Source organism: Candoia aspera, chromosome 2 (genome assembly GCF_035149785.1).
Source record: "Candoia aspera isolate rCanAsp1 chromosome 2, rCanAsp1.hap2, whole genome shotgun sequence".
NCBI lineage: Eukaryota > Metazoa > Chordata > Lepidosauria > Squamata > Boidae > Candoia > Candoia aspera.
Window position 1 is genome coordinate 166863699 of NC_086154.1, and position 142283 is coordinate 167005981.

A 142283-nucleotide genomic window follows, 5' to 3' on the forward strand; every position below is an offset into this window, starting at 1 on the left:
CTTAGCAGGGGCTGGGGAGAATTTCCCTTGTTTATCCCAATGTGGGGGTCCAGGGTCCGAAAGTAGTGACAGAGATTGGGGGAGGCATACAAGAGGGCTGGGGCAGCCTCTCATTCAAAGCCACCTCCCCTCTGGCTTCCACGTGGGGACTACAGCAAAGTAAGACATCTCTGAGCAAGCGGAGACGGCGTTCCAGCACAGACCGGTGGCCCAGCGACAAGTCCAGGTCAGCAGAGCCTCTCTGTATATGGAGTGACCGAACGATTGCCCACCTGCATTCTGTATGGCTGCTCCACATGAGGAGACCACAGGAATTGGTGATCCTTGTGGTCGACTCAGGAGTGAAGCGGCTGGGAGTCCAGGAAGAGAAATCTACCTCACAGCCACAGTAGAGCCTTTGAGGGCACTGGGTTCGACGAAAACCTCACTTTCAAAACACATTTGGGTATAATAATTTTAAAGAGAGATCTTCAGACAAGCAGGAGAAAAAAAAAACCACTCAGTGAGTCACCCTTCATTCCAGATTCATCAGCCTGTGCAGGCCCCAAACCCTTTGAACCCTTCCTCTTGGGGAAGCTGCCACAACATCTTCACCCTCCGAGGTGCTGCCTACCTCGATGGATTAGGACGCCTTTCCCACTTCACGTCCCCCAGGCTGCTGGTCTTCCTTGAGGGCAGCGATTCTTCTGATGAATCCTAAAATGACAACCCAAATCTTCTTCAACTGAATACAGGGCTAAAGGGGGTTAGTCCCCACTTGGGAAAATAAGAGAGGATTTGGGGTTCTCAGTTTCAGTTTGTCGAACGAGGGCTGGCCTGTTGACTAAGGGAGGCAACTCAAGGTCAGGGGCATCTGGCAACCATATTGGAAAAAATATTGTACCAATTGGAAGAAGCAACATGTCCTCGGTTTACCCGTGTGAAGTTTTCGGTAGAAAAAGGAGCACCAAGGACACTTTGCCCTTTCTTTGCTGACCCCTTTTCCAAACCCCTCCGTGAGCTAAATCGCAGCCTTGCAGAGTTCCCCCTCTGTCTTGACTGGTTGGAACCTCCAGGTATCTGGCAGCACTGGGCGATGCAAAGCAGCAGAGGGAGGTTGAAGGAGAAAAAGAGGGAGCAGGAGCACGCTTCTGATGGGTAGCCTGTCCTTGCCAGAGCGTGTCCATAAATAGCACCTCGGCCTCCAGCACCGTTCCATCTGCTGACCTATCTTCAAACCCGCAGAGACAGGGCTTCTGCCGTTGCAAGGGTGGGGAGCTGGTCACAACTTACTAATGCAATGGAGACCTCCTCTATCATGTAGAGCCCCTACCTCTTCTGCTCTGGTTCGTCATCACTGGGGAGAGATTGAAGGGCCCAAAGGTCAACACCAGCCCTGGGCCATCTTTCAAGACTGGCCACACGGGTGCTCTAAAAGCCTGTCAGCTGACCTGCCAAGGGGGTTGAGCTGGTAACTCTCCCTTTTATCAGAAGCAGGGGTAGAGAAAGAAAGGAAGTGAACCTCCGTGAGGAAGCAGCAAAAACAGGCTTTGGTCTGGCCCCAGTCGGCCAAGCCATAGCCCTAGCAACCGGATGGGCTAGAGAGTAGGATGGGTTCTTTTTTCCTTTTCCTTTTGCACTGTGTCATTTTACGTTATGCTTCAGATAATCAGAAGTTTACTTTTTACTTTACTTTTTACTTTACATTACTTTACTTTACTTGCTTTAAGCATGCACTCCCTGCCCAGGTGCCTTCATTGTCTGCTGCTCCATTGGCCCCATATGGCCCCTCATCTCATATTTTAAGGAGAGAAGGGCTTCCTGTCCAGGCGGTTGAGCGTGCATCCCATAGAAATCTATCCCTCCCCTCAGCAGACATTTCTCATAGCCTTTTTTCTGTGGGACGGCACTGCTGTTGTAGAAATGAAGACTAGGACGCTCGGGTCTTCATTCAGGAAAAGAGTTTAATATGCGCATAGGTTCAGACAAGCTCATGCTAAAAATTCTGAACCCCGAAGGTTCGGGGTCCTACTTCTTTTATACCCCCCCATTGGGTGATTATACAGCATAGACTAAGTGTCAACTTAGAGATATATGATATAACTACAAAAGCAAGCCGTGTGAAACAAGCCTGGAGGAGCTGGTGAGCTTCCTCCCCGTTCCTTATCTTTTCTCACCTAGTTGCTACAGAATACACATACATTCTTGTTTCTTATCTGCCCGTTCAGCTCTTCCCCACATACCACACTTGCAACAGATAGCTTACTTGCAATAGACAATTGCCTGATGAAAGGGCTTTAGTTCTTTGTTGTTTCCTTGACCCTAATTCCAATTCCACCTCATTCCCCCCTTTGAAAGTATTCAGCCTTTTCAGGGCAGATTACTTTCACTAAGGTTATCATTGGGGATAGACTGATATTCCCACATGGCCAGGACTTGTGAGGTAGCCTCCTTTTTGCCAATAGTGAGATACTGTTGGTGATCGCACAGGGCAGTATCACACACCCCACAGCGATCAATCCAATTAGGGCTACGATAGCCTGGAGTCCTGGTAGCTTTGGGAACCATTCCCCAAAAACGTCTCCCAAATGCAGTCCCTTCCAGGTCTGTACAGGTACGTGGGCTAGTTTCACCATCCTATCTGTGATTTCTTATACCACTTTTCCACTTTCATCTATTTCAATGCAACAATTTGACAGATTAGATTTTCCACACACTCCCATCTACCAAAATTTGAAATGCAAAAAGTGTTCCCCTTAATTCCCCTCATTCCCCCCACCAGAGTCACCAGGGTGACGATTATCCACAGCTTCTCCAGTGCGTAGAGGGTCAGCTTCCGGGGGTGACCCAGCAGTGGGATGCAGTAAAACTTCCCCGTTTCCTGGTGGTGAATTCTTAAAGAGTTCAATCTGAAGAGGATCAGCTGTTGGGCATGCGTGCCACTTCCCCTGGTCCTTTGCTATAAGCTAATATTAGTATTTACACCTTAAAATCTCCCCCAACCAAGATCTATATGATATTGCTTTATATGGATATATATATATATAGATCTTCCTTATTTACAAATTGTATTTTTCTATACCTTACAATTCCCCCCTTTTAATCTTTATCAGTTTGTTCAATTTGTAACTCGAATTGTTGTAAAATGTTTCTTGCCTCTAGATATCCTTGAGTATCAACTCCCCAGACAGTGCAGCCAGACCCTGCAAGGCCCGAGCAACAGTTCCATCGGGGGCTGTGCTGCCCGGAATAAAGGCACAACAGCTCCCCCCCAGCACCATACAGACTCCCCCTTTCTCCGCCAACAGCACATCCAATGCCATTCCACTCTCCCAGGCCACCCCACTAGTGGCATCCAACCATTCTGCAATACCCTTCACAACATCTCCGGTACAGTTCATGAATCCCTGTTGGCCACAATAGATGTAGTTGATCCAATCCACATCCCCGTGGACCGTCACCCACCAAAACAGAAAGGATTCAAATCCCACCAAAATTTAGCCTCTAGCCCTGACCTCATCCGGCACTCCCCTAGGCACTTCCACCCCGTCTACACATACTTCACTGTCAAATGATCCTCCCGGTGCATCTCTCTCATTCCTTCTGGGTTTTAAAGTACCCCTTTTAAATGCAAGAGTAAATGGAATGGCCACTTAGCTGCTGCTCACAAGCAAGCTGGCCAGCCTTGTGCTTCAGCTGCTTAGAGAAGTTTGCCACAGGCCGTTTTCAATTTCCCAATTTCTGAGTTAGTACCCCATTTGCAACCCCTTTGTTTTCGGAAGCAAACAAAACAAAACAAAACAAAACAAAAGGCTTCTTGAGGTTGGCAAACCTAAAGCTGGAGCTTTCTCTTCCCCCGTAAGACTTTATATTATCTCAAAAGGGGAGAGCCCCAGTCTTTCGGATGTCTGAATACTTATTCTCAGGAGAGCAATTGGCAAGGCCTGGGGCCACCTCAATTTCGCCTCCTGAGCCAATTTTGCCACTGCCCTCTTTAAGAGCCCATCAGCCTTTTCTAAATCCATGTCCACCATGAAGAGTTGTCAACCCACACAACCAGCAATTAAGATATTTAGCCTGACAAGCTATTTTCTGAGTTAAAGCTATTAAGGTGTTAAATTTTTCACCCTCCTTCAATAGTTGTTCATCAGTCCACTCGTGACTCAGGCGCCAGCCTATAAGGCTAACAAATCCAAACCAGTGGATTAACCATAGTTCCATACTACAGGTAGGCTGGATTTCAGAATTGTATCTTAATACCTTTTCATATGAAAATATAAATTCCCTATTGTTCTAAATTGAGTGCATCTTCAAAGCTTCCCTTGAACCCTGTGACTCTCTTTTCCAGGTTCAGGGACCCGTATGGTCATCAAAACTACAAGGTATTAGACAAAAAAGTTCAGGGGCATTTTTTTTTTCTTTTTCTGCACAGTCCAGTGTCCAGCAGTATTTGGCAACACCAGTGTCTTCTTTAGGGTTTCTCCCAACTCAGTTGCCGACTCCCCTCCGTCTGGTTTAACTCGATTTCCAGACTTAAAAGGATGCGTCTGCTGTTCCAACAGTTGGACTCTGTGTTCCTGTAGATAGGGAGACAAGGACAAGACTTGCGCAGATAACTGTTTCAAATGCTTGCAGACAAATTTCTTCCCCATGGCATGCATGTCTCCTACTTCTCCACTAAGAATTCCAAGATAGAGTCACCCATCTCAAATGGACTGACGGCTAGTCTGTTCTTAGGAGCAATCCAGAGACTTAGTATTGTCACTAAAAAGGCCTGTGTCCATGTTAATCCTGCCTTTGGTCCTAGCCCCTCCAAGTGTCTTTTTAGCCTATAAAGAAAGCCTTTCACCCATTCTAAGAAACAGTTCACCCCAGGGCCACCCCCCTTTGGAGGTTCCCCTGGAGTTGAACCTGGTTGGTCTTTGGGTTGTCCTTTTGGCATACCACACATCTCTCACACACACCTGTTTGGCTTTCAAAAAGATTCCAGGATAAATAAATATTCTAGACACACAATCCCCTAAAGTGTTTGTCCCATGTGACTAGATTGGTAGGTGTAGTTTTGGATATATCTAAGCACTGCTTTGGATAAAACTAATTTTCTTGCCCTAGCAAAATGCCACCCTAAGTAAGTAGGCTGACCCAATTGCTTAAACAACAAGTCTCTTTCAAAACCCCCAAAATTGGGTCAAGACTTTTACAGCCAAACCTCTAATTTTAATATATATATAATGACTTAAAGTCATTTTTTTTTTCAATGATAACAATATTATACTTCAGTTGCCAATATTTAACTCCCCAATAACTTCCCTAAAATCAAAACTTGTAAAACTAGAAAAACAAGAAAGCATTGACATAAGAGTTTATCTAGTGTTTGGACTGTTTCCATAGTCAAAATTGTTAAAACAAAAAACAAAAACAAAACTCAGATAGATCATACCAGTCCATGGAAGCTCTACTAAAACCATATGTTGTCCAAAAAAAAATTTTTTTTTTTCCTCCCTCTCCTGTTTTTATCATCATGTGCCATGTTGAGGAGGGATTAAAATTTAATCCATATAAAATTTATAAAAACACACACACTTTTCTAAAACTGGAATGCCAGGGGCAGAGCAGAGTGGAGCTGTAAGAGCAAAGGGGTGCCCCCCCCTTCTCTGAGTCATTGCTTCTCTGAAACTGCCCACATTCCCCCCCTTTTCACAAGAAGAGTAATCATTTCCTTCTACAGCAGAAAGAGAAATCTCTGAAACTTAAAAGATTGTCCCCGGTGTGTGTAAAGGTATTGTAAAAGGAAGAATCCTAAAAGATGGGGGAGTAAAGGATCTTCTGTAAAAGCATTGCCCCTCCCCTCTGTCACCCCTCTGTCCCCTCATCTGGGTCCTCAAGCCTGTAACAAGCAGGTAAGAGGCAGACTGAAGGGGGGAGTTTGGGTGAGACTGGGCAAATAATGAAACACACATACTCCTCAAACAATTAAAAAAGTGGGAAAGGATCGACAAAAACCTTTCAACTTTCCCATAATATGCATTCAAATTACACAAATCACAATACACACACACAAAACCAGAATAAATGCCAGAACCTGCAGCCTCCTAAGGAATAGACTCACACAGTCTCCCAACTCTCTTTTCACAACTCAAAACAGTTTCTCAACCTTACATGTACGCGCACATTCAGACAAACAAATGCTCTCAAAAAGAAAACCGCACACCAATGCCTCAACAGGCTGTTGCCACATGCAATCCATCACAGCCCTGCAAGAACACAGAAGCTCTTCCTCCCTGCCTCTCAGCCAGGAGAAAGGAATGCTTTATTAAAAGGGCGATGGCTCCCATCAAGATGAATCTAGCCGCTCCCATGCCTATTGGAGACAATCCACACTCAACTGCCCTATTGTGATTCAACTCAACTCCCTTCCCAGAAAGCCTGCGTCTCTCCAGGTCCTTTTCGTGCCTGTCTGTTTCCCGAGCTCTCCATCCCATGGAATACCTCCTCGACCAATCTTCCGAGAATTCCCCTGCCTCCCCCTCTTTGGGGCCGCAAACCTTGAGTTAAAAACAAGGCATTTCATCTTTCTTTTTCTCTCTTCCTCCTGGGGTTGCCCTGCAAACACCCTGTTCATTTATGGGCTCTGCCAGAATATCCTCCCAACCTTTCCCTTTTCTGTCCTATTTCAATAACCATCCTCTGTTCCTCCAGTGTCGGGAAGACTGATAACAAAGTCTGAATATCTTGTCACCTTGGATTGTGGGTTTGCATCAATCCAATCCACAGACTCTCAACTAAATCACTGACACTTCATCCATCCAACCTTCCATCCACATACAGTTGCCAATCCTCAGCTCTCGTTTCCAAATTCGAATTAAGCAAACAACACAAAACACAAGGCTTGTGTTCCTCAGTGTGACCTTTGGTATACCCTTTGCATAATTGGTTTAGTTACTATTTCTATCCCTTCTGGCAACATTAGTTTATTGTTACTGCCCCATGGGTAATCCAGCTTGCTTCTTCCTCTGGGGTTAGGATAACTTTACTTAAGCTCCTGTAAGTGTGGTGTTATTACAGGGAAAAACTTCTTTCCCTTTAGTCCCCTCTCTAACCATATTTTTCCAAAATTGTGTACCACCCCATAGGCATTCTTTCTCTCAAGTCATCTCAACATCACAAGTTCATTCTTATTTCTCCTTCACTTTATTTAATTCACTTTTACCCAATTCCCTTCCACACAAATTAAAGTGGTCACCTACTCACAGCACTGAACACATGGCACAATCAAATCCCATGTCCCTCCATTCACAGCAAATAACAGACGGGATTGCATAGCCAAAAATTTGGAAGACCCGCAGCCTGGCCAGAGCTATGGATTTCCAAAAACTTGACGCATTCCCCTTTTACTGCGGAGGAATTCAGTTCTATAAAGGGACAGACTCACATTTAACTCCTTAAGGGACAAGCTCACATAGCTTTTCTCTCCTCAGCTCAGGACAGATGCCCATGCCACATACACATACATGAGCACACACACAGACTCTCTGCACCATTTCCCTCAACAAATAAAATAAAATAAAAACTATTAACTTTTCAATTCTAATTACTAGGTCTCCCCACAGGTCTCACCCCTTTTTTTTTTTTCCAATTGCCATTGTTTACCATTTTCTTATAAGGTTCCTTTTCCCAATTTCTCAACAAGAGTCCAAGCGGACTCTCCTTAGGTATGTTTCTAGGTAATTCTGGAAGGGACACCTTCCTTTTGGAACTTTTATTGTTGCCCATATTGATTACTGCCTTCCCTCACCCTGATCCCTGATCAGTACAGCCCTCTCTTGACCTTCTTATTGTTTTTACCCCCCCCAAGGTAGAGCACTCCAGCCTCGCTGGATTTGCTTTTCAGCAATTTTAAGCCTCTGACTGTCGAGGGGGTAAAACCGGGCCGGCCTCCCAGCAGGCGCTGGCTAATTTTAAAGTCCGACCTCAACCTAACACATTGAACCAGCCACGCGGGTCTCCGCTTTACAGCGAATTGCCACTGATCTATGCACTGAAACTGATCCCAATGTCCATCTTTGGTCACCTTCTGATGGACTTTACTAATAACATTAGAATTGAATGTCCCCTCTTCTGGCCAGCCGACCCCGAAGGTGGGCCACTCACTTCTACAAAAACATCTTCAGTGTCTGGGTCAGCCAGGGGATCTCCATAATCTCCACCAAAAGCATCAGAAAAGTTTCTCACTATACACTTCAGTGGGGTGTCGGAGGTGCCACTTCCTCCCCCATTTTCTTCTATTTTCTTCTACAACCTTAGGTTCGGGGCAATCTAGTCACCCCCCTTTTCTCCGCAAACTTCACTGCCCTTTGGAACTGGTCTCCCAGCAGACGCTGGCTCTCTTTAAAGACCACTAACTTCCCGTCCAGTCTCCCAGCAATCGCTGGCTGTCTTTAAAGACTAGGGATGACGGTATTTGCGTGAAAAAGGGTTTCTCGGACCTATGTTTTTCTCCTAGGGTTCCCTCCCTGGGTTCCTTACACACTACAGCCGACCTGTGGCACCGGACTCTCAACGGCTACCACCAGGAACTGCGACTGTTTAACCACCCACACAACCTACACAGACTTGGGCACGCCGGCCCTATCTGTTTCTATTAGTGTGCCCTCCCTGGGTTCGGCACACACTACAGCCGACCTGTGGCACCGGACTCTCAACGGCTACCACCAGGAACTGCGACTGTTTAACCACCCACACAACCTACATGGACTTCATTAGGCACGCCGGCCCGGGTCCAGGGGGGTGTACGGGCCCCCTCTTCTATCCTCAAGCAGGATAGGCACCTCTTCTATCCTCAAGCAGGATAGGTACCCCTTTTTTTTAAGTATATACTTGCCTCAGTTATCTTGGTTCCACGTTCATTCAGCCTGTCATTTGCACCACGCCGGCCGGCTCTCCATTCAGACCTCTCTTTTCCTTGTCATGAAGGGTTCTTGGAATCGGGAGGAGGTATCCCCAGGACCGAACCATCGACTCGGTCGAGACCTTCAGGAGAACTCTCCTGCGGCGCCTAGGCATCGACTCCAGGCGGCGGCTCCATGCCTTGGGGTTCCTCCCACTCCAGCGAAAAATCGCCCTCGAGCAGTCCCATCTGGGGTGCCAAAATTGTTGTAGAAATGAAGACTAGGACGCTCAGGTCTTCATTCAGGAAAAGAGTTTAATATGCGCATAGGTTCAGACAAGCTCATGCTAAAAATTCTGAACCCCGAAGGTTCGGGGTCCTACTTCTTTTATACCCCCCCATTGGGTGATTATAAAGCATAGACTAAGTGTCAACTTAGAGATATATGATATAACTACAAAAGCAAGCCGTGTGAAACAAGCCTGGAGGAGCTGGTGAGCTTCCTCCCCGTTCCTTATCTTTTCTCACCTAGTTGCTACAGAATACACATACATTCTTGTTTCTTATCTGCCCGTTCAGCTCTTCCCCACATACCACACTTGCAACAGATAGCTTACTTGCAATAGACAATTGCCTGATGAAAGGGCTTTCTTTGTTGTTTCCTTGACCCTAATTCCAATTCCACCTCACTGCAGCCGCCTTCTTGGGGGCTTCAGAATCAGCTGAGAGCCAGTACCTTGCCAAATCGGATACGGAGTCCAGATCTTCCAGGCTCTGGGTCCTGGAGACCCCCTGGACTTCCATCGAATCCTGAAAATGACATTTGTTCATGTTAAGCCATCAATCCAAAGCTCTCTGCATCCCAATAGGATGGCTATCTTGGAAGTTCTGGCAAATCCAGCACGCCTCAGTTGCATGTGAATTAATATGTAAATTAAGTTGTCCCACAATGCAACTCTGAGGAAGCTCTTTCTTGCCACTCCCGCTTCCTCTTTCTCTCTTCCTTCCTCTCCACCAGAAGCAAGCACACGGATGTGTGCTGCTCTCCTCCATTCTGGGCACCGTGTGGTGGGCCTGGAATTCCCCTTTCTTCCACACAGCTCTTGGCAGTTGTAGGGCTGAGAGTTTAGGGCAAAACTCAGTCTTTTTGAAAGAAAAGAAGAACAAAGGAACTTCATCTTTTCCACCAAGATGGATGTAACACAAGCAACAATAAAGTCAGTTAGATTCTTTTTACTTCTTAACCCAATATGTCTGAGCGTGTGATTCTTTATGCTTGGGAGGGCTGAGTGTGTAAGATCAATAACCTGTGTCTCTCTGATGTGCTCGTTGAAGCTATCTAAGATAACTTTTCTTTTTCTGTGCCAGCTTCTCAGCTGTCTTATAAGCTCTGCTCCATTTCAGTGGTTCTAGCAGGCCACTAAATTGGCTTCAGGCTAAAGCCTAGGGTGCAAGGTTCAGCCCCCTGGAAGAGGCCTTTGGAAGCCTTAGGTTAAGGGGATGCTGCTTCCAGAATAAGCACCAGCCATTCTCCAAACAGGCTACGCTCATGGCTGGGCGCTTGGCAACTTTTCACAAAGACTGCACTATTTGGAAGTCGCATCCCTCCCCCTTTTCGCCTTGGAGGGGGTCAGGAAAAGAAGGATGCTTAGGCACTCAGCCCCTTCCTCAATCACCATTTTGTCAATGGATGTCCCTCCACCAGCTGTGACCTAACATCTGGCAGCTATTTTACCAACCACCCATCTGGAATCTTGCACTAGAGGCAGGGGAGAAGCCAGGCACAGAGGCCAGAGTAGAGGCAGATGGGTCCACTGCCAGTCCCTACACTAGAATGCCCTTTCCAGATGGCGGGGAAAATGGAGGAGGAAGAAGCAGGACCGTTGAAGAAGAGGCTCCTCAACCCAGGAAGGGGGGTCAGTATCAGGAGACGGTTCAGAGCAGCTGTGCCTTCATTGCATCAGGGAGAATTACGTGAGTGGGGTGGGAGGATTGCTTGGAAAGGCCCTCCAAAGGTTGTTCCCTTGCCCTCCAAGCCGTAAAGCTCTTTCCAGGAATCCAAGGGTCTCTTGTCCTGCAGTTTGCCAGCCTGGCTGGGCCTCACAGGAGAGAATTCCTCCCCGCCCCCCAAGACTTGAGGCATGAACTCCCACCAGCCACGTTGCCAATCCCTCCTTACCCCTGAGGTAGAAGCAGTGACCCCATCGTGAGAGCTTTCCTGTTCCTTGACCATTCTCTGTGTCTCTTGGGACCTGACCGGAGGAAGAAAATGAGACATGGAAGGACATCCAGCTAGCTCAACCTCCCCTTTCCAAGACCGGCCAGCCAGCCTGTCGGTGGTTTTTTCCCCTGCAAGTCCCTTGTGGGCAGGCAGCGGTCTTGGTGGACTGGGGGCTCCTGCAGACTCTTGTGGCTCATCAATGGTGCCCCGCCGATTCCGGGGTTTGGGAGAAGGACTTGGTACCTGGCAGGCAGCACAGGAAGGTCTTCTACACTGTTGCTCTCAAAACAGGAAAATGGACACCTTTTCAAAATGTTCTGTGAGGACAAGGGAGCAGAGAAAGAGACCTGAGCCAGGGAGAGAGACTCGGGGCCTTGACTTTCTCCCCCTTCCCGGTTTCTAGGCAGCCGAGGGGGCCTCGCTTACTCTGAACAGCCGTCCTAGCGCCATAGCAGAGGCTGGATGGCTCTGCAGGGAACGAGATTGGTGGTGCAAGGATTGGCAACCCGCAAGAGAGGCCCAGAGGAGTGTCTGCCAGCTGGCAGGCCAATCCACAATGGGAGTGAGCAGCCTGGGGGCTGGCCTGTGGCTTCAGAGGTGAGCTGAGTCTCGTTTCCTCGGCAACTGGGGAAACATCCCCATCGGCCACCTTTTGTACCTGCCCAAGAATGGCTGCTGTCTCCTGGCCAGGAGTGGCCGGCAGCGCTCCCAACAGAAAGGGTTTGCCCTTCTTTACCCATGGGTTGGAAAAGATGTGGGCCTCCAATGCCTCCTCTGCAGCCTGTCCCTGTGTCTTTTCGGTCCTAGGAGAAATGACCCAAAAGAGGGCAGAATGGGAGGACAGATCTGGTTCTTCCAAATCATCAGCCTGTGCGTGCCCCAAAGCCTTTGAACCCTTCCCCTTGGGGAAGCTGCCACAACATCTTCACCCACCGAGGTGCCGCCTACCTCGATGGATTGGGACTCGTTTCCCACTTCACGTCCCCCAGGTTGCTGGTCTTGTCCGAGGGCAGGGGTTCTTCTGATGAATCCTAAAATTACAACCCAAACGTTCTTCAGCTGAATACAGGGCTAAGGAGGGTTAGTCTCTGTTCGGGAAAATAAGAGAGGATTTCAGGGGCTCACTTTCAGTTTGTTGAATGAGAGCTGGATAAGGGGGGCAACTCAAGGTCCGGGGCATCTGGCAACCGGATAGGAAAGAAGATTGCACCCAGTGGCAGGTGCAACTGTCCTCGGTTTACCCACATGGAGCTTTCACTGGAAAGAGGAGTGGAGAGGACACTTTGCTCTCTCTTTGCCATCCCCTTTTCAAAACCCATCCATGAGCTAAATCCCAGCCTTGCAGAAGTAGCTTGCCGAATCGGGAATGGACTCCACATCTTCCAGGCTGTGGGTTCTGGACCCCCCTGGACGTCCATCGAATCTTGCAAATGAGATTTGTTCGTATTAAATATGAACATAAATCGAAAGCACTCTGCATACCAATAAGTTGGCTAAAGCCCAGGGTGCAACTCCCACTGGCCACATAGCCAAACCCTCCTCACCCCTGAGGTAGAAGCGGTGACCCCATCGTGGGAGTTTTCCTGCTCCTTGATCCATCCCTGTGCCTCTTCGGTCCTGGCCGGAGGAAGAAGGTGAGACATGGAAGAACATCCAGCTAGCTCTGCCTCCCCTTTCCAAACCGGCCAGCCAGCCTGTCAGTGGTTTTTTCCCCTGCAAGCCCCTTATGGACAGGAAGTGGTCTTGGGGAGACTGGGGGCTCCTGCAGATTCTTGTGGCTCGTCAATGGTGCCCCGCCGAGTCTGGGGTTTGGGAGAAGGACTTGGTACTTGGTACCCTGTTGCTCTCAAAACAGGAAAATGGACACCTTTTCAAAACGTTCTGTGAGGAGAGGGGAGCAGAGAAAGAGGCCTGAGCCAGGGAGAGAGAGTCGGGGCCTTGACTTTCTCCCCCTTCCCGGTTTCTAGGCAGCCGAGGAGTGTCTGCCAGCTGGCAGGCCAATCCACAATGGGAGTGAGCAGCCTGGGGGCTGGCCTGTGGCTTCAGAGGCGAGCTGAGTCTCGTTCCCTCGGCAACCGGGGAAGCATCCCCATCGGCCACCTTTTGTACCTGCCCAAGAATGGCTGCTGTCTCCTGGCCAGGAATGGCCGGCAGCCCTGTGGTCGACTCTCTTGGTGGCCTTTGGCCTCTGCTTTTCGTGTGGGAAGCTGCCTGTTCGTGAGCAGCACATAAGCGCAGTCACGCGTGGCACAAAGCACCGAGAGGGGCAGAGAGGCCGACTTGCTTCTCCGCTGGGCCTCTTGGGCAATCTGACCTTCCTTTCTCAGTCCTTCCTCTGTGTTACCAGCTTTGTCCTCCTGACTCTACCACTTGCACATTGGTGGTCATGTAGGAAGCCCACAAAGGCCACCGTTGCTCATCAGAGATGCAGAGTAATGGCAGGAGTGGGGGCTGCCACGACAAAACCTGCTGTCCTCCCAACAGGCAAACGAGAAGGCACTTCTTGAATCCTGCTTGGGAAGGAAGGAAGGCCCTCTGGGTAGTGAGTCTTGTCAGAGAGAGGGATGCTACCAAGAGGCAGGGTGGGCTGCGTTCGGCAACTTTCCTTAGGAGCTCTGTGGGTGAGGCAGACTCTCCTTCTCTCCTCAGGCCAGAGCAACAAGGCTCATAGGGAGGATTGTCTGGGCTGAGGAGTGCCCCGTGGTGCTAGAGGCATGGTTCCCCGAAATTCTGCTCTGCCTGCTAGATGTCATCATGAAAGGCGCCAGGCTGCAGAATATATCATCTGAAGGAGAGGACCATCTGCCTCTGGAGTAAGCAGCGGCACTGGGAAGGAGAAACCTCCTTCTCCTTCTTGGGCTTCTGAGTTCCTCCCCCTTTTCCCTTCACAGATCCAAGCAGCAGTTCTGGTTTAGCAATGCCCTTGTGGCCCAGCAAGTCCTCTTCTGAGATAGCCCGGGTGTTGCATAGACCCCTGGAAAAAATGCTCTCAAGCACATAGTGCTCCCAGCTTGAGTGCCTTGCTTCTCCCATGAGGCCTGTCCTGAAGCTTTAAAGAAAAGAAAGGAAATGGAATCTGGCCTTTGTGTTTTTCCAGAACACCCTTAGGGTGGGGTAGAGGGACAAACTCACACAGATGCAGCAACTCCCACTTGGTAGCCAATGGCTGCAAGGAAGAAGAAAGGTCCCTCTGCAGCTCCCTCCCCTCTGTGCGCTTCTGGTGGCATTCCAGGGAAAGGAGGGAGAGACCCTGAGGAGGGAAGCTTCCCTGTGGGCATCACGCAAAGGATTTCTTTTGCCCCTCAGACTACAGGATCGTTCCTTGGTGACTCTGGCCTTCTTTCCTCTGCAGGGAGACAGTTGACATCATCCAGGTGCTGCTGGCCAGGGGGGCACACCTGTCCCTGAAGGAGACCTGCAGGGAGATGTTGTGCCGCCCCAGATGCTGCCTCCATGGCGTGGCCATGTTGGTGACGTATGTCAGAGGGCAAAGGGCAGCTTTTCTCCCCACAGAGAACCTTTCTTCTCCCCTTCCAGCCCAGCCTGGCCTGTCCGTCTGATGGCTTTTTCTCAAAAGAGCTTTGGTGTGTTGCAGGGCCCTCGTGGAGACCTCCCGTCCTGCCATGTGCAGCCTCCAGAGACATCTGAGCTCTGTCCTGGAGAAGGAAGAGGCAAAGGAGCATTCAGCTGCAGCAGTGGCCTTCTTTGTTGAGGTGGGAAAATCCCCACCTTAGTCCGTAGGATTCTGAGCCAGGGAGGCAGTGGGAGTTGGCTGACAAGGGTGATGTGGAGGAGAAAATGGGAATCGACCCAGGCCACTGTGAGGTCCCGTTGAGAGGCATAAAGTTCCCAAAGCAATCTCTCTTGCTTTCCCTGCCACTAAAGGAGAGCCTAGAGGCATGTTCCTGCTTCCCCAAAGAGCAAGGGTGAAGCATCTTCCCTGGGGTCCTTTTGGGCACCTTCTCCCCAGTGAAGCTAGCTCTCTCCTTCTCTTTCCTCCTCCGGCCACTGACGGGCCTTCGACTGCTCTGCTCTCTTTCAGCTGCTGACTAACTACAAGAGCCAAGCCCCCATGGAGAGGACCTGGAAGCTGCTCATGGCTAGGCTGGAACACCCCAGCCTGACCGTTCGCCAACTGAGCAGGAAGGGTCTTCTCCATCTCTGCGAGAACTACAAAGTGGTAAGTGGCCCTCGCACACAGGGGATAGACAAACGCGGAGCTTCTCCTCTTTGGTCACAATCGTAGAGGAGGTTTCCCGGAAGCCCCTTCCAGCAAGTACCTTCTCTTTCGAAGTACTGTACAGCAATAAAGTTGCTGGCCTGGACAGATTTAGCCCGTGGGCTTTCTTAGGGTTAGGTTTCTCTTCTCTCTTTCATTGGAGGAGAGTTTTCGAATGTCCCATTTTCTCTGCAGATGATGACCCCTGAGGAGCTCTGTCATGCCATCCTCAGTGGGCTCTGCAGTTCCAGCCAAATCATCATCTTGCAGTTCTTGGGCTTGGCGGAGCAGCTCGGCCTCCAGACACAGGAGGATGTTTGGACGCCACTGAATGCCTCCTTGGCTGCCCAGTACCGCTTGCTCTTCGACCACGTGAGTCCTCAGCTCCTCCTTCCTTGGAAGAGGAGGAAAAAGTCAATGGAAACCTAAACTGGGAGGCTCCATGGGACCCATTCCTTGCAGGGCAAGGAAAAACAGCCTTTTCCTTGGTCTGTCCTAGGAGGCGGCAACCATTCGATGGGCAGCCTTGAAATACGTCTGGCCTCTTCTGCAGCACCGGAAAGATCTTGAGGGGACAACAGCCATCCACACCCTCATTGCGGTGCTGATGCACGTGGAAGATCTTGAGAAGGAGGTGGCAAAGGTGAGGGCCCAGCTTGCCTGGGAAAAGAGGGTTGCAGCTTGGCTAGCTGACTCGAGGAAAGCAGTAGAGGAATGGCACCAGCTTCTTTCTCTCCTCTTGTTTTGAAAGCAGCAAAGGATACGCTGCAGCACCTGGCAGAGGCTCTCTGCTGGGACCTTGGGGGCACCCTCCAGGCGGTGGGGACTTACAGCCTGCAGGAGCTTCTTCATCAAATCGCCAAGCGCCTGGTAAGAGCCCTTCCCTGTCTCCTGTACTCCTCTAGAGGTGAGATCACTCGATGAAAGCAGTAGAGGAATGGCACCAGCTTTTTTCTCTCCTCTTGTTTCAAAGGCATATCCCATCTCTGCCTTTTCTGCCTCTTCTCCTAGATTCGGTTCCCCTTCTTGGAGGGGCAGTTGGAGATGGAGGTGTTCACCTGCCTTTCATACTGTAAGAGCAAGCAGGCTTCAGTGAGGAGAACAGCTATGTTCATTGGTAATGGAAAGAGAAGGCTCTTTGTGGGCAATCAGGCGGGAGGTCTCATCCCCCAGGTTCAGGGTTTCTCCTGTCCAGGGATAGCCATGTTCCAGCCAAAAAGCACGGCCCCCTGCAGTCTTTCATAGAGTCACTGGCCTGTTTGGGCCATGGACCTTCCTTTAGGCCAGGCAAGGCATGAGCCTGGAGTCCTCTTGCTAAGCTTCTTGTTTTCCCATCATCAAAGGCGTGGGGAATTCTGGCGTTCCGGCTGCATTCAGTGGAGAAGCGGGCTTTGAAAGAGACAGTGGTGTGTTTTGCTCCCTCCTTTCTTCTATAGGTCACCTGCTTCATCTGAATGGCAGCCTCCTCACTGGAGGGACAGTTCCCATTCCATCTACCTTGCTTGTAAGCAATTCCTGTGCAAAGGGATAAGAGAAACATCTTTGGGTTCACAGCTTGCAGAAGGGAGGGAGGGAGGGAGGGAGGGAGGGAGGGAGGGAGGGAGGGAGGGAAAGAGGTATTAGGCAGGATGCATTTTGACACTCTGGTCTAACTGTTGTCTTTGCAGATCTGGAAAAGCTTCTGGGTGACCAGGACCCTGCAGTCAGGCGAGTCGCCCTGAGAACAAAAGGTTTGGTGGAAAAGGCCTTCTCCCTCCACTCTCAAGATGGGCTGGTGGCTGCCCTCCAGCGCTTGGTGGCAGGCTGTAGGCGGCCACGATACCCCCCTGAATATGACGGCCTTTCCGCCTGATGGACCGGTGAGGGAAACTGGGTAACAGCTTCCCCAGGTGTAGCATAGAGGCCAATGGAGGGAGAGCAGGGGAAGAGGGCCACGGCTTTCCTCTGATGGGAGGGGACTTGCTGTGGCCTGAGTCAGCTTTGTGAGGGTGGGGGCCAAAAGCAGAGGACCTTCCCATGAAGGGAGGAATGTCCACTGATGGGCTTCCTCCCAGTGAAGTTGAGGCAAGGCCTGCGAGCAGAGAAACCGACTGCCGGATCTCTCTGTCATTTCAGGAATGGGAGCCCTTCCTCCCACACCAGGGAACATCTTGCGTCACCAGAAAGAAGGACCGCTAGGGCGCCATACCATCCCCTCGCAATGGACAAAGTCAGTTCCCTGTTGACAGGACTGGGAAGGAATTTTGCCCAGAGCCAGTTTGGTCTAGTGGTTAAGGGAATGGGCTAGACACCAGGGGGTGGCGAGTTCTAATCTCTCCTTAGGCATGAAAGCCATCTGGGTGACACTGGGCCAGTCACTCTCTATCAGCCCAACTCACCTCACAGGGTTGCTGTTGTGGGGAAAATAAAAGGAGGATGGAGTATTATGTATGTTCCCCACCTTGAGTTATTTACAAAAATCATAAAGGTGGGATAAAAGAAAATCTTTAAAAAAAACTGCTGCTGGACTTGGCCGGTGGGGTCTTTGCGTTCCCCATAGTAACGTTTACCCTAACGTGGCTGTTGACGGGTTAAAGTTATTCAAGAAATAGTGAAATGCTACTTCTGACCGTGTCGCTTAGGTTATTTCGCGCACTTGCTCCATTCTGTTTCTTCATCAGTGAACAAAGAGTAAAAATGTAAAACTCAGCCAGCTGGTGTTGAAATACTGCTAAGTGTAGAGAAGGAAGCAAAATCAGTGCTGCTCTCTATGTCAGTCCGTTGGGAGGCAGGTCTGGAGCCGAGGAACAAATCCATCCACCTTGGGACAGTGAGTGCCCTTACCCCCTTCCCAGTGGGCAGGAGAGATCACGCAGGTTCATGTGAGAAGACCCAGGGACCATTTCCTCTCTCCCTGCTCACATGGAGCCCTTTCTCCCTCACATATTTAGAGCACCTTTCATTCATATCGCTGGTTGGGATGGTTTTGAATGGAGAAGGACCCAGGCCAGAGCAGGCAAAGGCCCGGAGACCAGATGCAGCAAGCTGTGAGCCATGGAGAAGAGAGGACGGCAGCTTTGGTCACCTGCCCAGAAGAAGCTGCGCACTTCTGATTTTCCTGTTTTGTATAAAAGAGGTAACCGGCATGTCGAATAGTCAACGGGAATCATTATGGGCAAATGAGAAATCTCATCTGCTTCCCACTCAGGATCCCTCATGTTGTAAAATTGAATTGAGCAGGAACACTTGTAAGAGGATATCCTCCTGACTGTAAAGAGAGTGTAAAAGAATACTGAGTAATTAAGTAGCAGAACAACCCATTAAAAATTTAAATAATATATGTCCTAACAGTCAGGAACCACGCTGAGACAAGGATTAGGTCTCTAGTGTTTTATTACTGCTACATTAGACAGAAAATCCTAACAAACTGAAGAAGCTTGGGATTAACCCAGACGGATAAACCCCAAAAGTTAAGGCGGGTCTGATCTGTGTCTCTTTGAATGGCTGCTTAACTCCTCAGTACTACGCATGTGTTTTTCCCCCTGGATAAGGGCCCCCTCCTGCTCACCATCAGTACTCATGACAATATAGCTGTATAGAATGTAGATAGCTTGCTTAGTCCCACTATCAATGAACACTAACTGGTACTCTTTGTACTTGAAATAAAAGTTAGATTTTATTTTAAAAAAACACAAAGGTAAAAAAGTTTCTATATAAACTGAATCTCGAAGAGAGGGAAGCACGAGAGAGAGAGAGTCATTTAACGAACAATTGGCCCAGTGAGAAACAGACACAGGGACCGCCTGTGAAGGCCCTTCCCCTCACTTGTCTCTTGCCATCTTTCTAGTGATCAGAGCAGCTGATATGTGCGAGCTTCTGGGTGAAGAACGGCGAGTTAAGTGATCTCCAAAAGAGCAGAGACGACGACGGCGACTAAGACTGAAGTGTCACGACCAGCTCAGATTCCTTGGAAGATGACCTCCCAGTCACCTCGGGAGAGTAATTAACTACCGGCCAAGTGGCAATGGAAATCAGCGTGGATCAACTTGCCGCCAAAAATGCCCAGAGATTGACTGCTCCATTGACCTGGTTCCTGGTGCCAAGATTCCAGTAGCCTGAATTTACCCACTTTCAGAGCCAGTTAGCAACGTTTCAGGACTTCATTGAGAAAAATCTGAAGAGGAGGTTTACAAGGCCTTCTTCCTCACCTGCAGCTGCTCCGGTCTTGTTTGTCAAGAAAAATTCAGGGGAGCTTTGGATGTGTAATGACTACTGGCTGCCAAACCAGATCACCATCAGGAATCGCTACCCCCTGCCTCTCATTTTGGAGCTCTTAGGTTGCTTGGTGCCAATGTTTTTACCAAACTCGACCTCTGTGGACCTCTGTTCCTTCTGCCTGACAAAGGGTTCCCCTCACCCCCCGCCTGCCCGGCATGTAGGGGAAATCCTTTGTGGGACTGCAGGAATGAAGTTCAAATCTTGTGGATTTGAGCACTGTTCGTACAGTCTGCCAAAGGCTTTCCTCTCCTTCCTGTGCACAGAAGGGAATATGGGGCTGCAGGAGCAAAGCACAAATCTTCAGGATTTGAGCCCCATTCCCACAGCCTGTTGAAGGGTTTCCCCTTCCCTCTGTGCACAGAAGGGAACTCCTTTGTGGGGCTGCAGGAACAAAGCTGCAATCTTCAGGATTTGAGCTCTGTTCCTGCAACCTGTAGAAGGGTTTCTCCTCCCCTCCATTCACAGAGGGGAAATCCTTTGTGGGACTGCAGGAACAAAGCTTAAATCTTCAGGATTTGAGCTACATTCCCACAGCCTGTTGAAGGGTTTCCCCTCCCTTCCATGCACAGAAGAAAAATCCTTTGTGGGGCTGCAGGAACAAAGCTCAAATCTTCAGGATTTGAGCCCCATTCCTGCAGCCTGTAGAAGGGTTTCCCTTCCCCAACATGCACAGAGGGGAAATCCTTCGTGGGACTGCAGGAGCGAAGCTCAAATTTTGAGGATTTGAGCTCTGTTCCTGTAGCCCGCCAAAGGGTTTCCCCTCTGTTCCGTCCTCTATTTTTCTCAGGCAATCTCAGTCTTATATGATCTGCACTCTGCACATGTAGAGACACTCAGTGAAATCTTGGTGCAAACTCAAAAGCTTGTATTTGATGTGTGTGAAAGTGTTGCAAAAAAAAAAAAATCCTGAAAAGAGGGGGGAGAAAGGGTTTTCTGTGGAAGCACCGTATTCCCCCTCTGTCCTCCTCTTCCTCCTCCCCCCTCTTCATTCTGACCCTCAAGCTTGTAACAAGCAGGCAAGAGGCAGACTGAAGGAGGGGGGCTTGGGGGAGACTAAGGCAAATAGGGAAACACACATGCACACACACTTCAAACAATGAAGAATAAAGTTTATTTATTTTTATCCCGCCTTTATTATTTTTTATTTTGTAAATAACTCAAGGCAGCAAACATACCGAATACTCCTCCCTCCTCCTGCTTTCCCCACAACCACCACCCTGTGAGGTGAGTGGGGCTGAGAGAGAGGGACTGGCCCAAGGTCACCCAGCCGGCTCTCATGCCTAAGGCGGGACTAGACAGTTGAGTTCAGCAACCCCATGAGGAACAAAAAACAGTTAATCGAAAACCCATTGCCAAGTCTTCTGATATTTGAGCAGGTAGGACAGTAGCAGCCAAAGCTATTCCTGGTTTCTAGCCCAGCACCTTAACCACTAGACCAAACTGGCAAAGACTTAACAGAAACCTCTCAACTTTCTTGCAATATGCACCCAAGTTACACAATCACAATGCACAAAATACACACAAAACACACCAGCATGAATGGTGGATGCAGGCACGGCCAGAACCTGCATCCATTCCCCAAACATTCCTTTACCACCATAGAGAGATTCAGTTTTTAAAGGGGCAGGCTCACATAATTTTTAAACTGCCTCCTCACAACTCAAAACACTTTCTCAACCTTACATGCACACACCAATCCAGACAGACAAAATGCTCACAAGCAGAAAATACACACTGGTGCCTTAACATCGACAAAACACCTCCCTGTCTGCTCCCGCATGCAATCCATCACAGCCCGGCAAGAACACAGCAATTCTTCCTCCCCACCTCTCAGCTGGGAGAAAGAAACACCTGGTCCTGGTGCACAGGTGGGGAGGTTCGTGTGGAATTCAAGCAAACCATTCAACAGGGAGACAGGCAAACAGAAAGAAATATATTGTTCTATTAGTTACATATTCTTAACTAAAAGAAAGGCTGATTATTCTGATCGTAATGGCCTGGTAGTAGTATTTGCTGGGTACCAATCTTCTCTTAGCTTTGGTGGTTTCAGATTACAGCCTTGCAATAATCACTTGATTATTTCCAATTCACTTATTACTTTACTTGGAGCAATATTTATAAGGGAAAAAAATACAAAGGTCAGTGGCAAATTATTCACAAACACACGTACACACACACAACTACTATAGCTTAAAGACCTTTTTCATTTTTAACATTAAGCTGCACATGCTTAAAAGGTCTTTCAGTGTTTGGCGCAAAATGCATCATGAGTTTCATCAGATCTCTGAACAATCAATTTCCTGGTATTTCTTTGAGTACTCTTAATAGGGTTAATTTTGATTTGTAGCCGAATTACAAGGAGAAGATCTCGAGACAGTGTTACAATCGGCTTCTGGATTGCAGGGACAAATGTCATCCGAAAGTTGTACCCAACAATACCAGTATTTCATTTTTATTTCCTCCTCCTCCTCCTCCTCCTCCTCTTTTTCTCCCCCCCCACAAAAAAAAGTTGCAAAAGTTTCAGTTGACAACAATTAAAAGGTCCCCATTCTGACTAATTTTGTTTACCATAATTTTTCCAAAAATCTCAGCCAGTGTCTGTTTAGGAAAAAGAAAAAGCTTGTTTCTTACCCATTCCAAGTTGAACCAAGAGCTTTCCAGCATCCCAAGCCTGTAGGAATTTTTCTTTAATAAGCTTGACGTACAATCATGAGAGGGAACAGTCCAGCTGCCCCTGTGGGTGTATTGGCCTCTTTCAGTTGTGCTAGCTTTTCATGTTGTTTTGTGATTCCTTTGACTGCAGTCTGGTTGATTTTCTCACAAGGTGGGGAGACCCTGAGGTTTCCGCCCCTATGCCCGAGCACCTCTTCTCAAATACCTGAAATAATCGGTCAGAGCTGGTAATAGCTCCTTCTCCTCTGGGCGATGGTTCCACAGGTGAGGACAGACAGCCTTCCCTGGTCCCGCAACTGGACCCCGAGCCCCAATGGACCCCCCAGGGGTGCGCTCTTCCCCTGTACCATTTCCTTACCTCCTGGCCCTTACCCCCTCTTGGCTCCTCGGCCTTCTGCCTCCTCCGAAGACGCACGGGTGAACTCACCCAGTGCCGGCAGGTGTGTTCAGTGACTGAGGCAGGCCGATCCGAGCCCTGAGGGTGCCACACTGAGATCCCGGACGAGCCCCCAAATTGCTGCCTGTAAACTCAGGCACCCCGAGTTGGGTGCGCAGCTGAAGACCTATTGCCTGAATGTGGGAGAGAAAGAACGTAACCTTTGGAAAGGTAGCTTTCTGCCTACCCGAGAACACGAAGCACAAATGTGTTTCAGGCAAAAGCGAAAGCCCTGATTCAAATCCTTTTATAGGGTGCAGAAACAAATGATACGTACATTCAGTATACGTGATACGTCATAAAGCAAGTAATCAAACAATAAGAGGCATTGATTACATGTGAGACTTGAACAATAGAAAACGTTGATTCTAGATCACATTCCACAAATGGAAAATTAACGAGTTACATCACTCCCTTTCCCAGCAGGGTTTGTATCTTTTGAAACTTGCAGGTGTATTCAAGGACTTCCAGAATACGCTCCCTATTGTTTAGTTGCTGAAAAGGCAAGTTCTCACGTACCAGAAGAAATGGCCTTGGCCCAGAAGAAAAAACATGTTTTCCTACAGTTAGAAAAGAGGCCTAGACTGCCATGTTAGAAATGTCAATATCACCTTTCCTGAAAAACTAATAACAAAGCCTAAAAATTCCAGGTAACACAATAGGGAGCATATTCTAAAAGTCCTTGAACACACTTGCAAGTTTTAAAGACACAAACCTGGCTGGGAAAGGGAGTGATGTGACTTGTAACTTTGCCACTTGTGGGATGTTATCTCGAATCAATGTTTCCTATTGCTCAAGTCTCACACGTAATCAATGTCTTTCACTGTTGGATTACTTGCTTTATGACATATCACCTATACTGAACGTAGGTATCATTTGTTTCCGTGCCCTATAAAAGGGTTTGATCCCCCTTAATAAGGGCTTTTTGCTTTTGCCTGAAATACATTTCTGATTCGTGTTTTCGGGTAGGAAGAAAGCCACCTTTCCAAAGGTTAAATAGTTTCTCTCCCAAATTCAGGGACTAGGTCTTCAGCTCCACGGCGCTCAGGGTGCCTGACTTTGAAGGGAACGCTTTCAAGTGCCAGGTGAGAGCCTTACTTGGAACTCAAGGGTTCTGTTTGCCTTGGATACCAGGGTTTGACAGACTCACTACGTCCCCCCCTTTTTTTTTTTGCCAGTTATGGAATGTTACCTAGAATCAGTGTTTCCTATTGTTCAATTCTCACATGTAATCAATGTTTTTATTGTTTGGTTACTTGCTTTCTGACGTATCACATATACCAAATGTATGTATCATTTGTTTCTGTGCCCTAGAAAAGGACTTGAAAGGAATTACTGTGTGATTCGTGTTTTCGGGTAGGCAAAAAGCCACTTTGCAAAGTTAGTCTCTCTCCCAAATTCAGGGACCAAGTTTTTATCAGCTCCACGCCACACTCGGGGTGCCTGAGTTTCTAGGCAAGAGCGCGAGGAGAGGCCCCCAGCGAGAGAGGCTCAGGGGAGTGCCTGCCGGCCAGCGGGAGAATCCAGAGAGGGAGCGAGCAGCCTGGGCCCCAGCTGGCGGCTGTGTAGGCAGGCTCGGAACCTCGTTCCCTTGGCAACCGGGGAAACCGCCTCAACGGCCACTTTTGAACCTCCACAAGGATGGGGGCTCTCTTGGCGCCAGGAGTGGCCGGGCAGCCCTGTGGCCGACTCTCTTGGTGGCCTTTGCCCTCCGCCTTTCACATGGGAAGCTGCCTCTTCGTGAGCAACGCGTTTGGGGGGCATACAAGAGGGGCAGGGCGGCCTCTCCGATGTCACTCAAAGCCACCTTCCTCTGTACCAGCCAGCCTGGAGGTGCTGGTGGTCATGTAGGAAGCCCGAGAAGGCCACCAGTCGCTCATCAGAGATGCGGGGCACTGGCTGGTGGGGGCTGCAGCGGAGGTGGGAGATCGGGGGAAGTGAGAACCGTGAGATGGGGAAATGCCCTTCAGCCCTACCAATCTTCCAATGACTGTACCGGAGCTGAAGCTCCTCCCAACCCTTTTTACCTATCTGCAAACATCAAAGATGCGCATGGGTTTCTTGAAGCAGAAAAACACAGCCCATTTCCACACTGAAGCCGTGACCTGGAAGGATCTGAGGGAGCATCAAGCCCCTTTCCAAACCTCATACAGCACCACGAATGAGGGAGCCACCTCCGACAGACGACTTTCCCCTCTCCTCCTACAGGCCTGGATAAGCTGCTTCTAGTTCTCTGACCATCTGGGCTGCCTGCCTTTCTGTTGCAGCCTTTGCAGCCCAGCTAATTTGATATTCGAGGTGAGGTCCGATCCACACAGGATCAGGTGGGACAGTGCCTTGATTCAACTGCATCTGGGAGGCCCACCAAGTCTGTCTGACAGGAATCCTGCAATGCGAAGCAGAAAACCAAGACGGTGCTGCTATCTTTTAAAGAAATACTTTATTTTTGCAATAATAGTGGGACAGAGGAGAGGAAAACAGAAGAAGGGAGGGAGGGAGGGTCAGCCCAGTGTTTGCAAGGAGGTTGGTGGAAGACAGCAGAATTGCTCAGCTAAAAAGCTAATTTGCAAGACGCAGGAAAAGGGATCTTTGGGGGCCATAGGTTGCCATAGATGGCAGGAGGAATAGAAAGCTCTTTCTATCCCTCCTGCCCTCTGGGGTTCCAGTGGAAGTAGTCCTTTTTTTGTATAATTTTATTAAAGGTTTTTTTAAAAGAAGATAAAAACTAATACGAACTAAGAAAAAGTAAGAAAAAGAAAAGAAGAAATCAAAGAGAAAGCTAAAAGGGCAAGAAAGGAAAAAAAGTAGAAGAAAAATAGAAAAGAAAGAAAAAAGATACAAAGGAGCTTCTGATCTTCTTTACAGCAGTTATCAATACAATTATAGATTTACCTCTTACTTTATGGTTACAACATAGCTCTCTTCTTTCTATATTCTATTCTGTTGAATCATCAAAACCATAAACCATAAGTTCCTTTTTTTCTGTTTCAGGCAAACAGTTTATAAGGCGTTTCCCATCAGCAATAAACGTAGATATTGTCTTTTTTCTGATCAAAGACGTCAATTTAGCCATCTCAGCAAGTTCCATCATCTTTAGCAGGCAAGTTCCATCAACTTCACCAACCATTCTTCCGTTGTGGGTAGTGCCAAATCTTTCCATTTTTGTGCATACAATAATCTTGCTGCAGTTATCATGATAAAAACAAAGTTCCATGACTTTTTTCAACTCTTTGTCCATCAATCTCAAAAGACAAACCTCTGGTTTCAATTGTAGATTAATCTTTAAAATCCTCTGAATTGGTGTATAAATCGTTCTTACCCATTTGGTAAAGTTCACTCCAGAATTCGTATCTTCCAAAACCTTGAACAAGAAAGCTCAATTCAAATTGTTAAATGGCAATTTTCTTCATCTAAGAAAATCAGTGCGGCTTCTTTTTCATTATGTTGCTTTGAATTTTCCAAAATGTCCAAGACATTTCTAACATTGTCCTTTAACTGCTTTTAGGTAAAAGCCCACATAGATCCTCGTGAATAAATTCTTGCAAATTTATTTTCAGCCTGTCAGCTAAAATGGTTGTGAACAACTTGTAGTCATTATTCAATAATGATATTGGCCTATAGTTTCTTGTTAAAGTCAAATCTTGTCCCTCTTTAGGCAATCGTGGCCAGGAGGGCCTTTGCACAACTTCGGGTTGTGCGCCAGTTACGCCCGTTCCTGGAACGAGAAGCCCTCCAAACAGTCACTCACGCCCTGGTCATCTCCCATATAGACTACTGCAATGCGCTCTACGTGGGGCTACCCTTGAAGAGTATCCGGAAGCTTCAGCTGTTCCAGAATGCAGCTGTGCGGGCTATTTTTGGTGCCCCTAGGTCGGCGCATATAACACCTTTGCTGCGCGAGCTGCACTGGGTGCCAGTTTGCTTCCAGGTCCAATTCAAGGTGTTGGTTATCACCTTTAAAGTTCAGTCTCCATCTGAAAGAATTAGATTTTCTTTTATAAACCAAACTCACAGGATTATGATCCAAAAAAGTCTCTGGTAATATCTCTACTTTAGAAACCTTAGGAGCCAAGTTCTTTGAAATCCAAATCATGTCTATTCTTGAAAAGGATCTATGTCTTTCAGAAAAGTAGGTATACTCTCTTGAATTACCATTTTTCTGTCTCCATATATCAACCGGCCCTAAATTGTCCATCAGATCAAAGAAAACTTCTGGTAATTTGCCTTGAGGGGTTTTAATGTTTTCCTCAGAAGCTTGGTCTAGTTCTGGGAAGATCATGCCATTGCAATCTCCCATCAAACACCAATTTTCTTAAGGAAAACCTATTAATCTCTCCATAGGTCATTTGGAAAACAATCCTTGGTCTTCATTTGGGGCACAAATTCCTAGTATTGAAGTCTTAGTCCCATGCAAAGTAACTTCCATCCTACCACCTACCATAGTCATCAGTCAGTAGAAGCTCTGCTTTTAGTTGGGGATTCATATATAAAGCAACTCCATTTCTTTTCTCTTTTTTTGTTCCTGCTGAAATAGTTTCTTCACCCAAATTTTTATGAATCAAATATTTTATTACCCTTTATTCTACTATGTGTCTCTTGTGGGGAGAAGAAAGAGCTCACACGGGAATGCTGATAGGATTGGATGCCGAGTTTGGAGGTGGCAAGGCAGAGGGGGCAGAGAAAGAAGAAAGGAAGAGCGTCTGGACAGGTGGGGTGGAGAGGCCCCCTGCGCAGGCAGAAAGGCTGCTCGTGAGCCGGGGGTCAAAGAGGGCAGGCCGGAGGTTTGGGGAGGAGAATCCAAGGAAAGCCCTTGGCCCTTTGGCCACGGTGGAGTGTGAGCAGCTGCCGGTTTCCCTAGCGAGGAGGCTGCCCAGTGGACCGCTCTCAAAAGTCCACGGTTTCCTTTTGGATGCTGCAGACGGAGGGAATTGGCTCTTAGAGCTGCTCTGTGTGAGGTTCTTGATCTGTATGCCCCAAATCCAGCAACTCACAGCACAAGCCACTAGAGATATGCGTAGTTCTTTATTGGGACAGTATCAAACCCTGTTAAAATCACGAGTGGGGCCTACTTCCTCCCGCCTTCTCTTTTAAGCCTCCCGCCTTCTGCTTCTGACCCGCCCCTTCCTCTCTTCTTCTTCGATGGCTCTCCTCTGTGGTGACAGCTTGTTCTGTTCGTTCTGACAGTTGATGGCTGCTCAGGCCTCCGGCTCCAAATGCATTCGCTTGTTCCCCGTCAGTCTTCTTCTTCAGCTCTGCGTAAGGCTGGAGCACCCAGTCGCAAGTAGCCATTGCGGCTGGGCATTCCGTCCTTACCCTCTGCTGGTGGAAGGCTTGGCAGTAGGCTTGAACGGACTAAAACCTGTCAGAGCAGAAAAAGGGCCTGCCTGGGAGCTCCTTCGGAGAGCTCAGCTCTCCAACTCAGGATCGGTGTCTGTTTCAACACAGGAGCTAGAAACCTTCTGTAACCCCTCCCCGACCCAGCTCAGTCAGAAGCCCAGCATTAAAGTATGTGGGGGAGAAAGGGCTCCGGGTGAGCAGGGCTAGAGGAAACGGCCCCTGGGCCTTCTGATAGGAACCTGCGTCATCCCTCCTGCCCACTGGGAGCGGGGAATAGCACTTGCTGTCCCAAGGCGGGTGAATTTGCTCCTTGGAGCAAACACGTGAAAGAACCTAAGCGACATGGTCAGAAATAGCCTTTCACTATTTCTTGAACAACTTTAACCCGTCAACAGCCAACCTAGGGTGAATGTTACTAGAGGGAAGAAGGCAAAGACCCCACAGTCTTTGGGGTCCAGCAGCAGATTATTATTTTTTAAAGATTTTTTTTATCCTACCTTTATTATTTTTATAAATAACTCACGGAGGGGGACATACCTAATACCCCATCCTTCTCCTATCTTCCCCACAACAATCCTGTCAGGTGAGTTGGGCTGAGACAGAGTGACTGGCCCAAAGTCACCCAGCCGGCTTTCACGCCTAAGACAGGAGTAGAACTCACCACCTCCTGGTTTCTAGCCTGTTGCCTTAACCACTAGACCAAGCTGGCTCTGGGTAAAATTCCTTCCCAGCCCCGTCAAGCGGCGACTGACTTTGTCCATTGCGAGGGGATGGTACGGCACCCTAGCGGTCTTTCTCTCTGGTGCTGCAAGATGTTCCCTGGTGTGGGAGGAAGGGCTCCAATTCCTGAGAAGACACAGAGGCAGTCGGTTTCTCTGCTCGCAAGCCTTGCCTCAACTTCACTGGAGGAAGCCCATCAGGGGACATTCCTCCCTTCGTGGGAAGGTCCTCTGCTTTTGGCCCCCACCCTAACAAAGCCGACTCAGGCCACAGCAAGTCCCGTCCCATCAGAGGAAAACCGTGGCTCTCTTCCCCTGCTTTCCCTCCATTAGCCTCCATCCTACACCTGGAGCAGCTGTTATCCAGTTTCCCCCACTGGTCCATCCAACGGAAAGGCCGTCATATTCGGCCAGGGGTGGTGGTGGTATCGTTGCCGCCTACAGCCTGCTACCAAGCGCCAGAGGGCAGCCACCAGCCCATCTTGAGAGCGGAGAGAGAAGGTCCTTTCCACCAAACCTTTCGTTCTCTGGGTGACTCACCTGACTGCAGGGTCCTGGTCACCCAGAAGCATTTCCAGATCTGCAAAGACAACAGTTAGACCAGAGCGTCAAAATGCATCCTGCACAACCCCTCCCTCCCTTCCTCTCCCACACTCCTAACCCAATGCTGTTCCTCTTGTCACTTTGCACAGGCATTGCTTACAAGCAAGGTAGACAGAAAGCGTCCCTCCAGTGAGGAGGCTGCCATTAAGATGAAGCGGATGACCTATAGTGGAAAGGAGGGAGCAAAACACACCACTGTCTCTTTCAAAGCCTGCTTCTCCACTGAATGCAGCCAGAACTCCAGAATTCCCTGTGCCTTTGATCCCGGGGGAAACAAGAAGCTCAGCAAGAGGACTCCAGGCTCATGCCTCGCCTGGCCTAAAGGAAGGTCCATGGCCCAAACAGCCCAGTGACTCTATGAAAGACTGCAGTGGGCCATGCTTTTTGGCTGGAACATGGCTATCCCTGGGCAGGAGAAACCCTGAACCTGGGGGATGAGACCTCCCGCCTGATTGCCTACAAAGAGCCTTCTCTTTCCATTACCAATGAACATAGCAGCCGTTCTCCTCACTGAAGCCTGCTTGCTCTTACAGTATAAAAGGCAGGTGAACACTTCTGTTTCCAACTGCCCCTCTGAGATGGGGAACTGAAGGGTGCGCCTCACTGAAGCCTGCTTGCTCTTAAAGAAAGAAAGGCAGGTGAACATCTCCATCTCCAACTGCCCCTCCGAGATGGGGAACAGAATCTAGGAGAAGAGGTAGAAAAGTCATAGGTGGGAGACCACCAAGTGCTGCATGCATCACCCATGACTCACCTCTAGAGGGGAACAGGAGCCAGAGAAGGGCTTTTACCAGGTGCTTGGCTATTTGATGAGGAAGCTCCTGCAGACTGTAACTACCCACTACCAGGAGGATGCCCCGAAGGTCCCAGTGGTGAACCTCTGCTAGGTGCTGCGGGTAACCTTTGCTGCCTTCAAAAGAAGAGGAGAGAAAAAAGCTGGTGCCATTCCTCTACTGCTTTCCTCGAGTGAGTCAGCTAGTCAAGTTGCAACCCTCTTTTCCCAGGCAAGCTGGGCCTTCACCTTTGCCACCTCCTCCCCAACATCTTCCACATGCATCAGCACCGCAATAAGGGTGTGGATGGCTGCTGTCCCCTCAAGATCTTTCCGGTGCTGTAGAAGAGGCCAGATGTATTTCAAGGCTGCCCATCGAATGGTTGCTGCTTCGTATGACAGACCAAGGAAAAGGCTGTTTTTCCTTGCCCTGCAAGGAATGGGTCCCATGGAGCCTCCCAGTTAAGATTTCCATTGACTTTTCCTCCTCTTCCAAAGAAGGAGGAGCTGAGGACTCATGTGGTGGAAGAGCGAGTGGTACTGGGCAGCCAAGGAGGCATTCAGCGGCATCCAAACATCCTCCTGTGTCTGGAGGCTGAGCTGTTCCACCAAGCCCAAGAACTGCAAGGTGATAATTTGGCTGGAACTGCAGAGCCCACTGAGGATGGCATGACAAGAGTTCCTCGGGGCTCATCATCTGCAGAGAAAATGGGAGATTTGGGTATCTTAGCTATCAATCTCTTAACTCTGAGAGAAATGAAAGTGAAGATGGAATGTGAGAGCAGCAAGCCATCCTCATCCCAGGACCGAGTAAAAGTGCCACATCCCACATGCTCGATCTTGCGTGAACTAGAGAGGTTAGATCTCATTGTGGGGTAAGAAAGCCCACTGGCTAAATCTGTCCAGGCCAGCAACATTATTGCTGTAATTCTAAAGAGAAGGTGCTTGCAAGAAGGAAGCGTCCTGTATGATTGTCCCCAAAGAGGAGAAGCTCCGCGTTTGTCTGTCCCCTGTGGGCGAGGGCCACTTACCACCTTGTAGTTCTCACAGAGATGGAGAAGGCCCTTCCTGCTCAGTTTTCTCCTCCGCATCACCCTTGTTAGCCAACTCCCATTGCCTCCCTGGCTCAGAATCCTACAGACTAAGGTGGGGATTTTCCCACCTCAACAAAGAAGACCACTGCTGCAGCCAAATGCTCCTTTTCCTCTTCCTTCTCCAAGATCAAACTTAGATGTCTCTGGAAGCCGCATGTGGCAGGTCTCCACGAGGGCCCTGCAACACACCAAAGCCCTTTTGAGAAAAAGCCAACAGACGGACAGGCCAGGCTGGTCTTGAGGAGGAGAAGAAACATTCTCTTTGGAGAGAAAACTGCCCTTTGCCCTCACCAAAATAGCCACACCCTGGAGGCAGCAGCTTGGGCGGCACAACATCTCCCTGCAGGTCTCCTTCAGGGACAGGTGTGCCCCCCTGGCCAGCAGCACCTGGATGATGTCAACTGTCTCCCTGCAGAGGAAAGAAGGCCAGAGTCACCAAGGAACGATCCTGTAGTCTGAGGGGCAAAAGAAATCCTTTGCGTGATGCCCACAGGGAAGCTTCCCTCCTCAGGGTCTCTCCCTCCTTTCCCTGGAATGCCACCAGAATTGCACAGAGGGGAGGGAGCTGCAGGGGGACCTTTCTTCTTCCTTGCAGCCATTGGCCACCAAATGGGAGTTGCTGCATCTGTGTGAGTTTGTCCCTCTACCCCACCCCAAGGGTGTTCTGGAAAAACACAAAGGCCAGATTCCATTTCCTTTCTTTTCTTTAAAGCTTCAGGACAGGCCTCATGGGAGAAGCAAGGCACCCAAGCTGGGAGCACTATGTGCTTGAGAGCATTTTTTCCAGGGGTCTATGCAACACCCGGGCTATCTCAGAAGAGGACTTGCTGGGCCACAAGGGCATTGCTAAACCAGAACTGCTGCTTGGATCTGTGAAGGGAAAAGGGGGAGGAACTCAGAAGCCCAAGAAGGAGAAGGAGGTTTCTCCTTCCCAGTGCCGCTGCTTACTCCAGAGGCAGATGGTCCTCTCCTTCAGATGATATATTCTGCAGCCTGGCACCTTTCATGATGACATCTAGCAGGCAGAGCAGAATTTTGGGGAACCATGCCTCTAGCACCACAGGGCACTCCTCAGCCCGGACAATCCTCCCTATGAGCCTCGTTGCTCTGGCCTGAGGAGAGAAGGAGAGTCTGCCTCACCCACAGAGTTCCTAAGGAAAGTTGCCGAACGCAGCCCACCCTGCCTCTTGGTAGCATCCCTCTCTTTGCCAAGACTCACTACCCAGAGGGCCTTCCTTCCTTCCCAAGCAGGATTCAAGAAGTGCCTTCTCGTTTGCCTGTTGGGAGCCCACAGACACAGGTGACACAATGGCATCTCCAAGAGGGAGACGTTGAAGTCTGTGAGTACAAGAGACCACCTTCTTCCGAGCTTTACCCCTTACCGTAGCTGAGGGAAGCGGATGGCTGGAGCGTTCCTCTCCTCCTTGAGGCAGCCAAGGGACCTCCTTCACCTTTGCCAGGAGCAGGGACAGGACCTCATCCCTGCTGCGGTATGACGAGGTGACGATGGCCCAGAGCAGCTCGCTGCAGGTGCTGGAAAGAAAATCAGGCGGCAACCATGTCAGACCCTTCTGCCCATCCCAGGTCCACAGGGAGAAGTACAGAAGTCGGCCTGATGTTGGACTTCCCTGCAACTCAAGGAAGGAAGAACCTGGATCCCTGCCTACCTCCATGGCAGCTCTAAGAGGCGGTGCGTGGCCAGTTTCATGTTCTTCCGGGCCACGGCATGTAGGGAGGGCACGACCTGGCTCAGTCCAAGGGAGGAAGTGGAGGCCAGGTGGCAGATCTTATCCAGCACCTTCTGCATACGAAAGGGAGAAAGAAAGAGGAAACGGAAGTGATGGTGAAAGGCCAATTCCTCCAGGTGAGGGCTGAATTGCAGGTTGCAGGAATAGCTCCTTCTCTGGGGAAGCCCTCAGTTTCACCCTGAGTGACAAGCCTTACTCGACATGCCCGCGAGGTAGTTGACTGGGTCCGAGTCTTGCACCAGCTCTTGGTCCAGGTCAGGTTGAAGTGTACCTTTCTTCCCCTGACCTGTTGTTGAGAGGAGAGATACCAGATGATTAGACCTAGATTAGGGGTCAGTTTATGGAACGGGAGTCATCTGAAACTCAGGTTCTGGAGGAGAACAGAGAAGTAGAGCTGAGATAGAACAGTGCAGGATCCCACCAAGGGACCCCCTGCTCCCTGGACAGGTCCCTCCGCCATCAACTGGTCAGGTGACACTTTGTCTCAGTACGCCAGCTTCCCTGTAGTTCCTGTTCTCCACTGTGAGAAGGGAGGAGAGAAACATTTCTACCCGCAATAGCCACCATCTTGCAAGGCTTCCACCAAACACTGTTTTAAACAATCGAGCAGAAAAGACCTAATGTTTTCCAGCTGACTGTTCTGGGGAAGGGGGGGCAGTCCCTCAGCAGGTGTACAGCCAAAATAGGGCACCTGTTTGAAATGAGACTGAGGTCCCAGGCCTCCTCCTGCAGGCTGCTGATGTCATCCAATGTGTCTTGCCCTTCTTCAGGGGAATCCTATGAATGACAATGACTCCTCTATGGCCACAAAGGGAAAAGTGCCTCAGAACTGCTATTTCCATGGGACTTGGGGGCTTCAGAACAAAGACAAGGCCTATCGAGTGCAGGACGCCTGACCAGAACGGTGCTTCTCTTGCATGACGCATCTCCCAGGTTGGAGGAATCCCCCGCCCCACACCACCCATCCCCCGGAAAAGGAGGCTTTCTACTGTTAAAGCCCTGCCTGGAAGCAGCGGGGCGCTTGAGAGGATGAGGCAGAAAGAGGAAAGGCATGGATAGGGGGTCGCACCCATTTAGGCCACCAGTCAGCTGCAAAGGGCCCTTCCCTGCTGCTTTGCAGCGAATGAGCCAATTGCACGAGAGCTTGGGTACCAGTTTCCAGCCTGTGTAAATTGCCCCAAGGGTCAGGCGTTCTCTCACCCCAGGTCCCCACAGCAGCCCTGCATGGTACCCGCAGGGTAGGAGAACTGAATTGAGGCCCCCCTCCCCAGGGCCCTCCCAACAGAAAGGGTTTGCCCTTCTTTACCCATGGGTTGGAAAAGATGTGGGCCTCCAATGCCTCCTCTGCAGCCTGTCCCTGTGTCTTTTCGGTCCTAGGAGAAATGACCCAAAAGAGGGCAGAATGGGAGGACGGATCTGGTTCTTCCAAATCATCAGCCTGTGCGTGCCCCAAAGCCTTTGAACCCTTCCCCTTGGGGAAGCTGCCACAACATCTTCACCCACCGAGGTGCCGCCTACCTCGATGGATTGGGACTCGTTTCCCACTTCACGTCCCCCAGGTTGCTGGTCTTGTCCGAGGGCAGGGGTTCTTCTGATGAATCCTAAAATTACAACCCAAACGTTCTTCAGCTGAATACAGGGCTAAGGAGGGTTAGTCTCTGTTCGGGAAAATAAGAGAGGATTTCAGGGGCTCACTTTCAGTTTGTTGAATGAGAGCTGGATAAGGGGGGCAACTCAAGGTCCGGGGCATCTGGCAACCGGATAGGAAAGAAGATTGCACCCAGTGGCAGGTGCAACTGTCCTCGGTTTACCCACATGGAGCTTTCACTGGAAAGAGGAGTGGAGAGGACACTTTGCTCTCTCTTTGCCATCCCCTTTTCAAAACCCATCCATGAGCTAAATCCCAGCCTTGCAGAAGTAGCTTGCCGAATCGGGAATGGACTCCACATCTTCCAGGCTGTGGGTTCTGGACCCCCCTGGACGTCCATCGAATCTTGCAAATGAGATTTGTTCGTATTAAATATGAACATAAATCGAAAGCACTCTGCATACCAATAAGTTGGCTAAAGCCTAGGGTGCAACTCCCACTGGCCACATAGCCAAACCCTCCTCACCCCTGAGGTAGAAGCGGTGACCCCATCGTGGGAGTTTTCCTGCTCCTTGATCCATCCCTGTGCCTCTTCGGTCCTGGCCGGAGGAAGAAGGTGAGACATGGAAGAACATCCAGCTAGCTCTGCCTCCCCTTTCCAAACCGGCCAGCCAGCCTGTCGGTGGTTTTTTCCCCTGCAAGCCCCTTATGGACAGGAAGTGGTCTTGGGGAGACTGGGGGCTCCTGCAGATTCTTGTGGCTCGTCAATGGTGCCCCGCCGAGTCTGGGGTTTGGGAGAAGGACTTGGTACTTGGTACCCTGTTGCTCTCAAAACAGGAAAATGGACACCTTTTCAAAACGTTCTGTGAGGAGAGGGGAGCAGAGAAAGAGGCCTGAGCCAGGGAGAGAGAGTCGGGGCCTTGACTTTCTCCCCCTTCCCGGTTTCTAGGCGGCCGAGGGGGCCTCGCTTACTCTGAACAGCCGTCCTAGCGCCATAGCAGAGGCTGGATGGCTCTGCAGGGAACGAGATTGGTGGTGCAAGGATTGGCAACCCGCAAGAGAGGCCCAGAGGAGTGTCTGCCAGCTGGCAGGCCAATCCACAATGGGAGTGAGCAGCCTGGGGGCTGGCCTGTGGCTTCAGAGGCGAGCTGAGTCTCGTTCCCTCAGCAACCGGGGAAGCATCCCCATTAGCCACCTTTTGTACCTGCCCAAGAATGGCTGCCGTCTCCTGGCCAGGAGTGGCCAGCAGCCCTGTGGCCGACTCTCTTGGTAGCCTTTGGCCTCTGCCTTTTCTGTGGGAAGCTGCCTGTTCGTGAGCAGCACGTAAGCACAGTCACGCGTGGCACAAAGCACCGAGAGGGGCAGAGAGGCCGACTTGCTTCTCCGCTGGGCCTCTTGGGCAATCTGACCTTCCTTTCTGTTTCAAACTCTCTTCTAATAATAATGAGTCGGAGGTTCATTTACCCGAAACATCTTTATTAGGTCACAACTCCCACATACAGCCTCCTGTTCTAACTAATTTGTTGGATAAAAACGAACTACTTCTGGGGCCAAAGGCTGTACTTCCAGCAGAGGGTGTGCTTGCTCAGTCTCAGTCCTTCCTCTGTGTTACCAGCTTTGTCCTCCTGACTCTACCACTTAGTTCCACTATTGATACACCTTTCCCTTCGGGCCCGCACAGCCTGGTATCTCTTGCCCGCCACTTAGCAGGGTCCGAGTCCTGTCCGCTCAGGGGAGAACTCCCTTCTTTTTCCCAGCGTGGGGGCCTGGGGTCCGAAAGAGGCGACAGAGCTTGGGGGGCATAAAAGAGGGGCAGGGCGGCCTCTCCAATGTCATTCAAAGCCACCTCCCCACTCGGCTGGCCAGCCTGCACATTGGTGGTCATGTAGGAAGCCCACAAAGGCCACCGTTGCTCATCAGAGATGCAGAGTAATGGCAGGAGTGGGGGCTGCCACGACAAAACCTGCCGTCCTCTCGCCTCTGTGACTCAAAGCCTGCTGCATCTGGTCCTTTGCCTGCTCTGGCCTGGTGCCTCTCCTTTCAAAAGAAGCCTAACAGGAAAGAAAAATTAAACACCAGGAGGTTTCCCCATTTGGGATGAAAGACTTACAGTATGCGTTTGAAACTAATCAATCCTTGGCCAGCAGGGTTGGGCTTGTTCTGGTCCTACCAGAGGTCTTTCACAAGTTCAGTCAATGCTGCCTCAGCACTACAGCTGGGCCTGAAAGCTAGCCGAAAAGGGCCCAGATCATCCAATTCTTCCGGGGCCTTCTGGAGTGCAGTCCCACCACCTTCTCCACCATCTTATCCAAACGGAAAGGTTGGAGATAGATTGGATTAGTCTAGCTATGGCCTCCTGAGGACAGGACACAAGACACTGGGACCACCCAGTCAATCAAGGATGAATTCACCACAGCTGTCATGAGTGAGGATGGCGAGCAGGGGGCTCCCATCCAGGCTGTAAAGCGCATGCGTAGCACTGAGGAATTAGGTAGCCATTCCAAGAGACACAGATCGGGCCCGCCTTAACCTTTGGGGTTTATATGTCTGGGTTTTTCCCACGCTTCTTCAGTTTGTTAGGATTTTCCTGTTATGTAGCAGCAATAAAACACTAGAGACCTGTTCTTTGTCTCAGCGTGGTTCCTGACTGTTAGGACAGACCACCTCCTTCCGAGCTCTACCCCTTACCATAGCTGCGGGAAGAGGATGGCTGGAGTGTTCCTCTCCTCCTCGAGGCACCCAAGGGCCCTCCTCTCCTTGGTCTGGAGCAGTGACAGGACCGCATCCCTGCTGCAGCACGGAGAGGTGACGATGGCCCAGAATAGCTTGCCACAGGTGCTGGAAAGAAAATTGGAAGGAGACCAGGTCAGACCCTTCTGCCTGTCCCAGGTCCAAAGGGAGAAATATGGAAGGGTCAGCCTGATGGTGGACTTCCCTGCAACTCAAGGAGGAAGAACCCACACCACTGCCTACCTCCACGGCAGCTCTAATAGGTGGTAGGTGACCAGCTCCATGTTCTTCCGGGCCAGGACTTCTAGGGAGTGCAAGACCTGGCTCTGTCTGAGGTAGGGAGGAGAGTTCAGGCAGCAGATCTTATCCAGCACTTTCTACATACACAGGAGATGGAAGGGGATGGTGAAAGGCCGATTCCTCCAGGTGAAGGCTGAACTGGAGGTTGCAGGAATAGGACCTTCTCTAGGGAACCCTCAGTTTAACCCGGAGTGTCAAGCCTTACTTGACATTCCTGCAAGGAGGTTGACTGGGTCCGGGTCCCTGTTGTATTCGAGGTCTCTTGTTCTGTGGTGTGCTGTTGAGAGGAGAAATACAGGATGATTAGATCTAGATTAGGGGTCAGTTTATGGAACGGGAGTCATCTGAAACTCAGGTTCTGGAGGAGAACAGAGAAGTAGAGCTGAGATAGAACAGTGCAGGATCCGACGAAGGGCCCCTCTGTTCCCTGGACAGGTCCCTCCACCATCAACTGGTCAGGTGACACTTTGTCTCACATCTGCAGTACGCCAGCTTCCCCGTAGGTCCTGTGCTCCACTGTGAGAAGGGAGGAGAGAAACATTTCTATCCGCAATAGCCACCATCTTGCAAGGCTTCCACCAAACACTGTTTTAAACAATCGAGCAGAAAAGACCTAATGTTTTCCAGCTGACTGTTCTGGGGAAGGGGTGGCAGTCCCTCAGCAGTTGTACAGGCCAAAATAGGGCACCTGTGTGAAATGAGACTGAGGTCCCAGGCTTCCTCCCGCATGCTGCTGATGTCATCCAATGTGTCTTGCCCTTCTTCAGGGGAATCCTATGAATGACAATGACTCCTCTATGGCCACAAAGGGAAAAGTGCCTCAGAACTGCTATTTCCATGGGACTTGGGGGCTTCAGAACAAAGACAAGGCCTATCAAGTGCAGGATGCATGACCAGAATGGTGCTTCTCTTGTATGATGCATCTTCCGGTTTGGAGGAATCCCTCGCCCCACACCACCCATCCCCCAGGAAAGGAGGCTTTCTACTGTTAAAGCCCTGCCTGGAAGCAGCGGGGCATTGGAGAGGATAAAGCAGAAAGAGGAAAGGCGTGGACAGGGGGTCACATCCATTTAGGCCACCAGTCAGCTGCAAAGGGCCCTTCCCTGCTGCTTTGCAGCGAATGAGCCAATTGCATGAGATCTTGGGTACCAATTTCAAGCCTGTGTAAATTGCCCCAAGGGTCAGGCGTTCTCTTACCCCAGGTCCCCACAGCAGCCCTGCATGGTACCCACAGGGTAGGAGAACTGAATTGAGGCCCCCCTCCCCAGGGCCCTCACCAGCAGAAAACTGCTCGCCCTTCTTTACCCATGGGTTGGAAAAGATGTGGGCCTCCAATGCCTCCTCTGCAGCCTGTCCCTGTGTCTTTTCGGTCCTAGGAGAAATGACCCAAAAGAGGGCAGAATGGGAGGACGGATCTGGTTCTTCCAAATCATCAGCCTGTGCGTGCCCCAAAGCCTTTGAACCCTTCCCCTTGGGGAAGCTGCCACAACATCTTCACCCACCGAGGTGCCGCCTACCTCGATGGATTGGGACTCGTTTCCCACTTCACGTCCCCCAGGTTGCTGGTCTTGTCTGAGGGCAGGGGTTCTTCTGATGAATCCTAAAATTACAACCCAAACGTTCTTCAGCTGAATACAGGGCTAAGGAGGGTTAGTCTCTGTTCGGGAAAATAAGAGAGGATTTCAGGGGCTCACTTTCAGTTTGTTGAATGATAGCTGGCTAAGGGGGGCAACTCAAGGTTCGGGGCATCTGGCAACCGGATAGGAAAGAAGATTGCACCCAGTGGCAGGTGCAACTGTCCTCGGTTTACCCACATGGAGTTTTCACTGGAAAGAGGAGTGGAGAGGACACTTTGCTCTCTCTTTGCCATCCCCTTTTGCAAACCCATCGGTGAGCTAAATCCCAGCCTTGCAGAGTTCCCCATCTATCTCGGCTGGCTGAAACCACCAGGCCTCTGGCAGCACTGGGCGATGCAAAGCAGCAGAGGGAGGATGAAGGAGAAACAGAGGGAGCAGGAGCACGCTTCCAGAGCGTGTCCGTGAATATCACCCCGGCCTCCGCCACCGTTCCATCTGCTGACCTATCTTCAAAGCTGCAGAGACAGGGCTTCTGCCATTGCAAGAGTAGGAGCTGGTCACAACTTACTGATGGGGTGGAGACCTCCTCTATCGTGTAGAGCCCCTGCCTCGTCAGCTCTGGTTCGTCATCACTGGGGAGAGATTGAAGGGCCCAAAGATCAAGGCCAGCCCTGGGCCATTTTTCAAGAGTGGCCACGCGGGTGCTCTAAAAGCCTGTCAGCTGGCCTGCCAAGGGGGTTGAGCTGGTAACTCTCCCTTTTATCAGAAGCAGGGGTAGAGAAAGAAAGGAGGTGAATCTCCCTGAGGTGGCTGCTGAGACAGTCTTTGATCCCTCCTCAGTCAGCCAAGCAGCAGCCCTTGCAACTGGGTGGGCCAGAGGGTAGGATAGGAGGGTTCTGGTTTTCCTTTTCCCAGCCCTCCCTTTTCCTTTTCTGCTGGGTCATTTTCAGTTAGGATTTGGACATTCAGAAGCTTGCTTACTTTACTCTGCTTTAAGCATGTGCTCCCTGCCCAGGTGCCTTCATCGTCTGTCCCACCTTGGGCCCATATATGGCCCCTCATCCCATTGATTAAGGAGAGAAGAGAAAGGCTTCCTGTCCTGGGGTTGAGCATGCATCCCAGAGAAATCTATCCCTCCCCTCAGCAGACATTTCCCATAGCCTTTTTTCCCTGGGGTGGTACTGGAGCCATCTTCTTGGGGGCTTCAGAATCCCTCAGCTGAGAGCAGGGACCTTGCCAATTCAGGACTGGACTCCACATCTTCCAGGCTGGGGGTCCTGGACCCCCCTGGACGTCCATCGAATCCTGCAAATGAGATTTGTTTGTATTAAGACATAAATGCAAAGCCCTCCGCATACCAATAGGTTGGCTAAAGCCTAGGGCGCAACTCCCACCGGCCGCGTAGCCAAACCCTCCTTACCGCTGAGGTAGGAGTGGTGACCCCTTAGTGGGATCTTTCCTGCTCCTTGATTCGTCCCTGTGCCTCTTGGGTCCTGGCCGGAGGAAGAAGGTGAGACGTGGAAGAACATCCAGGTTGCTCAGCCTCCCCTTTCCAAAACCAACCAGCCAGCCTGTCGGTCTTTTTTCTCGTGCAAGCCCCTGGTGAATGGGAAGCGGTCTGGGGAGGCTCGGGGTTCCTGCAGACTCTCACGGCCTGTCAATGGAGCCCCACCCAGCCTGGGGTTTGGGAGAAGACCTTGGTACCTGGCAGGTGGCACAGGAAAGTCTTCCACCCTGGTGCCCACGTAGCAGGAAAATGGACAACTTTTCATGACCTTCTGCCAGGAGAGCGGAGCACAGAAAGAGACCTGAGCCAGGGAGAGGGAGTCTTTCTCCCCCCCTCCCGGTTTCTGGTTTCCTGGCGGCCGAGAGCAAAAAAGGTGGGTGGCGCTCTTGTTGCCTAGAATTTTAGGGCTCATTATTAGCCTTTTAATGAAGGTGATATTAGCATTTTAGCATGACATCCATGCCTTCTTTTGAGGCCCACTGTCACAGGCAGTTTATACGCGGGCTCAGAACCTCGCTCCCTCGGCAACTGGGGAAATATCCCCAAGGGCCACTTTTTGAACCTGCCCAAGGATGGCGGCTCTCTTGGGGCCAGGAGTGGCCGGGCAGCCCAGTGAGAACCCCGAGATGGGGAAAGGCCCTTCAGTATTCTGGGCGGGGGAACGATTGGGTCCATGTGCCCATAGAAGGAGCAACTCTCCGGTGGATCCGAGGCTCTTTCGAACCCAAATTGCCTCCTTTTCAGAAAGGTATCTGTAATCAAATCATAGGAATCTGGCCTGCTAGCAATCCAAGTACCAACCGCGGGCGGCCTATCAATTTCCCATAGTGCCTGTGCGCTCTTCAAAGTTCCCACAGCAATCCCGGTGTTACCTGGAATTTTAGGCTTCATTATTAGCATTTGAAAAAGGTGATTTTAGCATGACAGTCTAGGCCTCTTTTCCGACTTTAGGAAGCATATTTTTCTTCTGAGCCAAGGCCCTTTCTTTTGGTATGTGAGAACGTCCCTTTTCAGCAACCAAACAATAGAGAGCATATTCTAAAAGTGCTTGAATACACTTGCATGTTTTAAAGATACAACCCCTGCTGGGAAAGGGAGTGATTTAACCTGTAAATTTTCCATTTGTGGAATGTTATTTGTAATCAATGTTTTTTATTGTTCAATTCTCATATGTAATCAATGTGTTTATTGTTTACTTGCTTTATGACATATCATTTGATGCTAAATGCATCAAATACTGAATTGACACCCCACCCCCCCACCCCCGCTAGCAATAAATGTTTTTGCTTTGCCTGAATTACTTTGGGATTCGTCTTTTTGGGTAGGCAAAAAGCCACCTTTGCAAAGGTAAAACTACTTTCTCCCCCAAATTCAGGGAATAGGTCTTCAGCTCCACCCCCCTGGGGGTGCCTGAGTTTTTAAGGCAACACCGGGAGTCATGAGCGGGTTGTTCATCTACTGGCAAGTGGGCTTGGGGGATTCCTACGCTGCACTGTGTGAATCGCCAATTTCCCATGGCCGTCGCTTTGGGAATGCACCCTTCGGCTCCCACCACCCAATGGCAGACCTTCGGAGGGTGGCAGCCTGCTCAGTCTCTGGATGGGCTGTAGCATGAATAGCCCAGGGTCACTGACTACGTGGGCAGTCCTAGAAATATGCATTAGCAATAAACAATCAAGTTACAATCTATGTTACATCTGCATTGACACTGGAACCGAAAGACAAACACAAATATAAAACACTCTTTCATTGAGTTCATACAATGAAATCAACCCAATGAATACAATGAACGCATGGTTTCCTTAACAATAGTTTATTGAACAAATCACAGTTCCTTGATTACATATTATGTGAAGCCATAAACTATGGCTAATAAATCACAAGCGATTGTATTCACGCGATGTGCAAAATGAAAAATCCCAGCAGTCCCAATATTACGTATATTTTGAATCAATGTGCTACTTGAAGAAAATCCCCAAAATATGAAAATTGGTTTGTAGTTATGATGCTTGCCATAATTATGAAGGAATAATTACTTTCATTTTGTTATGGGAAGTAATAACTCAGAAAGAAAAACATGCAGCTTGCTGAACACAAGAACCTTCTAAAAATATGGTTAAAGCTTATTCAGGAATAAATCTAATTGCTTAATAGGTTCAGCCTTAGGAAATACATATAGAATTGCAGAAGGCTACTTCGAAGTGGTACAAACCCTTCCATTATTTTTCCTAACAGGAAATGTATTTATTTGACAAGATTAAAGTGATGTAGACCTTCCCCGGAGGTAAATTAGCAGCACAGATTTTACATTATTATTATCATTATTATCCATTTTTATGGTCACCCAGTTGAATGACCTCATTTCTAATATTAGTTGTAACAGTGGAATTTGTTTGCCAACCAATAAACAACTGAGTTAGATTTAAAAGGCACTGTTTATATGTCTTGTACCATCAGTCTCTTCTGATTTATCTCCCTTTCTATCTTTAGCAAAAGATATCAGTTCTTTTAGTGCTGAAGGCAGCTATACAAATGAAGGGATTATTCAGCACAGACTGATGTAGAGAAGGAAATAAACTAGGTATCTAGAGTTTTGGGGCAGGCATAAAAAGGAATGAGCCGGCATTTAGCTGGGGACATGCTGACTTTAGCTTTAGCTAAAAAGAGGAGCTAATTTTTCATTACATACATTTTAATACCATATTTATACAGTATGTAGCTTTGGCTGTTTGATAGGTCTCTGTTAGATCATACCAGCCCATCACACAGTGGCACGAATGCAGTCCCTGGACACCTTTTACGTATGTCTATGTAGACATTTTGAAGAGGTAATCCCAACAGATAACTGAAGGTGCTTAGTTCCACTATTGATGTTGTGTGAGTGCTGTAGTAGGCTGACCATATTTCCTTGAGATGAAAACGGGACATTGGGATGGCAAAACGGGGCAGGGCTGGGCGAAAGGCTGGACTGGCAGGCAGGAACTTGCCGGTTTTCTTGGGCTGGGAATCATTGGATTCCTTCGTTTGCGAGAGGCAAGGCTGGGCTGGAGAGCCTAGTGACCGGTTGTCCCCGACAAGCCGTTCCTCCTCCGGCTGTGCTTTTACGTTCTTTTCTTCCAGCCGTTTCAAGGCAGGAGCCAATCGGCTCACCCTTTGATCACCGCCTATCTGCTGATCTTGTTTTTTCTTTTTAGGTTTTCCAACGGGTTGAGCTCTGCGGCTTTTTCCCCACCGTTTCGGCTGAGCTCCCCCTCCTTCCACTCAAAGTCAGACTGCATTCTGACAGGTTCGTGGGAACTTTCAAATTTTTAAGTAAGGTTTTTAAGAAAACGGGACAAAATGGACATTTATATTAAAATGACGGGACGGTCTGGAAATGTTAAAAAAACAGGACTGTCCCGTTCAAAACGGGACGTATGTTCAGCCTAAGCTGTAGGCACTCCTGCACAGACACCACCTTCCAAACATACAGTCAAAGCCTTGTACTGTATATTAGATATCCAGGAGCCAGAAGCATAAATTAGGGGCAGAGTCTTCTCAAAACACCTTAGTAACATAATTATTCAAGTGATAGGTGGTCTTTGTAAACAAAAGTGTTGCAATCTATGCCAACCGTTTAGGATTGCTATTGTTCAGGATTCCACTCAGAGCAGGAAACTAGGAACTTGGGGACTTGGGGGGTACAATTACACTTTTTTCCTTTCTGTTGAAGGGCCGCAATCACGGCTTAGGACCGGAGTCCCTTAAACCTGGTATGGGTCCCAATAAACACACCAAGCGAGAAATAGGATAACCCTTTTATTTGAGCGCTCAAGTAACAAGGGGGTCTCTCCTCTGAAAAGGAGAGCCCTTTGTGTTAGTAGACAGCATCTTTTATACCACTGTCTACAAGATACAGTTACAAGCATAAAATGATTATTGGACAATTTCTGTCACAAGGTACATAGGCATGCATACATTGGTGTTATCTGTGTTAACTATACACTACATCTACACCCATGTCATGAGTAAGGACAACCCATCACCATTTTGGGAGTCCTCCCCTCCTTTGGGTGTAAAATTCCACCTTGGGCCCTCCCTAAGGTGGGGAATTATCTCATGGTGGGAGGGAACTTTAACTGTATAATTACCTGCCCGGTTACTTTTGGACAAGATATCCCTCATGTGCGCATGCTTGCATTCTACCGGCTTCTGCGGGTTCTGGTTTGTAGTTCCTTCCCTTATCTTCCATTCATACCATCTTCCAACTTATACCTGTCATGTACTTGTCAGCCCCCCACATTCCAACTTATTCTTAGGCATCCGTATCCCCCAGGAGAGCCTTGGAGCTCTTGAGGCAAGGAAGCCATTATCTTCTGTGATATTTACAGCTTACACAGTTAGCTGAACACGTACATTCCTTATAAGAAGGATGCTGGTAAAATTCTGTCTCCACACTGTCTTTAAGCCTAGATCTTGCTGAACGACAACTCCAGCAAACCTCGCTAACCTGGTCGATTGTTAGGGATGCGCAAAGGTAGTTCTGCAAGGAATGGAGAGGGACACATGTCCATCCCTGCCCTAGGCCTTTCCCTGCCGCACTACATCTTACTATAAGCAGGTTTAAGATTGGCTGGCAGTCTGAAGCCTAAATATAGTCCTGAACCTATATATTGCTATATAGTGATGTAGGAGCGGTTCAGAAAAATGGGCAAATGGATAGCTTCTTTTTGCTTTCTTTTGAAAAGATCCCCACGTAGCAGAGGGAAAGGGGATTTTTTTTAAGCTCAGGCAAACATCTTCTAACCTTCATCCCTACCACTGCTACCAGGGCTCCAGCAGACCGGTTCCTTTGTTCCTCTGCAGTTTCTTCTAGCTTCCTGCTCTCCACTTCTTTAAAAAAAGAATTGCTACTTTCCATTCCAGCTTTGAAACTCTATCATCACATCCCTGTCCTCCCCTTTCTTCGATGAGGCTCTAACATTCTGTGTTCCAGCATTAAACTCATACTTAGATAAATCTTATTCAGGTCTTCAGATTATCTGTGTATACTGAACACGTGGAAAAGGCCAGCAGGAATGCATATGACAAGCCCTGAGAGGGGGCAAATGTTGGAAGTCTTGGCGAATCCAGAATGCCTCATTAGCATGTGAATTAGCACGTAAATTGAGTTGTTGCCACTCCCTGTCTCTCTCTTTCCCCTTCTTCCACTGATCAAGCAGGCAGCATGGATGTTGCTCTCTTCATCAGGGCCATGTGCTTGGGCCTTGATGAGGGATTCTGCCCCTTTCTTTCACTCACCTCTTGGCAGCTGTAGGGCTGAGAGTTTAGGGCAAACTATGTATTTAGAAAGAGAAGAAGAACAAAGGAACTTCATCTTTTCCACCAAGATGGATGCAACACAAGCAACAATAAAGTCAGGAAGACATTCTTTTACTTATCTTAACCTAATCTGTCTAAGCGTGTACTTCTTTATGCTTGGGAGGGCTGAGTGTGTAAGATAATAACCTGTGTTTCTCTGGCATGCTCACTGAAGCTATCTAAGATAATTTTCTTTTTTCTGTGCCAGCTTCTCAGCTGTGTTATAAGCTCTGCTCCATTTCAGTGGTTCTAGCAGGCCACTACATTGGCTTCATCAGGTAATGGGCCCAGGCTTTTTCAGAAAGAGAAATTTTATTTTGGGGCTTCTTTTGTTTTTGCATGAACAGTGTTGTTTTTGAGAGAATACTCAGTCTAGCTACTGAGGAGTTAACTTACACAAAAAGAAAAGAAAAAGTCAAGTTTTTTTTCTTTTTGAAGCGATTTTTAAATTCTTTTGCTGAGACAGAGATGGCCAGTGTGCTGCCTTACAATCCAGTGAGTTTTAAACTCAAACCAGGAGAGTTTTATCCCTGGAGAATTTGGGTGGAGAGGCAGGCAAAGATTCTGAATCTGTATAATATTTTAAAGGAAGATCCTCCCAATCTAGATTCAGAAAACTATGCAAACTGGGCAGCTGGTAACCTGAAACTGCAAGGACTAATTATGAGTTCCTTGGATGGATCAATCTTGATGCAGATCAGCACAGAGAAACTGCAAAAGGAATGATGGAGGAATTGTTCAAACTCTTTGGGGAAGGAGGAGACTCCCAAGTTGTTAATTTGGTGAGATAGTTATCCAACGCAAAGCTGCAACCAGATGGAGATATTGATGAGCATATTTCCAAAGTTCAGTCATCATTGTATGCACATAATTAATGATCCTTCTTTCTTTATTGAACTGCACCCAAGTTCAAAGGAAGAAATCGGTTTGGCTGATGGAAGGACAATCCCAGTAGAAGGGGAGGGGCACGCTCCCCTAAGGTGTGGAAATGGGACCACGCAGAGAAATATAATTGCAACTAACGTTCTGTATGTTCCAGGACTGAAAATGAACCTGATTAGCGCATCTGCCCTCATGAAGAAGGGGCATACCCTTCGATTTAAACGTGACAGATGCGAAATAATGGATCAAAAAGGTGTCTTTTTAGCAGGATTTCTAGATCAAGGTTTGACTTTTCTCAATTGTGAGAGGCCAGACATGGCATGCGTGGCTAGTCACCGAGGAAGGGAGGACAACAGTGCCACTTCCTGGGACAGACGATTTCAATGCAGGGATTCAGGTGAAGAAAAATGGATTGGCAAGCAAGGACTGTGGTAAGACTGATGCAAGGCGCCAAGCCTGCATGCAGGGAAAGGCCACAAGGCCTGCAATTCCAAAACAAAGCAGCAGGTGCTCCAAGCAGCCCCTGGAGCAGATCTACCCTGAGCTGTGTGGGCCAATTCAGGCATCTGTTGGGGGTAACAGATGGGGGGAAGTAGCAATGACAGTCACTTACCTACAGAGTAGATCACCAGCAGATGGAACAGAGCCAAACAAAAGTCCTCTAACCAATAGCACTGCAGAAGGGGGGGGGGTGATGGTGACTTGTTCAAAGTACCTTACCCAGTGTTTCCAGACGCAGCGAGCAGGCAAGCCCAGAGAGAGGACATCGAGACGGAGACTCCGCCTGAGTCAGATGAGGACTCTATTCCAGGAGGAACAGAAGGGGCAGAGATGCAGGGTCATCCAGACCTGAGTGCTGTTCCGGACCTGAGGCGCTCATCGCGACCCAACAAGGGAGTTCCAGCCAAGCGACTGTCCTACCTCACAGGGGTGGCATTGCCGAAAGAGCCTGCATCATGGAAGGAGGTGCAACAGCTCCCGCCAGCTGAAGCAAGTAAATGGAGGAAAGCAGCTCAAGAAGAGTTTGAGGCTCTGCAACACAACAACACTTGGACACTCACAAAGTTACCTCTTGGCAACAAGGCAATTGGTTGCAAATGGGTCTTTAAGGCCAAACAGAATGAGAAGGGAGAAGTCCAAAGATACAAAGCTAGACTGGTAGCCAAGGGCTATTCGCAAAAGTACGGGGAAGATTATGACCAAACTTTTGCACCTGTTGGGATCCACACAACAATTCGACTTCTTTTAAGTCTAGCAGCAAGCAGAAACATGCAAGTGGAACATATAGACATTAAAACAGCATTCTTGCATGGGGAAATTCAGGAGGAGTTGTATATGCAACGACCTGAAGGGTTCACTGATCCAAAGAACCAGCATTTAGTGTGTAAGCTTCAGAAGGGGATCTATGGGCTGAAACAAGCAGCAAGGGCCTGGAATGTGAAATTAAACCAGATGCTAATAAAGCAAGGTTTCACTCCGGGCAAGGCTGATCCCTGCCTTTACACACGACACAAGAATGGCAGAGATGTGTTCATTCTGACATTTGTGGATGATTTGATTCTCTGTTATGAGGATCAAAGGGACATTGATGAAATTGTATCCAATTTGGACAAAGAAGTAGAGGTGAAACGCCTTGAGAAGGCGAGCTACTACTTGGGGATACAAACTGACGGAGAGGAGGATGGAAGTTTTCTCCTTAGTCAGAGGCAAAAGATTCTAGAGTTATTGGAGAGTCTGGGGCTGGAAGATGCAAAACTAATGCCAACTTCAATTAAAACAGACTTCCACAAAGTCAAGGACACTAGTGAACTGTTGCCTCAGAACAATGGCTACAGAGAGGCCATGGGGAAGCTGTTATAGCTGTCAACCACAGCAAGGCCAGATATTTCAACTGCAGTGGGGATCCTCTGCAGAAAAACCAGCGCACCCACCCAAAGGGCCTGGACAGGCATTAAGCGGGTGGCAAGATACCTGAAGGGGACTGCAGACCTGAAGCTTAAGCTGCCAGCAGCTGATTCTCCTGAACTAGTGGGGCACACTGATGCAGACTGGGCAGAAGATGCAGCTGACCACAAATCCACTAGTGGGAATGTGTTTCTGTTTCGGGGAGGGGAGGGGCCGTGAGCTGGGCTGGTCGCAAGCCGACTATATTGGCACGCTCAACTACTCAAGCGGAGTATGTCTCAGCGGCTGAGACATGCGCAGAAGTAGGATGGCTCAAGTATCTCCTTGAGGACCTGGGGGTTATAGTTCCTGCTCCAATAAGAGTCTTTGAGGACAACCAAAGTTGTGTAAGGATCTCTCGCTCAAAGAGGGTGGGAGGGCAGACAAAGCACATGGCTATTTGTTACCACGCGATTAGAGAGGCACAGGAGACAGGACTAATACATTTGGAGTATTGTCCCCCAGAGAACATGATCGCTGACATCCTGACAAAGCCACTTGCAAAGGATGTCTATCAAGGCCTTCGAAGTGAATTAAATCTTGTGTAGGCATGATTCATGCAGGATTTGAGTGTTGGAAGTTTTGGCAAATCCAGCATGCTTCATTAACATGTACATTAAGTTGCCAAAAATGCAACTCTGAGGAAGCGGTTTGTTGCCACTCCCACCTCCTGTTTTTCTCTTTTCCTTTTCTCCACCCAAGGAGAGCAGCATGGATGCTGCTCTCTTCATCAGGGCCATGTGCTTGGGCCTTGATGAGGGATTCTGCCCCTTTCTTTCACACATACCTCTTGGCAGCTGTAGGGCTGAGAGTTTAGGGCAAACTATGTAATTTAGAAAGGGAAGAAGAGCAAAGGAACTTCATCTTTTCCACCAAGATGGATGTAGCAGAAGCAACAATAAAGTCAGTAAGAAATTACTTTACTTAGCTCAACCTAATGTGTCTAAGCATGTGATTCTTTATGCTTGGGAGGGCTGAATGTGTAAGAGCAATAACCTGTGTTTCTCTGGCATGCTCGTTGAAGCTATCTAAAATAATTCTCTTTTTCTGTCCCAGCTTCTAAGCTGTGTTAAGCTCTGCTCCATTTCAGTGGTTCTAGCAGGCCACTGAATTGGCTTCACTGAGAAAATCATGACATGAGTTTATAGGTATTGACAGAGAATGGGTATCCTTCCAAAGTTGCACTTTTAAAATAATTGATTTATTTGCCATCACAAACCGGTGCAATATCCCTCTGTTAATTTTCAATATAATCCAAGATAATTCGAGAGAGCATGTGTATGTGTGTTTGTGTGTGTGTGTGTGTGTGCCAATTTACAAATTCCCACATTTCTTGGAAATTTCCCTAGTACCGAGGAACCAACCCTTGATTTTTATTTTTATTTTTGTTACCCAATTTTCTTTAGAGTGGAGGAGCCAACGACCTGAGTTTGGAACTGGGCAGAACAAATGCAAATGGTAAACTGCTACGCTGCAGAGGACTTCTGATCGGGATTCCAAATACTCCGTCCTCCATCTCGTTTCTGGTTGTCCCCTAACAGTCAGGCAGCATTCTGGGTCCACTAAGCGAGCTCTATTGGGGGCATTTCTTCCCACTTTTTCCCCTTTCTGGAAGGGAATTTCTTCATATCTTGAGATGGTCCCAAATTGTGCCAAATTGTTACCATTTTGCTTACAAACACAGGCACTTTCTGTAAAGAGCATCAATGCAATGTAAGAGGAGGGCAGTGGAAAAGTGGCACGTGAAATGGATTCCTCCAACAGGGAGCACAGAATTCTGTTTAGTCTCATCTCCTTCTTAAGGATGCACTGTCTCTCCCCCTCAGATTTTTGCCCCCTGCTAACAAGTCAGTGCTTTGTGCCCAGTGAGGCTGTCTGTTTTTGCAGGGCTACTGGGAGGATGCTTCCCCTTGAGTCCTTTATCGTTTTCTGCATTTGGCCACTGTTGCCCGGCATCATGAGACTCTCTTCATGTGAACGGGTGGCTGTTTTGGCCCTGGGAGAATTGGTTAACTCTCAGTATGGACATGTAGGTCCCTCGGGGCCTAAGCCAGTGTCTAAAAAGAAAAACGAAAGCATCAAAGAAAGAAAGCATCAAAAACAGGAGTATTTACTCTAAAGTGGACCCTATTTCAGGGGCAATTACTTGTTTTAAACGTTCTAAGCATTTACAGGTGCAGCCAATCTGCGTGCAAGTCCTTGGAGCATGAGGCTTTTGCATGGCATGGCCTGCTAGGGCTGGTCTGAGAAATCATCCAGGGAGGGTCTTTAGCAGCCCAAGCTTTGGCCTTAAATGAACAGGGAGCAACTCTCTCTCAACACAGCCTTCCAGCTTGCAAAGAAATATTATTGGGAATGCTCTGCAGGATTTTCATGCCCTATCCTCTAAGCCCATCCTGAAAAATTGACAAAAATGGCTGATTAACAATAGAAAGGTTCAACCAGAATTAAGCTAATTGACCAGAAAGCTATGAAATAAATAAACAAACAAATATCCTAAATTTACAAATATAATCTGTTACCATTAGTGAAACCATAGTAACATTACTTCGACTAAAACAAACCGTTTAATCGCTAAAGCCCAAGAACAAAATTTCACTTTTTTTACCACAAGCAAGTACTCTAAAAGTGGTCGCCAAATAGATATAAATCCAGAAACAGAGTGTTCCCTTATTAGTGCTGTTAGTTTAGCCATTTGAGCCAAGTCCTTTAATTTAACAATCCAGTCTTCAACGGTAGGTATTTGTGGATCTTTCCAAAGTCAATTTTCAAAAAGTCTTGCAGCCGTAATCATGTATAAAAGCAAAACTCCATGTTGTTTCTCTAACTCCTTCTCCATCAAGCCCAGAAGAAACATTTCTGGATTTTTCTGTATATTAACTTCAAGAATCTTTCGAAGAGTGATACATATTTGATCCCAGAACTTTTTAGCCTTCTCTCAAGTCCACCAGAGACGACAGACGGTTCCTTCACCCTTACATTTATTCCAGATTCTCAGTATGGCACTCCTAGCAAAATGTTTTTTAAAATCCTTGGTAACTTTAACTTTATCATACCATGAGTAGGCACGCCACCCGAATCTTAATTCACGTCCTTCAAGCTGTAGTAATTTCTTGTTCTCCAAAGTAAACTTTATCTATATCTGTACTGGAGAAAGTCGGAAGCCACTTTCTGTCTTTGTTTTCTGTCTATTGACACTTTTGTAGTTTTTTTCTTTTTTCTTTAGTTCTATTCTCTATCTTCTCTATACTTTCTACTTTGTATTTTAATTCTACTTTGAAACATAATAAAGCTCTTCAAAAAGAAACAAACAAATGCCCTAATTACTACATCCATTATCATCCGGGAACAAACCCCGACATTCTGATAAAGCCTAACTGTGCTCTTCCCCCTCTAGTGCTTGGGAAATTGGTAACACGCGAGGAAGCGTGAATGATCCAGATCTCATGTTTCCTTCTCAAATATGCGTTCAAAACTCTCCTGTACGACATCAAGTTAGACGTTATTTTATCCGTCAAGGATATGGCCAGCCTCTAGGTAATGGCGACTGGACCTCTAAGATACAGAAGGGGAAGGTATCTTCCATACAAAGTCCCCATCCGGTCTTCACTAAAAGATTGGCATTTGCTGATCTCAGAGGTACGTAAAAAGTGGGATTCTCGGCCTTCTCAATGACATCTAACCTGGAGGCTGGCTGGCTTGTGTTTTCAGAGCAGCATCTCTGCAATGTTTTGAAAGCTTAAGAGACAGCTCACCCTGGTAAGATGTAACTAGCTGATTTTACTGATTTCATATGGAATGTTGTCTTCCTTAATCCTCCTGTCTCCCCTCCATTTCCAAATAAACTTGTTTTTATATCTGAACATTTGGCTCTATGGTTTAAAAAAAAAGCCTGTTGCAAAGCATTGGCTCATTCTAAATGGCTGTAAGAAATCATATCATAGAAGAAATCATAACCAAATGGCAATGACAACGTTTATGGACCATCCCTAAATTTCAGTTTTAATATATTTTGGAACTACAGCATGCTCAACTCACTATACTGTATGTATTTCAATGTCTTACTAACAAATGTCAGCAGCAGTTACCAAAAACAAAGACGTCCCTCCCTCTATTGGGATGTCATGTGGCAGGTTTCTTGTCATAGGGCATATTTAAAATTTTCCTTGAGTAGTCACTAAGCCTTCAGCAAAGGATCATTACCTTGTCATGGTGCTGGAGCTTGAGCACCTCAATGATGCCATGAGCTAAACCGTGAAGGGCCACCCAAGACGGGAAGGTCATGACAGAGAGGTCAGACTAAATGCGATCCCTGGGGAAGGTAATGGCAACCCACCCCAGTATTCTTGCTGTGAAAACTAAATGGATCAGTACAACCAGAGATATGTCGGTATACCATCGGAAGATGAGACCCCCAGGTTGGAAGATGGTCAAAATGCTACTGGGGAGGAACAGAGGAGGAGTTTAACTAGCCCCAGACGTGATGACGCAGCTAGCTCAAAGCCGAAAGGACGGCTAGCGGCTGACGGTGCTGGTGGTGAATGGCGAATCCGATGTTCTAAGGATCAACACACCATTGGAACTTGGAATGTAAGATCTATGAGCCAGGGCAAATTGGATGTGGTTATTGGTGAGATGTCAAGATTAAAGATAGACATTCTGGGCGTCAGTGAACTGAAACGGACTGGAATGGGCCACTTCACAGCAAATGACCACCAGATCTACTACTGTGGACAAGAGGACCACAGAAGAAATGGAGTAGCCTTCATAATTAATAGTAAAGTGGCTAAAGCAATGCTTGGATACAATCCAAAAAACGATAGAATGATCTCAATTCGAATTCAGGGCAAGCCATCTAACATCACAGTGATCCAAATATACACCCCAACCACAAATGCTGAAGAAGCTGAAGTAGAGCACTTCTATGAGGATCTGCAGCACCTACTGGACAACACGCCTAAAAGAGATGTTATTTTCATCACAGGAGACTGGAATGCTAAGGTGGGCAGACAAATGACACCTGGAATTACAGGTAAGCATGGCCTGTGAGAACAAAACGAAGCAGGACATAGGCTGATAGAATTTTGCCAAGACAACTCACTCTGCATAACAAACACTCTCTTCCAACAGCCTAAGAGATGGCTTTATACATGGACTTCCCCAGATGGACAACACCGAAATCAGATTGACTACATCCTTTGCAGCCAAAGGTGGCGGACATCTATACAGTCGGTAAAAACAAGACCTGGAGCTGACTGTAGTTCCGATCATGAACTTCTTCTTGCACAATTTAGGATCAGACTAAAGAGATTAGGGAAGACCCGCAGATCAGCTAGATATGAGCTCACTAATATTCCTAAGGAATATGCAGTGGAGGTGAAGAATCGATTTAAGGGACTGGACTTAGTAGCACCGAGTCACGTCTGATCCTTTGGAGGGATGCTGCTTTTGCGACGTTTTCTTGGCAGACTATATTGGGGTGGTTTGCCATTGCCTTCCCCAGTCGTCACCTTCCCCAGCAAGCTGGGTCCTCATTTTACCGACCTCGGAAGGATGGAAGGCTGAGTTGACCTGAGCCGGCTACTCGAGTCTCCAGCTTCCGCTGGGATCGAGAGTTTCGGTTGCAATACTGCCGCCTACCATTCTGCGCCACACGAGGCTCATGCAATGAAAAGATTACTGAGTTATTATTCAAGAATCTGGGAATGACACCATTAATAAAAATATTATAATTATCTTTGTACTTTGGGCATTTCATTTCTTTTTGATGTGACTATTTATGCTTCTCATGCCCAGCTATGTGTACATTACAGTGGGCATTGACTTTGGTTGAGCCTGGATGAAAAGGCTGAGAGAAGAGACTTCTGTTTCTCCAGGGAGGAATCTATCAGTCAGAATCCACTCTGTTCTAATCTTGATCTCTTTCTCCTGAGCTGCAGAGTGCTGGAAAGTGTTTCAATCAAGCAGCAGTGATAAAAGCAGAAAAACAAACAAAATGACCCTTTTTGCTTTAAACTTCTTTAGATGTTGTCCCCAAATATGATTGTGGAGGGATTTTTCAAAGGTATAACATGTCATGCTCCCCAATCAAACGTTCCCAGAACATGGACTTGACATGTCAGTAGAGTTGGGAGGGGGAACATGCCAGGAGTGTGAAAACATCTTGTTTGGACTATCCCTGGTATCCAAGGTCAAGCTACCGAGCTGTGGGAGACATCTGCGGGGAGTGAGCTGACTGGCACGAAGAGGGGCCTGCATGCCTGAGAGAGGGAGGGGGCTTGTACTCATTGGGTTGTTTAACTTGGGGAAAATGCGGGAACTTTCACTCACAACTTTTTTGCTGTTCGGTGTGCTACTTTTCATTAAAGAGATTTCTACTAAAATCATGTATTAACCAAACTTAATGGTAAATTGAGTAACACAGTCATTACATAATACCACCCCGTACTAATTTCTATGGAATGTGTTTTGTTACATCTTTTTGCTTTTGCTGAAGAGACTAACATAGTTAAGATAGTCCAGCTTATAATGCTGATAGCTACTTGTGCAAGCTAATTCACACTATTTCTTTATAAGTAGGCCATCAATAGTAAATTGAAATTCACTTGAAAATCACAAATGATGGAGAGCATCTTAAGTGCCAGATTCATTAAATACCAAGTATCTGTGTGGCTAAGGACTATTCAGTTGTTCAAGCAATGTTTTTCATGCTTTACATGACCACACAAATTGTATGTAGAGTACTTACTGAAATATCAAGGTGTAGTAGCTAAGGATACAAAACCTGAAGAGCTGAGTACAGATTTTCTTTTCCATAGGTTTTCCTTAATTGTTATACTAACCTGAGTACAGTGGTTAATAGAGGGCTGAAAGCAGACAGACAGACATTGAAACCAAAGTGACAAGTAGGTGAGCTTTCACCCACCTTTACTGATGAATGGTAGCAGAGAAGACAGTGTGAGTTTGGCTCTTGCAAGCTTCAGAGCAGGCATGTTGGAGGAAAATGAAAGACCACCATATCCCTTTTGAACTGATGACAAGAATGTCAATGGGAATATCTGGATGCTTATATGTTACTAGCTACTACTACCTACTAGTTTGGCTGGAAGAAATAATACAAGAGGAAAAAAGAGGGCAAGTGAGACATCACTCCAACTGGTGCGGAATGCAGTTGCATGGGTAGTAAATGGTGTTGGATATTCGACACGTGTAACACCATTACTTTGTGAGCTGCATCAGTTGCCAGTGTGTTCCCGGGGGCAATTCAAGGTGCTGGTTGTCACCTGTAAAGCCTTCATGGCTTGGGACCAGGTTACCTGAGGGACTGTCTTCTCCCCATTGTTTCTACCCGTCCAATCCGGTCCGGCAGGAACGTCGGCGGGTGAGGATTCGGGTGCGTGCCTTCTCTGCCATAGCCCCTGCCCTCTGAGACATTCTCCCTCCAGAGATTAGGATGGCCCCATCACTCAGCAATGTGGTCATAAAGTGAGGGGTCACGTGACTGCGTTGCTTAGCAACTGCAATCCTGGCAATTCTTGCCCTCATTAAGCTAATTTTACCAGTCGTTAGCTGAGCACCCACTCCAATCCAAGCCATTCCAGGCTTGGTCTGTTCCAGCCCCGAGCTTCAGTAAGGGTAAGGGACTGCCTCCAGCTCCCCCCACCCGCCTGTCTCCCCCCCATCTCTGCCCTTTTGGCCACCCTGCACCCTGCCTTTCAGGACAGCAAGCAGCCCATAACCATGTGGCTATAGTAAAGGCAACCCCTTTGCAAAGAGCTGCTTCACTTAAGCTGCTTCACTTTTTTAAGCTTCACTTAAAAAAAAGCTAGCTCAGCCCACCCAGCAGCTCTTTGCAAAGGGACTGCTTTGGGCTTTCTTTTTCCACAGCTGAAGCCGGCTCAGCCCAGCCCAGAAGCCAGGCCAGGCACGCCTTGCCAGCAGTGGGAGCAAGAAGACGGCAAGGTCAGCTGGGGCAGCGGAGGGCAGGGCAGCAGGGGGCCAAAAAGGCATAGGTGGAGGGAGGAGATGGGTGGGTGGGTAGGGGGAATTGCAGTACCCCTGTGGTTGTAAGTGTGGGCAGGCTGCCAAGTGCCCAAATTTCGATCACATGACCGCAAGGTGCTGCAACAGCCATATCTTTGGGCACCGGTCATAAGTCCATTTTTTCAGTGCCGTCATAATTTCAAACGGTCACAGAACAGATGGTCATTATGCAAGGAGTTGTTTATTCTGTTCACTTTTGTTGCATATTTTATTAATGTTGGAAGTCCTGGCAAATCCAGCATACCTCATTAGCATGTGAATTAGCATGTAAATTGAGTTGTCCCACAATGCAACTCTGAGGAAGCTATTTGTTGCCACTCCTACTTCCTCTTTCTCTTTCCCCTTCATCCACCCAGGGAGAAGCAAGCATGCCGCTCTGCTCTCCATTCATCAGGGCCATGTGCTTGGGCCTTGATGAAGGATTCTGCCCCTTTCTTCCACACAGCTCTTGGCAGCTGTAGGGCTGAGAGTTTAGGGCAAACTAAGTATTTAGAAAGAAAAGAAGAACAAAGGAGCTTCATCTTTTCCGCCAAGATGGATGTAACAGAACAACAAAGAATAAAGCCAGTAAGAAATTCTTTTACTTATCTTAACCTAATCTGTCTAAGCGTGAGATTCTTTATGCTTGGGAGGGCTGAATATGTAAGATTAATAACCTGTGTTTCTCTGACATGCTCATTGAAGCTATCTAAGATAATTTTCTTTTTCTGTGTCAGCTTCTCAGCTGTGTTATAAGCTCTGCTCCATTTCAGTGGTTCTAGCAGGCCACTAAATTGGTTTCAATTAACCATCTTAAACTGGTTTCAATTAACCATCTTATTTAGTCTTTGTAACTGAAAATAAATGAAGATGAAAGAAAAATATAGTACATTTGCTGAATTATAACTCTATCACTTTATGGTGGCAATTACCTTTAAAACTACATTTTTCTAGCCTTTTCTACTCAGCTTCCTAGTTGGATAATTCTGGCCCTGTCACAGAACTCCTACGATACCTGGAAAGTGAAGAGGCTGAGCTGTGTTCCCCCAACCCTTCATGTTGCCTATCCCTGCATTACTAGAACATTTTCAACAAAATAGTTTTATTTAATTTAAAATCAAATGTAAAGTTAATATCAGCCCTCAGTTTCCAGTCATATTATGAGTATCTTCGAGTTAGAAAGGAGGCAGCAACTTTGCTGCAGACTGTTAGATGCTGGTTCAGGTAAACTGCTGCAACAGTGGCCTTGCTTCCATTCACTCCAGAAAATCTATATGACTTAGACTCCCATAGATATTAGCAGGTATGTTCTCACAAATATTTAGTTTCAGGTTTTTTTTCCTGATAATAATACGTTTTCACAACCTAGATCTTACTCCCACCTTCTCCCACCTGACAGAGCAGGAAAAAGTCCTCTCCCTCAGGAAAAGATCAAAACAAACATCAGCCAAGGCCACTCACCCATTCTAAACTGTAAGTGCCCTTCTGTTTCCCTGTGTTTTCAGTGTGTGCCTAGCTGTTCTGCGGAATGTCTGACCTTCTTTGTATGAGGGAAAAGCTTTCTGATTCTGTATACGCGGAGAATGATGGTTTGCTTGAATCTAGAAGCTGAAAAGCAGGATATAAGCGTTCAGTGCACATAAGGAGGGAAAAGCAGTTTTTCTATAATGACTGAGAAACCAACTAAAAGGCTTAAAATATATCAGAGAGGTCCAGGCTCAGTAGCAGATAATAAGCAGATGGGAAAACAGCTGCATGGGATGCCAATATTGCAAATCACAAGTCAGAAGAAAATCAGCTTCACTGCTCAAGGAGGACATCACGGGTACATTGTGGCATGGTACGTGAGCTCCTCTACAGAAATGCTGCTTAAGGAGAGGACCTTGCTATTAATTAATTAATTTTTAATCCCACCTTTATTATTTTTATAAGTAACTCAAGGTGGCAAACATACCTCATACTCCTTCCTCCTCCTATTTTCCCCTCAACAACAACCCTGTGAGGTGAGTTGGGCTGAGAGAGAGGGACTGGCCCAAGGTCGCCCAGCCAGCTTTCGTGCCTGAGGTGGTACTAGAACTCTCAGCCTCTTGGTTTCTAGCCCAGCACCTTAACCACTAGACCAAAGACAATAAGGACAAAACCCGATTAGGTGGCTCTTGCTGACATTGGCTCTGTAGGGACCAGTGACAAAAAAGAATTTGGAAACAGAAATTATTGGGGCCAAGTTGCAAATTCTGCTAACCCCTAGGACTTTTGTAGGCTTGAATTGCCTATAAATAGCATGGAGAGCCACGCTATGGAGAGCCATCTATATGGGAAGCTTTAATTTGGGATTCCTGCATAGAGTGGGGGTGGGACTCTATGTCTTAAATGGTCCTGTCCAACTCTAGGACTCTATGAATTTGAATAGCAATTATGAGACACCCCTGGAGATAACAAACCTAAGTACTTTGAAAGAAAATGGATGTTGCATTCAGCAAAAGTGACATACCCAGTCACTCAGTTTACATGTCCAGGTTCCATATGTTCCTTAGCACATATGCTAATGGACGGGCCGTAGGGCTTGGATGCAGGAGATAGTTGTCAAACTACAATGAAGCTTTAAACATAGCTCCATGGAGCTGAATGCAAATTTATCATGGAACTTTTATTTTGAAATCTGGTAGAATTAATCTAATTTCCAACATTTTCCCCCAAAGATTTTAACTAAACTTCTCATTTTCTCTGTTTGAAAACATTTATAAAATATATGCATACCATTACCTTCTAAAAATATGGTTGCAATTCTATACGTATTTCCCACAGGATAAACCTATTGAACAATCAGATGTATTCCTGAATAAGTTGCAACCATATTTTTAGGAAGTTCTTGAGTTCTGTGGAGTTGTTGGTGTTCTCTGAGCCTTGTTTTCTTGCAGACGTTCTTGAGTTCAGCAAGCTGCATGTTTTTCTTTCTGAGTTATTACTTCCCATAACAAAATGAAAGCAATTATTCATTTATAGTTATGGCAAGCATCATAACTACAAGCCAATTTTCATATTTTGGGGATTTTCTTCAAGTAGCACATTGATTCAAAATATACGTAATTTTGGGACTGCTGGGATTTTTCATTTTGCACATCGCGTGAATACAATTGCTTGTGGTTTATTAGCCATAGTTTAAGGCGTCACATAATATCTAATCAAGGAACTGTGATTTGTTCAATAAGCTATTGTTAAGGAAACCATGCGTTCATTGTATTCATTGGGTTGATTTCATTGTATGAACTCAATGAAAGAGTGTTTTATATTTGTGTTTGTTTTTCGGTTCTGTCAGGGGGAAAACCTCCCAAAAGAATTCCAATCCACAAGGTTCGATGATACAGAGAAAAGAGTTTATTTGTAACGCATTTGCAAAGGCGGGTTCCCTCCATGCAGGTGCAGGAAAGAACCAAGAACAAGGTTAACACCAACTTTTTATACCCTAATCTGTCCTCCCCCTCTTGTTGAGGGCTCAGCTCACAATCTTCTTGTTTCCCAAGCATTCTTGAGTTAGTTACTAAGTTTATGTGTTTATGTGTCCGGGATGATTCTGCCATCCTTATCTCTTCCTCCTTTCAAAGGCTAATCCCACTCAAACACCTCTTTGTAGATGCCAGCTACTCTACACAATCAGCTATAAATTCCTAACCTAAACGGCTCTATCTAACACGCATATCCTCAGCCCCACAGGTTCAGGGTCCGGTCACCCACCTGTAGCTAACTCCCTTTTTCTTCTCTCATGAGTTTGAGGCACCTTCAGGGGATGCTCTTCACCCCCCCCCTCACAGTTCCAGTGTCAATGCAGATGTAACATAGATTGTAACTTGATTGTTTATTGCTAATGCATATTTCTAGGACTGCCCACGTAGTCAGTGACCCTGGGCTGTTCATGCTACAGCCCATCCAGAGACTGAGCAGGCTGCCACCCTCCGAAGGTCTGCCATTGGGGTGGTGGGAGCCGAAGGGTGCATTCCCAAAGCGACGGCCATGGGAAATTGGCGATTCACACAGTGCAGCGTAGGAATCCCCCAAGCCCACTTGCCAGTAGATGAACAACCCGCTCATGACTCCCGGTGTTGCCTTAAAAACTCAGGCACCCCCAGGGGGGTGGAGCTGAAGACCTATTCCCTGAATTTGGAGGAGAAAGTAGTTTTACCTTTGCAAAGGTGGCTTTTTGCCTACCCAAAAAGACGAATCCCAAAGTAATTCAGGCAAAGCAAAAACATTTATTGCTAGCGGGGGGGGGGGGGGTGTCAATTTTTTATAGGGTAAGGAACAAATGATTCATACATTCAGTATTTGATGCATTTAGCATCAAATGATATGTCATAAAGCAAGTAAACAATAAACACATTGATTACATATGAGAATTGAACAATAAAAAACATTGATTACAAATAACATTCCACAAATGGAAAATTTACAGGTTAAATCACTCCCTTTCCCAGCAGGGGTTGTATCTTTAAAACATGCAAGTGTATTCAAGCACTTTTAGAATATGCTCTCTATTGTTTGGTTGCTGAAAAGGGAAGTTCTCACATACCAAAAGAAAGGGCCTTGGCTCAGAAGAAAAATATGCTTCCTAAAGTCGGAAAAGAGGCCTAGACTGTCATGCTAAAATCACCTTTTTCAAATGCTAATAATGAAGCCTAAAATTCCAGGTAACACCGGGATTGCTTTTTTAGCTCCTGTGGGAACTTTGAAGAGCGCACAGGCACTATGGGAAATTGATAGGCCGCCCGCGGTTGGTACTTGGATTGCTAGCAGGCCAGATTCCTATGATCGGAAGGTCGGCGGTTCGAAACCGCGCGGCGGGGTGAGCTCCCGTTGCTCGTCCCAGCTTCTGCACACCAAGCAGTTCGAAAACATGCAAATGTGAGTAGATTAATTGGTACCGCTTCGGCGGGAAGGTAACGGCGTTCCGTGAGTCGTGCTGGCCACATGACCCGGAAGTGTCTATGACAACGCCGGCTCCAAGGCTTTGAAACGGAGATGAGCACCGCCCCCTAGAGCCGGACACGACTGGACTTTACGTCAAGGGAAACCTTTACCTTTACCTTACCTTTCTGAAAAGGAGGCAATTTGGGTTTGAAAGAGCCTCGGATCCACCGGAGAGTTGCTCCTTCTATAGGCACATGGACCCAATCGTTCCCCCGCCCAGAATACTGAAGGGCCTTTCCCCATCTCGGGGTTCTCACTGGGCTGCCCGGCCACTCCTGGCCCCAAGAGAGCCGCCATCCTTGGGCAGGTTCAAAAAGTGGCCCTTGGGGATATTTCCCCAGTTGCCGAGGGAGCGAGGTTCTGAGCCCGCGTATAAACTGCCTGTGACAGTGGGCCTCAAAAGAAGGCATGGATGCCATGCTAAAATGCTAATATCACCTTCATTAAAAGGCTAATAATGAGCCCTAAAATTCTAGGCAACAAGAGCGCCACCCACCTTTTTTGCTCTCGGCCGCCAGGAAACCAGAAACCGGGAGGGGGGGAGAAAGACTCCCTCTCCCTGGCTCAGGTCTCTTTCTGTGCTCCGCTCTCCTGGCAGAAGGTCATGAAAAGTTGTCCATTTTCCTGCTACGTGGGCACCAGGGTGGAAGACTTTCCTGTGCCACCTGCCAGGTACCAAGGTCTTCTCCCAAACCCCAGGCTGGGTGGGGCTCCATTGACAGGCCGTGTGTCATGTTCCCGTTCCGATGTTTATGGTTCCTCGTAACGTTTCACATGTCATATCTGCAGTTGCGTGCCTGCCTGGCCACGCTGGTAAATTTCCTTTGTGCTGACTTGTGATCTTCTGGAATGTATGTTTGGGTTATCTCTGCTGTTCAAGGTTACTTTCTCAGGCCGATTCTAACGGTTGCTAGCATCTGGGGTGGGTGGTTGCTATGCTAGCCTGAGGGGAGGGTTCGCAACGGGAGCAAGGCTTTTTAAGTTGTGTTTGGCGCGCTTTTGCTCATTCTCAGCTTTCTTCGTACTTTGCATACTATTCATTCAATAAATTAGTTTTCTCTAGTAATTACTGATGAGACTCCTTTTATTGGAATAGGCAATCATTACATAAAGCTGAGAAACTTTAATATCAGTCCGCTAGCATCCATCCAGTTTCCTGTGAGGAGTTTAATTAGCGATGACTGAAACTGCCCCAACCTCAACCACCGGCTCGGGGGAAAGTCAGCTCTCCAGAGGTGGGGAACAAGAGCCCATGGGACCGCGGAGAGAGGGGACTCTCACGCCAGGGTCGGATGACCTCTCCGAGGCAACGGATTCCAGTTGCGATACGGAGAAGGCAGTGAAGTCAGTGGTAGTCAAGAAGACGGAGGGACCCTTGTATGGGTCGCCACCAGCCCCAGCCAAGCCGGTGTATTCCTCGCTGTTTCCGACCGTGCAGATCACCAAAAGGACAAGAGCAGTGACACCAACGGAGATGGAGACGGAGAAATCCCAGCAGCTGGAGGCGAGGATGAAATCCATAGAGGATTTGTTGGCAAGGTTAACCTTTACCAGGGACACTCAGAAAAAGGAAAAGATGGGAGGTGAAGAAGGTAGTGACTCTCCTGACACCTCCGCGTCCCCAACCCCCCCTCCCCCCGTAGACAAACAGGGAAAGCAACGGAAATATTGGGGGGGAGGGCCCCCGCCGAGCAGGCCTCCAAAGAAAGCCTCCTTACCTTTCCCAAGTAGGGAGCAGAAGGAGAGAGGACGGAGCCGGGAGGGGGGGAGACGTGTGAAACTTCGACTGGCAGAGGCTCAAGAAATAGCGCCAGAGGTGCAGGAGGAAGAGCCACCACAGCCACGAAAGGCTAAGCACAAAAAGAGACACGATAGCCCAACCCGGGTCCGATATCGAGACTTTAATGTGAAGTTTAATGGGGATCCCACAAAGCTGTCATTTTTTTTGACGAATGCACACAGCTATATGGAAGAGTTTGGGAGCGTGTTTCGTTCTGAGCGGGCTAAGATTAATGCTGTCGCGACCCAATTAGAGGAGAGGGCAGCAGACTGGTTCGTGAGACTGGTTGACATGGACGCTTTGGAGTTGGATTGCTTTGATGATTTCATGTGGGCAATGAAAATGCATTTTGGTGATCCTCTAGCTGAGGAAAAAGCAAAGGTAGCCCTAAGGGAGTTGGTTCAAGGCTCCAGATCAGTCTCGGATTATGTGCTGGAGTTTCAAGCACTCTCCGGCAAAGTAGAGGATTGGTCTGCCACCACCCTTGTAGAGATGTTCAAAGATGGACTAAGACCAGATATACTACGATGGGCAGTTGTACGGGACGACCCAGCAACGCTGTATGAGTGGATACAATTGGCTGCGAAGGTTGAGCAAGCCCAAGCTAAGTATACTCAAACTAAAAGAGGTCCCAAACAACAAGCGATGGGGAAACCTACAAGGCCAGCAGCTACTGCTAGCAAACCAGTGAGACGGTCGTGGCAAGAAGAAAAAGAAAGCCGTTTTGCCAAAGGATTGTGCCTGCTGTGTGGTAAGGAGGGGCACCTGGCAGCTGCATGTCCCCGCAGGAAGCCAGAGGAACGGAGAGACAGATCGGGGGGGAAATCACCAGTGGCACCGAGGAAGCTGAAAGCGACAGTAGCAGAGCTGGTGGAGGATGTGGACTTGTTTTATGGTGGGCAAGACGAAAAAGAAGCCTCCCAACCGGCGGAAAACTCCAGCCACCTGCTCTAAAAAGCGCCAAAGAGCAGGTGGAAGAAGAGGGGCGCGATCATGTCTCGGTGAGTGGAAATTTCCCAACGTTAACCGTGAGACTTAAGCTCGGTTCCCCTACAAAAACTGTGGAACTATGGGCTATGATTGATTCTGGATGCTCACGTTCCTTAATGCATCCTGATGTAGTAGCTGCTTTGGAGTTACCCACCTTCCCGTTGAAACGTCCCATGATTTTCACCCAATTGGATGGATCTATATCGGGGGGAAAACCAGTCACCCAGTCTACAGCGTTAGTGGCTTTGCAACTGGGTAGCCACTGGGAAAAGTTGCCCTTTGTAGTTGCACCGGTGGGTGGTCCCTTGGTCATTCTGGGGATGCCTTGGTTTGTTCAACAGAACCCTAGCATAAACTGGGTACACCGAACTGTTACTTTTGCAGATGGGTTCTATAAAGCCCCTCCTGGGGATGATGAGGAGAAGGATACCAATGTGGGGAGGGCAGCACTGTCAACGCTGCATACCCTCGCTGTACCATTGGAAGGGCTACCGGACCAATACCAGGACTTTGCCGATGTGTTTGGGGAGAAGGAGGCAGATCGGCTGCCGCCTCATCGGAAAACTGACTGTGCCATTGAAATTCTTCCCAATGCCAAGTTGCCCCGACCAAAGGTATATGCAATGACCCCAAAGGAATTGGCTACTCTTCGTGAATTCATAGACAAAAACTTACAGCGGGGCTTCATAGAACCAGCCAATTCACCAGTGGGTGCTCCAGTACTCTTTAGATCAAAGAAAGACGGAACTTTAAGACTATGCACGGATTTCCGTGGGTTAAATGCAGTCTCCCTATTAAACAAATCTCCCCTCCCGGTCATCAAGGAAATGTTAGCCCACTTGGCGGGGGGGAAAATCTTCTCTAAATTGGACTTAAGGGAGGCGTATTATCACATTCGCATTCGGGAGGGGGATGAATGGAAAACAGCTTTTAATTGTGCATTTGGGGCTTTTCAGTATAAAGTGTTACCGTTTGGATTGGCTGGGGCACCTGGGGTTTTTATGCAGTTGATAAATGAGGTCTTGCACAACCACTTGTTCAATGGGGTTTTGGTTTATTTAGATGATGTGTTAATATATTCAAAAACCATGAGGGAACATGTGCAATTGGTTAGGCAAGTGTTAACCAAATTGAGAAAGGCTGACTTGTATGCCAAGCTATCCAAATGTGCATTTCATCAAACACAAATTGATTATTTGGGGTATAGGATTTCAGATAAAGGCATTGAAATGGATCCTGCCAAAATTGAGGCTATTTTAGTATGGGAGCCCCCACGCACACGCAAACAACTACAATTGTTCCTTGGATTTGCGAATTTTTATCGTCCATTTTTGGAAAAATTTGCTGAGATTGCCTTACCCCTAACCGAATTACTCAAAACAAAGGGTGTGGGAGACACCCGCAAATCAAAGAATCCAGGGGCACTCCTAAAATGGACGCCTGCTTGTCAACAGGCGTTTGACCAACTCAAGCGACTGTTTACCTCTGAACCAATCTTGCAACACCCTGATCCTGACAAACCATTTGTGGTGCAAGTCGATGCCTCAGACTTTTCTATTGGTGCCCTCTTATTGCAAGGCGATGAGCAAGGACAATTAAAGCCTTGTGCTTATCTGTCACGTAAATTCTCTGAGACAGAGAAACACTGGCATGTTTGGGAGAAGGAGGCTTTTGCGGTGAAAGCCGCTTTGGAGAATTGGAGGCATCTATTGGAGGGGGCGGCACACCCTTTTGAAGTGTGGACTGATCATAAACACTTGGAGTCCCTTACTGCCTCTCGTAAGCTCAGCCCTAAGCAAGTGCGATGGGCTCAGTACTTCAGCCGCTTTGATTTTAAACTCAGATTCATTCCGGGAAAGAAAAACTTTTTAGCTGATGCACTGTCGCGCCAACCCCAGGATTCAGGAACAGCCCCAGATGTGGTGGGAACCCTCTGGACAGATTCCCAAATGGCACTAGCAGCAGTCACTCGCAGTCAGACGCGAGCGCAGCAACCTGACACCCCTGCCGGTCCTAGCGCGATACATGTATCCGTTCCTGCAGATTTGCAACAAAGGTTTCTGGCAGAGTTGAAATCGGATACTTGGTTGCAAAACAATCAGAGCGAGGTTACTTTGAAGCAAGGTTTGGCATGGAAAGATGATCGCCTCTATGTGCCTGTAACCTTGCGCAAAACCGTGCTATTCAGGTCTCATGACGATAAAACAGCTGGGCATTTTGGCTTTACAAAAACTATTCATCTAGTGCGCCGACAGTTCTGGTGGCCAACCCTCCGGCGAGATGTAAAAGCCTATGTCAAGTCTTGCCCTGTCTGTGCTACTGCAAAACGAAAAGGGGGGAAACCCCAGGGCTTTGTGCAGCCAGTGGCCAATCCCTCCCACCCCTGGGAGGAAATCTCTATGGATTTTATTGTGGATCTACCTCCTAGCCAGAGAAAGACTGTCATTTGGGTTGTTAAGGATTTTTTCTCGAAGCAAGCTCATTTCGTCCCTTGTGCGTCTCTACCATCTGCACAACAGCTGGCACGCCTCTTTCTAGTTCACGTGTACAGATTACACGGTAGCCCCGCCCGCTTGGTGACCGACAGAGGAACACAATTTACTTCACGCTTTTGGCGGGAATTTATGAAACTATTGGGCACTAAACAGGCGCTATCCACGGCTTTTCATCCCCAAACGGATGGGAATACTGAGGCAGTTAATGCCACGTTGGAGCAATATTTACGTGCTTTTGTTAATTATCAACAAGACAACTGGGTAGACCTCCTGCCATTTGCTGAAGTTGCTTACAATAATGCTGTGCATCAAAGTACTGGGGCGGTGCCCTTTCGTACTGTATTCGGCCATGACTTTGTCCCTATTCCTGAATTGCCTCCACCGTCTACTTCGCCCACCTCCCCGACCGATTGGGCCTCACAACTGGCAGATTCCTGGCCAAAACTACAGCAAGCTTTAGCCGATGCTCAAGCCACTTATCAACGACATGCCAATGAAAAAAGGGCACCACAACCTCTTTTTCAAATAGGGGATAGGGTATACCTTTCCACCAAATACATCAAATCCCCTCAACCATCCAAAAAACTGGCGCCCAAGTTCATAGGTCCATTTCCTATTGTTGCTCAGATTAATCCTGTTACCTTTAAGTTGGACTTACCTCACAATCTCAAGCGCTTACACCCTGTTTTTCATTGCAGTTTGCTTAAACCATTCGTGGAGTCTACCCATTGGCATCCTGAGCTGCCTGCACCTCCCCCCATAATGATTGATGGTCAACAACATTTCGAAGTCAAGGAAATACTAGACTCTAGACGTTTCCATTCCACTCTGCAATATCTGATTCGCTGGAAGCATTTCTCTCATCCAGAGTGGGTCCCTGCACAACATGTGCGCTCTCCCCACTTGGTTGCTCAGTTTCATGCTGCTTACCCTGATAAACCTGCACCTTAACAATTAAGTTTTTTCTTTGTGGGGGGGCGGTATGTCATGTTCCCGTTCCGATGTTTATGGTTCCTCGTAACGTTTCACATGTCATATCTGCAGTTGCGTGCCTGCCTGGCCACGCTGGTAAATTTCCTTTGTGCTGACTTGTGATCTTCTGGAATGTATGTTTGGGTTATCTCTGCTGTTCAAGGTTACTTTCTCAGGCCGATTCTAACGGTTGCTAGCATCTGGGGTGGGTGGTTGCTATGCTAGCCTGAGGGGAGGGTTCGCAACGGGAGCAAGGCTTTTTAAGTTGTGTTTGGCGCGCTTTTGCTCATTCTCAGCTTTCTTCGTACTTTGCATACTATTCATTCAATAAATTAGTTTTCTCTAGTAATTACTGATGAGACTCCTTTTATTGGAATAGGCAATCATTACACCGTGAGAGTCTGCAGGAACCCCGAGCCTCCCCAGACCGCTTCCCGTTCACCAGGGGCTTGCACGAGAAAAAAGACCGACAGGCTGGCTGGTTGGTTTTGGAAAGGGGAGGCTGAGCAACCTGGATGTTCTTCCACGTCTCACCTTCTTCCTCCGGCCAGGACCCAAGAGGCACAGGGACGAATCAAGGAGCAGGAAAGATCCCACTAAGGGGTCACCGCTCCTACCTCAGCGGTAAGGAGGGTTTGGCTACGCGGCCGGTGGGAGTTGCGCCCTAGGCTTTAGCCAACCTATTGGTATGCGGAGGGCTTTGCATTTATGTCTTAATACAAACAAATCTCATTTGCAGGATTCGATGGACGTCCAGGGGGGTCCAGGACCTCCAGCCTGGAAGATGTGGAGTCCAGTCCTGAATTGGCAAGGTCCCTGCTCTCAGCTGAGGGATTCTGAAGCCCCCAAGAAGATGGCTCCAGTACCACCCCAGAGAAAAAAGGCTATGGGAAATGTCTGCTGAGGGGAGGGATAGATTTCTCTGGGATGCATGCTCAACCCCAGGACAGGAAGCCTTTCTCTTCTCTCCTTAATCAATGGGATGAGGGGCCATATATGGGCCCAAGGTGGGACAGACGATGAAGGCACCTGGGCAGGGAGCGCATGCTTAAAGCAGAGTAAAGTAAGCAAGCTTCTGAATGTCCAAATCCTAACTGAAAATGACCCAGCAGAAAAGGAAAAGGGAGGGCTGGGAAAAGGAAAACCAGAACCCTCCTATCCTACCCTCTGGCCCACCCAGTTGCAAGGCCTGCTGCTTGGCTGACTGAGGAGGGATCAAAGACTGTCTCAGCAGCCACCTCAGGGAGATTCACCTCCTTTCTTTCTCTACCTCTGCTTCTGATAAAAGGGAGAGTTACCAGCTCAACCCCCTTGGCAGGCCAGCTGACAGGCTTTTAGAGCACCCGCGTGGCCACTCTTGAAAAATGGCCCAGGGCTGGCCTTGATCTTTGGGCCCTTCAATCTCTCCCCAGTGATGACGAACCAGAGCTGACGAGGCAGGGGCTCTACATGATAGAGGAGGTCTCCACCCCATCAGTAAGTTGTGACCAGCTCCTCACTCTTGCAATGGCAGAAGCCCTGTCTCTGCAGCTTTGAAGATAGGTCAGCAGATGGAACAGTGGCGGAGGCCGGGGTGATATTCACGGACACGCTCTGGAAGCGTGCTCCTGCTCCCTCTGTTTCTCCTTCATCCTCCCTCTGCTGCTTTGCATCGCCCAGTGCTGCCAGAGGCCTGGTGGTTTCAGCCAGCCGAGATAGATGGGGAACTCTGCAAGGCTGGGATTTAGCTCACCGATGGGTTTGCAAAAGGGGATGGCAAAGAGAGAGCAAAGTGTCCTCTCCACTCCTCTTTCCAGTGAAAACTCCATGTGGGTAAACCGAGGACAGTTGCACCTGCCACTGGGTGCAATCTTCTTTCCTATCCGGTTGCCAGATGCCCCGAACCTTGAGTTGCCCCCCTTAGCCAGCTATCATTCAACAAACTGAAAGTGAGCCCCTGAAATCCTCTCTTATTTTCCCGAACAGAGACTAACCCTCCTTAGCCCTGTATTCAGCTGAAGAACGTTTGGGTTGTAATTTTAGGATTCATCAGAAGAACCCCTGCCCTCGGACAAGACCAGCAACCTGGGGGACGTGAAGTGGGAAACGAGTCCCAATCCATCGAGGTAGGCGGCACCTCGGTGGGTGAAGATGTTGTGGCAGCTTCCCCAAGGGGAAGGGTTCAAAGGCTTTGGGGCACGCACAGGCTGATGATTTGGAAGAACCAGATCCGTCCTCCCATTCTGCCCTCTTTTGGGTCATTTCTCCTAGGACCGAAAAGACACAGGGACAGGCTGCAGAGGAGGCATTGGAGGCCCACATCTTTTCCAACCCATGGGTAAAGAAGGGCGAGCAGTTTTCTGCTGGTGAGGGCCCTGGGGAGGGGGGCCTCAATTCAGTTCTCCTACCCTGTGGGTACCATGCAGGGCTGCTGTGGGGACCTGGGGTAAGAGAACGCCTGACCCTTGGGGCAATTTACACAGGCTTGAAATTGGTACCCAAGATCTCATGCAATTGGCTCATTCGCTGCAAAGCAGCAGGGAAGGGCCCTTTGCAGCTGACTGGTGGCCTAAATGGATGTGACCCCCTGTCCACGCCTTTCCTCTTTCTGCTTTATCCTCTCCAATGCCCCGCTGCTTCCAGGCAGGGCTTTAACAGTAGAAAGCCTCCTTTCCTGGGGGATGGGTGGTGTGGGGCGAGGGATTCCTCCAAACCGGAAGATGCATCATACAAGAGAAGCACCATTCTGGTCATGCATCCTGCACTTGATAGGCCTTGTCTTTGTTCTGAAGCCCCCAAGTCCCATGGAAATAGCAGTTCTGAGGCACTTTTCCCTTTGTGGCCATAGAGGAGTCATTGTCATTCATAGGATTCCCCTGAAGAAGGGCAAGACACATTGGATGACATCAGCAGCATGCGGGAGGAAGCCTGGGACCTCAGTCTCATTTCACACAGGTGCCCTATTTTGGCCTGTACAACTGCTGAGGGACTGCCACCCCTTCCCCAGAACAGTCAGCTGGAAAACATTAGGTCTTTTCTGCTCGATTGTTTAAAACAGTGTTTGGTGGAAGCCTTGCAAGATGGTGGCTATTGCGGATAGAAATGTTTCTCTCCTCCCTTCTCACAGTGGAGCACAGGACCTACGGGGAAGCTGGCGTACTGCAGATGTGAGACAAAGTGTCACCTGACCAGTTGATGGTGGAGGGACCTGTCCAGGGAACAGAGGGGCCCTTCGTCGGATCCTGCACTGTTCTATCTCAGCTCTACTTCTCTGTTCTCCTCCAGAACCTGAGTTTCAGATGACTCCCGTTCCATAAACTGACCCCTAATCTAGATCTAATCATCCTGTATTTCTCCTCTCAACAGCACACCACAGAACAAGAGACCTCGAATACAACAGGGACCCGGACCCAGTCAACCTCCTTGCAGGAATGTCAAGTAAGGCTTGACACTCCGGGTTAAACTGAGGGTTCCCCAGAGAAGGTCCTATTCCTGCAACCTCCAGTTCAGCCTTCACCTGGAGGAATCGGTCTTTCACCATCCCCTTCCATCTCCTGTGTATGTAGAAAGTGCTGGATAAGATCTGCTGCCTGAACTCTCCTCCCTACCTCAGACAGAGCCAGGTCTTGCACTCCCTAGAAGTCCTGGCCTGGAAGAACATGGAGCTGGTCACCTACCACCTATTAGAGCTGCCGTAGAGGTAGGCAGGGGTGTGGGTTCTTCCTCCTTGAGTTGCAGGGAAGTCCACCATCAGGCTGACCCTTCCATATTTCTCCCTTTGGACCTGGGACAGGCAGAAGGGTCTGACCTGGTCTCCTTCCAATTTTCTTTCCAGCACCTGTGGCAAGCTATTCTGGGCCATCGTCACCTCTCCGTGCTGCAGCGGGGATGCGGTCCTGTCACTGCTCCAGACCAAGGAGAGGAGGGCCCTTGGGTGCCTCGAGGAGGAGAGGAACACTCCAGCCATCCTCTTCCCGCAGCTATGGTAAGGGGTAGAGCTCGGAAGGAGGTGGTCTGTCCTAACAGTCAGGAACCACGCTGAGACAAAGAACAGGTCTCTAGTGTTTTATTGCTGCTACATAACAGGAAAATCCTAACAAACTGAAGAAGCATGGGAAAAACCCAGACATATAAACCCCAAAGGTTAAGGCGGGCCCGATCTGTGTCTCTTGGAATGGCTACCTAATTCCTCAGTGCTACGCATGCGCTTTACAGCCTGGATGGGAGCCCCCTGCTCGCCATCCTCACTCATGACAGCTGTGGTGAATTCATCCTTGATTGACTGGGTGGTCCCAGTGTCTTGTGTCCTGTCCTCAGGAGGCCATAGCTAGACTATGTTGGCAGATGCTGGGAAAGCCTTTAGCCCAGGAGAGGTCAAAAAAAGTCACACACCAAGCATTTCTATAAAAAATAATTTATTTACAGAAAGCAAAAACAAAAGCAAAACATTTAAAGGACTTAGCTCTCATTGAGAGCTACCTGGCTTGCTACATGCCGGCAGAGAGAAAAAAAAAGGAAGTGAGAACAAGTCCGGGCAGGTCCTCCCCATCCCCCAGGCTATTTGCATGAAGCACGTGAGAGGAGACAATCTAATACAACCCCTTCACCTGGCCAAAATGATTTGATACAATAGCAGTCTTAATCTATTAGTAGGAAAACCTCAACAGACTAATCCAATCTATCTCCAACCTTTCCGTTTGGATAAGATGGTGGAGAAGGTGGTGGGACTGCACTCCAGAAGGCCCCGGAAGAATTGGATGATCTGGGCCCTTTTCGGCTAGCTTTCAGGCCCAGCTGTAGTGCTGAGGCAGCATTGACTGAACTTGTGAAAGACCTCTGGTAGGACCAGAACAAGCCCAACCCTGCTGGCCAAGGATTGATTAGTTTCAAACGCATACTGTAAGTCTTTCATCCCAAATGGGGAAACCTCCTGGTGTTTAATTTTTCTTTCCTGTTAGGCTTCTTTTGAAAGGAGAGGCACCAGGCCAGAGCAGGCAAAGGACCAGATGCAGCAGGCTTTGAGTCACAGAGGCGAGAGGACGGCAGGTTTTGTCGTGGCAGCCCCCACTCCTGCCATTACTCTGCATCTCTGATGAGCAACGGTGGCCTTTGTGGGCTTCCTACATGACCACCAATGTGCAGGCTGGCCAGCCGAGTGGGGAGGTGGCTTTGAATGACATTGGAGAGGCCGCCCTGCCCCTCTTTTATGCCCCCCAAGCTCTGTCGCCTCTTTCGGACCCCAGGCCCCCACGCTGGGAAAAAGAAGGGAGTTCTCCCCTGAGCGGACAGGACTCGGACCCTGCTAAGTGGCGGGCAAGAGATACCAGGCTGTGCGGGCCCGAAGGGAAAGGTGTATCAATAGTGGAACTAAGTGGTAGAGTCAGGAGGACAAAGCTGGTAACACAGAGGAAGGACTGAGACTGAGCAAGCACACCCTCTGCTGGAAGTACAGCCTTTGGCCCCAGAAGTAGTTCGTTTTTATCCAACAAATTAGTTAGAACAGGAGGCTGTATGTGGGAGTTGTGACCTAATAAAGATGTTTCGGGTAAATGAACCTCCGACTCATTATTATTAGAAGAGAGTTTGAAACAGAAAGGAAGGTCAGATTGCCCAAGAGGCCCAGCGGAGAAGCAAGTCGGCCTCTCTGCCCCTCTCGGTGCTTTGTGCCACGCGTGACTGTGCTTACGTGCTGCTCACGAACAGGCAGCTTCCCACAGAAAAGGCAGAGGCCAAAGGCTACCAAGAGAGTCGGCCACAGGGCTGCCGGCCACTCCTGGCCAGGAGACGGCAGCCATTCTTGGGCAGGTACAAAAGGTGGCTAATGGGGATGCTTCCCCGGTTGCCGAGGGAACGAGACTCAGCTCGCCTCTGAAGCCACAGGCCAGCCCCCAGGCTGCTCACTCCCATTGTGGATTGGCCTGCCAGCTGGCAGACACTCCTCTGGGCCTCTCTTGCGGGTTGCCAATCCTTGCACCACCAATCTCGTTCCCTGCAGAGCCATCCAGCCTCTGCTATGGCGCTAGGACGGCTGTTCAGAGTAAGCGAGGCCCCCTCGGCCGCCTAGAAACCGGGAAGGGGGAGAAAGTCAAGGCCCCGACTCTCTCTCCCTGGCTCAGGCCTCTTTCTCTGCTCCCCTCTCCTCACAGAACGTTTTGAAAAGGTGTCCATTTTCCTGTTTTGAGAGCAACAGGGTACCAAGTACCAAGTCCTTCTCCCAAACCCCAGACTCGGCGGGGCACCATTGACGAGCCACAAGAATCTGCAGGAGCCCCCAGTCTCCCCAAGACCACTTCCTGTCCATAAGGGGCTTGCAGGGGAAAAAACCACCGACAGGCTGGCTGGCCGGTTTGGAAAGGGGAGGCAGAGCTAGCTGGATGTTCTTCCATGTCTCACCTTCTTCCTCCGGCCAGGACCGAAGAGGCACAGGGATGGATCAAGGAGCAGGAAAACTCCCACGATGGGGTCACCGCTTCTACCTCAGGGGTGAGGAGGGTTTGGCTATGTGGCCAGTGGGAGTTGCACCCTAGGCTTTAGCCAACTTATTGGTATGCAGAGTGCTTTCGATTTATGTTCATATTTAATACGAACAAATCTCATTTGCAAGATTCGATGGACGTCCAGGGGGGTCCAGAACCCACAGCCTGGAAGATGTGGAGTCCATTCCCGATTCGGCAAGCTACTTCTGCAAGGCTGGGATTTAGCTCATGGATGGGTTTTGAAAAGGGGATGGCAAAGAGAGAGCAAAGTGTCCTCTCCACTCCTCTTTCCAGTGAAAGCTCCATGTGGGTAAACCGAGGACAGTTGCACCTGCCACTGGGTGCAATCTTCTTTCCTATCCGGTTGCCAGATGCCCCGGACCTTGAGTTGCCCCCCTTATCCAGCTCTCATTCAACAAACTGAAAGTGAGCCCCTGAAATCCTCTCTTATTTTCCCGAACAGAGACTAACCCTCCTTAGCCCTGTATTCAGCTGAAGAACGTTTGGGTTGTAATTTTAGGATTCATCAGAAGAACCCCTGCCCTCGGACAAGACCAGCAACCTGGGGGACGTGAAGTGGGAAACGAGTCCCAATCCATCGAGGTAGGCGGCACCTCGGTGGGTGAAGATGTTGTGGCAGCTTCCCCAAGGGGAAGGGTTCAAAGGCTTTGGGGCACGCACAGGCTGATGATTTGGAAGAACCAGATCCGTCCTCCCATTCTGCCCTCTTTTGGGTCATTTCTCCTAGGACCGAAAAGACACAGGGACAGGCTGCAGAGGAGGCATTGGAGGCCCACATCTTTTCCAACCCATGGGTAAAGAAGGGCAAACCCTTTCTGTTGGGAGGGCCCTGGGGAGGGGGGCCTCAATTCAGTTCTCCTACCCTGCGGGTACCATGCAGGGCTGCTGTGGGGACCTGGGGTGAGAGAACGCCTGACCCTTGGGGCAATTTACACAGGCTGGAAACTGGTACCCAAGCTCTCGTGCAATTGGCTCATTCGCTGCAAAGCAGCAGGGAAGGGCCCTTTGCAGCTGACTGGTGGCCTAAATGGGTGCGACCCCCTATCCATGCCTTTCCTCTTTCTGCCTCATCCTCTCAAGCGCCCCGCTGCTTCCAGGCAGGGCTTTAACAGTAGAAAGCCTCCTTTTCCGGGGGATGGGTGGTGTGGGGCGGGGGATTCCTCCAACCTGGGAGATGCGTCATGCAAGAGAAGCACCGTTCTGGTCAGGCGTCCTGCACTCGATAGGCCTTGTCTTTGTTCTGAAGCCCCCAAGTCCCATGGAAATAGCAGTTCTGAGGCACTTTTCCCTTTGTGGCCATAGAGGAGTCATTGTCATTCATAGGATTCCCCTGAAGAAGGGCAAGACACATTGGATGACATCAGCAGCCTGCAGGAGGAGGCCTGGGACCTCAGTCTCATTTCAAACAGGTGCCCTATTTTGGCTGTACACCTGCTGAGGGACTGCCCCCCCTTCCCCAGAACAGTCAGCTGGAAAACATTAGGTCTTTTCTGCTCGATTGTTTAAAACAGTGTTTGGTGGAAGCCTTGCAAGATGGTGGCTATTGCGGGTAGAAATGTTTCTCTCCTCCCTTCTCACAGTGGAGAACAGGAACTACAGGGAAGCTGGCGTACTGAGACAAAGTGTCACCTGACCAGTTGATGGCGGAGGGACCTGTCCAGGGAGCAGGGGGTCCCTTGGTGGGATCCTGCACTGTTCTATCTCAGCTCTACTTCTCTGTTCTCCTCCAGAACCTGAGTTTCAGATGACTCCCGTTCCATAAACTGACCCCTAATCTAGGTCTAATCATCTGGTATCTCTCCTCTCAACAACAGGTCAGGGGAAGAAAGGTACACTTCAACCTGACCTGGACCAAGAGCTGGTGCAAGACTCGGACCCAGTCAACCACCTCGCGGGCATGTCGAGTAAGGCTTGTCACTCAGGGTGAAACTGAGGGCTTCCCCAGAGAAGGAGCTATTCCTGCAACCTGCAATTCAGCCCTCACCTGGAGGAATTGGCCTTTCACCATCACTTCCGTTTCCTCTTCCTTTCTCCCTTTTGTATGCAGAAGGTGCTGGATAAGATCTGCCACCTGGCCTCCACTTCCTCCCTTGGACTGAGCCAGGTCGTGCCCTCCCTACATGCCGTGGCCCGGAAGAACATGAAACTGGCCACGCACCGCCTCTTAGAGCTGCCATGGAGGTAGGCAGGGATCCAGGTTCTTCCTTCCTTGAGTTGCAGGGAAGTCCAACATCAGGCCGACTTCTGTACTTCTCCCTGTGGACCTGGGATGGGCAGAAGGGTCTGACATGGTTGCCGCCTGATTTTCTTTCCAGCACCTGCAGCGAGCTGCTCTGGGCCGTCGTCACCTCGTCATACCGCAGCAGGGATGAGGTCCTGTCCCTGCTCCTGGCAAAGGTGAAGGAGGTCCCTTGGCTGCCTCAAGGAGGAGAGGAACGCTCCAGCCATCCTCTTCCCTCAGCTACGGTAAGGGGTAAAGCTCGGAAGGAGGTGGTCTCTTGTACTCACAGACTTCAACGTCTCCCTCTTGGAGATGCCATTGTGTCACCTGTGTCTGTGGGCTCCCAACAGGCAAACGAGAAGGCACTTCTTGAATCCTGCTTGGGAAGGAAGAAAGGCCCTCTGGGTAGTGAGTCTTGGCAAAGAGAGGGATGCTACCAAGAGGCAGGGTGGGCTGCGTTCGGCAACTTTCCTTAGGAACTCTGTGGGTGAGGCAGACTCTCCTTCTCTCCTCAGGCCAGAGCAACGAGGCTCATAGGGAGGATTGTCCGGGCTGAGGAGTGCCCTGTGGTGCTAGAGGCATGGTTCCCCAAAATTCTGCTCTGCCTGCTAGATGTCATCATGAAAGGCGCCAGGCTGCAGAATATATCATCTGAAGGAGAGGACCATCTGCCTCTGGAGTAAGCAGCGGCACTGGGAAGGAGAAACCTCCTTCTCCTTCTTGGGCTTCTGAGTTCCTCCCCCTTTTCCCTTCACAGATCCAAGCAGCAGTTCTGGTTTAGCAATGCCCTTGTGGCCCAGCAAGTCCTCTTCTGAGATAGCCCGGGTGTTGCATAGACCCCTGGAAAAAATGCTCTCAAGCACATAGTGCTCCCAGCTTGGGTGCCTTGCTTCTCCCATGAGGCCTGTCCTGAAGCTTTAAAGAAAAGAAAGGAAATGGAATCTGGCCTTTGTGTTTTTCCAGAACACCCTTGGGGTGGGGTAGAGGGACAAACTCACACAGATGCAGCAACTCCCATTTGGTGGCCAATGGCTGCAAGGAAGAAGAAAGGTCCCCCTGCAGCTCCCTCCCCTCTGTGCAATTCTGGTGGCATTCCAGGGAAAGGAGGGAGAGACCCTGAGGAGGGAAGCTTCCCTGTGGGCATCACGCAAAGGATTTCTTTTGCCCCTCAGACTACAGGATCGTTCCTTGGTGACTCTGGCCTTCTTTCCTCTGCAGGGAGACAGTTGACATCATCCAGGTGCTGCTGGCCAAGGGGGCACACCTGTCCCTGAAGGAGACCTGCAGGGAGATGTTGTGCCGCCCAAGCTGCTGCCTCCAGGGTGTGGCTATTTTGGTGAGGGCAAAGGGCAGTTTTCTCTCCAAAGAGAATGTTTCTTCTCCTCCTCAAGACCAGCCTGTCCTGTCCGTCTGTTGGCTTTTTCTCAAAAGGGCTTTGGTGTGTTGCAGGGCCCTCGTGGAGACCTGCCACATGCGGCTTCCAGAGACATCTAAGTTTGATCTTGGAGAAGGAAGAGGAAAAGGAGCATTTGGCTGCAGCAGTGGTCTTCTTTGTTGAGGTGGGAAAATCCCCACCTTAGTCTGTAGGATTCTGAGCCAGGGAGGCAATGGGAGTTGGCTAACAAGGGTGATGCGGAGGAGAAAACTGAGCAGGAAGGGCCTTCTCCATCTCTGTGAGAACTACAAGGTGGTAAGCGGCCCTCGCTCACAGGGGACAGACAAACGCGGAGCTTCTCCTCTTTGGGGACAATCATACAGGACGCTTCCTTCTTGCAAGCACCTTCTCTTTAGAATTACAGCAATAATGTTGCTGGCCTGGACAGATTTAGCCAGTGGGCTTTCTTACCCCACAATGAGATCTAACCTCTCTAGTTCACGCAAGATCGAGCATGTGGGATGTGGCACTTTTACTCGGTCCTGGGATGAGGATGGCTTGCTGCTCTCACATTCCATCTTCACTTTCATTTCTCTCAGAGTTAAGAGATTGATAGCTAAGATACCCAAATCTCCCATTTTCTCTGCAGATGATGAGCCCCGAGGAACTCTGTCATGCCATCCTCAGTGGGCTCTGCAGTTCCAGCCAAATTATCACCTTGCAGTTCTTGGGCTTGGTAGAACAGCTCAGCCTCCAGACACAGGAGGATGTTTGGATGCCGCTGAATGCCTCCTTGGCTGCCCAGTACCACTCGCTCTTCCACCACATGAGTCCTCAGCTCCTCCTTCTTTGGAAGAGGAGGAAAAGTCAATGGAAATCTTAACTGGGAGGCTCCATGGGACCCATTCCTTGCAGGGCAAGGAAAAACAGCCTTTTCCTTGGTCTGTCATACGAAGCAGCAACCATTCGATGGGCAGCCTTGAAATACATCTGGCCTCTTCTACAGCACCGGAAAGATCTTGAGGGGCAGCAGCCATCCACACCCTTATTGCGGTGCTGATGCATGTGGAAGATGTTGGGGAGGAGGTGGCAAAGGTGAAGGCCCAGCTTGCCTGGGAAAAGAGGGTTGCAACTTGACTAGCTGACTCACTCGAGGAAAGCAGTAGAGGAATGGCACCAGCTTTTTTCTCTCCTCTTCTTTTGAAGGCAGCAAAGGTTACCCGCAGCACCTAGCAGAGGTTCACCACTGGGACCTTCGGGGCATCCTCCTGATAGTGGGTAGTTACAGTCTGCAGGAGCTTCCTCATCAAATAGCCAAGCGCCTGGTAAAAGCCCTTCTCTGGCTCCTGTTCCCCTCTAGAGGTGAGAGGTATGGTGGTGCATGCAGCACTTGGTGGTCTCCCACCTATGACTTTTCTACCTCTTCTCCTAGATTCTGTTCCCCATCTCGGAGGGGCAGTTGGAGATGGAGATGTTCACCTGCCTTTCTTGCTTTAAGAGCAAGCAGGCTTCAGTGAGGCGCACCCTTCAGTTCCCCATCTCAGAGGGGCAGTTGGAAACAGAAGTGTTCACCTGCCTTTTATACTGTAAGAGCAAGCAGGCTTCAGTGAGGAGAACGGCTGCTATGTTCATTGGTAATGGAAAGAGAAGGCTCTTTGTAGGCAATCAGGCGGGAGGTCTCATCCCCCAGGTTCAGGCTTTCTCCTGCCCAGGGATAGCCATGTTCCAGCCAAAAAGCATGGCCCACTGCAGTCTTTCATAGAGTCACTGGGCTGTTTGGGCCATGGACCTTCCTTTAGGCCAGGCGAGGCATGAGCCTGGAGTCCTCTTGCTGAGCTTCTTGTTTCCCCCGGGATCAAAGGCACAGGGAATTCTGGAGTTCTGGCTGCATTCAGTGGAGAAGCGGGCTTTGAAAGAGACAGTGGTGTGTTTTGCTCCCTCCTTTCCACTATAGGTCATCCGCTTCATCTTAATGGCAGCCTCCTCACTGGAGGGACGCTTTCTGTCTACCTTGCTTGTAAGCAATGCCTGTGCAAAGTGACAAGAGGAACAGCATTGGGTTAGGAGTGTGGGAGAGGAAGGGAGGGAGGGGTTGTGCAGGATGCATTTTGACGCTCTGGTCTAACTGTTGTCTTTGCAGATCTGGAAATGCTTCTGGGTGACCAGGACCCTGCAGTCAGGTGAGTCACCCAGAGAACGAAAGGTTTGGTGGAAAGGACCTTCTCTCTCCGCTCTCAAGATGGGCTGGTGGCTGCCCTCTGGCGCTTGGTAGCAGGCTGTAGGCGGCAACGATACCACCACCACCCCTGGCCGAATATGACGGCCTTTCCGTTGGATGGACCAGTGGGGGAAACTGGATAACAGCTGCTCCAGGTGTAGGATGGAGGCTAATGGAGGGAAAGCAGGGGAAGAGGGCCACGGTTTTCCTCTGATGGGACGGGCCTTGCTGTGGCCTGAGTCGGCTTTGTTAGGGTGGGGGCCAAAAGCAGAGGACCTTCCCACGAAGGGAGGAATGTCCCCTGATGGGCTTCCTCCAGTGAAGTTGAGGCAAGGCTTGCGAGCAGAGAAACTGACTGCCTCTGTGTCTTCTCAGGAATTGGAGCCCTTCCTCCCACACCAGGGAACATCTTGCAGCACCAGAGAGAAAGACCGCTAGGGTGCCGTACCATCCCCTCGCAATGGACAAAGTCAGTCGCCGCTTGACGGGGCTGGGAAGGAATTTTACCCAGAGCCAGCTTGGTCTAATGGTTAAGGCAACAGGCTAGAAACCAGGAGGTGGTGAGTTCTACTCCTGTCTTAGGCGTGAAAGCCGGCTGGGTGACTTTGGGCCAGTCACTCTGTCTCAGCCCAACTCACCTGACAGGATTGTTGTGGGGAAGATAGGAGAAGGATGGGGTATTAGGTATGTCCCCCTCCGTGAGTTATTTATAAAAATAATAAAGGTAGGATAAAAAAAATCTTTAAAAAATAATAATCTGCTGCTGGACCCCAAAGACTGTGGGGTCTTTGCCTTCTTCCCTCTAGTAACATTCACCCTAGGTTGGCTGTTGACGGGTTAAAGTTGTTCAAGAAATAGTGAAAGGCTATTTCTGACCATGTCGCTTAGGTTCTTTCACGTGTTTGCTCCAAGGAGCAAATTCACCCGCCTTGGGACAGCAAGTGCTATTCCCCGCTCCCAGTGGGCAGGAGGGATGACGCAGGTTCCTATCAGAAGGCCCAGGGGCCGTTTCCTCTAGCCCTGCTCACCCGGAGCCCTTTCTCCCCCACATACTTTAATGCTGGGCTTCTGACTGAGCTGGGTCGGGGAGGGGTTACAGAAGGTTTCTAGCTCCTGTGTTGAAACAGACACCGATCCTGAGTTGGAGAGCTGAGCTCTCCGAAGGAGCTCCCAGGCAGGCCCTTTTTCTGCTCTGACAGGTTTTAGTCCGTTCAAGCCTACTGCCAAGCCTTCCACCAGCAGAGGGTAAGGACGGAATGCCCAGCCGCAATGGCTACTTGCGACTGGGTGCTCCAGCCTTACGCAGAGCTGAAGAAGAAGACTGACGGGGAACAAGCGAATGCATTTGGAGCCGGAGGCCTGAGCAGCCATCAACTGTCAGAACGAACAGAACAAGCTGTCACCACAGAGGAGAGCCATCGAAGAAGAAGAGAGGAAGGGGCGGGTCAGAAGCAGAAGGCGGGAGGCTTAAAAGAGAAGGCGGGAGGAAGTAGGCCCCACTCGTGACTTTAACAGGGTTTGATACTGTCCCAATAAAGAACTACGCATATCTCTAGTGGCTTGTGCTGTGAGTTGCTGGATTTGGGGCATACAGATCAAGAACCTCACACAGAGCAGCTCTAAGAGCCAATTCCCTCCGTCTGCAGCATCCAAAAGGAAACCGTGGACTTTTGAGAGCGGTCCACTGGGCAGCCTCCTCGCTAGGGAAACCGGCAGCTGCTCACACTCCACCGTGGCCAAAGGGCCAAGGGCTTTCCTTGGATTCTCCTCCCCAAACCTCCGGCCTGCCCTCTTTGACCCCCGGCTCACGAGCAGCCTTTCTGCCTGCGCAGGGGGCCTCTCCACCCCACCTGTCCAGACGCTCTTCCTTTCTTCTTTCTCTGCCCCCTCTGCCTTGCCACCTCCAAACTCGGCATCCAATCCTATCAGCATTCCCGTGTGAGCTCTTTCTTCTCCCCACAAGAGACACATAGTAGAATAAAGGGTAATAAAATATTTGATTCATAAAAATTTGGGTGAAGAAACTATTTCAGCAGGAACAAAAAAAGAGAAAAGAAATGGAGTTGCTTTATATATGAATCCCCAACTAAAAGCAGAGCTTCTACTGACTGATGACTATGGTAGGTGGTAGGATGGAAGTTACTTTGCATGGGACTAAGACTTCAATACTAGGAATTTGTGCCCCAAATGAAGACCAAGGATTGTTTTCCAAATGACCTATGGAGAGATTAATAGGTTTTCCTTAAGAAAATTGGTGTTTGATGGGAGATTGCAATGGCATGATCTTCCCAGAACTAGACCGAGCTTCTGAGGAAAACATTAAAACCCCTCAAGGCAAATTACCAGAAGTTTTCTTTGATCTGATGGACAATTTAGGGCCGGTTGATATATGGAGACAGAAAAATGGTAATTCAAGAGAGTATACCTACTTTTCTGAAAGACATAGATCCTTTTCAAGAATAGACATGATTTGGATTTCAAAGAACTTGGCTCCTAAGGTTTCTAAAGTAGAGATATTACCAGAGACTTTTTTGGATCATAATCCTGTGAGTTTGGTTTATAAAAGAAAATTAATTTTATAATTTTATAATTAGAAATTATAAGAATTTTCTCTAATTCTTTCAGATGGAGACTGAACTTTAAAGGTGATAACCAACACCTTGAATTGGACCTGGAAGCAAACTGGCACCCAGTGCAGCTCGCGCAGCAAAGGTGTTATATGCGCCGACCTAGGGGCACCAAAAATAGCCCGCACAGCTGCATTCTGGAACAGCTGAAGCTTCCGGATACTCTTCAAGGGTAGCCCCACGTAGAGCGCATTGCAGTAGTCTATATGGGAGATGACCAGGGCGTGAGTGACTGTTTGGAGGGCTTCTCGTTCCAGGAACGGGCGTAACTGGCGCACAACCCGAAGTTGTGCAAAGGCCCTCCTGGCCACGATTGCCTAAAGAGGGACAAGATTTGACTTTAACAAGAAACTATAGGCCAATATCATTATTGAATAATGACTACAAGTTGTTCACAACCATTTTAGCTGACAGGCTGAAAATAAATTTGCAAGAATTTATTCACGAGGATCTATGTGGGTTTTTACCTAAAAGCAGTTAAAGGACAATGTTAGAAATGTCTTGGACATTTTGGAAAATTCAAAGCAACATAATGAAAAAGAAGCCGCACTGATTTTCTTAGATGAAGAAAATTGCCATTTAACAATTTGAATTGAGCTTTCTTGTTCAAGGTTTTGGAAGATACGAATTCTGGAGTGAACTTTACCAAATGGGTAAGAACGATTTATACACCAATTCAGAGGATTTTAAAGATTAATCTACAATTGAAACCAGAGGTTTGTCTTTTGAGATTGATGGACAAAGAGTTGAAAAAAGTCATGGAACTTTGTTTTTATCATGATAACTGCAGCAAGATTATTGTATGCACAAAAATGGAAAGATTTGGCACTACCCACAACGGAAGAATGGTTGGTGAAGTTGATGGAACTTGCCTGCTAAAGATGATGGAACTTGCTGAGATGGCTAAATTGACGTCTTTGATCAGAAAAAAGACAATATCTACGTTTATTGCTGATGGGAAACGCCTTATAAACTGTTTGCCTGAAACAGAAAAAAAGGAACTTATGGTTTATGGTTTTGATGATTCAACAGAATAGAATATAGAAAGAAGAGAGCTATGTTGTAACCATAAAGTAAGAGGTAAATCTATAATTGTATTGATAACTGCTGTAAAGAAGATCAGAAGCTCCTTTGTATCTTTTTTCTTTCTTTTCTATTTTTCTTCTACTTTTTTCCCTTTCTTGCCCTTTTAGCTTTCTCTTTGATTTCTTCTTTTCTTTTTCTTACTTTTTCTTAGTTCGTATTAGTTTTTATCTTCTTTTTAAAAAACCTTTAATAAAATTATACAAAAAAAGAAAAAAAAAGGACTACTTCCACTGGAACCCCAGAGGGCAGGAGGGATAGAAAGAGCTTTCTATTCCTCCTGCCATCTATGGCAACCTATGGCCCCCAAAGATCCCTTTTCCTGCGTCTTGCAAATTAGCTTTTTAGCTGAGCAATTCTGCTGTCTTCCACCAACCTCCTTGCACACACTGGGCTGACCCTCCCTCCCTCCCTCCCTTCTTCTGTTTTCCTCTCCTCTGTCCCACTATTATTGCAAAAATAAAGTATTTCTTTAAAAGATAGCAGCACCGCCTTGGTTTTCTGCTTCGCATTGCAGGATTCCTGTCAGACAGACTTGGTGGGCCTCCCAGATGCAGTTGAATCAAGGCACTGTCCCACCTGATCCTGTGTGGATCGGACCTCGCCTCGAATATCAAATTAGCTGGGCTGCAAAGGCTGCAACAGAAAGGCAGGCAGCCCAGATGGTCAGAGAACTAGAAGCAGCTTATCCAGGCCTGTAGGAGGAGAGGGGAAAGTCGTCTGTCGGAGGTGGCTCCCTCATTCGTGGTGCTGTATGAGGTTTGGAAAGGGGCTTGATGCTCCCTCAGATCCTTCCAGGTCACGGCTTCAGTGTGGAAATGGGCTGTGTTTTTCTGCTTCAAGAAACCCATGCGCATCTTTGATGTTTGCAGATAGGTAAAAAGGGTTGGGAGGAGCTTCAGCTCCGGTACAGTCATCGGAAGATTGGTAGGGCTGAAGGGCATTTTCCCATCTCACGGTTCTCACTTCCCCCGATCTCCCACCTCCGCTGCAGCCCCCACCAGCCAGTGCCCCGCATCTCTGATGAGCGACTGGTGGCCTTCTCGGGCTTCCTACATGACCACCAGCACCTCCAGGCTGGCCGGTACAGAGGAAGGTGGCTTTGAGTGACATCGGAGAGGCCGCCCTGCCCCTCTTGTATGCCCCCCAAACGCGTTGCTCACGAAGAGGCAGCTTCCCATGTGAAAGGCGGAGGGCAAAGGCCACCAAGAGAGTCGGCCACAGGGCTGCCCGGCCACTCCTGGCGCCAAGAGAGCCCCCATCCTTGTGGAGGTTCAAAAGTGGCCGTTGAGGCGGTTTCCCCGGTTGCCAAGGGAACGAGGTTCCGAGCCTGCCTACACAGCCGCCAGCCGGGGCCCAGGCTGCTCGCTCCCTCTCTGGATTCTCCCGCTGGCCGGCAGGCACTCCCCTGAGCCTCTCCCGCTGGGGGCCTCTCCTCGCGCTCTTGCCTAGAAACTCAGGCACCCCGAGTGTGGCGTGGAGCTGATAAAAACTTGGTCCCTGAATTTGGGAGAGAGACTAACTTTGCAAAGTGGCTTTTTGCCTACCCGAAAACACGAATCACACAGTAATTCCTTTCAAGTCCTTTTCTAGGGCACAGAAAAAAATGATACATACATTTGGTATATGTGATACATCAGAAAGCAAGTAACCAAACAATAAAAACATTGATTACATGTGAGAATTGAACAATAGGAAACACTGATTCTAGGTAACATTCCATAACTGGCAAAAAAAAAGGGGGGGGGGCGTAGTGAGTCTGTCAAACCCTGGTATCCAAGGCAAACAGAACCCTTGAGTTCCAAGTAAGGCTCTCACCTGGCACTTGAAAGCGTTCCCTTCAAAGTCAGGCACCCCGAGCGCCGTGGAGCTGAAGACCTAGTCCCTGAATTTGGGAGAGAAACTACTTAACCTTTGGAAAGGTGGCTTTCTTCCTACCCGAAAACACGAATCAGAAATGTATTTCAGGCAAAAGCAAAAAGCCCTTATTAAGGGGGATCAAACCCTTTTATAGGGCACGGAAACAAATGATACCTACGTTCAGTATAGGTGATATGTCATAAAGCAAGTAATCCAACAGTGAAAGACATTGATTACGTGTGAGACTTGAGCAATAGGAAACATTGATTCGAGATAACATCCCACAAGTGGCAAAGTTACAAGTCACATCACTCCCTTTCCCAGCCAGGTTTGTGTCTTTAAAACTTGCAAGTGTGTTCAAGGACTTTTAGAATATGCTCCCTATTGTGTTACCTGGAATTTTTAGGCTTTGTTATTAGTTTTTCAGGAAAGGTGATATTGACATTTCTAACATGGCAGTCTAGGCCTCTTTTCTAACTGTAGGAAAACATGTTTTTTCTTCTGGGCCAAGGCCATTTCTTCTGGTACGTGAGAACTTGCCTTTTCAGCAACTAAACAATAGGGAGCGTATTCTGGAAGTCCTTGAATACACCTGCAAGTTTCAAAAGATACAAACCCTGCTGGGAAAGGGAGTGATGTAACTCGTTAATTTTCCATTTGTGGAATGTGATCTAGAATCAACGTTTTCTATTGTTCAAGTCTCACATGTAATCAATGCCTCTTATTGTTTGATTACTTGCTTTATGACGTATCACGTATACTGAATGTACGTATCATTTGTTTCTGCACCCTATAAAAGGATTTGAATCAGGGCTTTCGCTTTTGCCTGAAACACATTTGTGCTTCGTGTTCTCGGGTAGGCAGAAAGCTACCTTTCCAAAGGTTACGTTCTTTCTCTCCCACATTCAGGCAATAGGTCTTCAGCTGCGCACCCAACTCGGGGTGCCTGAGTTTACAGGCAGCAATTTGGGGGCTCGTCCGGGATCTCAGTGTGGCACCCTCAGGGCTCGGATCGGCCTGCCTCAGTCACTGAACACACCTGCCGGCACTGGGTGAGTTCACCCGTGCGTCTTCGGAGGAGGCAGAAGGCCGAGGAGCCAAGAGGGGGTAAGGGCCAGGAGGTAAGGAAATGGTACAGGGGAAGAGCGCACCCCTGGGGGGTCCATTGGGGCTCGGGGTCCAGTTGCGGGACCAGGGAAGGCTGTCTGTCCTCACCTGTGGAACCATCGCCCAGAGGAGAAGGAGCTATTACCAGCTCTGACCGATTATTTCAGGTATTTGAGAAGAGGTGCTCGGGCATAGGGGCGGAAACCTCAGGATCTCCCCACCTTGTGAGAAAATCAACCAGACTGCAGTCAAAGGAATCACAAAACAACATGAAAAGCTAGCACAACTGAAAGAGGCCAATACACCCACAGGGGCAGCTGGACTGTTCCCTCTCATGATTGTACGTCAAGCTTATTAAAGAAAAATTCCTACAGGCTTGGGATGCTGGAAAGCTCTTGGTTCAACTTGGAATGGGTAAGAAACAAGCTTTTTCTTTTTCCTAAACAGACACTGGCTGAGATTTTTGGAAAAATTATGGTAAACAAAATTAGTCAGAATGGGGACCTTTTAATTGTTGTCAACTGAAACTTTTGCAACTTTTTTTTGGGGGGGGGAGAAAAAGAGGAGGAGGAGGAGGAGGAGGAAATAAAAATGAAATACTGGTATTGTTGGGTACAACTTTCGGATGACATTTGTCCCTGCAATCCAGAAGCCGATTGTAACACTCTCTCGAGATCTTCTCCTTGTAATTCGGCTACGAATCAAAATTAACCCTATTAAGAGTACTCAAAGAAATACCAGGAAATTGATTGTTCAGAGATCTGATGAAACTCATGATGCATTTTGCGCCAAACACTGAAAGACCTTTTAAGCATGTGCAGCTTAATGTTAAAAATGAAAAAGGTCTTTAAGCTATAGTAGTTGTGTGTGTGTGCGTGTGTTTGTGAATAATTTGCCACTGACCTTTGTATTTTTTTCCCTTATAAATATTGCTCCAAGTAAAGTAATAAGTGAATTGGAAATAATCAAGTGATTATTGCAAGGCTGTAATCTGAAACCACCAAAGCTAAGAGAAGATTGGTACCCAGCAAATACTACTACCAGGCCATTACGATCAGAATAATCAGCCTTTCTTTTAGTTAAGAATATGTAACTAATAGAACAATATATTTCTTTCTGTTTGCCTGTCTCCCTGTTGAATGGTTTGCTTGAATTCCACACGAACCTCCCCACCTGTGCACCAGGACCAGGTGTTTCTTTCTCCCAGCTGAGAGGTGGGGAGGAAGAATTGCTGTGTTCTTGCCGGGCTGTGATGGATTGCATGCGGGAGCAGACAGGGAGGTGTTTTGTCGATGTTAAGGCACCAGTGTGTGTTTTCTGCTTGTGAGCATTTTGTCTGTCTGGATTGGTGTGTGCATGTAAGGTTGAGAAAGTGTTTTGAGTTGTGAGGAGGCAGTTTAAAAATTATGTGAGCCTGCCCCTTTAAAAACTGAATCTCTCTATGGTGGTAAAGGAATGTTTGGGGAATGGATGCAGGTTCTGGCCGTGCCTGCATCCACCATTCATGCTGGTGTGTTTTGTGTGTATTTTGTGCATTGTGATTGTGTAACTTGGGTGCATATTGCAAGAAAGTTGAGAGGTTTCTGTTAAGTCTTTGCCAGTTTGGTCTAGTGGTTAAGGTGCTGGGCTAGAAACCAGGAATAGCTTTGGCTGCTACTGTCCTACCTGCTCAAATATCAGAAGACTTGGCAATGGGTTTTCGATTAACTGTTTTTTGTTCCTCATGGGGTTGCTGAACTCAACTGTCTAGTCCCGCCTTAGGCATGAGAGCCGGCTGGGTGACCTTGGGCCAGTCCCTCTTTCTCAGCCCCACTCACCTCACAGGGTGGTGGTTGTGGGGAAAGCAGGAGGAGGGAGGAGTATTCGGTATGTTTGCTGCCTTGAGTTATTTACAAAATAAAAAATAATAAAGGCGGGATAAAAATAAATAAACTTTATTCTTCATTGTTTGAAGTGTGTGTGCATGTGTGTTTCCCTATTTGCCTTAGTCTCCCCCAAGCCCCCCTCCTTCAGTCTGCCTCTTGCCTGCTTGTTACAAGCTTGAGGGTCAGAATGAAGAGGGGGGAGGAGGAAGAGGAGGACAGAGGGGGAATACGGTGCTTCCACAGAAAACCCTTTCTCCCTTCTTTTCAGGATTTTTTTTTTTTTGCAACACTTTCACACACATCAAATACAAGCTTTTGAGTTTGCACCAAGATTTCACTGAGTGTCTCTACATGTGCAGAGTGCAGATCATATAAGACTGAGATCGCCTGAGAAAAATAGAGGACGGAACAGAGGGGAAACCCTTTGGCGGGCTACAGGAACAGAGCTCAAATCCTCAAAATTTGAGCTTCGCTCCTGCAGCCCCATAAAGGAGTTGCCCTCTGTGCATGTTGGGGAAGGGAAACCCTTCTACAGGCTGCAGGAATGGGGCTCAAATCCTGAAGATTTGAGCTTTGTTCCTGCAGCCCCACAAAGGATTTTTCCTCTGTGCATGGAAGGGAGGGGAAACCCTTCAACAGGCTGTGGGAATGTAGCTCAAATCCTGAAGATTTAAGCTTTGTTCCTGCAGTCCCACAAAGGATTTCCCCTCTGTGAATGAAGGGGAGGGGAAACCCTTCTACAGGTTGCAGGAACAGAGCTCAAATCCTGAAGATTTCAGCTTTGTTCCTGCAGCCCCACAAAGGAGTTCCCTTCTGTGCACAGAGGGAAGGGGAAACCCTTCAACAGGCTGTGGGAATGGGGCTCAAATCCTGAAGATTTGTGCTTTGCTCCTGCAGCCCCATATTCCCTTCTGTGCACGGGAAGGAGAGGAAAGCCTTTGGCAGACTGTACGAACAGTGCTCAAATCCACAAGATTTGAACTTCATTCCTGCAGTCCCACAAAGGATTTCCCCTACATGCCGGGCAGGCGGGGGGTGAGGGGAACCCTTTGTCAGGCAGAAGGAACAGAGGTCCACAGAGGTCGAGTTTGGTAAAAACATTGGCACCAAGCAACCTAAGAGCTCCAAAATGAGAGGCAGGGGGTAGCGATTCCTGATGGTGATCTGGTTTGGCAGCCAGTAGTCATTACACATCCAAAGCTCCCCTGAATTTTTCTTGACAAACAAGACCGGAGCAGCTGCAGGTGAGGAAGAAGGCCTTGTAAACCTCCTCTTCAGATTTTTCTCAATGAAGTCCTGAAATGTTGCTAACTGGCTCTGAACGTGGGTAAATTCAGGCTACTGGAATCTTGGCACCAGGAACCAGGTCAATGGAGCAGTCAATCTCTGGGCATTTTTGGCGGCAAGTTGATCCACGCTGATTTCCATTGCCACTTGGCCGGTAGTTAATTACTCTCCCGAGGTGACTGGGAGGTCATCTTCCAAGGAATCTGAGCTGGTCGTGACACTTCAGTCTTAGTCGCCGTCATCTCTGCTCTTTTGGAGATCACTTAACTCGCCGTTCTTCACCCAGAAGCTCGCACATATCAGCTGCTCTGATCACTAGAAAGATGGCAAGAGACAAGTGAGGGGAAGGGCCTTCACAGGCGGTCCCTGTGTCTGTTTCTCACTGGGCCAATTGTTCGTTAAATGACTCTCTCTCTCTCGTGCTTCCCTCTCTTCGAGATTCAGTTTATATAGAAACTTTTCTACCTTTGTGTTTTTTTAAAATAAAATCTAACTTTTATTTCAAGTACAAAGAGTACCAGTTAGTGTTCATTGATAGCGGGACTAAGCAAGCTATCTACATTCTATACAGCTATATTGTCATGAGTACTGATGGTGAGCAGGAGGGGGCCCCTATCCAGGGGGAAAAACACATGCGTAGTACTGAGGAGTTAAGCAGCCATTCAAAGAGACACAGATCAGACCCGCCTTAACTTTTGGGGTTTATCTGTCTGGGTTAATCCCAAGCTTCTTCAGTTTGTTAGAATTTTCTGTCTAATGTAGCAGTAATAAAACACTAGAGACCTAAACCTTGTCTCAGCGTGGTTCCTGACTGTTAGGACATATATTATTTAAATTTTTAATGGGTTGTTCTGCTACTTAATTACTCAGTATTCTTTTACACTCTCTTTACAGTCAGGAGGATATCCTCTTACAAGTGTTCCTGCTCAATTCAATTTTACAACATGAGGGATCCTGAGTGGGAAGCAGATGAGATTTCTCATTTGCCCATAATGATTCCCGTTGACTATTCGACATGCCGGTTACCTCTTTTATACAAAACAGGAAAATCAGAAGTGCGCAGCTTCTTCTGGGCAGGTGACCAAAGCTGCCGTCCTCTCTTCTCCATGGCTCACAGCTTGCTGCATCTGGTCTCCAGGCCTTTGCCTGCTCTGGCCTGGGTCCTTCTCCATTCAAAACCATCCCAACCAGCGATATGAATGAAAGGTGCTCTAAATATGTGAGGGAGAAAGGGCTCCATGTGAGCAGGGAGAGAGGAAATGGTCCCTGGGTCTTCTCACATGAACCTGCGTGATCTCTCCTGCCCACTGGGAAGGGGGTAAGGGCACTCACTGTCCCAAGGTGGATGGATTTGTTCCTCGGCTCCAGACCTGCCTCCCAACGGACTGACATAGAGAGCAGCACTGATTTTGCTTCCTTCTCTACGCTTAGCAGTATTTCAACACCAGCTGGCTGAGTTTTACATTTTTACTCTTTGTTCACTGATGAAGAAACAGAATGGAGCAAGTGCGCGAAATAACCTAAGCGACACGGTCAGAAGTAGCATTTCACTATTTCTTGAATAACTTTAACCCGTCAACAGCCACGTTAGGGTAAACGTTACTATGGGGAACGCAAAGACCCCACCGGCCAAGTCCAGCAGCAGTTTTTTTTAAAGATTTTCTTTTATCCCACCTTTATGATTTTTGTAAATAACTCAAGGTGGGGAACATACATAATACTCCATCCTCCTTTTATTTTCCCCACAACAGCAACCCTGTGAGGTGAGTTGGGCTGATAGAGAGTGACTGGCCCAGTGTCACCCAGATGGCTTTCATGCCTAAGGAGAGATTAGAACTCGCCACCCCCTGGTGTCTAGCCCATTCCCTTAACCACTAGACCAAACTGGCTCTGGGCAAAATTCCTTCCCAGTCCTGTCAACAGGGAACTGACTTTGTCCATTGCGAGGGGATGGTATGGCACCCTAGCGGTCCTTCTCTCTGGTGACGCAAGATGTTCCCTGGTGTGGGAGGAAGGGCTCCCATTCCTGAAATGACAGAGAGATCAGGCAGTCGGTTTCTCTGCTCGCAGGCCTTGCCTCAACTTCACTGGGAGGAAGCCCATCAGTGGACATTCCTCCCTTCATGGGAAGGTCCTCTGCTTTTGGCCCCCACCCTCACAAAGCCGACTCAGGCCACAGCAAGTCCCCTCCCATCAGAGGGAAACCCTGGCCCTCTTCCCCTGCTCTCCCTCCATTGGCCTCTATGCTACACCTGGGGAAGCTGTTACCCAGTTTCCCTCATCGGTCCATCAGGCGGAAAGGCCGTCATATTCAGGGGGGTATCGTGGCTGCCTACAGCCTGCCACCAAGCGCCGGAGGGCAGCCACCAGCCCATCTTGAGAGTGGAGGGAGAAGGCCTTTTCCACCAAACCTTTCATTCTCAGGGCGACTCGCCTGACTGCAGGGTCCTGGTCACCCAGAAGCTTTTCCCGATCTGCAAAGACAACAGTTAGACCAGAGTGTCAAAATGCATCCTGCCTAATACCTCTTTCCCTCCCTCCCTCCCTTCTGCAAGCTGTGAACCCAAAGATGTTTCTCTTATCCCTTTGCACAGGAATTGCTTACAAGCAAGGTAGATGGAATGGGAACTGTCCCTCCAGTGAGGAGGCTGCCATTCAGATGAAGCAGGTGACCTATAGAAGAAAGGAGGGAGCAAAACACACCACTGTCTCTTTCAAAGCCCGCTTCTCCACTGAATGCAGCCGGAACGCCAGAATTCCCCACGCCTTTGATGATGGGAAAACAAGAAGCTTAGCAAGAGGACTCCAGGCTCATGCCTTGCCTGGCCTAAAGGAAGGTCCATGGCCCAAACAGGCCAGTGACTCTATGAAAGACTGCAGGGGGCCGTGCTTTTTGGCTGGAACATGGCTATCCCTGGACAGGAGAAACCCTGAACCTGGGGGATGAGACCTCCCACCTGATTGCCCACAAAGAGCCTTCTCTTTCCATTACCAATGAACATAGCCGTTCTCCTCACTGAAGCCTGCTTGCTCTTACAGTATGAAAGGCAGGTGAACACCTCCATCTCCAACTGCCCCTCCAAGAAGGGGAACCGAATCTAGGAGAAGAGGCAGAAAAGGCAGAGATGGGATATGCCTTTGAAACAAGAGGAGAGAAAAAAGCTGGTGCCATTCCTCTACTGCTTTCATCGAGTGATCTCACCTCTAGAGGAGTACAGGAGACAGAGAAGGGCTCTTACCAGGCACTTGGCGATTTGATGAAGAAGCTCCTGCAGGCTGTAAGTCCCCACCGCCTGGAGGGTGCCCCCAAGGTCCCAGCAGAGAGCCTCTTCCAGGTGCTGCAGCGTATCCTTTGCTGCTTTCAAAACAAGAGGAGAGAAAGAAGCTGGTGCCATTCCTCTACTGCTTTCCTCGAGTCAGCTAGCCAAGCTGCAACCCTCTTTTCCCAGGCAAGCTGGGCCCTCACCTTTGCCACCTCCTTCTCAAGATCTTCCACGGGCATCAGCACCGCAATGAGGGTGTGGATGGCTGTTGTCCCCTCAAGATCTTTCCGGTGCTGCAGAAGAGGCCAGACGTATTTCAAGGCTGCCCATCGAATGGTTGCCGCCTCCTAGGACAGACCAAGGAAAAGGCTGTTTTTCCTTGCCCTGCAAGGAATGGGTCCCATGGAGCCTCCCAGTTTAGGTTTCCATTGACTTTTTCCTCCTCTTCCAAGGAAGGAGGAGCTGAGGACTCACGTGGTCGAAGAGCAAGCGGTACTGGGCAGCCAAGGAGGCATTCAGTGGCGTCCAAACATCCTCCTGTGTCTGGAGGCCGAGCTGCTCCGCCAAGCCCAAGAACTGCAAGGTGATAATTTGGCTGGAACTGCAGAGCCCACTGAGGATGGCATGACACAGCTCCTCAGGGGTCATCATCTGCAGAGAAAATGGGACATTCGAAAACTCTCCTCCAATGAAAGAGAGAAGAGAAACCTAACCCTAAGAAAGCCCACTGGCTATATCTGTCCAGGCCAGCAACTTTATTGCTGTACAGTACTTCGAAAGAGAAGGTACTTGCTGGAAGGGGCTTCCCAGAAACCTCCTCTACGATTGTGACCAAAGAGGAGAAGCTCCGCGTTTGTCTATCCCCTGTGGGCGAGGGCCACTTACCACCTTGTAGTTCTCGCAGAGATGGAGAAGACCCTTCCTGCTCAGTTGGCGAACGGTCAGGCTGGGGTGTTCCAGCCTAGCCATGAGCAGCTTCCAGGTCCTCTCCATGGGGGCTTGGCTCTTGTAGTTAGTCAGCAGGTGAAAGAGAGCAGAGCAGTCGAAGGCCCATCAGTGGCCGGAGGAGGAAAGAGAAGGAGAGAGCTAGCTTCACTGGGGAGAAGGTGCCCAAAAGGACCCCAGGGAAGATGCTTCACCCTTGCTCTTTGGGGAAGCAGGAACATGCCTCTAGGCTCTCCTTTAGTGGCAGGGAAAGCAAGAGAGATTGCTTTGGGAACTTTATGCCTCTCAACGGGACCTCACAGTGGCCTGGGTCGATTCCCATTTTCTCCTCCACATCACCCTTGTCAGCCAACTCCCACTGCCTCCCTGGCTCAGAATCCTACGGACTAAGGTGGGGATTTTCCCACCTCAACAAAGAAGGCCACTGCTGCAGCTGAATGCTCCTTTGCCTCTTCCTTCTCCAGGACAGAGCTCAGATGTCTCTGGAGGCTGCACATGGCAGGACGGGAGGTCTCCACGAGGGCCCTGCAACACACCAAAGCTCTTTTGAGAAAAAGCCATCAGACGGACAGGCCAGGCGGGCCTTGAAGAGCTGAAGAAAGGTTCTCTGTGGGGAGAAAAGCTCCCCTTTGCCCTCTGACGTACGTCACCAACATGGCCACGCCATGGAGGCAGCATCTGGGGCGGCACAACATCTCCCTGCAGGTCTCCTTCAGGGACAGGTGTGCCTCCCTGGCCAGCAGCACCTGGATGATGTCAACTGTCTCCCTGCAGAGGAGAGAAAGCCAGAGTCACCAAGGAACGATCCTGTAGTCTGAGGGGCAAAAGAAATCCTTTGCGTGATGCCCACAGGGAAGCTTCCCTCCTCAGGGTCTCTCCCTCCTTTCCCTGGAATGCCACCAGAAGCGCACAGAGGGGAGGGAACTGCAGAGGGACCTTTCTTCTTCCTTGCAGCCATTGGCCACCAAATGGGAGTTGCTGCATCTGTGTGAGTTTGTCCCTCTACCCCACCCCAAGGGTGTTCTGGAAAAACACAAAGGCCAGATTCCATTTCCTTTCTTTTCTTTAAAGCTTCAGGACAGGCCTCATGGGAGAAGCAAGGCACTCAAGCTGGGAGCACTATGTGCTTGAGAGCATTTTTTCCAGGGGTCTATGCAACACCCGGGCTATCTCAGAAGAGGACTTGCTGGGCCACAAGGGCATTGCTAAACCAGAACTGCTGCTTGGATCTGTGAAGGGAAAAGGGGGAGGAACTCAGAAGCCCAAGAAGGAGAAGGAGGTTTCTCCTTCCCAGTGCCGCTGCTTACTCCAGAGGCAGATGGTCCTCTCCTTCAGATGATATATTCTGCAGCCTGGCGCCTTTCATGATGACATCTAGCAGGCAGAGCAGAATTTCGGGGAACCATGCCTCTAGCACCACGGGGCACTCCTCAGCCCAGACAATCCTCCCTATGAGCCTCGTTGCTCTGGCCTGAGGAGAAGAGGAGAGTCTGCCTCACCCACAGAGCTCCTAAGGAAAGTTGCCGAACGCAGCCCACCCTGCCTCTTGGTAGCATCCCTCTCTCTGACAAGACTCACTACCCAGAGGGCCTTCCTTCCTTCTGTCAGCGGGAAAAACCTCCCAGAAGAATTCCAATCCACAAGGTTCGATGATGCAGAGAAAAGAGTTTATTTGTAACGCGTTTGCAAAGGCGGGTTCCTCCGTGCAAGAAGGAACCAAGAATAGAGTGTCAGCGGGAAAACCTCCCAAAAGAATTCCAATCCACAAGGTTCGATGATACAGAGAAAAGAGTTTATTTGTAACGCATTTGCAAAGGCGGGTTCCCTCCATGCAGGTGCAGGAAAGAACCAAGAACAAAGCTAGCTCAAAGCCTTTATACCCTAACTGTCCTCCCCCTCTTTCGAGGGCTCAGCTCACAATCTTCCTTTTTCCTTCCAAACAGGCAACATTATCTCATACATTTTTGCCCTATCTTCTAACTTTTGGGTTCGTGGGATGATTCTGCAGATCCTCCCTCATCCTTGTTTTGAGGTTTCAAAGTCTATCTCTACTCAAACACCTCTTTGTAGACGCCAGCTACTCTACACAATCAGCTATAAATTCCTAACCTAAGCGGCTCTATCTGACACGCATATCCTCAGCCCCACGGGTTCAGGGTCCGGTCACCCACCTGTGGCTAACTCCCTTGTTCTTCTCTCATGAGTTTGAGGCACGTACAAGGGTTTTTCTTTACCTTGCCCCCCCCCACTCACAAGAGTTAACACCATACTTTTATACCCTCTCTGCCTGTTCTCCCCCTCCTTTGAAAGTTCAGCTCACATTCTTCCTGTTACCTTGAAGTAGCCACTTTGATTTACAAATTTACAATGCCAGCAGGATGTCAGGATGTTCCTACAATCCTTATCGTTGTTTTTGACTCTGATGGCTCACCAGATCCTAGTTTAATTTACATAAGGTCAGATAACCGTGATTGCCTTTTTGTCAGGAAGAGGAAAAACAGACATGTGATGAAGGTAATCAACACCTCCTTGAGACATGTATGGTTATCGATCACATCCTCAAGAATGTATTTAACTTCATCCTAATTCTAATGTTTGTATATATATATATCAGGGCCTGCATTTCCCCCTTCACACAAAAGTTTACACAATCCTAATAATCCCTCCCCCTTGCGTGACCTTGCTGGCGCCGGCTATTACCCACTATCTCAGCTACAAATTCTAAACCTAATGACTGTTTTAGCACCCATTTTCCTTCCTCCCCCTCCTTCCTTTCAGGCAGTCCTTTTTCTCTTTTAGATGAGTTTAAGGCACATTCAGGGGTTCTGTGAACCCCTCATTTTTCCCCCTCTCACACTTCCCAAGCAGGATTCAAGAAGTGCCTTCTCGTTTGCCTGTTGGGAGGACGGCAGGTTTTGTCGTGGCAGCCCCCACTCCTGCCATTACTCTGCATCTCTGATGAGCAACGGTGGCCTTTGTGGGCTTCCTACATGACCACCAATGTGCAGGCTGGCCAGCCGAGTGGGGAGGTGGCTTTGAATGACATCGGAGAGGCCGCCCTGCCCCTCTTTTATGCCCCCCAAGCTCTGTCGCCTCTTTCAGACCCCAGGCCCCCACGCTGGGGAAAAGAAGGGAGTTCTCCCCTGAGCGGACAGGACTCGGACCCTGCTAAGTGGTGGGCAAGAGATACCAGGCTGTGTGGCCCGAAGGGGTAAGTGTATCAATAGGTGGAACTAAGTGGTAGAGTCAGGAGGACAAAGCTGGTAACACAGAGGAAGGACTGAGATTGAGGAAGCACACCCTCTGCAGGAAGTACAGCCTTTGGCCCCAGAAGTAGTTCTTTTTTATCTAACAAATTAGTTGGAACAGGAGGCTGTATGTGGGAGCTGTGACCTAATAAAGACGTTTCGGGTTAATGAGCCTCCAACTCATTATTATTAGAAGAGAGTTTGAAACAGAAAGGAAGGTCAGATTGCCCAAGAGGCCCAGCGGAGAAGCAAGTCGGCCTCTCTGCCCCTCTCGGTGCTTTGTGCCACGCGTGACTGTGCTTACGTGCTGCTCACGAACAGGCAGCTTCCCACAGAAAAGGCAGAGGCCAAAGGCTACCAAGAGAGTCGGCCACAGGGCTGCCGGCCACTCCTGGCCAGGAGACGGCAGCCATTCTTGGGCAGGTACAAAAGGTGGCTAATGGGGATGTTTCCCCGGTTGCCGAGGGAACGAGACTCAGCTCACCTCTGAAGCCACAGGCCAGCCCCCAGGCTGCTCACTCCCATTGTGGATTGGCCTGCCAGCTGGCAGACACTCCTCTGGGCCTCTCTTGCGGGTTGCCAATCCTTGCACCACCAATCTCGTTCCCTGCAGAGCCATCCAGCCTCTGCTATGGCACTAGGACGGCTGTTCAGAGTAAGCGAGGCCCCCTCGGCCGCCTAGAAACCGGGAAGGGGGAGAAAGTCAAGGCCCCGACTCTCTCTCCCTGGCTCAGGTCTCTTTCTCTGCTCCCTTCTCCTCACAGAACATTTTGAAAAGGTGTCCATTTTCCTGTTTTGAGAGCAACAGTGTAGAAGACCTTCCTGTGCCACCTGCCAGGTACCAAGTCCTTCTCCCAAACCCCGGAATCGGCGGGGCACCATTGATGAGCCACAAGAGTCTGCAGGAGCCCCCAGTCCACCAAGACCGCTGCCTGCCCACAAGGGGCTTGCAGGGGAAAAAACCACCGACAGGCTGGCTGGCCGGTCTTGGAAAGGGGAGGTTGAGCTAGCTGGATGACCTTCCATGTCTCATTTTCTTCCTCCGGTCAGGTCCCAAGAGACACAGAGAATGGTCAAGGAACAGGAAAGCTCTCACGATGGGGTCACTGCTTCTACCTCAGGGGTAAGGAGGGATTGGCAATGTGGCTGGTGGGAGTTCACGCCTCAAGTCTTGCGGGGCGGGGAGGAATTCTCGCCTGTGAGGCCCAGCCAGGCTGGCAAACTGCAGGACAAGAGACCCTTGGATTCCTGGAAAGAGCTTTACGGCTTGGAGGGCAAGGGAACAACCTTTGGAGGGCCTTTCCAAGCAATCCTCCCGCCCCACTCACGTAATTCTCCCTGATGCAATGAAGGCACAGCTGCTCTGAACTTCCTCCTGATACTGACCCCCCTTCCTGGGTTGAGGAGCCTCTTCTTCAACGGTCCTGCTTCTTCCTCCTCCATTTTCCCCGCCATCTGGAAAGGACATTCTAGTGTAGGGACTGGCAGTGGACCCATCTGCCTCTACTCTGGCCTCTGTGCCTGGCTTCTCCCCTGCCTCTAGTGCAAGATTCCAGATGGGTGGTTGGTAAAATAGCTGCCAGATGTTAGGTCACAGCTGGTGGAGGGACATCCATTGACAAAATGGTGAGTGCCTAAGCATCCTTCTTTTCCTGACCCCCTCCAAGGCGAAAAGGGGGAGGGATGCGACTTCCAAATAGTGCAGTCTTTGTGAAAAGTTGCCAAGCGCCCAGCCATGAGCGTAGCCTGTTTGGAGAATGGCTGGTGCTTATTCTGGAAGCAGCATCCCCTTAACCTAAGGCTTCCAAAGGCCTCTTCCAGGGGGCTGAACCTTGCACCCTAGGCTTTAGCCTGAAGCCAATTTAGTGGCCTGCTAGAACCACTGAAATGGAGCAGAGCTTATAAGACAGCTGAGAAGCTGGCACAGAAAAAGAAAAGTTATCTTAGATAGCTTCAACGAGCACATCAGAGAGACACAGGTTATTGATCTTACACACTCAGCCCTCCCAAGCATAAAGAATCACACGCTCAGACATATTGGGTTAAGAAGTAAAAAGAATCTAACTGACTTTATTGTTGCTTGTGTTACATCCATCTTGGTGGAAAAGATGAAGTTCCTTTGTTCTTCTTTTCTTTCAAAAAGACTGAGTTTTGCCCTAAACTCTCAGCCCTACAACTGCCAAGAGCTGTGTGGAAGAAAGGGGAATTCCAGGCCCACCACACGGTGCCCAGAATGGAGGAGAGCAGCACACATCCGTGTGCTTGCTTCTGGTGGAGAGGAAGGAAGAGAGAAAGAGGAAGCGGGAGTGGCAAGAAAGAGCTTCCTCAGAGTTGCATTGTGGGACAACTTAATTTACATATTAATTCACATGCAACTGAGGCGTGCTGGATTTGCCAGAACTTCCAAGATAGCCATCCTATTGGGATGCAGAGAGCTTTGGATTGATGGCTTAACATGAACAAATGTCATTTTCAGGATTCGATGGAAGTCCAGGGGGTCTCCAGGACCCAGAGCCTGGAAGATCTGGACTCCGTATCCGATTTGGCAAGGTACTGGCTCTCAGCTGATTCTGAAGCCCCCAAGAAGGCGGCTGCAGTGCCATCCCACAGAAAAAAGGCTATGAGAAATGTCTGCTGAGGGGAGGGATAGATTTCTATGGGATGCACGCTCAACCGCCTGGACAGGAAGCCCTTCTCTCCTTAAAATATGGGATGAGGGGCCATATGGGGCCAATGGAGCAGCAGACAATGAAGGCACCTGGGCAGGGAGTGCATGCTTAAAGCAAGTAAAGTAAAGTAATGTAAAGTAAAAAGTAAAGTAAAAAGTAAACTTCTGATTATCTGAAGCATAATGTAAAATGACACAGTGCAAAAGGAAAAGGAAAAAAGAACCCATCCTACTCCCTAGCCCATCTGGTCGCTAGGGCTACGGCTTGGCCGACTGGGGCGGGACCAAAGCCTGTTTTTGCTGCTTCCTCATGGAGGTTCACCTCCTTTCTTTCTCTACCCCTGCTTCTGATAAAAGGGAGAGTTACAAGCTCAACCCCCTTGGCAGGTCAGCTGACAGGCTTTTAGAGTACCCGTGTGGCCAGTCTTGAAAGATGGCCCAGGACTGGTGTTGACCTTTGGGCCCTTCAATATCTCCCCAGTGATGACGAACCAGAGCAGAAGAGGTAGGGGGTCTACATGATAGAGGAGGTCTCCATTGCATTAGTAAGTTGTGACCAGCTCCTCACTCTTGCAATGGCAGAAGCCCTGTCTCTGCAGCTTTGAAGATAGGTCAGCAGATGGAACGGTGCTGGAGGCCGAGGTGCTATTTATGGACACGCTCTGGCAAGGACAGGCTACCCGTCAGAAGCGTGCTCCTGCTCCCTCTTTTTCTCCTTCAACCTCCCTCTGCTGCTTTGCATCGCCCAGTGCTGCCAGATACCTGGCCGTTCCAACCAGTCAAGACAGAGGGGGAACTCTGCAAGGCTGCCATTTAGCTCACGGAGGGGTTTGGAAAAGGGGTCAGCAAAGAAAGGGCAAAGTGTCCTTGGTGCTCCTTTTTCTACCGAAAACTTCACACGGGTAAACCGAGGACATGTTGCTTCTTCCAATTGGTACAATATTTTTTCCAATATGGTTGCCAGATGCCCCTGACCTTGAGTTGCCTCCCTTAGTCAACATGGCCAGCCCTCATTCGACAAACTGAAACTGAGAACACCAAATCCTCTTATTTTCCCAGGTGGGGACTAACCCCCTTTAGCCCTGTATTCAGCTGAAGAACATTTGGGTTGTAATTTTAGGATTCATCAGAAGAACCGCTGCCCTCAAGGAAGACCAGCAGCCTGGGGGACGCGAAGTGCGAAAGGCGTCCTAATCCATCAAGGTAGGCAGCACCTCGGAGGGTGAAGATGTTGTGGCAGCTTCCCCAAGAGGAAGGGTTCAAAGGGTTTGGGGCCTGCACAGGCTGATGAATCTGGAATGAAGGGTGACTTTTGTTCCAGCCTAGCCATTAGCAGCTTCCAGGTCCTCTCCATGGGGGCTTGGCTCTTGTAGTTAGTCAGCAGCTGAAAGAGAGCAGAGCAGTCGAAGGCCCGTCAGTGGCCGGAGGAGGAAAGAGAAGGAGAGAGCTAGCTTCACTGGGGAGAAGGTGCCCAAAAGGACCCCAGGGAAGATGCTTCACCCTTGCTCTTTGGGGAAGCAGGAACATGCCTCTAGGCTCTCCTTGAGCGGCAGGGAAAGCAAGAGAGATGGGTTTTGGAGCTTGATCCCTCCCTATAGGTGGCCTGGGGCAACCCCCGTTTTCTCCTCCGCATCACCCTGCTCAGCCAACTCCCATTGCCTCCCTGGATCGATCCAAGAGACTGGGGTGGGGGGGATTTTCCCACCTCAATAAAGAAGGCCACTGCTGCAGCTGAATGCTCCTTTGCCTCTTCCTTCTCCAGGACAGAACTTAGATGTCTCTGGAGGCTGCACATGGCAGGACAAGAGGTCTCCACGAGGGCCCTGCAACACACCAAAGCTCTTTTGAGAAACAGCCATCAGACGGACAGGCCAGGCTGGGCTGGAAGGGGAGAAGAAAGGTTCTCTTTGGAGAGAAAAGCTGCCCTTTGCCCTCTGTTTTATGTCACCAACATGGCCACGCCCTGGAGGCAGCAGCTGGGGCGGCACAACAGCTCCCCGCAGGTCTTCCTCAGGGTCAGGTGTGCCTCCCTGGCCAGCAGCACCTGGATGATGTCAACCGTCTCCCTGCAGAGGAAAGAAGGCCAGAGTCACCAAGGCATGATCCCGTAGTCTGAGGGGCAAAAGAAACCCTTTGCGTGATGCCCACAGGGAAGCTTCCCTCCGCAGCTTCTCTCCCTCCTTTCCCTGGAACGCCACGAGAAGAGCAAAGAGGGAGGGAGCTCCAGAGGGGCTTTCCTTCTCCCTTGCAGCCGTTCACCACCAAATGGGATTTGCTGCATCTGCGTGAGTTGGTCCCTCCACCCAAGCGCAAGGGTGCTCCAGAAACATCACGGAGGCCACAGATTGCATTTTCTTTCTTTTCCTCAAAGCTTCAGGACAGACCTCATGAGAAAAGCAAGGCAGCCAAGCTGAGAGCACTATGTGCTGGATAGCGTTTTTTCCTGGGGCCTATGCAACACCCGGCCTATCTGAGGAGAGGACTTGCAGGGCCAGGGGGGTATTGCTAAACCAGAAGTGCCGCTTGGATGTGGGAAGGGAAAAAGAGGAGGAACTTGGAAGCCCAAGAAGGAGAAGGAGGTTTCTCCTTCCCAGTGCCGCTGCTTACTCCAGAGGCAGATGGTCCTCTCCTTCAGCTGATATATTCTGCTGCCTGGCGCCTTTGATGATGATATCCACCAGGCAGAGCAGAACTTCAGGGAACCAAGCCGCCAGCACCAGGGGGCACTCCTCAGCCCGGACAATCCTCCCTAACAGCCTCGTTGCTCTGGCCTGAGGAGAGAAGGAGAGTCTGCTTTACCCACAGAACTCCTAAGGAAAGTTGGCTAATGGAGCCCACGCTGCCTCTTGGTAGAATCGCTCTCTCTGCCAACCCTCACCACCCAAAGGGCCTTCCTTCCTTCCCAAGCAGGATTCGAGAAGTGTCTTCTTGTTTGCCTGTTGGGAGCCCACAGACACAGGGACACGATGGCATCTCCAAGAGGGAGAGGGTGAAGTCTGGGCATACAAAAGGACCACCTCCTTCCGAGCTCTAGCCCTTACCGGAGTTGCAGGAAGAGGATGGGTGGACTGTTCCTCTCCCTGAGGCAGCCAAGGGACCTCCTTCACCTTTGCCAGGAGAAGGGACAGGACCTTATCCCCGCTGCCATATGATGAGGCGATGACGGCCCAGAGCTGCTCGCCGCAGCTGCTGGAAAGAAAATCAGGCGGCAACCATGTCAGACCCTTCTGCCCATCCCAGGTCCACAGGGAGGAACACAGAAGAGTCAGCCTGATGTTGGGCTTCCCTGCAACTCAAGGGAGGAAGAACCTGCACCCCTGACTACCTCCACGGCAGCTCTAAGAGGCGCTGCGTGACCAGTTGCATGTTCTTCCGGGCCACGACATGTAGGGAGGGCACGACCTGGCTCAGTCCAAGGGAGCAAGTGGAGGCCAGGCGGCAGATCTTATCCAGAGCTTTCTGCATAGGCAAGAGAGAAAGAAAGAGGAAACGGAAGTGATGGTGAAAGGCCAATTCCTCCAGGGGAGGGCTGAACTGGAGGTTGCAGGAAGAGGTCTTTCTCTGGGGAAGCCCTCAGTTTAACCCTGAGTGACAAGCCTTACTTGACATGCCCGCGAGGTGGTAGACCGGGTCCGGGTCCGGGTCCGAGTCTGGGTCCGAGCTGTACATTTCTTCCCCTGACCTGCTGTTGAGAGGAGGGATATGGGATGATTAGACCTAGATTAGGGGTCAGTTTGTCATCTGGAAGGGAGTCATCTGAAACTAAGCTTCTGGAGGAGGACAGAGAAGCACAGCTGAGACAGAACGGTGCAGGATCCGACCAAGGGCCCCTCTGTTCCCTGGACAGGTCCCTCCGCCATCAAGTGGCCGGGTGACATTTTGTCTCACACCCTCAGACCACCAGCTTCCCAGTAGCTCCTTCACTCCATTGGGAGAAAAGAGAAGCATTTCTATCTGCAGTAGCCACCATCTTGCAAGGCTTCCACCAAACACTGTTTAAAATAAATGAGCGGGAAAGGCCTCATGCCTTTCCGCCAAGTATTGTGGGGAAGGGGTGGCAGTTCCTCAATGGTTGTACCGCTGAAAAATAGGGCACCTGTCTGAACTGAGACTGGGGTCCCAGGCCTCCTCCTGCAGGCTGCTGACATCGTCCAAGGTGTCTTGACCTTCGTCAGGGGAATCCTGTGAATGACAATGATTCCTCTGTGGCCACAAAGGGGCAAGTGCCTCAGAATTGCGATTTTCATGGGTCTTGGGGATTCTAGAATAAAGGGAAGGCCTATCAAATGCAGGATGCCTGACCAGAACGGTGCTTCTGCTGCATGATACATCTCCCAAGTTGGAGGAATCCACTGCCCCGCCCCACCCATCCCCCAGAAAAGTACGCTTTTCCTGTTAAAGCCCTGCCTGGAAGCAGCAGGGCGCTGGAGAGGATGAAGCAGAGAAAGGAAAGGTGTGGGCAGGGGGTCGCATCCTTTTAGGCCACCAGTCAGGGCAAGTTGCCCCAAGGGCCCAGCACCCCCCAGGACCCCTGCATGGTACACTCAGGGTGGGAGAACTGAACAGAGGGAGCCCCTCCCCATGGCCCTGCCCAACAGAAAACAGCTCGCCCTTCTTTACCCAGGGACTGGAGGAGATGTGGGCCTCCAGTGCCTCCTCTGCAGTCTGTCCCTTTTTGCTCCTGGGAGAAAGGACACAAAAGAGGGCAGAATGGGAGGAGGGATCTGGTATCCCAGCCTCTCAGAAACAAATCATCAGCCTGTGCAGGCCTCAAAGCCTTTGAACCCTCCCCCTTAGAGAGGCTGCCACAACATCTTCACCCTCCGAGGTGCTGCCTACCTCGATGGATTAGGACGCCTTTCCCACTTCACGTCCATCAGGCTGCTGGTCTTCCTTGAGGGCAGCGGTTCTTCTGATGAATCCTAAAATTACAACCCAAATGTTCTTCAGCTGAATACAGGGCTAAAGGGGGTTAGTCCCCACCTGGGAAAATAAGAGGATTTGGTGTTCTCAGTTTCAGTTTGTCGAATGAGGGCTGGCCATGTTGACTAAGGGAGGCAACTCAAGGTCAGGGGCATCTGGCAACCATATTGGAAAAAATATTGTACCAATTGGAAGAAGCAACATGTCCTTGGTTTACCCGTGTGAAGTTTTCGGTAGAAAAAGGAGCACCAAGGACACTTTGCCCTTTCTTTGCTGACCCCTTTTCCAAACCCCTCCGTGAGCTAAATGGCAGCCTTGCAGAGTTCCCCCTCTGTCTTGACTGGTTGGAACCGCCAGGTATCTGGCAGCACTGGGCGATGCAAAGCAGCAGAGGGAGGTTGAAGGAGAAAAGGAGGGAGCAGGAGCACGCTTCTGATGGGTAGCCTGTCCTTGCAGAGCATGTCCATAAATAGCACCTCGGCCCCCAGCACCGTTCCATCTGCTGACCTATCTTCAAACCCGCAGAGACAGGGCTTCTGCCGTTGCAAGGGTGGGGAGCTGGTCACAACTTACTGATGAGGTGGAGACCTCCTCTATCGTGTAGAGCCCCTGCCTCTTCTGCTCCGGTTCATCATCACTGGGGAGAGATTGAAGGGCCCAGAGATCAGAACTAGCTGTGGGCCCTTTCAAGAGCGGCCACATGGATGCTCTAAGGAGCCTGTCGGCTGGCCTGCCAAGGGGGTTGACCTGAGTCTTTCTTTCTTTTATCAGAAGCAGATGCTTAGAAGGAAAGGAGGTGAACCTCCCTTATGTGGCAGCTCAAACAGGGTTTGGGCCCTCCCCAGTCAGCCAAGAAGCAGCCCTTGCAACTGGCTGGGCCAGAGGGTGGGATGGGAGGGTCCTTGTTTTCCTTTCCCCACCCCTCCCTTTTCCTTTTGGGCTGTCTCCTGTAACGTTAGGCTTTGGACAATCAGAAGCTTGCTTACTTTCCTGTGCTTTAAGCATGCACTCCCTGCCCAGGTGCCTTCATCGTCTGGTCCCCCTTTTGCCCCAAATGGCCCCCCATCCCATTAAGGAGAGAAGAGAAAGGCTTCCTGTCCAGGGGGTTGAGCGTGCATCCCATAGAAATCTATCCCTCCCCTCAGCAGACATTTCTCATAGCCTTTTTTCTGTGGGACGGTACTGCAGCCTCTTCTTGGGGGCTTCAGAATCAGCTGAGAGCAGCTACCTTGCCAAATCGGAGACGGAGTCCACATCTTCCAGGCTCTGGGTCCTTGAGGCCCACTGGACTTCCATTGAATCCTGCAAATGACATTTGTTTCTATTCAGGCATAATCAAAGTCTGTTCCACCATTTGGAAGTCGCATCCCTCCCTCCTTCACCTTGGAGGGGGTCAAGAAAAGGGGGATGCTTATGCACTCAGCCCCTTCCTTGATCACCATTTTCTCAATGGATGTCCTTCAACCAGCTGTGACCTGACATCTGGCAGCTCCTTGACAAACCACCCATCTGGAAACTTGCACTGAGGGCGGGAAGAAGCCAAGCACAGAGGTCGAAGTAGAAGCAGATGGGCCCACTGCCGGACCCTGCCCTCAGATGCCTTTTCCAGATGGCGGGGAAAATGGAGGAAGAAGCAGGACCATTGAGGAAGAGGCTCCTCAACTCAGGAAGGGGGGTCAGTATCAAGAGGAGGTTCAGAGCAGCTGGGCCTTCATTGTACCAGGGAGAATTATGTGAGTAGGGCAGGAGGATTGTTTGGAAAGGCCCTCCAAAGGATGTTCCTTTGTCCTTCAAGCCGTAAAGGTCTTCCCAGGAATCCAAGGGTCTGTTGTCCTGGAGTTTGCCAGCCTGGCCAGGCTGCCCAGGTGACAATTCCTCCCCGGCCCCCAGGCCTTCAGGCATGAACTGCCACCAGCCACGTTGGCAAACCCTCCTTACCCCTGAGGTAGAAGCAGTGACCCCATCGTGAGAGCTCTCCTGCTCCTTGACCATTCTCTGTGTCTCTTGGGACCTGACCGGAGGAAGAAGTGAGACATGAAAGAACATCCAGCTAGCTCTCCCTCCCCTTTCCAAGACCAGCCAGTCAGTCAGTTGGCCTTTTTTCCCCCTGCAAGTCTCTTGTGTGCAGGCAGCGGTCTTGGGCTCCTGCCGACTCTTGTGGCCTGTCAATGGTGCCCCGCCGAGTCTGGGTTTTGGGAGAAGGACTCGGTACCTGGCAGGTGGCACAGGAAGGTCTTCCACCGTGTTCCTCGCACAACATGAAAACGGACAGCTTTTCAAGATGTTCTGTATGGAGAGGGGAGCAGAGAAAGAGACTTGAGCCAGGGGGAGAGGTTCGAGGCCCGTGACTTTCTCCCCCTTTCCAGTTTCTTGGGGGCCCTGTGGGCCTCGCTTACTCTGAATAGCCTTCGTAGCACCATAGCAGAGTCTGGATGGCTCTGCAGGGAAAGAGATTCATGGTGCAACGATTGGCAACCAGCAAGCGAGGTCCAGAGTAGTGTCTGCCAGCTGGCAGGCAAAACCACAATGGGAATGAGCAGCCTGGGGGTTGGCCTGTGGCTTTAAAGGTTTGCTGAGTCTTGTTCCCTTGGCAACCGGGAAAACACCCCCATTGGCCACCTTTTGTATCTACCCAAGAATGGCTGCTGTCTCGTGGCCAGGAGTGGCCAGGCAGCCCAGTGGCTGACTCTCTTGGTGGCCTTTGGCCTCTGCCTTTCATGTGGGAAGCTGTCTGTTCGTGAGCAGCGCAAAAGCACAATCACGCGTGGCACAAAGCACAGAGAGGGGCCAGAGATGCCGACTTGCTTCTCTGCTGGGCCTCTTGGGCAATCTGACCTTCCTTTCCCCTTTGGGCCAGCACAGCCTGCTATCTCTTGCCCACCACCTAGCGGGGTCCGAGTCCTGTCTGCTCAGGGGAGAATTCTCTTCTTTTTCCCTGCGCGGGGGCCTGGGGTTGAACAGGTTGGGGGGGCATAGAAGAGGGACAGGGCGGCCTCTCTCATCTCATTCGAAGCCACCTCCCCTCTCCGCCAGCCAGCCTGGATGTTGGTGGCGATGTATGAAGCCCAAGAAGGCCACCAGTCGCTCATCTGAGATGCAGAGTAATGGCAGGAGTGGGGGCTGCCATGACAAAAGCTGCCATCCTCTCTCTTCCATGACTCAAAGCCTGCTGCATCCGCCTGCTCTGGCCTGTCTGCCTCTCCTTTCAAAAGAAGCCTAACAAGAAATAAAAATAAACGACCAGGAGGTTTCCCCATTTGAGATGAGAGATTTACAGTATGCATTTGAAACTAATAAGTTCTTGGCCAGCAGGGTTGCCCCTGTTCTGGTCCTACCAGAGGTCATCCACTACTTCAATCAATGCTGCCTCAGCACTAGAGCTGGGCCTGAAAGCTAGACAAAAAGGGCCCAGATAATCCAATGCTCCCGGGGCCTTCTGGAATGCAGGCCCACCACCTTCTCCAGCATTGTAAGGATTGCCCTACTCAAATAAAAAGCTCAGACTCCAAATCTAAGTTTAAGGTCTGGTTTATTTAGAATTTGGTGCAAACAGAAAGAAAGCTGAGAATGAGAAAAGCGCGCCTAAACTCAAACTAAATAGCTCCGTTTCCAACAACGATCCCCCCCCCCTGCATATAGAACAATCCCACGTTCCCAGGTACTCCTAACGAGCTCTGCTGATCAACGGGCAAAAAGACCTTGACATTTAAGAGATAACCCAAAGACATTCCTTCCTGGCACAGCCCTACACATCTCCCCGTACAAGGTTTATCAGCAGCACCCTGCCAGCCAGGAACACCCATCAACACTCTGGCATGCGAACCGTTACGATGGAGCGAACATCGCAACGGTGATCATGACATACTGCCCCCCCGACAAAAATCAGGCAGAAGGTTTAGAAGGGTAGGCAACATGAAAAGCGTGGATTAAATCAGGTGCGAGGACATCGCGCGCAGCGACCCTTTCAGGATGGGGAAAATGCTTCCAGCGAACTAAATAGTGAAGAGACCCCCGAAGCCTGCGAGAGTCGAGAATCTCCTTGACCTCGAAGTGCTGCTGGCCGTCAATCATGACAGGCGGAGGGGGAGGAGGTCATGGATGCCAACGAGAGGAGTCCTGGGCAGGCTTGAGCAAGCTGCAGTGAAAAACAGGGTGCAAACGCTTGCAATTATGAGGCAGATCCAAACGAACAGTGACAGGATTGATAATAGCAGTAACAGGAAAGGGATCAATAAACGTATGGGCCAGCTTCTTAGAAGGCTGAGGAGACTTGATAAATCTGGTAGAAAGATAGACCAGGTCCCCAACGCGAAAAGACGGCTGTTGGCGGCGATGCCGGTCAGCATGGAGCTTATAGGAAGCCTGGGCATCTTGTCGAGCGGTTTTAATGAAGGGCCAGGAATCAGCAAGCCGAGAACCCCAGTCACAGGCCGCCACAGCCGGGCCAGGAGGTTGGGGAAACTCAGGGATTGGCACAAAATCCCACCCTGAAACAACCCGAAAGGGGGGTTGACCAGTGCTTTGGTGCACTGCGTTATTGTAAGCGACCTCAGCAAAAGGGAGCAAATCAACCCAGTCATGCTGGTGATAATTGATGTAAGAGTGAAGAAATTGCTCTAGGGTGCCATTAAGGACCTCCGTAGATCCATCAGTCTGGGGATGCCAAGAGGTTGACAATGCCTGTTCGGTGCCAATGAGTTTCAAAAAAGCCCGCCAAAAGCGCGAGGTAAATTGTGTGCCCCTACCGGTCACCAAACGAGAGGGGCAGCCGTGGGGGCGGTAGACGTGCACCAAAAAGAGTTTCGCCAGCTGTTGAGCCGATGGAATGGACGCACAGGGAACAAAGTGGGCCTGCTTAGAAAAATAGTCTTTGACCACCCAAATGACAGTCTTCTTCTGACTGGGAGGCACGTCCACAATAAAATCCATGGAGATTTCTCCCCAAGGGCGAGAAGGGTCAGCCACAGGCTGCAAAAGCCCCTGGGGTTTACCTGACGGTCACTAAGACATAGCGCAGACAGGGCAGGAAGCGACATAAGCCTTGACATCCTTTCTCAAGGAGGGCCACCAAAATTGCCGCCGAACCAAATGGAGGGATTTGAGAAAACCAAAATGACCAGCTTGTTTGCTGTCATGAGAACAGGCAAGTATTGTAGCTCGTTGAGAGTCAGGCACATATAAACGCCCCACCCCCCACCCAAGCTAGGTCGTGCTCAAGGGAAACCTTGTCAGGGTTAGCCAGAAGCCAGGGATCAGACTTCAAAGCTGAGACAAAAGTTGCCTGCAACCCACCAGGCATTTGGGGATGCCTGCGGGCACGAGAGCGCTGCACCGGAGCCGTTTGTGAGGTGGGAGGGGGCTGCCCCTGAGCGCGGCTCCTGGTGAGAGCGACCAAACCCAATTGTGGCTCCGTGAGCACAGTCCCAATAACATCGGAGATAGGCTCTGCGTCCTGTGGCAAGCGGGAAAGTGCATCAGCCAAAAACTTCTTGCCCGGGATAAACTTAAGTTGAAAATTAAAACGGCTAAAAAACTGAGCCCGGCGTATCTGTTTTGGGCTGAGATGCCTGGGCGTGCGGAGCGCTTCTAGGTTGCGGTGATCCATCCAAACCTCAAAAGGGGAGGTAGTCCCCTCCTAAAGGTGACGCCAAGCTTCCAACGCAGCTTTAACCGCAAAAGCCTCCTTTTCCCAAACATGCCAGCATCTCTCTGTTTCAGAAAACTTATGGGGGAGATAGGCACAAGGCTTCAAAAGCCCAGCAGAATCCTTCTGCAACAAAATAGCTCCAATAGAAAAATCAGAAGCATCAACTTGAACAACGAAAGGCTGCTCAGGGTCAGGGTGGGATAGAATGGGCTCCGCTGTAAAAAGGGGTTTTAACTGATCAAAGGCAGCCTGACAGGCAGGAGTCCAATTGAGCACGGCCCCTGGGTTTTTCACTTTGCGCGTCTCCCCGACCCCTTTGGTGCGCAATAAATCAGTCAGGGGCAGAGCAATCTCCACGAACCCCTGGACAAAGGATCTGTAAAAGTTTGCGAAGCCCCAAAAACGTTGAAGTTGGCAACGGGTGCGTGGGCGCTCCCAGTTGAGAACCGCCTGCACCTTCACAGGATCCATTTCAATGCCTTGGTCAGAAACCCTGTAGCCCAAGTAATCTAAGCGAGACTTATGGAATTCACATTTAGAAAGGTTAGCGTACAGCTCAGCGTTCCGGAGCTTGGTGAGAACCTGTGTAAGGAGCTTTTCGTGCTCCTTCTCCGTTTTGGTGTAGATGAGAACATCATCCAAATAAACCAACATGCCCTTAAACAAATGTTCATGTAACACCTCATTAATGAGTTGCATAAAAACCCCTGGGGCCCCTGCAAGGCCAAAAGGAAGAACCTTATATTGAAACGAACCCAAGGGGCAATTAAAAGCAGTTTTCCATTCATCCCCCTCCCGAATGAGAATGCGGTAGTATGCCTCGCGAAGGTCAAGCTTGGAAAAAATTCTACCAGTGGACAAATGAGCTAACATGTCTTTTACGAGAGGCAGAGGGTACTTGTTTGAGAGGGAGGCGGAATTTAACCCCCGATAGTCCGTGCACAGTCTTAGGGTGCCATCCTTTTTCTCACGGAATAAAACGGGAGCCCCAACCGGGGAGTTAGCCGGTTCAATAAAACCCCTAGCCAGGTTTTTATCAATGAACTCCCGTAACGCCTCAAGTTCTTTCTTGGTCATAGGATAAATCTTCGGCTTGGGTAAGGGAACGTCGGGAAGAAGTTCAATGGCACAATCAGTCTTGCGATGGGGGGGGCAACTGGTCAGCCTCCTCCTCCCCGAAGACGTCAGCAAAGTCCGAGTACCTTGCCGGCAGTCCCTCCAGGGGGGGAGCGGGAGCTTGCGAGTCAACAATTTAACCCCCCCCCCGCAGCCAAAGTTAGGGATCTCCCCACAACAGGAGCTTGGTAGAAACCATCCTCAAACGTTAGAGTACGGGTTTTCCAATTAACGTAAGGGTTGTGCTCGGTTAGCCAGGGGATCCCCAAAACAACCAAAGGATTGCCCACTGGGGTAACTATGAACTGGATCAGTTCGATGTGTGTGCCCATTCGCAGCGTAACCTCCCCAGTAAACTGGGTGGCCGGACCTCCTCCCACCGTGGAACCATTGAGCTGCTGAAAAGTCAGCGGTTTAGGGAGAGGGGAGCAGGGCAAGTCCAAAGCAGCGACCAGGTCGGGATGGATTAAACATCTGGAACACCCTGAATCGACCAAAGCCCACACGTCGACGGTCTTGGATCGATAGGTCAACTGGATTTTTACAGCTAGGATGGGGCAATCAGCACTCACCATGTTGGTATCGCGCCCATTCTCCACCACCTGCCCAGCGGCGCTGTTTAAGGCAGGTGGAAGGCGTTTCCTGCCGGCTGCTCCAGGGCGGCCAAAGCGTCTCCTGTAAAGTATAGCTCATCCTCTTCGTCCGCGGTCGCCAGCACCCCCGCCAGCCGGCCAGGGGGGTTAGGTGCCTTTTGGGGTACCTTTTGGGTTGGTTTAGAGGGGCGATCTGCTGCCTTAGCTTTTTGACAGTCCGCTGCGCGGTGGCCTGGTTTGCCACACTTGATGCACTGGCCCCGGGCGAAACGGCATTGCCTTTCCTCAGCCCAGCTGGAGTCCGACTGCATCCTCAGCCCCTTTGCACTGCAGGGCGGCTTGTCTCCTTTTGTAGCTCGCATAAAGGTGCGCTGGGCACGCTCAGCCTTCCTGGCCAGACAGATCCAATCATGCAGGGAGTCTGGATCGTCTCTGCACAGTGCCCATCGCAATACCTCCCGATTGAGGCCATCCTTAAATTTCTCGATCAAGGTAGCCTCCGACCATTCGGGAACTTTCCCTGCCAAAACTTTAAATTCAAGGGCATAATCAGCAACCAATTTTTGTCCCTGAACCAGTTCATTCAGAGCATCCTTAGCCCTTTCCTTAGCCAGGGGATCCTCAAAATACCGTTTCAAAGCGGCTAGAAAGGAATCAAATGCGGTCAGCGCTGGGGCTCTTGATTCGCATAACTGGACATACCAGTCAGCTGCTCTGCCCTTCAGTTTAGTGGCAATAGCTGTAATTTTAGCCCCTTCTGAGCTAAAACAATGTCCATATTGTTGCATATAGTTCATCGCATTGTTGAGGAAGAATGACAAGTTTGTGGGGTCGCCATCAAACTTCACTGAAAAGTCCTTGGCTACCCCGCCGCTTGGAGGCGCCCCAACTGGTGGATGAGCCGGGGTAACTACCACCGGAGTGGAACCACGGAGAGCCGGGGAAAAGTCCCTTGGCTGGCCCCTTCCCCTCGGAGCTGGCGATGGGGTTGGTGGGACGCTGGGACCCCTTGCTGCCCCCGGACCGCCAACGACCTTTACCAGGTCACTCACTGCGGTTGAAAGTGAGCGTAGCATGTACTCCATGGATTCGATCTTGGACTCAAGGACTCTGATCCTATCTGGCGTGGTAGAGTCCTCCAGCCCCGGCCCTTCAGGTCGCTGACTTCCCGACACTTTTGTGGACTCTCTTTCGGGAGTCAGTGGGCATCGCAGTTTCCATGTGGTGCGAGACGTCCCCGTCCGGGGGTCTGCCAGGGCACCCCACAGGAACTGTTGGTGTTCGGCGAGCCCTTTGTCCGTCGGTTCCCTCTCCTCCGGGCTAGAGCTTGGATCTCTGGAATGGGGTGCGGGGTGGGATGGGAGGGGGCTCGAGTCCCTGCTCGGGAATGCCGTCTCCAACAGCTGTCTGGTTGCCCCCCAAATCCCGTCGACTCCTTCCCCAATTCTGCCATCGCTAACTTCTTCTCTCTCAAGAAAAATTCCTTGGTAGAGACTAGTGAGGTTTGTTCGTGGAATGATTCTCAGCTTTATGTAATGATTGCCCTACTCAAATAAAAAGCTCAGACTCCAAATCTAAGTTTAAGGTCTGGTTTATTTAGAATAAGGTGCAAACAGAAAGAAAGCTGAGAATGAGAAAAGCGCGCCTAAACTCAAACTAAATAGCTCCGTTTCCAACAACGATCCCCCCCCCCGCATATAGAACAATCCCACAGTCCCAGGTGCTCCTAACAAGCTCTGCTGATCAACGGGCAAAAAGGCCTTGACATTTAAGAGATAACCCAAAGACATTCCTTCCTGGCACAGCCCTACACATCTCCCCATACAAGGTTTATCAGCAGCACCCTCCCAGCCAGGAACACCCATCAACACTCTGGCATGCGAACTGTTATGATGGAGCGAACATTGCAACGGTGATCATGAGAACCATCTTATCAAAATGGAAAGGTTGGAGATAGATTGGATGTTTGGGGGGGCATACAAGAGGGACAGGGCAGCCTCTCTCATGTCATTCAAAGCCACCTCCCCTCTCCGCCAGCCAGCCTGGACGTTGGTGGTGATGTAAGAAGCCCAAGAAGGCCACCAGTGGCTCATCTGAGATGCAGAGTAATGCAGGAGCGGGGGCTGCCATGACAAAAGCTGCCATCCTCTCTCTTCCATGACTCAAAGCCTGCTGCATCCGCCTGTTCTGGCCTGTCTGCCTCTCCTTTCAAAAGAAGCCTAACAAGAAATAGAAATAAACGACCAGGAGGTTTCCCCATTTGAGATGAGAGATTTACAGTATGCATTTGAAACTAATAAGTCCTTGGCCAGCAGGGTTGCACCTGTTCTGGTCCTACCAGAGGTCATCCACTACTTCAATCAATGCTGCCTCAGCACTGTAGCTGAGCCTGAAGGCTAGCCAAAAAGGGCCCAGATAATCCAATGCTCCCGGGGCCTTCTGGAATGCAGGCCCACCACCTTCTCCACCATCTTACCAAAATGGAAAGGTTGGAGCTAGATTGGATGTTATCCAACAGTCTTAATCTAGCTTTGGCTTCTTGAGGACAGGACGCAAGATTTGCGGACAACCACAGGGCGGCGCAGCCAAACTTCAAATTGGGAGATAAGGTCTACCTCTCCACTAAGTTCATTAAGTCTCCACAGCCCTCTAAGAAGTTGGCCCCCAAGTTCATTTGCCCATTCCCAATCATAGACATAATCAACCCGGTAAGATTCAAATTAGATTTACCGCACAACCTAAAACGCATACACCCAGTGTTCCATTGTGCATTACTGAAACCGGTTACCTCGTCAAAATGGCACAACGACCCCCCCCGCCTCCGCCCATCATGATAGATGGACAACAACATTTTGAAATCAAGGAAGTACTGGACTCCAGAAGGCTATGGGGCACCCTCCAGTACCTGGTCCGCTGGAGACATTTCCCCCACCCCGAGTGGGTACAGGCTCGGGATGTCTCAGTGCAGCGGCTTGTCAAACGCTTCCATGAAGCATATCCTGACAAACCGGCGCCTTGAAGTTTTCTTGGGGGGGCAGTATGTCATGACCCCTGTTGCAATGCATGCACGCATCACAACGGGGAACATGCCTTTCAGGAAAAGGGGAAGGAAGGAGGAAGGAATCATCCTAATCCCTTAAACACTCAAACACAAACGCAATCATAAGGACAAAGGGGACACACCTTTGCCCTGACCAGAGAAGGCATCAGCATATCGCCCAGATATCCATGCATTACCCCGGGGGACACACCTGCGCCGGACATGGGAAGGAGACAGAGGAGACCAGCGATAATCTTCCTGATCGCCCATCAAGACCCTGGTATCGCACCCCCGATCGCCCATCGAGAAACAGGATCCGGACTGTGGGACAATGGGGGGTGGAGAAGGGCCAGGTCCGCACCAGGGGTATTTACGGGGTACCCCGCACGCCATGTGCTCATTCCCGTCTCTTTGCGTGTATGCATTCTGTTCTCAATAAACAGGATATCCTTAGCCCCATCTAAGTGAGTCCGTGTCTTTCTGAGCGCAAGGCAGCCATTACACATATCCAGTTGCAGCATCTGCTTCTATAGCCTTACCATTTTCCAACACATTCATGGAATGGTTTCTTTTCATTCAATTTTGCCTTGGACTCTTAACACTTACCTGTCAGGGCCAGCCTCGCTTCGCAATAAGACACAGACTCACCCAATGGGTATTAAGGATTTCTGGTTTATTGGAATGATAGCTGACGGAACGAAAAACGGGAATGGGGTTGTGGGTGTGGAGGTGCCCCTTTTATACCCTCTTGTATTGCCCCGGGCTTCCCCACCCTGCATTGTCCCGATCCCTCTTGATGGGACCCTTGATGGCTGCCTGGGCGTTTTCCCGGTGTCTTCCTTTGTCTCCCAGCGTCGGTTGTGTCCTCCGGGGCACCAGGTGCGGCTTATCTCCGTTCCTCTGACGCCCTTCTTTTCAGCTGCCTATGGGTCCAAGGGTGTGGGTGCTTTTGGGTGCTTGTGTTAATCCCTAGTTTGATTATCTCCTTCCTCTATTTCTTGATGATCATGATCTACGTTGTGAGGCTCTTTGTGCCTTGCAACGAGGTCATGACATGCTGCCCCCCCAAAGATGTTCTTATGGTGCTGGTTTCTCTGGGTATGCCTCGTGGAACTGTCTTGCTAGTTGTCTTGCCATGACGTGTCGTGCCTGGACCCACTCTGGGTGTGAGAAATGTTTCCATTTCACGAGGTATTGTAGCGTACCTCTTTGCTTTCTTGAGTCCAGTATTTCTTTTACTTCAAAATGTTGTTGGTTGTCTATCATTATGGGTGGGGGCGGAGGTTCTGCCGTATGCCATTTGGATGTGCTTGTTGGCTTCAGTAGTGCACAGTGAAACACTGGGTGGACCCGTCTCAAGTTGTAAGGCAGTTCCAATTTGAAAGTAACTGGTTTGATTACCTGTGTGATTTTGAAAGGTCCAATGAATTTCGGTGCCAATTTCTTCGAGGGTTGTGAGGTCTTTATGAACTTAGTGGAGAGGTAGACCCTATCTCCCACTTTGTAGTTCGGTGCCTCCACCCTGTGGTTGTCCGCATATTTTTTGTATGTGGTTTGTGCGTCTGCTAGGGCCGTTTGGATGATTGGCCAGGTTGTTGCCAGCTGTGCGGCCCAGTCGTCTGGTGAGCAGGGCAGGGTTTCAGGTTGCGGCAATTCTGGTATCGGTACAAAGTCCCTTCCATAGACCACCTTAAATGGGGTGTGGCCAGTGCTCTGGTGTACCACGTTATTATAGGCCACCTCTGCAAAAGGTAGTAGGTCTACCCAGTTGTCCTGTTGGTAATTTATGAATGCCCTCAGGAACTGTTCAAGTGTTGAGTTTAGGATCTCTGTAGATCCGTCCGTGTGTGGATGCCACGCAGTGGACAGTGCTTGCTTGGTTCCGATTAGTTTTAAAAATTCCCGCCAAAACTTTGACGTGAACTGTGTGCCTCTGTCGGTCACCAACCTGTAGGGGGCACCGTGGATCCTGTATATGTGTGTTAGGAACAAACGTGCCAGTTGTTGTGCGGAGGGGACAGTTGCGCACGGGATGCAGTGTGCCTGTTTTGAGAAATAGTCTTTTACCACCCATATCACTGTTTTTCTTTGGCTGGGTGGGAGGTCCACAATGAAATCCATGGAAATTTCTTCCCATGGGCGGGAGGGGCTGGCTACTGGCTGCAGCAGCCCTTGGGGTTTCCCCCCTTTCCGTTTGGTGGTGGCACATGTGGGGCAGTTGGCCATGTAGTCTTTTATGTTTTTTCTGAGGTTTGGCCACCAAAATTGCCTCGTTAGGTGAAGGGTTTTTACGAACCCAAAATGCCCCGCAGATTTGTCATTGTGCGATCTATGTAAGATCTCCCCCCGCAGTGATTCGGGCACGTACAAGGCTTTCCCTTTCCAGGCGATGCTGTCTTTAAAAGATACATGGTGTCGGTTGTTTTGCAACCATGTATCTGTTTGTAGTGCTTGTGTGAGTCTTTGTTGCCAGTTTGGTGAAATTGAACACCAGCTCCGATCGCTCCCTGTCGTTCGTGCTGGCGTGCGCTGATTCCTTGTCTGGCTACGCGTGACAGCTAGGCAGCCCAGCTGTTTCTCGGTACATACTGTCCCCACGATGTCGGAGGCTTGCGTGTCGTCCTGTGGCCATTGGGAAAGGGCGTCTGCCAAGAAGTTCTTCTTGCCTGGTATGAATTTCAGCGTGAAATTGAACCGGCTGAAGAACTGAGCCCAGCGCACCTGCTTCGCGCTGAGCCGTTTTGGCGTGCTGAGTGCCTCCAGGTTCTTGTGGTCTGTCCAGACCTTGAAGGGGCAGGTGGCCCCTTCCAGCAGGTGCCTCCATGTTTCCAGAGCTGTCTTTACTGCAAACGCCTCCTTTTCCCATACGTGCCATTTCCGCTCTGTTTCGGAGAATTTGCGGGAAAGGTAGGCGCAGGGTTTTAGGTGGTTGTCGGAGTCCCTTTGAAGCAGGATGGCTCCGATGGAAAAGTCAGAGGCATCTGCCTGCACCACAAAAGGCTTGGTGGGGTCGGGGTGTTGTAGCACTGGCTCAGCTGTAAAGAGGTTTTTTAGTCTCTCGAATGCCGTTTGACAGTCAGCTGTCCAGTTTAGTAGCGCCCCTGGGTTTCTTGATTTGCGCGTGTCCCCCAAGCCCTTAGTCTTAAGCAGGTTAGTTAGGGGCAAAATAGTCTCTGCCAGCCTTGGCGTGAACCCCCTGTAGAAATTAGTGAATCCAAGGAGGCTTTGAAGTTGTCTCCTCGTGCGTGGGCGCTCCCACGCCAGTATGGCTTGGACCTTGCTGGGGTCCATTTCTATCCCTTTAGCTGAAATCCTATACCCTAGATAGTCAATTTGTTTTTTATGAAACTTGCACTTGGAGAGCTTAACAAACAGCTCTGCCTTGCGAAGTTTCTTGAGCACTTCTTTTACCAAGCGTTCGTGCTCACGTTCCGTTTCTGTGTAGATCAATACATCGTCGAGGTAAACCAAAACCCCCTTAAAAAGATGGTCACGCAGGACCTCATTAATTAACTGCATAAATACCCCCGGTGCTCCTGCCAGTCCGAATGGGAGCACCTTATATTGAAAAGTCCCCAATGGGCAGTTGAAAGCAGTCTTCCACTCATCCCCCTCCCGTATCCGTATGCAGTAATAGGCTTCCCTTATGTCCAGTTTAGAGAATACCTTACCCTTTACCAGGTGGGACAAGATGTCCTTTATTAAGGGTAAGGGGTATTTATTTGAAATGCTTGCTGCGTTTAATCCACGGTAATCTGTACAGAGCCGCAGTGACCCGTCCTTTTTCTCGCGAAAGAGGACTGGCGCTCCCACTGGAGAGTTTGCTGGCTCGATAAAACCTCTCGCCAAGTTTTTGTCTACGAAGTCCCTTAATGCTGCCAGCTCTCGCTGGGTCATGGCATATATTTTTGGTTTGGGTAGGGGTACCCCCGGGACCAGTTCAATGATGCAGTCCGTCTTTCTGGGGGGGGGAGTTTGTCCGCCTCTTTCTTGCCGAAAACGTCGGCGAAATCCCCGTATTTGGTTGGCAGTCCCTCTGGCAGTGCTGTCTCTCTGTGCTCCGCAGTCATCGTTGCCCCCCCCATGGCTGCTCGGGGAACCCTGTTCCCTGAAGGTGCTTGGTAACGCCCGTCAGCAAACTTAATCTCTCTGGTTCTCCAGTTGATGACTGGGTTTTGCTGCACGAGCCATGGGATCCCCAGTATGAGTCGGGGTTGCCCCACCGGTGCCACGATGAAAGCCAATTTTTCCTCGTGGCTGCCGAGCCTTAGCGCAGTTTCTCCGGTGTATTGGGTGACCGGGCCCCCTCCCGCTGCAGATCCATCGAGCTGCGAGAACACCAGTTGGTGCTGAAGTGGATAGCAGCGGAGGTTAAGTGCGGCTACCAGGTCTGGGTGCATTAGGCTTTTGGAGCAGCCTGAGTCAATTAGTGCCCAGACCTTTTCAGTTTTATTTCGATGGGTGAGGGTAACATGGACGTAGAGGGTGGGGCATTCCTCACTCACCCCTTTGTTGTAGCGCCTGTCACTGTCCTCCACCTGTCCTTCGGCGCCCCTTAGGCCAGGTGGTTGTCGTTTCCCGTCGGCTCGTCGGGGTTGCTTCCCTCCTCCTCTGAACTGTAGGGGACGTGTCTGCGTCGGTATTCCCCCTTCGCCACTGGTCGCTTTCTTGGCGCTGGGGTTGGTGCGGTTTGTGCCCTCCTCGGGCTCTCTCTGGGTGTCGTTTTGGGGCATGCGGCTGCTTTGTGATCTTCCTTGCCGCACGTGAAGCATTGCCCTTTAGCGAAGCGTCTGTCCCGTTCCTCCTTCCATGGTTGGGGTCTCACCTTCGCCTGCCTTGCGCTGGTGCGTGGGGGTCTCGCTGCCTCCATCTGCTACGTTACCCTCCTTGCGTGGAGGAACGTGTCGTGAACGTTCTCCGCTTCCCCTGCCAGCCAGATCCATCCCGTCAGGGAGCTGGGGTTGTCGCGGCCGAGTGCCCACCGGAGGACGTTTAAGTTGAGTCCGTGTTTGAACTTCTCAATCAGAGTCGATTGAGACCAAGTGTCCACTTTTCCGGCTAGGGCTTGGAACTCCATGGCATACTCTGCCACGGAGCGCGGGCTTTGTCTGAGTGTCTCCAGTGCCCTTTTCACCTTTTCTTGCTCCAGGGGGTCCCTGAAGTGCAGCTCCAGTGCCTGCAGGAATTCTGTGCTGTCCTGCAGCGCCCGGGCACCTGATTGGCACAATTGGACGTACCAATCGGCGGCCCGACCTTTCAGTTTTATGGCCAGGGCATTGACTTTGCCCCTTTCAGTTCTGAAACAGGGACCCCATTCCTCGAGGTAGTACCTCGTGTTTGTCAGCAAAGGAGAGTTTAGAGGGGTCCCCGTCAAACTTTATGCCAAAGTCCTTGGCAGCTGTCCTGGTTTGGCTCCTGATGCCCTCTGTGTCATGCCTCAGGCTCTGCGGGGGCTGCTGCGGGTCGGGTTGTCTCCAAAGGTCTTGCGATGTTTGTGCCTCTCTCTGGGTCTCCTCGCAAGTTATTCGACCCGTCGTCCGGGGGGGGTGTTCTCCCTCGGTCGAGCTCCTGGATCTAGGCTCCATGGTCGCTGCCTTCGTACGCAAGGTCGTCCCTTCGCCTCTCGTCTGGGCGCGTCTCCAGTTGTCGGGTAGGTTCCTGGGGCCGAGCTCTGCCGCTGCTGCCGCCGCCGCTGCCGAGGTCGTCCCGACGTCTCTCGTCCGGGCGCGCCTCCGACCGGTGGGTGGGCTCCTGGGGTTGGGCTCCACCATGGTCGCCGGCGTCTACTGGGTATCCACTCCGTCTTTCACTCCGGGGCGCCTCCGGTCGTCGGGTGGGTTCCTTGGGCCGGGTTCCGCCGTCGCCGCCGCCACACTTGCCCTGCCGCCTCTCGCCCGGGGGTGCCCCTGCGCTGCTTCCGCTGTGGGTTCCCTGCGTGGCCGTCAGCTGTTGGAGCATCAGCCGCATCACCTGCATCCCTTCCTCCAGCGCGTCGAGCCTCGCCACCATCCACGGCCTCCTGCTGGGGTGCTCGCCACTCCGCTCGCCCTCGCCGTTAGCTGTCGTGGAGGACGGACCTTCCCTTGGTCCCTCCGCGTTGCCAGGTGCGCCCTCGCCTCCGTGCGCCCAGGGTGGCGGTTCATCTCGCACTTCCTCCGGGGTTGCCTGCGAGCCTGGAGAGGGTCCCCTTGTCTCCCCCCCGGTAACCCGCGGGCTCCGGGGCGCCGGGGTGGGTCCCTCCCCCACCGCTTCCCCCCAGCCGGGTTCCATACTTACCGGGGCGTTGCATCGCCCGGACCTCAGCTGCATCCCGCCCTGCGAGAGCGGGGCTTCGTCGCCGGGCACTGAAGGGTTGCGCTGCCTCGTTTCGGGGGTTTCCATACCTAGCTGGGTCCCTCACAAGCTTGTTGAATGGGTGCTAGGTAAAAAAAAATTTCGGTTCCCGTTTTTATGTCAGGGCCAGCCTCGCTTCGCAATAAGACACAGACTCACCCAATGGGTATTAAGGATTTCTGGTTTATTGGAATGATAGCTGACAGAACGAAAAACGGGAATGGGGTAGGGGGTGTGGAGGTGCCCCTTTTATACCCTCTTGTATTGCCCCGGGCTTCCCCACCCTGCATTGTCCCGATCCCTCTTGATGGGACCCTTGATGGCTGCCTGGGCGTTTTCCCGGTGTCTTCCTTTGTCTCCCAGCGTCGGTTGTGTCCTCCGGGGCACCAGGTGCGGCTTATCTCCGTTCCTCTGACGCCCTTCTTTTCAGCTGCCTATGGGTCCAAGGGTGTGGGTGCTTTTGGGTGCTTGTGTTAATCCCTAGTTTGATTATCTCCTTCCTCTATTTCTTAATGATCATGATCTATGTTGTGAGGCTCTTTGTGCCTTGCAACGAGGTCATGACATTACCAGTTTCATTTCAATTCTACTTGTCATCACATCACTATGATTCCTATATAAAATACTCCTTCCAGAAATCAGTTTTGCCACATTTTGGCTTGTATGGCACAACCAAAACCCAGTTTTACCCCAAGCGTGTTCCCATCAGGCCTGTATCACCCCATGAAGGAGGAACGTCTAATTCTCTACGCACTTAAGTCCTTCAGGCACTCTTGGGTCAAACTATTATAAACACTTGAATTAAGCCTTATTTTTTGACAAGTTTTTTAACAAAGAGACCATAGGTGCCAGGCCAACATTTACCAAAGCTGTTTTACAATACTTTTTCTGAAATCAGAAGGCAACCAGGTGAGAAATGCCATTTGTCTTGCGCCAGCATCTTTCCTGTGACATAATTACAGTTGTATGAACAATAAAATGACTACTGCTGCTGCTTCCTGCTTGCATCTGTAGAGCGCTTTCCCACTCTTCTAGCCTCCTTTTGTTGCCTTAAGAAACTAGCCAGCCATCAGGGAGTATCGCCAACAACTCTGAGACAGCCGAGTTCTGCCAATGATCGGGGGGCCTTCCCAGGAGAGGCCAGTGTTGGGACTAGCTATGCCAACTGCAGAACTGAATATGTGAAACCGTTTCTTTCTCACAGACGGCCTTCTGCTGACCATTATTGTGCAATAACAGTGTGGTTGTAAAACAACATTTGTAGTGAGAAGGCATCCTAGCACCAAACCCAAGGCAAAGGTGTTAAGAGAACTAAAAGGCAAACAAACAAACAAACAAACAAACAAGTCAATCTGTTCACATGTAATTGAAAGAAGGAAATTGGCACACAGTTTTAGTATCTAAAGGGTAATCATCCAAATGCAAAACTGCTCGGGCTGATTCATTGACTTCAGTGCCATCTGTGTGCTTGTGAAAAGAAATGATGAGTACGCACCTTTCATATAAAACGAAGAAATGAAGCTGCTTGTCATGTTCACCGTTCCGGTGTTTGTCTACATCGTAATGGTTCGCTTGCCAAGGTGCTGATAGGTGTTCGGGCTGGGAGGGTGCTGCTGAGAGCCTTGTACAGGAGACGCGCTGGACTGTGCCAGGAGGAATGTCTTTAGGCTATCTCTGAAATGTCAAGGTCTTTTTGCCCCTTGATCAGCAGAGCTCGTTAGGAGCACCTGGGAATGTGGGGCGAACTGTATGTGAGGGAGGGGGTGGGGTGTTGTTTGCAAAGACGCTATTTAGTTTGAGTTTAGGCGCGCTTTTCTCATTCTCAGCTTTTTAGCTGTTTGCACTCTTTTCTAAATAAATCCAGAACCTGAATTGACATTTTGAGTCTGAGAGTTTTACTTAGAGTAAGGCAATCATCACACTGCTATCTAGTGATAGGAAGTAGTCTTGAGTGTCTGCTTTTTCATACCAAATCTAAAGGGCATTGGAGGTGCTGCAGAGAACAACTTTTAGTGGTTGAGTGGTATTAACCAACTACAATGTTGACATTTTCTGTACAGTTTAGGGTGCCCCAAGCCAGTCTTACTAGTGGGAATCTTCTTGTGCATGGGGCAAAGGAGGCCATCTTTTACTATCAGCAAGTAGCCACGACTAGAGAAATTGCCTGGCAGACCAGAAAGGAAACCAGAGCACCAATGCATTCTTTGGAAGGGAAGGACTGAGCGAGAATGTGACCTGAGACCTTCGGGCTTCACTCTGGCCTTAGTTCACTTGAATAGCTCTGAGGCCGCTTCGAGTTGGGTGCCTGGCTTTGAAGAACACCACAGAAGGAAATTTGGGGGACCAACAGGAACACTGTGAGAGACTCCTCCTAATCTTTTTGAAGGTGCCAAGATTGTTGCCGAAGGCACCAAAACGTGCTCCGCCATGGATGAGAGCATAATGGCTCCCTTCACCTCCCAGTGCTCAAACCCATGAGAAACCGCTGTCCTGGGGTCTCCTCGCATGGAGCAGCCATCCAGAGCAGAAGTGGGTGATCTCCCATCCTCTCCTTATCCGGAGAGGTTCTGTGGGACTGGACTACTCGCTGGTCCTTCATGTCCGGTCCCGGCCCGTGGAAATCACTGACACGCAGGTAAGTTTTATAGATTTACTAAAAAGGCTTTTAAACAGAACTCTAGTGGCAAAAAGCTTTGACCAAACAATCGTACTCCCTCACACCCAAAATATCCAGCCCACCAAAGCTCAACCAGCTTAACTTAGAGGCTCTTTCAGCTGAATCCCCTCAGGCTGATGACTCTTCTGTAACTCCTCGTCATCTTCCAAGGAGTCTGAGCTGGCCATGACACTATCCCCCACCTCAGGGCCCTCTTCTCCTGCAGATTGAGGCCTGGGCTTCTCTGGGTACTGTTAATGAAACAGGTGTGTGAGGCAGGGAGCATAAACATCATCATCTTCCCAGGAACGCTGCTATGGTCCATAGCCCTTCCAATCCACCAGATACTGAAGGTGGTCCCGAAGGACCCGTGAGTTCAGAATGTGGGCTACCTCATATTCAGGTTCCCTTTCCACCACAATGGGTGGTGGGGCCAGTGTGGAGGAACAATGAGGGTTGGGAGGTGCAGCAGGAACCAACAAAGAACAATGGAATACAGGATGAACACAGAAACTGGAGGGTAGCTTAAGCCAGAAAGCAACTGGGTTGATGACAGCTTCCACTTGGAATGGTCCCAGGAAGCGGTGATCCAATTTCTTTGACGGCTGACGAGTAGCAAGCTTCTTAAATGAAACCCACACTAAGTCCCCCATGGCTATCAGTAGACCTGCCTGGCAGTGATGATCAGCAAATCATTTATAATCATCCTTGGCCTTTTGTAACTGATCTTGGAGAACTTGATGAGTTGCTTGCAGTTCCTGCAAGAGCTGATCCAAGGCTGGAACAGAAGAAGCTGGTGAACTCAGTGGAAAGAATAGGAGGTGCAAGCTACAGTTAGCCATGAATGGCATCATTTAGCTGGAGGTATGCCAAGCACTGTTCTAAGCAAACTCTGGCTGTGCTAGGAGGTCTACCCAGTTGTCTTGCTGGTAGGTAAAAAAACATCTGAGATATTGCTCCAGAATCTGATTCACCTGTTCCATCTGTCTCTCCAAATCCAGATGCTACACAGAAGATAAGTTGATCTCAACCTCTAGACCTTAGGAAAGTTCTTGCCAAAACTTAGCAATGAATTGTGGGCCACGATCTGAAACCATGGTCAGGTAAACCATGTCAACGGTAGATACAGGTAATCCTCGCTTATTGATTGGTCACTTAACAGCCATTCAACATTATGATAGCCTTGGAAAGGGTGCTTTACATGCCCGTTAAGCACTTCTGGCCATCACAAAACATCTCACACACACAAACACACACACACACACCCCGTGGTCATGTCATTGTATTTCGGGTCCTTGGCAACTGGCTCTCATTTAAAACCAGTTGGCAAGTGCCCCTCGATCACATCATCACCGTTTTCAATCTTCTCTGCTGGCTGCCCCAGAAAGTCAATGGGGAAGCCGACAAGGAAGGTTGGAAGTGGAGGGAACGAAGGGGACGGAGAGGATGGGAAACCCTTTGGCAGGCTGCAGGAACGAAGCCCAAGTCCTGAAGATTTGAGCTTTGCTCCTGCAGCCCTACGAAGGAGTTCTCCTCCATGCGGGGAGGGGAGGGGACATGGGTGGACAGGCTGCAGGAACAGAGCCCAAATCCTGGAGATTTGAGCTTTGCTCCTGCAGCCCCACGAAGGAGTGCCCCTCCATGTGGGGAGGGGAGGGGACAGCCTTTGTCAGGCTGCAGGAACAGAGCCCAAATCCTGGAGATTTGAGCTTTGCTCCTGCAGCCCTACGAAGGAGTGCCCCTCCATGTGGGGAGGGGAGGGGACACCCTTTGTCAGGCTGCAGGAACAGAGCCCAAATCCTGGAGATTTGAGCTTTGCTCCTGCAGCCCCACGAAGGAGTTCCCCTCCATGCGGGGAGGGGAGGGGACACCCTTTGTCAGGCTCAGGAACAGAGCCCAAATCCTGGAGATTTGAGCTTCGATCCTGCAGTGCCACCATGGATTTATCTTCCCCTCCATCCCCTCTGCTTCCAACCTATGCTGTCACCTTCCCCACTGACTTTCTGGGGAAGCCGGCAGAGAAGATTGCAAATGGCGATGACATGATCGTGGGGCACTTGGCAACTGGTCATAAATGCAAGCTGGTTGTTAAGCACCCGAAATACAATCACATGACCGGCGGCGGGATGTTTCGTGGTGGCTGGAAGTGCTTAACAGGCATGTAAAGCACCCTTTCCAAGGCTATTGCAACTTTGAATGGTCCTTAAGTGAGAGATCATTAAGCGAGGACTACCTGTATAAACCGTTTACATGGTTTACCTGACCACTAGTTCTGTTAGGATGTTGTAAGTTTCCATTAGGACTATGCACATGGGAACAAGGTGGTTGAATGCTGGCCAGCTTGTAGTAGCACCACCACTATGGCCACATCAGAAGCATCAGTTTCTACAATGAAGGGTTGTGCAGGGACTGGACGCCACAGGATGGGTTCTGATGCACAAGCTGTCTTTAAGGCTTCAAAAGCCTGTTGTGTATCTTCATCCAAAACGAAAGGTGTTTTCTTTCACAATAGGTGAGTCAAAGGCCGGTATAAAATTTCTATAATAATTGACGAAGACCAGCAAACCCTGAACACCCTTCGTTCTGCGTGGTGGTTGCCAAGTCAGAAGTGCTTTCACTTTATCAGGATCCATGGTGACGCCATCCGAAGAAATGCGCTGACCCAAGAAATCAATAGTCTTCTTCTCAAATTCACATGTTTCAAGTTTGGCAAAAATGACTTTCCCTGAGGCACTGTAATACCATACTGACATACTTCTCATGGTCAGAGAGAGAAGAGAAGAGGAGAATGTGTATTCAAAGTGGCCATAGCGGGTGCGAAAGGAGGTCTTCTATTCCTCACCACTCTGGATATGCACTAGGTTGTAAGCTCCACAGAGGTCGAGCTTGGTAAAAACTTTGGGGCCATGTAACCTCTCTAAGAGCTCGGAAAGGAGAGGCGGGGGGTAGCGATTCCTGATGGTGATCTGGTTTAGCAGCTGGTAGTCATTACACATCCTGAGCTCCCCTGATTTTTTTCTTGACAACCAAGGCAGGAGCAGCTGCAGGTGAGGAAGAAGCCCTTAGAAACCTCCTCTTCAGATTTTTCTCAATGAAGTCCTGCAACGTTGATCACTCTGGCTCTGAAAGTGGGTAAATCCAGGCGACTGGAATCTTGGCACCAGCCACCAGGTCAATGGGGCACTCAAGATTTCTGTTGCCACTTGGCTGGTAGTTATTTCCTCTCCTGGGGTGACTGGGGGTTCACCTTCCAAGGAATCAGACTGGCCTTGACACCTCAGTCTTAGTCGCAGTCGTCGTCTCTGCTGTTTTGGAGACGTCTTCGCTCGCCATTCTTCACCCAGAAGCTCGCACATATCAGCTGTTCTGATCACTAGACAGATGGCAAGAGACAAATGAGGGGAAGGGCCTTCACAGGCGGTCCCTGTGTCTGTTTCCCACTGGGCCAATTGTTAGTTAAATGACTCTCTCTCTCTCGTGCTTCCCTCTCTTCAAGATTGAGTTTATGTAGAAACTGGTTTTCTTAAGAAATAAAACCTAACTTTCACTTCAGATACAAAGAGTACCAGCTAGCATTCATTAATAGCTGGACTAAGCAAGCTATCTACATTCTATACAGCTATATTGTGAGCATTTCTTTTATTTTTTTAAAGGGTTGTTCTGCTACTTAATTACTCAGTATTCTTTTAGCACTCTCTTTACGTTCAGGAGGATATCCTCTTACAAGTGTTCCTGCTCAGTTCAATTCTACAACACTAGGGCTCCTGAGTGGGAAGCAGATGAGCTTTCTCATTTGCCCATAATGATTCCCATTGGCTATTTGAGATGCCAAATACCTCTTTTATACAAACAGGAAAATCAGGAGGGTGCATCTTCTTCTGGGCGGGTGACAAAAGCTGCCATCCTCTCTTCTCCATGGCTCAAAGCCTGCTGCATCTGGTCTCAAGTCCTTTGCCTGCTCTGGCCTGGCTCCTTCTCCTTTCAAAGCCATCCCAACGACCGATACGAATGAAAGGTGCTCTAAAGTGAGAGAGGGAGAAAGGGCTCCGTGTGAGCAGGGCGAGAGGAAACGGTCCCTGGGTCTTCTGATAGGAACCTGCGTGATCCCCCCTGTCCACTGGGAAGGGGGGAAGAGGACTCACCGTCCCAACGCGGGTGGATTTGCTCCTCGGCTCCAGGCCTGCCTCCCAATGGACTGACATACAGAGCAGCACTGATTTCTCTTCCTTCTCCACTCTTGGCAGTATTTCAACACCAATGCTCTTGACGATTTTTATAACATTTTTACTCTTTGGTCACTGATGAAGAAACAGAATGGAGCAAGCACAGGAGATAACTTAAGCGACATGGTCAAAAGGAGCATTTCTCTATTTCCTGAACAACTGTAATACATCAACAGCCAACTTAGGATGACTGTTACTACAGGGAAGGCAAGAAGCCCACTGGCCAATTCCAGCGGCATTTTATGGGCAAAATTCCTTCCCAGCCCCATCACCCGGCAACTGACTTTTGTGCATAGCAAGGGGATGGTATGGCACCCTAGCTGCCTTTCTCTGCGGTGCCGCAAGATGTTCCCTGGTGCGGGAGGAAGTGCTCAAATTCCTGAAAAGACACAGACGTATCAGGCAGTCGGTTTCTCTGCTCGCAAGCCTTGCCTCAAGCTTAACTGGGAGGAAGCCCGTCAGGGGACATTCCTCCCTCCATGGGAAGGTCCTCTGCTTTTGGCCCCACCCTAAGAGAGCCGACTCAGGCCATGGCAAGTCCCATCCCATCAGAGGAAAACCCTGCCCCTCTTCCCCTGCTTTCCCTCCGTTAGCCTCCATCTGACACCTGGGGCAGCTGCTGCCCAGCTTCCCTCACCGGTCCATCAGATGGAAAGGCCGCCACATTCGGGGGGGTATCGTTGCCGCCTACAGCCTGCTGCCAAGCGCTGGACGGCAGCCACCAGCCCATCTGCAGAGTGGAGGGAGAAGGCCTTTTCCACCAAAGCTTTCGTTCTCTGGGCGACTCGCCTGACTGCAGGGTCCTGGTCACCCAGAAGCTTTTCCAGATCTGCAAAGAAAAAATTTAGACCAGAGCATCAAAATGCATCCTGCACAATCCTTCGCTCCCTCCTTCCCTTCCCCACACTGCAAACCCAAAGCTGTTCCTCTTATCACTTTGCACAGCCATTACTTACAAGCAAGGTAGGTGGGAACTGTCCCTTCCGTGAGGAGGCTGCCATTCAGATGAAGCAGGTGACCTATAGGGGAAAAGAGGGAGAAAAACACACCACTGTCTCTTTCAAAGCCCAATTCTCAACTGATTGCAGCCGTAACTCCAGAACTCCCCAGGCCTTTGATCCCAGGGGAAATGAGAAGCTCAGCAAGAGGACTACAGGCTCATGCCTTGCCTGGGCTAAAGGAAGGTCCATGGCCCAAGCAGGAAGTTTATGTCTATGGAAGCCTGCAGGGGGCCGTGCTTTTTTGGCTGAAACGTGGCTATTCCTGGGCAGGAGAAACCCTGAACCTGGGGGATGAGACCTCCCGCCTGATTGCCCACAAAGAGGCTTCTCTTTCCATTACCAATGAACATGGCAGCCGTTCTCCTCACTGAAGCCGGCTTGCTCTTAAAGTACGAAAGGCAGGTGAACACCTCCATCCCCAACTGCCCCTCCGAGATGGGGAACCGAATCGAGGAGAAGAGGCAGAAGAGACAGAGGTGGGAGATCGCCAAGTGCTGCGTGCCCCACCCATGCCTCTCACTCTAGAGGGGAACGGGAGCCAGAGAAGGGCTCTTACCAGGCGCTTGGCGATTTGATGCAGAAGCTCCTGCAGGCTGTAAGTCCTCCCCGCCAGGAGGGTGCCCCCAAGGTGCCAATGGAGAGCCTCTGCCAGGTGCTGCAGGGTATCTTTTGCTGCCTTCAAGAACAGAGGAGTGAAAAAAGCTGGGGCCATTCTTCTACTGCTTTCCTCGAGTGAGTCAGCTAGCCAAGCTGCAACCCTCTTTTCCCAGGCAAGCTGGGCCCTCACCTTCGCCACCTTCTCCTCAACATCCTCCACGTGCATCGGCACCGCAATGAGGGTGTGGATGGCTGCTGTCCCCTCAAGATCTTTCCGGTGCTGCAGAAGAGGCCAGATATACTTCAAGGCTGCCCATCGAATGGTTGCTGCTTCCTGTGAAGGACCAAGGAAAAGACTTTTTTTTTCTTGTCCTGCAAGGAATGGGTCCCGTGTAGACTCCCAGTTAAGGTTTCCGTTAACTTTTTCCTCCTCTTCCAAGCAAGGAGGAGCTGAGGACTCACGTGGTGGAAGAGCGAGCAGTACTGGGCAGCCAAGGAGGCGTCCAAACATCCTCCTGTGTCTGGAGGCCGAGCTGCTCTGCCAAGTCCAAGAACTGCAAGGTGATGGCAGGGCTGGAACTGCAGAGCCCACCGAGGACAGCATGGCACAGCTCCTCGGGCCTCATGATCTGCAGAGGAAATGGGAGATTGGAAAAACTCTCCTCCAAGGAAAGAGAGAAGAGAAACCTAACCTTTTCTGATCACAGTTGGGTATCTTAGCTAGCAACCTACTCTCAGCTCTGAGAGAGATCGAAGTGAAGATGGAACGTGAGAGCAGCAAGCCATCCTCATCCCCAGGACTGAGTAAAAGGAAGATCTGCCACCTCCCCACGCGCTCCATCTTGCCTAGACTAGGGGGTTAGATCTCATCCTGGGGTAAGAAGGCCCACTGGCTAAATCTGTCCAGGCCAGCAACATTATTGCTGCAATTCTAAAGTGAAGGTGCTTCCTGGAAGGAAGCATCCTCTACAGTTGTGTCCGAAGAGGAGAAGCTCCGCATTTGTCTGTCCCCTGTGGGTGAGGGCCACTTACCACCTTGTAGTTCTCGCAGAGATGGAGAAGACCCTTCCTGCTCAGTTGGCGAACGGTCCGGCTGGGGTGTTCCAGCCGAGCCATGAGCAGCTTCCAGGTCTTCTCCATGGGGGCTTGGCCCTTGTAGTTAGTCAGCAGCTGAAAGAGAGCAGAGCGGTCGAAGGCCCGTCAGTGGCCAGAGGAGGAAAAGGAAGGAGTGAGCAGCTTCACTGGGGAGAAGGTGCCCAAAGGGCCCCCAGGGAAGATGCTTCACCCTTGCTCTTTGGGGAAGCAGGAACATGCCTCTAGGCTCTCCTTGAGCGGCAGGGAAAGTAAGAGAGATGGGTTTTGGAGCTTGATCCCTGCCTAAAGGTGGCCTGGGGCAACCCCCGTTTTCTCCTCTGCATCACCCTGCTCAGCCAACTCCCATTGCCTCCCTGGATCGATCCAAGAGACTGGGGCGGGGGGGATTTTCCCACCTCAATAAAGAAGGCCAGCGCTGCAGCTGAATGCTCCTTTGCCTCTTCCTTCTCCAGGACAGAACTGAGATGTCTCTGGAGGCTGCACATGGCAGGACAAGAGGTCTCCACGAGGGCCCTGCAACACACCAAAGCTCTTTTGAGAAAAAGCCATCAGACGGACAGGCCAGGCTGGGCTGGAAGGGGAGAAGAAAGGTTCTCTTTGGGGAGAAAAGCTGCCCTTTGCCCTCTGTCTTACGTCACCAACACGGCCACGCCCTGGAGGCAGCAGCTGGGGCGGCACAACAGCTCCCCGCAGGTCTCCCTCAGGGTCAGGTGTGCCTCCCTGGCCAGCAGCACCTGGATGGTGCCAACCGTCTCCCTGCAGAGGAAAGAAGGCCAGAGTCACCAAGGCATGATCCCGTAGTCTGAGGGGCAAAAGAAACCCTTTGCGTGATGCCCACAGGGAAGCTTCCCTCCGCAGCTTCTCTCCCTCCTTTCCCTGGAACGCCACGAGAAGAGCAAAGAGGGAGGGAGCTCCAGAGGGGCTTTCCTTCTCCCTTGCAGCCGTTCACCACCAAATGGGATTTGCTGCATCTGCGTGAGTTGGTCCCTCCACCCAAGCGCAAGGGTGCTCCAGAAACATCACGGAGGCCACAGATTGCATTTTCTTTCTTTTCCTCAAAGCTTCAGGACAGACCTCATGAGAAAAGCAAGGCAGCCAAGCTGGGAGCACTACGTGCTGGAGAGCTTTTTTTCCTGGGGCCTATGCAACACCCGGCCTATCTGAGGAGAGGACTTGCAGGGCCAGGGGGGTATTGCTAAACCAGAAGTGCCGCTTGGATGTGGGAGCCCAAGAAGGAGAAGGAGGTTTCTCCTTCCCAGTGCCGCTGCTTACTCCAGAGGCAGACGGTCCTCTCCTTCAGCTGATATATTCTGCTGCCTGGCGCCTTTGATGATGATATCCACCAGGCAGAGGAGAGAAGGCCTGAGGAGAGAAGGAGAGTCTGCTTTACCCACAGAGCTCCTAAGGAAAGTTGGCTAATGGAGCCCACGCTGCCTCTTGGTAGAATCGCTCTCTCTGCCAACCCTCACCACCCAAAGGGCCTTCCCTCCTTCCCAAGCAGGATTCGAGAAGTGTCTTCTCGTTTGCCTGTTGGGAGCCCACAGACACAGGGACACGATGGCATCTCCAAGAGGGAGAGGTTGAAGTCTGGGCATCCAAAAGGACCACCTCCTTCCGAGCTCTACCCCTTACCGGAGTGGCAGGAAGAGGATGGGTGGACTGTTCCTCTCCCTGAGGCAGCCAAGGGACCTCCTTCACCTTCGCCAGGAGAAGGGACAGGACCTTATCCCCGCTGCCGTATGATGAGGCGATGACGGCCCAGAGCAGCTCGCCGCAGGTGCTGGGAAGAAAATCAGGCGGCAACCGTGTCAGACCCTTCTGCCCATCCCAGGTCCACAGGGAGGAACACAGAAGAGTCAGCCTGATGTTGGACTTCCCTGCAACTCAAGGGAGGAAGAACCTGCACCCCTGCCTACCTCCACGGCAGCTCTAAGAGGCGCTGCGTGACCAGTTGCATGTTCTTCCGGGCCACGACATGTAGGGAGGGCACGACCTGGCTCAGTCCAACGGAGCAAGTGGAGGCCAGGCGGCAGATCTTATCCAGCGCTTTCTGCATAGGCAAGAGAGAAAGGAAGAGGAAACGGAAGTGATGGTGAAAGGCCGATTCCTCCAGGGGAGGGCTGAACTGGAGGTTGCAGGAAGAGGTCTTTCTCTGGGGAAGCCCTCAGTTTAACCCTGAGTGACAAGCCTTACTTGACATGCCCGCGAGGTGGTTGACTGGGTCCGGGTCCGAGTCTGGGTCCGAGCTGTACATTTCTTCCCCTGACCTGCTGTTGAGAGGAGGGATATGGGATGATTAGACCTAGATTAGGGGTCAGTTTGTCATCTGGAAGGGAGTCATCTGAAACTAAGCTTCTGGAGGAGGACAGAGAAGTACAGCTGAGATGGAACGGTGCAGGATCTGACCAAGGGCCCCTCTGTTTCCTGGACAGGTCCCTCCGCCATCAAGTGGCCGGGTGACATTTTGCCTCACGCCCTCAGACCACCAGCTTCCCAGTAGGTCCTTCACTCCATTGGGAGAAAAGAGAAGCATTTCTATCTGCAGTAGCCACCATCTTGCAAGGCTTCCACCAAACACTGTTTAAAATAAATGAGCGGGAAAGGCCTCATGCCTTTCCGCCAAGTATTGTGGGGAAGGGGTGGCAGTTCCTCAATGGTTGAACCGCTGGAAAATAGGGCACCTGTCTGAACTGAGACTGGGGTCCCAGGCCTCCTCCTGCAGGCTGCTGACATCGTCCAAGGTGTCTTGGCCTTCGTCAGGGGAATCCTGTGAATGACAATGATTCCTCTGTGGCCACAAAGGGGCAAGTGCCTCAGAATTGTGATTTTCATGGGTCTTGGGGATTCTAGAATAAAGGGAAGGCCTATCAAATGCAGGATGCCTGACCAGAACGGTGCTTCTGCTGCATGATACGTCTCCCAAGTTGGAGGAATCCACTGCCCCGCCCCACCCATCCCCCGGAAAAGTACGCTTTTCCTGTTAAAGCCCTGCCTGGAAGCAGCAGGGCGCTGGAGAGGGTGAAGCAGAGAAAGGAAAGGCGTGGGCAGGGGGTCGCATCCTTTTAGGCCACCAGTCAGGGCAAGTTGCCCCAAGGGCCCAGCACCCCCCAGCACCCCTGCATGGTACACTCGGGGTGGGAGACCTGAACAGAGGGAGCCCCTCCCCGTGGCCCTGCCCAACAGAAAACAGCTCGCCCTTCTTTACCCAGGGGCTGGAGGAGATGTGGGCCTCCAGTGCCTCCTCTGCAGTCTGTCCCTTTTCGCTCCTAGGAGAAAGGACACAAAAGAGGGCAGAATGGGAGGAGGGATCTGCTATCCCAGCCTCTCAGAAACAAATCATCAGCCTGTGCAGGCCTCAAAGCCTTTGAACCCTCCCCCTTAGGGAGGCTGCCACAACATCTTCACCCTCCGAGGTGCTGCCTACCTCGATGGATTGGGACGTGTTTCCCACTGCACGTCCCCCAGGCTGCCGGTCTTGTCTGAGGGCAGGGGTTCTTCTGAGGACTCCTAAAATGACAACCGAAATGTTCTTCGACTGAATACAGGGCTAAAGGGGGTTAGTCCCCACTTGGGAAAATAAGAGAGGATTTGGGGTTCTCAGTTTCAGTTCGTCGAATGAGGGCTGGCCATCTTGACTAAGGGAGGCAACTCAAGGTCAGGGGCATCTGGCAACCGGTTTGGAAAGAAGATTGCACCAATTGGCAGATGCAACTGTCCTCGCTTTACCCACATGGAGTTTTCAGTAGAAAAAGGAGCAGCGAGGACACTTTCTTTGCCAACAGCTTTTCCAAACCCCTCCGTGAGCTCAATCCCAGCCCTGCAGAGTTCCCCATCTATCTTGACTGGTTGGAACGGCCAGGTATCTGGCAGCACTGGGCGATGCAAAGCAGCAGAGGGAGGTTGAAGGAGAAAAGGAGGGAGCAGGAGCACGCTTCTGATGGGTAGCCTGTCCTTGCAGAGCGTGTCCATAAATAGCACCTCGGCCTCCAGCGCCGTTCCATCTGCTGACCTATCTTCAAACCCGCAGAGACAGGGCTTCTGCCGTTGCAAGGGTGAGGAGCTGGTCACAACTTACTGATGGGGTGGAGACCTCCTCTATCGTGTAGAGCCCCTGCCTCTTCTGCTCCGGTTCGTCATCACTGGGGAGAGATTGAAGGGCCCAGAGATCAAAACTAGCTGTGGGCCCTCTTTCAAGAGCGGCCACATGGATGCTCTAAGGAGCCTGTCGGCTGGCCTGCCAAGGGGGTTGACCTGAGTCCTCCTTCCTTTTATCAGAAGCAGATGCTGAGAAGGAAAGGAGGTGAACCTCCCTTATGTGGCAGCTCAAACAGGCTTTGGGCCCTCCCCAGTCAGCCAAGCAGCAGCCCTTGCGACCGGCTGGGCCAGAGGGTGGGATGGGAGAATCCTTGTTTTCCTTTTCCTTTTCCCACTCCTCCCTTTTCCTTTTGTGCTGTGTCATTTAAAGTTAGGCTTTGGACAATCAGAAGCTTGCTTACTTTGCTATGCTTTAAGCATGCGTTCCCTGCCCAGGCACCTTCATCGTCTGGTCCCCCCTTGGCCCCAAATGGCCCCCCATCCCATTGATTAGGAGAGAAGAGAAAGGCTTCCTGTCCAGGGGGTTGAGCGTGTATCCCATAGAAATCTATCCCTCCCCTCAGCAGACATTTCTCATAGCCTTTTTTCTGTGGGACAGAACTGCAGGGGGCTTCAGAATCAGCTGAGAGCAGGTACCTTGCTGAATCGGAGACGGAGTCCACATCTTCCAGGCTCTGGGTCCTGGAGGCCCCCTGGACTTCCATCGAATCCTGGAAATGACGTTTGTTTGTATTAAGGCATAATCAAAGACTCTTCCGCCATTTGGAAGTCGCATCCCTCTCTCCTTTCGCCTCGGAGGGGGTCATGAAAAGGGGGCTGCTTATGCACTCAGCACCTTCCTCGATCACCATTTTGTCACTGGATGTCTCCACCAGCCATGACCTGACATCCGGCAGCTACTTTACAAACCACCCATCTGGAATCTTGCACCGGGGGCGGGGAGAAGCCAGGCACGGAGGGTGGAGTGGAGGCAGATGGGTCTGCGGCCGGTCCCTGCCCTCGGATGCCCTTTGCACATGGCGGGGACAATGGAGGAGGAAGAAGCGGGACCGTTGAGGAAGAGGCTCCTCAACCCAGGAGGGGGGGAGCATCAGGAGGAGGTTCAGAGCAGCTGTGCCTCAATTGTGCCAGGGAGAATTTCGCGAGTGGGGCGGGAGGATTGCTTGGAAAGGCTCTCCAAAGGTTGTTCCTTTGCCCTCCAAGCCCTAAAGGTCTTTCCAGGAATCCAAGGGTCTGTTGTCCTCGAGTTTGCCAGCCTGGCTGGGCTGCCCAGGCAGGAATTCCTCCCTCCCCACATACTCGAGGCATGAACTCCCACCGGCCACATTGCCAAACCCTCCTTACCCCTGAGGTGGAAGCGGTGACCCTATCATGAGAGCTTTCCCGCTCGATTCGTCTCCGTGCCATTTGGGACCTGACCGGAGGAAGAAAGTCAGGTGTGAAGGAACATCCAGCTAGCTCAGCCTCCCCTTTCCAAGACCGGCCAGTCAGTCAGTTGGCCCTTTTTTCCCCTGCAAGCCCCTTGTGGACAGGAAGCGGTCTCGGGCTCCTGCAGACTCTTGTGGCCCGTCAATGGTGCCCCACCAAGTCTGGGTTTTGGGAGAAGGACTTGGAACCTTGCAACAGCACAGGAAGGTCTTCCACCCTGGTGCCCACTGACCTAGGCACTTTATGGGCAGGCTTGGAGCCTCGTTCTCTCCGCCCCCAGGGAAACATCGCCAAGGCCCACTTTTTGAACCTACACAAGGATGGCGGTTCTCTCGGAGCCAGGAGTGGCCGGGCAGCCCAGTGGCTGACTCTCTTGGTGGCCTTTGGCCTCTGCCTTTCGTGTGGGAAGCTGTCTGTTCGTGAGCAGCGCAAAAGCACAATCACGTGTGGCACAAAGCACAGAGAGGGGCCAGAGATGCCGCCTTGCTTCTCTGCTGGGCCTCTTGGGCAATCTGACCTTCCTTTCCCCTTCAGGCCAGCACAGCCTGGTATCTCTTGCCCACCTCTTAGCAGGGGCTGGGGAGAATTTCCCTTGTTTATCCCAATGTGGGGGTCCAGGGTCCGAAAGTAGTGACAGAGATTGGGGGAGGCGTACAAGAGGGCTGGGGCAGCCTCTCATTCAAAGCCACCTCCCCTCTGGCTTCCACGTGGGGACTACAGCAAAGTAAGACATCTCTGAGCAAGCGGAGACGGCGTTCCAGCACAGACAAGTCCAGGTCAGCAGAGCCTCTCTGTATATGGAGTGACCGAACGATTGCCCACCTGCATTCTGTATGGCTGCTCCACATGAGGAGACCACAGGAATTGGTGATCCTTGCGGTCGACTCAGGAGTGAAGCGGCTGGGAGACCAGGAAGAGAAATCTACCTCACAGCCACAGTAGAGCCTTTGAGGGCACTGGGTTCGACGAAAACCTCACTTTCAAAACACATTTGGGTATAATAATTTTAAAGAGAGATCTTCAGACAAGCAGGAGAAACAAAAAACCACTCAGTGAGTCACCCTTCATTCCAGATTCATCAGCCTGTGCAGGCCCCAAACCCTTTGAACCCTTCCTCTTGGGGAAGCTGCCACAACATCTTCACTCTCCGAGGTGCTGCCTACCTCGATGGATTAGGACGCCTTTCCCACTTCACATCCCCCAGGCTGCTGGTCTTCCTTGAGGGCAGCGATTCTTCTGATGAATCCTAAAATGACAACCCAAATCTTCTTCAACTGAATACAGGGCTAAAGGGGGTTAGTCCCCACTTGGGAAAATAAGAGAGGATTTGGGGTTCTCAGTTTCAGTTTGTCGAACGAGGGCTGGCCATGTTGACTAAGGGAGGCAACTCAAGGTCAGGGGCATCTGGCAACCATATTGGAAAAAATATTGTACCAATTGGAAGAAGCAACATGTCCTCGGTTTACCCGTGTGAAGTTTTCGGTAGAAAAAGGAGCACCAAGGACACTTTGCCCTTTCTTTGCTGACCCCTTTTCCAAACCCCTCCGTGAGCTAAATGGCAGCCTTGCAGAGTTCCCCCTCTGTCTTGACTGGTTGGAACCGCCAGGTATCTGGCAGCACTGGGCGATGCAAAGCAGCAGAGGGAGGTTGAAGGAGAAAAAGAGGGAGCAGGAGCACGCTTCTGATGGGTAGCCTGTCCTTGCCAGAGCGTGTCCATAAATAGCACCTCGGCCTCCAGCACCGTTCCATCTGCTGACCTAACTTCAAACCCGCAGAGACAGGGCTTCTGCCGTTGCAAGGGTGAGGAGCTGGTCACAACTTACTGATGGGGTGGAGACCTCCTCTATCGTGTAGAGCCCCTGCCTCTTCTGCTCCGGTTCATCATCACTGGGGAGAGATTGAAGGGCCCAGAGATCAGAACTAGCTGTGGGCCCTCTTTCAAGAGCGGCCACATGGATGCTCTAAGGAGCCTGTCGGCTGGCCTGCCAAGGGGGTTGACCTGAGTCCTTCTTTCTTTTATCAGAAGCAGATGCTGAGAAGGAAAGGAGGTGAACCTCCCTTATGTGGCAGCTCAAACAGGCTTTGGGCCCTCCCCAGTCAGCCAAGCAGCAGCCCTTGCGACCGGCTGGGCCAGAGGGTGGGATGGGAGGGTCCTTGTTTTCCTTTCCCCACCCCTCCCTTTTCCTTTTGGGCTGTCTCCTGTAACGTTAGGCTTTGGACAATCAGAAGCTTGCTTACTTTCCTGTGCTTTAAGCATGCACTCCCTGCCCAGGTGCCTTCATCGTCTGGTCCCCCTTTTGCCCCAAATGGCCCCCCATCCCATTAAGGAGAGAAGAGAAAGGCTTCCTGTCCAGGGGGTTGAGCGTGCATCCCATAGAAATCTATCCCTCCCCTCAGCAGACATTTCTCATAGCCTTTTTTCTGTGGGACGGTACTGCAGCCTCTTCTTGGGGGCTTCAGAATCAGCTGAGAGCAGCTACCTTGCCAAATCGGAGACGGAGTCCACATCTTCCAGGCTCTGGGTCCTCGAGGCCCACTGGACTTCCATTGAATCCTGCAAATGACATTTGTTTCTATTCAGGCATAATCAAAGACTCTTCCACCATTTGGAAGTCGCATCCCTCCCTCCTTCACCTTGGAGGGGGTCAAGAAAAGGGGGATGCTTATGCACTCAGCCCCTTCCTTGATCACCATTTTCTCAATGGATGTCCTTCAACCAGCTGTGACCTGACATCAGGCAGCTCCTTGACAAACCACCCATCTGGAAACTTGCACTGAGGGCGGGAAGAAGCCAAGCACAGAGGTCGAAGTAGAAGCAGATGGGCCCACTGCCGGACCCTGCTCTCAGATGCCTTTTCCAGATGGCGGGGAAAATGGAGGAAGAAGCAGGACCATTGAGGAAGAGACTCCTCAACTCAGGAAGGGGGGTCAGTATCAGGAGGAGGTTCAGAGCAGCTGTGCCTTCATTGTACCAGGGAGAATTATGTGAGTAGGGCAGGAGGATTGTTTGGAAAGGCCCTCCAAAGGATGTTCCTTTGCCTTCGAAGCCGTAAAGGTCTTCCCAGGAATCCAAGGGTCTGTTGTCCTGGAGTTTGCCAGCCTGGCCAGGCTGCCCAGGTGACAATTCCTCCCCGGCCCCCAGGCCTTCAGGCATGAACTGCCACCAGCCACGTTGGCAAACCCTCCTTACCCCTGAGGTAGAAGCAGTGACCCCATCGTGAGAGCTCTCCTGCTCCTTGACCATTCTCTGTGTCTCTTGGGACCTGACCGGAGGAAGAAGTGAGACATGAAAGAACATCCAGCTAGCTCTCCCTCCCCGTTCCAAGACCAGCCAGTCAGTCAGTTGGCCTTTTTTCCCCCCGCAAGCCCCTTGTGGGCAGGCAGTGGTCTTCGGCTCCTGCAGACTCTTGTGGCCCATCAAATGTGCCCCGCCGAGTCTGGGTTTTGGGAGAAGGACTTGGTCTTCTTGGGGCTTCAGAATCAGCTGAGAGCAGGTACCTTGCCAAGTTGAGAATGGACTCCACATCCTCCAGGCTCTGGTTCCTGGAGGCCCCCTGGACTTCCATCGAATCCTGTAAATGACATTTGTTCTTAAGGTAAAGGTAAAGGTTTCCCTTGACGTAAAGTCCAGTCGTGTCCGACTCTAGGGGGCGGTGCTCATCTCCGTTTCTAAGCCTTAGAGCCGGCGTTGTCATAGATACTTCTGGGTCATGTGGCCAGCATGACTCACGGAACGCCGTTACCTTCCCGCTGAAGCGGTACCAATTAATCTACTCAAATTTGCATGTTTTCGAACTGCTTGGTGTGCAGGAGCTGGGACTAGCAACGGGAGCTCACCCCGCCGCGCGGTTTCGAACCGCCGACCTTCCGATCGACAGCTCAGCGGTTTAACCCGCAGCGCCACCGCGTCCCATTTGTTCTTATTGATGCATAAATCCAAAGCTCTCTGCATCCCAATTGGATGGCTAAAGCCTAGGGCGCAATTTCAGCCCCCTAGGAAGAGGTCTTCAGAGGCCTTAGGTTAAGAGGATGCTGCTTCCAGAATAAGGACCTGCTGTTCTCCAAACAGGCTATACTCATGGCTGGGCACTTGGCAACTGTTCACAAAGTCTTTGACACTGTTTGGAAGATGCCTCCCTCTCTCCTTTTGCCTCAGAGGGGGTAAGGAAAAGGGCGATGCTTAGGCACTCAGCCCCTTCCTCGTTCACCATTTTGTCACTGGATGTCACTCCACCTGCTGTGACCTGACATCTGGCAGCTACCTTACAAACCACCCATCTGAAATCTTGCACAAGGGGCAGGGCGAAGCCAGGAACGGAGGGCAGAGTAGAGGCAGATGGGTCCGCTGCCGCTCCCTGCCCTCGGATGCCCTTGGCAGATGGCGGGGACAATAGAGGAGGAAAAAGTGGGACCATTGAGGAAGAGGCTCCTCAACCCAGGAGGGCAGGATCGTCAGGAGGAGGTTCAGAGCGGCTGCGCCTCAATTGTGCCCGGGGGAATTTCGCGAGTGGGGCGGGAGGATTGCTTGGAAAGGCACTCCAAATCTTGTTCCTTTGTCCTTCAAGCCGTAAAGGTCTTCCCAGGAATCCAAGGGTCTGTTGTCCTGGAGTTTGCCAGCCTGGCCAGGCTGCCCAGGTGACAATTCCTCCCCGGCCCCCAGGCCTTCAGGCATGAACTGCCACCAGCCACGTTGGCAAACCCTCCTTACCCCTGAGGTAGAAGCAGTGACCCCATCGTGAGAGCTCTCCTGCTCCTTGACCATTCTCTGTGTCTCTTGGGACCTGACCGGAGGAAGAAGTGAGACATGAAAGAACATCCAGCTAGCTCTCCCTCCCCGTTCCAAGACCAGCCAGTCAGTCAGTTGGCCTTTTTTCCCCCCGCAAGCCCCTTGTGGGCAGGCAGCGGTCTTGGGCTCCTGCAGACTCTTGTGGCCCGTCAAAGGTGGCCCGCCGAGTCTGGGTTTTGGGAGAAGGACTTGGTATTCTTGGGGCTTCAGAATCAGCTGAGAGCAGGTACCTTGCCAAGTTGAGAATGGACTCCACATCCTCCAGGCTCTGGTTCCTGGAGGCCCCCTGGACTTCCATCGAATCCTGTAAATGACATTTGTTCTTATTGAGGCATAAATCCAAAGCTCTCTGTATCCCAATTGGATGGCTAAAGCCGAGGGCGCAATTTCAGCCCCCTAGGAAGAGGTCTTCAGAGGCCTTAGGTTAAGAGGATGCTGCTTCCAGAATAAGGACCTGCTGTTCTCCAAACAGG

The 142283-nt window shown here is 50.2% G+C and overlaps 1 protein-coding gene across 1 annotated transcript; it reads left to right on the plus strand.

Moving 5' to 3' along the window:
- Positions 1 to 13094: 13094 nt before the first annotated feature.
- On the plus strand, positions 13095 to 79339 carry LOC134490168 (uncharacterized). Its single transcript, XM_063293058.1, has 7 exons — positions 13095 to 13192; positions 14440 to 14562; positions 14683 to 14800; positions 15130 to 15267; positions 15502 to 15678; positions 15806 to 15949; positions 79313 to 79339. The coding sequence occupies exons 1-7, from the start codon at positions 13095 to 13097 to the stop codon at positions 79337 to 79339; spliced, it is 825 nt and encodes a 274-aa protein (XP_063149128.1).
- The last annotated feature ends 62944 nt before the right edge of the window (positions 79340 to 142283 follow it).

Coding starts and splice junctions, on each gene's coding strand:
- LOC134490168 (XM_063293058.1), top strand. CDS start 13,095: ATGGGAGTGAGCAGCCTGGGGGCTGGCCTGTGGCTTCAGAGGCGAGCT. Junction 14,801..15,129: donor CAGTGGCCTTCTTTGTTGAG/GTGGGAAAATCC, acceptor GCTCTCTTTCAG/CTGCTGACTAACTACAAGAG. Junction 15,950..79,312: donor TTGAGAAGGAGGTGGCAAAG/GTGAGGGCCCAG, acceptor CTTCTTTTGAAG/GCAGCAAAGGTTACCCGCAG.